This window comes from Juglans regia, chromosome 13 (assembly GCF_001411555.2).
Source record: "Juglans regia cultivar Chandler chromosome 13, Walnut 2.0, whole genome shotgun sequence".
Taxonomy (NCBI): domain Eukaryota; kingdom Viridiplantae; phylum Streptophyta; class Magnoliopsida; order Fagales; family Juglandaceae; genus Juglans; species Juglans regia.
In genome coordinates this window covers 36,699,369-36,843,547 of record NC_049913.1, presented here as the reverse complement: position 1 = coordinate 36,843,547, position 144,179 = coordinate 36,699,369, and the positions used below count along the sequence as shown (strand labels likewise).

The following is a 144,179-nucleotide window of genomic DNA, read 5'->3' as shown; positions in this document are numbered from 1 at the left end:
ATATTTATTAATGAATATGTATATGTTGTGTGGAGTAAACCCACAAAAAAGAAAAACCGTGGCTTACCAAATCAATCAAACTAAAAAGCAGTTTTAGAAACTACATTAGTCATACATAAGTTATGTAGGTGGTGTTACATATTTGTTTTTTATCTAAAATATTATTTCGTGAATCATTTTATCGCCTTGTAGGCTTACGTAAATTACTAGTTAGAATAAATCAGAAAGGGAAGAGCATTGAGTTCTTCTGCTTCAAATAAGTTTTCTATCTGATTCATACTTGCGAATATAATACCTCGTTTGTTTACGTAGAGATGAGATGAGATGAAAGTTGAATAAAATATTATTAGAATATAATTTGTTAATATTATTTTTATTTTAAGATTTAAAAAAGTTGAATTCTTTATTATATTTTATGTGGTTAACTTTCGAGGGTGTGGTGCACGGACTGAGATTTACTATGCAGGGGTCGGTCCGAAAGGTCTTGTCTTGGAGAGGTTCCCTAACATAAAAATATATATATATTTTATGTGAGACTTTTGAGAAAGTTATAATAATGAGATGAGATTATTTATAAAAACAAACGAGACCTAAGTCTCTTCAGATAAAAAAATATATTACCAAAATAGATTGAAAAAGATTTTAGATTGGGTCTCTTTGGTCTGCCAAGATTTTTATTTTCAGGTTCACGACACAATATGTTTTTTTTTTCCTTGTCTTGATACAACCTGTCAAGGACTTGGTATAAGCAGGAGAGTTGGATATTCTGAATTGGATCCACACAAAATGTTTATTTGAATTAACCTTATACACGATTCGGCCTGTAATGATAATGCATTCGAGATTTACCCTGTGGGGATAGGTCCGATGTGTACTGCTTTGGTAAGATGTGATAAAGCATCCAAATTGAATTCTTATTTTTTCCGAAGGCTGTTAAATTGAATTCACTCGTCACTTTTTTATACTTTTACATCAAATGAGTCTTTTTTCTCCTTTTTTCTCTTATAAAAGTTGACATATTTTCTTTTTTCCCCCCTTTAATCCCTCTGGTTACTCTTGTTTTTTCTATGGTAGAACTTGATCTCGAATCTAGACTAGATGAAAAGAATTCAGGAATTGATATGTTCAACGTTTATAAACTTTCCAAGTGGAACACTAAAAAGCAAACATCCTTAAATTGATGACAAATGAGAGGAGCCATCGTACTGCTGGTGCTGTGACTAGAAAATTATTTAGAAATTTAGTGCCTTTCACTTCAAGGGACCCACTTCCACGTAAAATAAAAAAGGGTTCACTATTTTCATCATAAGATCTGTAACTTCATTCTCTTTAAACTCCCAATAATGATAAGATACAAGGAAGTGCTTGTCAAATTTGTGCTGTATCTTCAAGTGACTTAACATTATGAGGTTAGTACTCATATCACTTTTAGGACTCAGAAATAGAAATGTACTCAAAGCAATCACTCATATCAAGCTTATACATGTAAATTAGAATTGACATAACATAGACAATCCCCATACATTATGAAATCATTGGGCCTCACATTCCAAATCTTTTGACTTGGGATACCCTGTGGGTGTGGGTGAGGTTGGTGCTGGAAGTTATGGGATTGGATGGCCAATAAGGGAGGCCGAGAACACTTCTCTCAAGCAAGAAAAATAAAAAAGACTTCTCTTTTTGTGAGAGTCTAGTCTCTTCACGCTTATATGAAAGATTGATGGATTTGATTGAAATGTACTGAAAGGATGGGAATCTAATCTGGTGTGCCTAATCTATCTCCATCCATCTCGCTTTCGTCTAGGCGCCAACTCAGGATAGAAACTTAGAGCACAACTTGGCGCATGTTGAGTTGCCACTTTTTTTCTCCCTTGGAAAAGCTACCCTTATGGCCCTGATCTGACGACAACGGTAAGCAAGAAAGAAAATTTTCGTAAACGCACGTCAAAGGTTAATATACCATTCTGTCATGCACGATTGGCGGCTTTAAATAAGCCAGATTGAAAGTATAAACTGCATCCCAAAAGTATAAATTCAGATTTCATCCAAGAATTTAGTCTTGATTATATTGAGATGTTGAAATTTATATCAAATTTATATTGGCTCGTCGAGCGACGGAAAATGTTTTTTCATTCTTTCTTCCATAAATCGATGAGGAATACGATGGGAAGTTATACTAATGATGTTGTTGTGACTTGTGAGTGATATTTCCTTGAGGGAGTGAAAAATAGGATGCCATAGTTAAGCCACAGGGCTGGTCAAATTAGGAGGTGAAAACGATATATACCACTTTGGACATTTTCTAAGATCTTTGGCTTCAACTATTTGTGAGCAGGGGTTTATCAAATCAGTTGTCTTCCAAGTCGTGGTCATATGTCCCTGGCAATCTTTTGAACCTTTGTTTTTTCCCCCCTGCTAGAGAGAACAAAGTTCACAGCACTTCCCTAGATTCACCCACCTCAGATTTGTCGTTATTAGGTTAAATTACTTTTCTTCCTTGAATTCTATCAAGTGAACTTAATTATTATCATCTCTGTTCACTAAGCCAAGACTGAATAGACTAGTCAAAGTTAGCCACCAAGACCAAGTGATGTCTCCAGTGACAAGCACGAACTGATATTTTAGGGCGGCCCTGTTAAAAGAATGATATTTATGCATTCATTTGCAAAGCATTTTAAGAAATTAACACAAATTTGGGTTTTGAGAACTTTTGGTTGAAATTGACTTGTAATTCTTTTTGCTATTTCTTTTGCTTGCAGTAGTACCTCCCTCTCATCTCTGTGCGCGGACTCGACCATTGAAATCACTCACCCTAAGCATATCAACAGCTGTCCTCAAGAATGGCCATTTTGAATAGTGTGTTTCAACTTTCAAAAACTACTTGTTTCTTAACCCCTTTTTAAACGTTTTTTGAAAATCTAAAGAATTAATGGCTATGAACCCAGCTTACTACTGTGGTAGATATGTAGAAAGGAGGTGTAAAAAGTTGGTTTATGTTAGATTTAAGTCACACAGTAACATGCCCCTTTTATGAGTTTATTTTAATTGGATTTGTCTGTGGGCATCAGTCTTGCATATGGTGGCAAAATCACTCTTGAAGAAAACAAATATGCAGTAGCTACGCTCGCGGGTACATTCTTGAATTTTTTGTGTTTTACAAACCACTTCTTTTAAAACTTGAACAGTTACATAAAAGTGGGGATGTTTTTCTTATTGTACATGGATGCTTCAACATTTGAGACCAAAACTGGCTGGGTGGGTGGGTGGGTATGGGGTCAAATTACTAGAGTTCTGTTACTTACAAGCCAATTTATAACCAGGCCGTTATCTCGTCTTCAAGCATGTCCATGTAAGACACAATTCTCTTTCTTTGTTACTTTTTACCATCCATCTGAAAAAAGAAAGTTTGAAACTACCTTTAGAAAGTGACTGCAGATGATTAGGTCTGCTCCAAACTCTTCTGGGTGAATTTTGCCGCTAGCTCATTATACTCAAGCTTGTATACTCGAATATTTTCAAGAAGAGTACCATTTTCTGACCCCTTCATGCTTACACCTTCACCACATTCACTGTCCTTTTCTATGAAACATGTACGTATATTACACGTGCCCACCACAACTAGATGTGACTCCACCTATCTTCTCTATTGGTGCAACTTAACTTCCTCTTAGATCCTTTCTTTGATTGACTACATAGTTGGTATCCCATATTGGTTTTTCAGTATAGTGGTCAAGTTGCAATAATTTCAGTTGTTGAAAAGGCACTGATAACAAACCGACAAAAATAGATACATTTGCTTCATCTATTTACAGTCTTGTCCAACTCTTAGAAACTCTGGTACAGAATCACTCACTACATAACTATGCTATGCACCAGTTAAAATTCAAATTGGCTGTAGATTCTTAGTTACATAAAACATCCTTAAAACTATAATATCGGAGTAGTTGAGTTACATCAAGTACTAAATCCTATTCGGATTAGCATAATTAGAACTAGATTGTGATTACTGATGGGTCGAGCCTCACATAATAACGAGATCACCCAAGATGCTCCTCTCAGATGTAAACCTTTAACTGTTTGTTACATATCATTCATGTTCCATAAAGAATCTGCCATGTCATCAGACAGCCAATCACCACCTGCCATATGGCAATCCAACAGAGAGTTCTCATAGATGCCCATTGCTGACATGGGGTCCAGGATGAGAGTCTCCATGTCGTAGCTTCTGCTGTCTATGATGTAAGAATCAGTTAAGTTTGTATGGTTGTAGGTTGTATTGCCAAAGGCATGGATAGTATCTGCTGCCTGTACAGGAACTTGAGGCTCCTCTGAAATTTTCATGGAATCTGAGCCTGAGGTATAAATAGTTTGGCTTGCGATAGAACTTGAGTTTTCATTGGGATAATTCAAAGTCGGTATCGGCTTGCTTGGTGTAGGAGATGAGGGTGAAAGCGAAGCAGCTGTTGGATTGGGTGACAGAGGAGCTGAAGAACTCTGGGAATTCATGGATGTCAATGAAGAATTAGAAGTAGGGGAAGATGTTTGCTCCATCTTCTGTAGCAATCGTGGCATCCAAAAACACTTGACTGCATCAAGAAACCTCTTGCTATTAGACTCAATATTAAGTTGCCGAGCCTGTTTTTGCACCCTTGTTCTCCAATAGTTCTTGATTTCATTGTCCGTTCTTCCAGGTAGATGTTGTGCAATCTTTGACCACCTAGGTTTTTCAAATAAACAGATATGGAAAATGCTGAGTTATTCATGAATTAACTAAAATTGTAAAAACAATAGCACAATCAACCAAAAACTCTTCTCAATACAAAGCAAGTCCAGAATACTTTGGGAAGATGATATATGTAGAAATTCACCTATTACCCCACTTGGAGTGAAGTTCAAGGATCAAGAGCTGTTCTTGTGGAGTAAGGTTCCCACGCTTAATATCAGGTTTCAAGTAATTCAGCCATCTCAATCTACAACTTTTTCCAGTCCTCTTCAGTCCTGAAAGTGAATAAAAACATTGACCCAATTCAAGCAAAGAAAAGAATAAGCTATCTCTTATTCATGTGTTAAATAATATATGTTCTTTACCTGCACATTTAGCTAATAGATTCCAACGACCTTCACCATGGCAAGCAATGTAGTGGATGAGAGTACTGTCTTCTTCAAGAGTCCAGGGACCTTTCCTTAGCTCCATATCTTCTTCATTAGGATTACGAACTTTCTTTGTACCAGCAGGCATGGCTGCTCTCCTTTTGTTTGTTTGTATGTGTCTCTCTTCTGTATCTCTGTGTGTTATGCGTGCGTGGAAGAGAGAGTATAGGGGGGGGGGGGGGGGGGGTTATATGCAAAGTTTCCCTTTCTTCCCTTTTTCGGTGTTTCAGTTAGATTTATTAAAGTAAAAGCACAAGAAGCCACAGATTTATAGAATCCGACAGGTTCAAACTACACCTTGTAATTAAGAAAAGTAATCCCCAATTTTAAGTTTTTCCCACATGCTCTACCCTTTAGAGTTGCCTGATTGAGATCGGTCCTACCCATATTATCCCTAGGCCATGAAAAATACCCATAGAGAGAACTGACCATCCTTAATTTAGTAATTCTTTTTCCCTCATGAATCAAGAGTGAAGCCTAGACACACACTAGAGCTCCATTAAATTCTAATTCAATAATAAAGCAAATCACAAGGCCATAATCTTCTGGTTTTCTCTGATTAATTAGTGGGTCCACCATGAATAAGTTACCCAAAAAATGGAGGGACCCAGCATGAATTACGTGTACTTTTCATGCATTGTAAATATTATCCATTTACTCAATGTCCGCATATTCTAGTATAAACAACTTATATTATAGGATATATTTTGAGGAATGAGGGAGAGAACTGAAAAAAGTCTTGAGAAGAGGAAGAAAGATGAGACCACTAAAATGTTTCGTCTGGGGGTAGAATTCCTTGCATTTTTGTCGTAGTGCTTGAAATCCATGTAAGACGCGTGATTGACTAGACAAATTATATTACATGATAAACTAAACAACCAAACTTGGAATTGTAGGGCATGTTCGGGAGGGGTAGGGCGGCATTGATCAGTCAAGTTACAAAATTTAATTGATTGTATGAGAGAACAGTACTGTGATGATTGGAGGAGAATGGTGCATGTTTCAAGCACAGTAAATTTTTGGGTTTGCCTTTGTGACTTTGTTTCTCCATCCCCATCAAAGGTAGAGACAAAGATCACTACTACTACCCAACAATCATGTACAGAATCCATACATCAAATTTAAATAAATCAAGAATGGTCAAAGAGAGTGCATTCTAAATTTGACTGTGCTGTAGATCATGTTGAAATTAGATTGCATGTCTGCAAAGAGGTCTCTCTCTCACACAGCTTAGCTTGGAGGTAGGAACTGAAAATTGAGAAGCGTTGTTTATCATCCTTTTAATCAGTATTCTGATCACATCATCTTTTAATGTGATATCAGATGATTGGAAAACTTTGCTTATCTTCCAATCATTTGATGACACACACGTACATATATATATATAAATATAATAAGATGATAAGAAGGTGATGATTAAGATGATGATTATAAATTGTATTTTTCCTGTAAATTACCCAAGTTAATTGGGAGGCACAGGAGTACGAGGACACTTGGAGGGACCATTGAGTGTGGCATGTGGATGATGGTGGTGGGTCTAAAGATATGGATGGCATGGGAATCAATAATTGAAGTTGCAAGCTGGGGGTTCGTACTCAGTGTGAGGGTGTCGAATCTCATGAGTCATGAGGATAGAGTATACCATATTGAGTTAAATAGTTCTATCAATGGAGAGATGCTTTGTCACTTAACACTTTTTATGGCATCTCAAAGCTACCATTGCCCACCATGTGACTTGGTTTTAGATAAAGTAAAAACGTAAATTCTTATTCATAAAATACATTCCAAGGACATGAATATGACAGAATGTTGTCGTATATGAGCTTCACATTTTTGTTTTTGTGGTGGGAGACTTCCTAGGAACTAAGCCCTATGAAAGAGAGGAGAGAAACGGAAGGTGTACGTGGGAACAAGGATGATGATGATGCCCGACTGTTTTTTGTTTGATATAAGTATATGGTAAATACTCTCACAAATTGACGTGATATAATGTGATTTGTTAGATTATAAAATTATTTTTATTATAAAAATAAATCTAACAAACTACATGAAGCCATGTCAGTTTGTAAGATTATTTTTGTGTAATCTTCTTGTGTCTTTAGCAGTACTCTATATATATATATATATGCAATAAAATCTTCAAGTTCATAATACAATATATATATATATATATATATTGGTTTGTGTTAATATAAAATGCCTTAATTTCATGTAAGCTGTGAAAATGAATAACTCTTGAGTTACTGCACTTGTTCCTTCACATAAAAAGGCAAATTAAACAGAATAATAATGTTCTTTTTTTTTAAAAAAAATAAATAAATAAAAGAAAATTAATTATATAAAGATTCTGGTTAACGTGGCAGCTTTTCCCTTGAAAGCCTATTAATTGAAAATGATCAGTACGCATGATTGTGAGAAGTTGTGTGAAGATTTAGAATGTTCTTTTGGAATCGTATAGGGAAGTAGCGTTTTGGTTCCAGAATTTTAGAGTCTAGCCATTAGATTCTAATTCTTCCTTCCCCCCATTTCCAGAAAAACGAATTGGGTTAATTTGATTTAACATTTGATTCCAAACCCCTACTGCTATTGATAGAGTACTCATATCCATGTGGGTATTATATGCCATTTTCATGTCATCATGTGCTGTCCTATGTTAACTTTTCCCCATTTTGGTCATGCTAGAATAGTGCTTTATTTGTCCCAACTGAAGGACAAAAGGAGAAGAAATCTAGAAGAGAAAGTTCATATAACTGGGTTTTATTTGGATAGCTCATCATGTTTCATATCCATTTATTATATTTCTCTCACAAGTCATAAGTAATCTTTTTTGTTTCATTTCTTTCTGTAACAATGACAAAACACTACTTTGTCAAACTTAGATAGTGTAGCAAACAGAAATGGTGGACTGGACAGGTTGAACATTAATGCCCACTTAACGCCGAATAGAATTTAGATTAATTTTGACAGCTAGTTTTAACAAATAATCGAAAGAGATAAGACAAGAGATTCGCTCAAAACACAGAGAAAACAACTCTATTTTCAATTGAAAATTATCAAAACTCTCAAAATGTCTAACTAAACCCACAAGCCAGACTAAAATAGCTATAAATCTAAAAATATCAAGATTTTACCAAAAATAGCATAATCTTAATATACACACACAAAATAAATACGTAAATAAAGAAACAATATGCCAAAAATCTTGCCAAAATTGGGATAAAAATCATTTCCTAACCGATAAACGAAATATTATCATAAAAGGCAAAAAATATTTAAAATTGGAGATTTGAAGGAGAAACAGCTGATTTTGGGCTCGAAAACAATGACCACCAAGCATAGCTGGGTGGCCACGACGTGCACATCGAAAAGAGTTTTCCAAATTGGGGTTATATACACGAATCTGATACCCATAGCTAAAGTTATGACTAAAATATCGATACGTGTTTAAAACTGTCCCAAATCAAGGAAAAGCCACTGTTTCTTGTTGTACTTGCGCTAACTTGCCGTCTCGAGATAGTTTAGCACCATCGACATGCAATCTGACAACTCAACATCATCTGACTCGGATCCCTCTACATAACCATTTCGCAACATTACCTCTTTGCCACAATAGTTCATTGGCCCATGTTTTACATTTTACCAATAAGAATAATGGTATTTGTGTATCTATTTCACAACTAACTAATAGGATAGTACTTATCATTTCATAAAAGATTTTAAATTTCTTGTATTTGGATTTCGGGTTTTATATAATGCCCCTCTATTTTAAAACATACTTGTAAAAAATATTGTATATGCATCACTACTCTTCAAGAATTGATAGCTACATTCTCAACACAAGGATCTGTAAGAACGATTATTTAATACTTAATTTCATAAGTTTGTCTTGTTGATAAAGTGATAAAAATTACATGATAAAGCTGCTTAAGTGAATGAATTATTTAACAAAAAATGAATTAAGCACTTAATTATGTATTGATTTTTAATACTTGACTCAATGTTAAATTCTTATTAATATCCTAAATTTTATTCTGATAATTTACTTATGTTGCAGGCATTGTGGAAAAGATATTAAAATTATATGGGTATTATTGGAAGTACCTAATGCCAGCAACAAAAGAAATGCACAGCTGCAGCAGATCAAAACGCGCAGCAGAGGTGAAACGCGGGAGTTGAAATTCATTGCTGGGGCTGAACTCAAAACGCAAGAGGCGAAGGAATGAAACGCAGGCGAGCTGAACTCAAAACGCGCTGGGCGAAGGCATGAAACGCGGAAGATGCAGCAGTGAAACGAAACGCACAGCAGCAAGGCCTGGTGGGCAGAGACGTGCGCACTGCAGAGAGATGAAATGCACGAACGTGGGCTGGGCTGCAGAGAAGAAACGCGTAGTCTGTTTGAGGCAAAGGAGAGATATAAAACGAAAAATAATTTTCGTGCGCCGGAGTTTTTTTCATTTTAGTATTTTCCGCAAGTTTTCTTCCGCAGATATTTTTTTCTTTCAGAATTATATTCGTTCGACAGCTTCGTCTTCCTCATCAATTTATTTTTTTCAGTTCATTTTATTTTCCGCAAGTTTGTATGCTTTTAAGTTTCGGATTTCAGCACATTTGTGGGATACAGTATATTTTTATTCAGTAACTTTCATTTGAAACAGTATATGATGATGTTAGATTTTAATTTTCTTGAGCATTTTGTTAATCTAGAGATGATAGGCTAGATTTTTAGCTTGGAATTCAATGAGTAACCCGTGACTATTTGGGACTGGATTTACTTCAATATTTAGTGCTTTTGATGATTAACTTGATGGATTATATCTCAATGTGCATCTAGAAAATATTAGAGTTCTTTGTTCTTGGTTTAGATCAATTGTAGACGTAAAGGCACAATTGATACTTGAACAAGTAACATGACTTTAATGTTTTTCTTTCACTTTCTATGATTGTTATATAATTTGTCAAGTAGTTTTATTAGAATAAAATTGTGGTTCATTGCTATATTATCCGACTATGATTTCTAGGAATGAGAGAATGGTTGAAAGAAAATGAAAAGAGAAGTAAATCCATCACCAAATTAGTTGGTGAAAATTGCATCCCAAGTGTTTGTTTAATTGTTTCTTACAGGTTTAAGTCAACTTCCATACGATTTCTTTAATTCCCTTTAATCTTAGCAATTTTAGAAAAATAGATTCTCTTTTATTTTCAGTTTTACTTATGCTTGAACGTCCCGACAATTTCACTCATAATTCATTCTACACTCCTTTAGTAAATATCCACATTTAGGTGTAAATATTATTAGTGGTTAAGTTTAGGAATTTATTTCTCTTTGCTTATTATTTTAAATTTTCGTGTCACTCCAAACGGTAATATGTGGTCTTGCGAAAATGAAATGTTTGCTAAATTCTCATTGTCCCTGTGAATTCGATCTTGGGATTTACCCTTGTATTATTTTGACAGCTTCTACGCTTGGAAGTCGAAATTAAAAGCTGATCACTTGTTACCCACTAGTAAAGTTTTTGTAGGATGTCATGGTTCCATGTCCCTCAAAAAGTAAAATGGTGCCCATTGGAACACAATGCTTTGAGGCCTGAAGCTTAGATTGAGGCTTAGATCAAGTAAGTAGACAAGAAAGAAAGGAACCCTTGAAAAAAAATGCAAGGAACCCTTGAAAGTAATGAGGCTGTTTATTAATACTTAGCTGATATGGAAACATTAGTGAAAAACAAAATGAAGAAAGTCTTGGGAAAAAAAAAAAAACTAACAACTAAAGATTCCATTTCTAGTGGTCGATTGTCATAAAATGTCTCCCAATTACTCAGTTCCCGTCTCATTTGGAACTTTTGCATTTCCTTCTTGTGTTTATTGGATATAGGTTGTGTCAAAAAAATAGAATCTAGAGGTCAATATATATATATATGAACATATATAGCTTCTAAAAACAAATTTCATAATAATGCAAAACTCTCTTTATAATCACATAACCATGATCAATTCCAAGCCAAATCTTCAACTTCATCCATTATGTCAATTGAGATCATTTCTAAATTTTTTTCTCTATTCAAAATGGATAGTCTAAGGCTGCGTTTGGTTCTCAAACTCAGTTGAGCTCAGCTGAATTCAGTCTAACTATAAACTAAGTTTAACATCCAAACACCTAACTTTCAAATTACTAAACTCATTCCAACTCAAAACACGTAAGACCCACAAATTTTTTCAACTTAAAATATCTTTACACGTGAGAACAACAATCTTTTTCAATTTCTCATAAAAAGTACTAAACTCATCTTAACATTCAAACAAATTTTAAACTCAGTTTAGACGGGTCCTACATAACTCCATCCACTACTCAACTCACTATTATTTATAAAGAACTCAATTCAGCTGAACTCAACTCAATATCCAAATGCAGCCTAATTCATCAACAGATAAATAGAGGATTATGGTTGTATCGCATTTAATATTTCATGTATGATAAATATTCTACGAGTAGTGCTACATGTACTTATATTTTTACTTATAATTTTACTTATAAGACTCATTTTGTTTTTTTTTTTTAATTCAAATTTTGAAATTCAAATTTCATGATTTTCAGCATATCAATAACTAATATTTGGAGACGTAAATTTTTTATAAATTCTTTTGAGTACATTTATCATTTTCTAAATAATGTCGACCTCACATGAATGTTTAATGTTTTATCTTTGTTTGAAATAGAAAGAGAAATTAAAGGGAAGATAGTTGCTTCTACAATTTTCTTATAATAGTAATCTATATACTTCCAAAAAAAAAATCTATATATAATAAGCCCGTGGACAAAGTAGATCAGGCCCAATCATACGGGGCCGATACATAAGGCCTAGGCCTTTAGGGCAATCTCACTGTATATATGTACAGTCAATGACAAAATAGAATAGAAAAAAGTTGAAGGCGGAAAAGAACAGTTAGGACAGTTACATGAATCCTAACGCCAATGCTTCGGCTCCTCCGCCCCGACACCACATGTCGCAGTTGCACGCATCTTCACTTGCCCACCACTCACACGTGGCGATTTCTGCCTCACGTTTCAAGCCTGCGTGGTTCCATCTCCGCCGTGCGTCGGCTGCTTTTCCCTCGACTCGTCCCCTCTTGCAGCTATGCGTACGACCACGCCTCTCCGTCAGAAGCTGCAGCGCACTCCCATTTCTGGATCTCAAAGGTGGCCAAGGGTACCCCACAACTCTCTCTCTCTCTCTCTCGTCTTTAATTGGAGCTTTTTTGCGGCATTTCTTAAAGATATTTTTTGTTAAATTTCATCAACAATTCGGTTTTTCGTTAAACATACTTCGCTAAATTGCTTTGCAATTATTGGGTTACTTTGGAGAATGGGTGTGTTCTATGAAGTTGAGCTCAAAGTTCGTGATTACGAGTTGGATCAGTATGGAGTAGTCAACAATGCTGTCTATGCAAGTTACTGCCAGCACGGTGAGACGGTTTCTGTACGATTCGTGTTGAAAATATGCAATTTTGGCTGCTTCTTTTGGTTGCGAACATAACTATGTGGAAGTTTTCTTATAACTGGTATTGTGTACGGTAGTTTTTGCAATTGATTGTTATGTTCCGTGTCGATGAGGCATGCATTGATTGAAATTAATTAGGAGTCTTGATGCTGTCATATTCCTTATTAAAGTTATGAGATTGCTAAAACTGAAAGTGCATATATATGAATGCATAAAACCGCTGGGTGAATTAGTTCCAAATTGTTATACTTGCAATTCCTATGTGACAGCTGAATAATTGCACCAAATTTTTTTTTCCTCTCTCTCTGGACAAAAACTCTTGGCTTGAAAAGGTTCTTTCCAGGGTCTGTGAATGACTTGAATGACATAGGAGATGTTCCGAGAAATATTTTTGCGTGTTTTGTGGTGGGCTTGAGGGCTGAAAGTTGAAGGTTGAAGACTAGGGGTTACGGGACAATGTCTTTATGCTTTTTATAAAGAATTGGGTTTGGAAAGACTTGGTGAATTGGATCAAAGGACTACAATAAAGATGAATGTTCAGAGCTGTGAACAATTCTATGAATTATTGACATGGACTATGGCCACGATAAAAAAGAAGAAAAAAGGAAAGAAATCTAGATATTAAGCCTTCCATAAGTCATCACACTTAATTTAATTATTAAACTTAGAAGTATGAGAAACTTTTTTACATATTCCAGCTCTTAACTTCTACTAAAGCCTATAACTTCTATTTCAGTCAATAAACAAGTTTTTATTTGGATTGGACAAAAGTACACATAAAAATCCATAAACAAAAGAATATTTTTCTATTAATAATTTGAACAAAAAAAAGAATGAGCACTACTGTATCCCACGACTAGTAGTTATAGAATTATGAAACGTCAATGACTCTAGATAAATGAAATATAGGAAAAGGATGAAATATTACTACTTAATTGACTATTGTGGCATTCATTCTTGGAGCAAAAGGTTTTAGGCTCCAAAGAGGATGTTTCTCGTCTAACCATGCAGTATCACACCATCATTGGAAAAGCTTGATTACTTTCAAAAGTTCACCCCCCTCCTTTTCATTCCACTATACCTCAAACTGGATGCTGACCATGAATAAAGGGTGCAATACGATTTCTTGTGAGCATTTGTGTTGCAAATATAACTTGAAAGCAGCTCTTCTACTTTTTGTAGCATTCATGACCGTTTAACATCTTTTGATTTGCTAAAAATTGATGACTTGTCATGTGATACAATAATCAGGTCGTCATGAACTTTTGGAAAGGATTGGCATCAGTGCTGATGCTGTTGCCCGCACAGGGGATGCATTAGCACTGTCAGAATTGTCCCTCAAATTCCTTGCACCTCTAAGAGTATGTCTTTGATCTTTACAGCACGCTAAACCTTTTATCTACATACCTATCCCAATGTAAATGTCAGTCTAGCTAGTGATATATTAGCTTAAGATGTTTTTGCAAAGAAGAATGGTTTCTAATAGCCTTGAAACCGTAATCTGCTTGGTATGATGCATGGAGCACTGTGCTTTTACCATTAAAAAATGTCCAAGTAATTCCTTTTGGAAGTAGCTAGAATCTATAGTTTTGCAAGTCTAAAAAAATATTAGCCTAGAGCTGGGAAAGCGGTACTTCTTTGGTATTAAAAATTTAAGTTGACATTGCTGAGTGTGGGGCATTGTTATAGGCATACTTTGTTTTGCATCTCTTAGATAAGCCCTAAAATTAGTAGTTATTTCACAAAATTGCATTTCACTTGATTGAAGGATTAGTGAGTGCCTAGCCCTTCTGCTTGCTGCAGTTAGTGATCACTAGGATTAGGTCTTGATACTTTATAGCTGAAGGTCATAACCATATTGATATGAGTTTTATTATATATATATATATATCATGGTGTTTCCTGTGCATCTAGAGTGGTGACAGATTCGTTGTAAAGGTGAGGGTCTCTGGCTCTTCGGCTGCTCGGCTATACTTTGAACACTTCATCTTCAAACTGCCAAGTCAAGAGGTTTGTTATTGTAGTCCTTAGGGACCAAAATTCTAAACCACTTGAAGGTAGATTCCCAGTAACTTTTGATATGTTTATGCAGCCTATTTTGGAAGCAAAGGCTACCGCAGTTTGGCTTGACAAAAACTATCGTCCTGTCCGTATTCCATCAGAGATGAGGTCTAAATTTGTTCAATTTATGCGCCATGAGGATTCTAACTAATTTTACTGGACACTCGATACTTAGAAAGAATTTCAGGTGTGAGGACCCATTGGTGTATGTATTATCTGCTTGTTTATTCATGTTTTTCCCTTGTAAAAAGGAGGGAAAAAGCTTCTAGCCACAAATTACAATTCAGCAAAGAAATTTGTTCAGCTTGAAAAAGAACTATTCTTTTCTATAGGATTTCATCATGTCTGTGCAGTTCATTTGTTTCTGTCTGATGCAAACAATTTTCTTCTGCAATGATTTGAAGAAGTGAGAGTCTATGAAATCTTTCTGGCTTTCTGAAACCCTTTATTCTAAGAGGCCTTGTAACATGCTTCAAAATAATGAGCAAGACAGCTGGGGGCTTCCAAATCGATCTAGTTCTTGTTTCTGTGTGAAGATGGTTCAAAATAATCATAAGCAATATTCTTGATTTGATCAGATTACGATAGAAACCCTCCCCTGAAATCATTTTTATCCCATGGCTTCGACCCAATACCTTCCCTTTTAATTTTTATTTTGATTTCTTGATGTTTTGTTTTTGTTTTTTTAAATAGGTTTTGGCGAATTAGGGTACTTTACTCAACTAAGGTCACGCCCCGGCCTTCAAAATTTCTTCAGCCCTGAATCATTAGAATTCGCATGTTTAGCTCACATGCCTTGAAAGAAATTCTATGAAATGAAATAAGATCGGACATCAAACTAGATTTTATGTGGGTAAGATGGAGTCACCCAAAAAAAGAAAACAGTAAAATTGTTGCAAAATGAATCAGATTGATGACCAAAGGAACTCAAGTCCATAAATGAAAGCCTTTTAAGTCGAATTGGTATAAAGCCCTGGTGAAGCTTAGGCCATTCACCTTGTACTTGTAGCATGCAACAGTGCAACTCATGATGAAGTTTTGTCACCTCAGCCATACAAGGGAAATCAGTGAGTCTCTTTTGAAGTTTTGAAACTGTGAGTCTGGGCAATGAGTTTCAGCATCCTGCAGCCCAAAAGCTTTTGATTTTTGCGCATTATAATTTCAATATTACAGATGAAAAAAATTAATACAATCTAAAAATATAAAAGTGGGTAGCACATCATTTTTTCTTTTTTTTTTTCAAATAAGTAATTAACTTTAGTCAAGGGACATTATATTATATAAACTATATATAAAATCCAATCTTAATTGGTGTTTTTGTCTGTCACTATCAATAAATAAATCTCCCTATAAATAGGTGCCAAGAAACAGTACCTCTACAATACACGGTTGTTGATTTACCAACGTCATTACTAGTTACCATGGTTTATCTTCTACTACAAAGACAAGACTGGAAAACACAAAACTACGTCAAGCCAACATAATTAGTGAAAAGCATCAGGACTAACTCTAGAAAATGCAGAAAGATGAGTAGCAACTAACAACTTTACCAAGTGCATAAAATCTAGGAATTAAGAGATGCAGCAATCCATAAAATCTAATCTCGTTTAGTTACGCAATTTAGATGAGATAAGATGAGATGTTTTGTTGAAAGTTGAATAAAATATTATTATAATATTATTTTTATTTTAGAATTTAAAAATATTGAATTGTTTATTATATTTTGTATGAAAGTTTGAAAAGATTATAATAATTATATGAGATAAAGATAAAATGAAATAGTTTAGTTTTGTACTGCTCTGTACAACCAGCAAAACTGAATATATATATATATATATATAAAAACACAATGTTACGTATATATACTCATGTCATATAACTGAGATAACCTGCTATATATATATGGTGGCCAGTTTCAGAATTCAATCCAAGATTCCGGGCCTCCACTAGCATCTTGTTTTCATGCTTCTAGATGACGGATTCAGTCACAAGCTAGATGCATGGTCTTCATGCCCACAGATAAAAATAAATAAATAAATACTTCGGCTAGCTGCTTGACGCCCACAGACGTACAATATATGCATGTTTAGTCAAGATTTAGGGATATGATACGTTGTGTTTTCCATCTCGATCGTCGTTTAATGATTTTTCATTTTCCGGAGGATCAGTTTTCTTTCACGTTACGTTAGCTGCCCATTTCTTTTCTATATATATACTGTCATGTCAACGATATTGGGACGTACACCTACATGAAATTTTTTTATTACTTAGTAACATGCATGTTGAATAAAATGAATATATATGTATATATGTATGTATGTATATTAGTAATTAAGACGGCCGGTGCAGGTTGCAGATGAGTATTTAAGGTGAGGGTCTATTGAGCTAGGGAGCTAACGTAACACCTTTGTCATATTAATCCAAATGGATATCAAAAAACCAAACAGACAACGCGTGATGTCTAGCTCTACTTTGACTCGTAGTTGGTTTGATTGAGAAATCATTATATATGGTTATGCGCATCGGAAAAGAATTTAGAAGGATTAGTGGGTGACCACAACACGCTACTACAAAAAGCTGAGGGAAGAACTGCAAGACGGAGAGAGAGAGAGAGAGAGAGAGAGAGAGATATGGATAATGAGGCGGAGAGAAAGAGCAATAGTACTGGGAAGAAGAAGGTGATGGTGGCAATAGATGAGAGCGAGTGTAGCCGCTGCGCTCTCCAGTGGGCACTGGACAACCTTCGCGAAACCATTGCCAATTCCGACCTTCTCATCTTTACCGTGCAGCCCATCGTTGACTTCGGTTACGCTTATGCTTCCACTCTCGGTGCTGCGCGTACGTTTCTCTGATCATCTCTCTCTCTCTCTCCGATTTTCTAATACTCATGCTTGTTCCATATATATATTTCTGATTTTCTTGGTACTACAGATCACATATATATTATACAGATGGGGTTTCTTTTCTTTTCTTTTCTTTGTCACCCTCTCTCCTATTTGCAGCTCCGGAGTTGATGAGATCTATCCAAGAAAATCACCAGAAGATTGCATCAGCTTTGTTAGAGAAGGCTAAGGAGATGTGCGCTAACCACGGGGTACTGTTTTCTCTAGAATTTGCATATTATTAGACATGAACAATCAGTAGCCTCAATCCTAATCTGCTAATTTTATATTGGATTCGCAATTCGGACAAAAGCTCTCAGCTCTAAATGTGTGGTGGTTTAGTTGCTGTCAAATCCAATTCAGATCTTATAAAGAGTTAATCCCAACTCCACTTATCTGATTAAACGGATTGGACTATTCAAATCCTAAGGGCTAATTTCATTTCGGGTTCGTAGATCTTATAAAAAATTGTCAAGACTCTACTCCTCTATCCCACTATAGGTGATATTCTTTCCCTTTTGGGCTGTCTAATTAAATGGGTGAAAACATATTCATCTATTTACCTTCTAGATTATCCATAGCTTGGAACGTACTTTTTTGCAGATTGAATCCATTTTTTAAGACATACATATCAAACCATTTTAGGAAGATTGGCATGCGTTCCATTGTTGAACTTTCATCTATTAATTTGGGGCAGTAGGCTGGGGTAATATTCTTTGGTTCCTTGTTACAGATCATACCTGCAGAAATGGTGACAGAAGTTGGGGATCCTAAAGAGGCAATATGTGCAACAGTTGAGAAGCTCAATATTCAATTACTTGTATTGGGCAGCCATAGTCGTGGAGTTATTAAAAGGTTGGTAGCCAAGAGTTATTACTCGTTTATTTTCAGTTTATGTATTTACTTTTTATTTTCAAACTGTCCTTTTCACGAGTATTGCATGTTGTTTTCAATGGTGGAGGAGGCTTTGTTGCAAAAACCAGAAAATAATAGTGGTAAACCAGACTAGATCGGTTTTATTTTTTTTAAAATTGGTCAAAATTAGTCTGGTTCTCTTTTTTCTTTTTTTAAAACCGGATCGGACTAACCGGACCGGTTCATATATATATATTATAATTTTTTATATTGTATATAATTTTTATATATAATATATAATTATAGATAAAATAGTTTTGTATTATATGATAAATTACTAATTAATATAATATTAAATTTTAAAATCTCATATCACTATTGTCTATTGTATTAACAGTTATACTAATACTATATAGTGCGTATTAAAATTTATATTAATACTATATCATTATATATTATAATATACTATAATATATCATTACATTATAATATATACTATAATATACTATATAATATAGTATATTAAAACCAAAAAATCAGACCTAACCGGAACCGACCGAATTCCGTAAAATCGAAAATGTCAGTTTAGAGAAATAACCGGTGCGGAATCACCTTACACCCCTAGTTCCATACAAATATGTAGCTGAAAGTCAATTTGTTAAAATTGAGTAAAAAGGCCAAATGCTTAAGCCAAACGAGGATGCTCTAAAAAAAATGAGAACTTTTTTCTTATATAAAAAAAATGAGAATTTTCTTGATTATTTATATATTTATTTACTTATATGTTGGCATGTCTTGATTGTGTCCAAGAATACATGTTGTCATTCTATCATGGGTAACGATATCTTTACACCTCTTTTATTATTAGTTTACTATTCAATTATTTTTTTTTATTTTAATCTGGATTAAAAATTTCAGAACTTGACATTTTTGCATAATCTAAAAATAAATAATTTCAATCAACCAATATAATTATGTAAATTAATTAAAAATAAAAAGTTACGTTGGTTGATTAAATTTTTTTTTTATTTAGATTATAGAAGAAGATAATGTTATGAAATTTTAATCCAAATCCAAATAGCAAAACGCGAACAAAAAAAAAAAGCGGAATAATTCATTAAACATATTGAATTACTAACGCTAGTTTGTTGGGTACAGGGCTTTTCTGGGAAGCGTCAGCAATTACTGTGTTCATAATGCCAAGTGCCCAGTTCTTGTCGTTAAAAAACCAGTTTAAAAGACTGGGCTGTAAATCGTTACCCACCTGCTTTGAAATTGAAAATTGTAATTCTCTGTTGAAATGCTTTCTGGCACAATAAAAGAGAATTACGCCTTGTAAAGAATTATGCTGTGTTAATTGATTTGCACTTGGTTGTTGTATAGCACAAGCTCTTTCTCCCAAAATTGATTTTGGGACATTGCCGTCTCATGTTTAGATCTAATCAGATTGATACATATTGTTCTTCATCTCAAATTCTATTATTTTAGTCACACTAATATGCCACATTTTTTAAGCCTCTTTTTTGGGGCTATATTTTCCTCTTCTAGCGTGTTTTCTTTTTCTTCCTCGTATTGTAAATCATAATATCATAAAAACAACAAAAGGAGCATTATCTTGTTATCAGCGAATTGAATCTCGAGGGGAAAAATAGGTACAAGAAGCAAAACTATCTCTGCCCCGTGTTCTCAGAAACATTACAAAAAATTGAGTTAACCCGTATGCCTTTCTCATCATTTTACTCTGCCATCGCATCCCTGGAAGTTTCAGCAGCTGCAGCTAATGTAGAAGATTTTCTTTTGCCCTTACCTGTAAGTAATACATGCACCTGATATGAATCCATAATTTACAAGTAAATGGTCCATTGCAAATAAGAAAATAATTAAATAACTTTTTTTTTTTATTGGCACCAGGTGTCAAGAAACAACGTCCCAACTAATTCCGGGAGTGCATAGGACCTCGGCAATGAGTTTTCCGCAAATGCACCTCGGGTAATTAAAGGGAAAAATCCCTCAGTCTAATTGTCCCTAGAGATTGTTTGCACCCAATGGGATTCAAACATTTGACCTTGGAGGGAGCATACCACCAAAACCAAGGCCTTTACCACTTGAGTCAACCCCTAGGGGTTAATTAAATAACTTGGCACAACAGCAAAGACAATCACCGTATGAGAAGTTCTTACCTCTGCGCTTTAGTTTTTTAAGTTTCAGACTCTTCTTCATGTGGAATGCCTTAGGTGTTCTGTTGGTGTCCTGAGATGTGCCTGCTTCCGTAAATAAACTTAGTAAAAGCTTGAATTTAACATCAAGTGCATTGCAGATAAAAATTATCTACCTCCTGTAGCACTGTTCTAATATTAGCAACAAATTTGTAATTTTCTCAAAAATTCCCTATGAACATATGAAACTCCAACCTCTGCTTGCAAATACAACTAAGGCAAAGGAAAATATATATAAAATTTAAAGTTATATGTTTATAGAATTTTATTTTCTGAAAAGGTAAATGGCACCTCAACTAAAACCAAGTAGTTAAATAAAATACATACGACTAATATGGTGCAATTTCAGTAACTGATTCCTAGCTTCTCTGCCTTATGCCATTACACCACTGAGATCAGATTAATGTCCATGGGCAATACAAATAACAAAGCATAGAGTTATCAGTAAGTCCTTTGACATTACTAGAATGAACTTGAGATGACCAGTCAGAAGTTATTTCAAAATACAGTCCACCTATATAACCATTCGGTAAATTAGAACACATTAATGATGAGCCTTCCTACAGTAAGATTAGAACATTAATTTGAGCCATGGTCATCCGACACCCTTTTAGTTCACATGCAAGTATAAAATCCAAACACATTGAAAGTCTTATAAACCTCAAGTATCAATTGTAAAAAGTTTCTAAACAATTTTCACCCAACTTAAGTACTAATTAGTTGTGGTCCCCACTCCATTCACTTTATTCAATCAAGTCACCATTTGCCACTCACTAAGGAGCCATGATAAGATGCCATGTTTTCCAGAATTTCAGTTACATAATAGACCTCCACTGATGTCTCACTAACCATAGATTTCTTTATCCCTTAATCATTATAACACCCAACCGGGGCTGAACCCACGAACTGATCCTTCATCCCTTATTTATGGATTATGGAGTGAGAAGGTATCGTTTACACCAAAGTACTTTTAAATTTTGAAAAATGTGGCAACATCTCCACTCTGGCTAACCACCTCTTTTTAATTAATAAGTTACATGAAGTGTATCATGAAATGGATGTATACAAATATAACACAAGGGTAAGAATTAGAAAAGCTCAGCGAAAATTGCATGCGTGTGTGAGGGTGCTTTGGAGGTACCTTCAGCTGATGCCATTTCCACATCTTCCATGTTCAGTAGACCCTTCTCCACAGCCTCCTTCTGGTCCTACATTTGTTTTTAAAAAATATTAATCTAAAAGAAAGAATTGCACAACATGCATGGCATAAGGTACATGTTCTCGAACCACAAGTTACAAGCATCTAAAAGGGGCTGCCTTTTCTATTATATATTTGTGCAGCAGAACTCAAAGTTATCAACATACAAAATATAATTTTATTTTATTTTTTTGATGTCGGGGAACCTCTCCAAAGTAGGGCCTTTCAGACCCACCCCTGCAGAGTATACCCAGGTCCCGTACACCGCACCCTCGGAAGTTTCCTACACGGAACTGGTTAAATTGCGGACTTTTCACCAGGAGGTGTGACCCCAAATGATTGTTTGCGTTCATGAGGTGTTGAACCTTGGACCTTTAAGGGAGTGATACCCCAAGACCAAGGCCTTCACCACTTAGGCCAACCACTTGGGGTTCAAATATAATCATAGAGACAGAATATTCAAATGTTCTCCAACCAACCCATTGGGCCATTACCAATTGGACCAAAACCATAATCTTCCCCAACCCAACCCTAAACCTCAAGGCCAAATTCAACCCTTCCAAGTTTTTGCATCTATAGCTATTGATACCATCTGGGATGTTTCACAACAAAGCCAACAACAATCAACCGATCCCCTCAGCCCTTGAAAATGCAAAGCTTCTCACACGAATAGCCCAAGAATACTCACATGCCTGATCTCAAAAAAAGAAAATCACGGCAGTTTGGAACCCCTCACCCCAACTTCCTCAAATTCAACTTTGACACAGCAGTCCGAGAGAGATACGCCATCATTGCAGGAGTACGCAGAAAAATTAATGGGAACATCATTCAATCATGGGTCAAAGACTCAAAAGCACTCCGGAGTCCACCCCTCTACAAGGTGAAGCTCAAGCAGCTCTTCTGGCCATACAAGAACCTCTGCTCCTCAAAGCCACGAATGTTATTCTCGAGGGGGACTCACTTATAGCCCATTATGCACTAACAAAGCAATCATAAGCAGACTGGCCCATCAGAACTTTGTTAGAAGACTGCTTCACTTTACTCAGAAACTTTAATGAATGGACTTCTCTTCATGTTCCCTGAAGTGCCAACTCAATGGCACATGAGCTTGCTCAAAGGTTGGCAAACACTTCTCAAACTGTCAGCCTATCGCGAGACCCAGTCACTCATAACTCTTTATATTGGTCTCACAAGGGTTTTGACCCGCCCCAGTTTTTCTCTCTGTATCTGAATAGTTCTAATTAATATTATTAGTTATGTTTTATCAAAATTAAAGACATATAGACAGATATATATATATATATATATAGAGAGAGAGAGAGAGAGAGAGAGAGAGAGAGAGAGCAGCCGTACCCTGCGCCATTTTTTCAAGAGCTTGCGCTTGCGTTTGCCCGAGACAGAGAGGGACTGGGACCTAGTCTTGAGCTTCCCAGTAACAGGATCTCCATGAATCGCTCTCTTTCTCTCCGCTATTTGAGCTCTTCGCTTCTTCTGCACCACGTTGAACTTCGCCATCTTCCTTCCAAAACCCTGTCTTCACTCTCGCAAACCTTTTATTTCTCTCTAGGGTTGCTCTTTCCTGTTGTTGATTAGGCGGGCTTAGGCTTTGCCGCTTTGCCGCTTTGCTGGGCCCTTCTCATCCCTTAAACCTCGGATCTCTTGTTAATTTTAAGTCGGGCCTAAGCCCATGTTTTAGGACCCAGATCACCCTGTATTTTTACATTGTTTATTGACAAATATTTGTAAAGAAAGAAATCTTTATTGAATTTCTTCTCTACTCGTTAAGATACACTTAAAACTTGATCAGAATAGCTATATAATAATATTTTTCATTTTTTTTATCTTGTTAAGTTAGAGTAATATTAGATATAGTCTTAAGGTGTGTAAGTCTATACACTCCATTTGAAAAAAAGAAATGATACTTACAGTCGTAAAATATGCAAGCGTTGCACAATCTCTTTGAAAAAAATGAATAAATATGAGACCTACATAAAAAGAAATTAATTTTTTAATAGTAAATTTCAATATTTTTCAAAATAATTATACAGTATTTACACACTCAACAACTGTATATATCATTACTCTTTTAATGAAAGTGCACTAGACTTACATCCTAAAAATTTATTTTACTTAGATAATATCACTCAAATACTGAATCTTTGGAGATGATTCCGTATCATAATTTAGGGATGAAAATCATATCCACTGTAATATAATACAATAGGTAAACTTGAGGGAAAAAGATAAATAAATTTTTATTCGTCAAATTCATGCATTCAATCAGGCCTAGCAAGAAAAGGTCTTCATCATGTGGTGTCTCCTAGAAATTAAAATATTTGTGTGAAATATAATTAGCAATGAAAATTTGTTTAATGAACAACCAGTTTTTTAACAAAGTCCCGAGACTGATCATTCTCATTCTAAAGTCTCCTGCTTAAGAGACACCCTATTATAAGTCCAAAAAAGAGTTACCCTTATTAAAATTCTCCAAAAGTTATTTCAAAATTTACTTTGAATATTTTTAATTATTCAACATATTCTTTGCATACAAGTAGATTGGCAACAATTTAATTGAGAGAGAGAGAGCGCATAAAAATAAGGAAAAAAAATAACTGATTGACTCTTTTTAAGAAATTGGTTATTAGTGAATTGATTTTTTTTAAAAATATTTAAATATATATAAAAAAAATGATTGAAATAAAAGAGAAAAAATACATTTACGCTTATCGGTCATGTTTTATCAGTCCTCCATCGGTTCCTCTAACAGCATCCTAAAGATAAGGAAAAAACTACTTTACCTGCCCAAGTGTACCGCTCTATTTAATTTTTTTTTATTTAATGATTAAGAAAGTGATTTTAAGTGTATTGATATATTTTTTTATTTTTTAAAAATATTAAAATATATTAAAAAATGTGAATAGAAAAATGAAAAATAAAAACTCAAAAGCAACGTGCGTGCTGCCAAGTAGAGCAGGCTACTCGACTCTAAGAATAATAGCAACAACAACATATAAATTTATAATAGTAAAGTTATAAATAAGAGGGAAATAAAAAGAATTGTTAACGCATATCTTAGGGAATAAAACTGACATGTAAATTCTGAGCCTTACATCTGTTCCTACGCTCTGATAGGAACAGAATAAAAACATCTGTTTCAACTTATGACTATTGTTTGGTTACAGCCACGACTTGATTACATACAGCATATAGTTTCTCCCTGCATATATGAAATTGTGGAGGGATTTCTTAATCCGGGGTCTAAATTAAAACCTCAATATCAGGAAATGAAAGCAAAAAATCCTAAAGGCATTTCGCTTCGATTTCCTCGAGAGTAAGCCCCTTTGTCTCTGGTACCACAAAAAATATGAAGATAAGAGATAACACAGCAATTGCCCCAAATGCATAAAATAATATTCCAGCTCCCAGCCACGCCTGTAATCAAACGCGAAATGATAATGGTAAGAATCTACTGGTGATCATGCAAATTTAATGAAGAGTGTGAAGATCAATGGACTGGTAGAATGGTAAGGCATGATAAGGAATACAAGGAATTTATCTGCTTGTGTGCACGTCAGCATGTGCATGTGTATGTAAACAAATATAGTCACCACGATTTAGCTTAGCTATAGCACCACCCAAAAAGGACTTGAGGTTTAGTTACATACAAAAAAATCTGAACATTCAAAGCCCACGGGGAGAGGTTTTCATGCAAAAACCACCGGGTATGGTTGATAACCCCACGAGGTTTGAGAAACAGTACTTCTATAGACGTGTGCGCGCTCGCCCAGGCACCCATGTGTGTTTCCATAAGGCACAGTTTTTTTAAGGAAGAAAAAACACCTAATTTCTATGATCAATGATGCCATAACAGACTAACAGAGCATGGATAAGATGACAAGAAAACCAGATTCTCTTGGTGCCAATGGCTAAATCAGCTAAAAGTATCAAAGTCGCAATCACATTCCAATCAAATACAGTATATGGATAGTCATGGAAGCTGACAAATAAGTAACGATGATTATAAGATTATCACATGTATCTGAATATAAAAGGGATATTCCTTGGATAGCATCTTCCGGTAATCTTGATGACTGTCTTAGTAGCGGCTGGTTTGGATTCAGAGATGAGATGAGATGGTTTTAGATAAAAGATGAAATTTGAAAAAAATATTATTAGTATATTATTTTTTAATATTATTATTGTTTTGGGATTTGAAAAAGTTGAATTGTTTATTATATTTTGTGTGAAAATTTGGAAAAGTTGTAATAATGAGATGAGATGAGATGAAACACTTTCTGAATCCAAATGGAGCCTCAATAGAACAAATCCATATGATGTTAACGCTATAAATTTTAAAGAACATATGCTGGAAAATAGAATAATTGAAAGGCTTCAGCACCTTCAGAGGAGAGAACGCAAATGTCACCAGAGCATTTGCACCAAAATTCACAAGCACTGCAATGCTGAGTCCTCGCCCTCTAAGGCGTAACGGGAAGATCTCTGAAATCATTAGCCAACCAATAGGACCAAAGGATATCTGCAAGACCAATTTCAAGAGTGACATTGTTATGTGCTAAAGAATGAAATATATTTGAAATTTGACCATTTTCATGACTCTGATTGAAGCTTAGGAAAGATCTATTTTTTTCATAGGTGAAGATCAGGAAATATCTATTTCTTTTACCAAGAGAATAGCAGATGGGGAATCTGCCAATAATTAAAAAATTCTTACCACTACCGCACTACAGTAAGGGTCTTCACTATTAACTAATGGAATACCCTCAAACATGAGACATACATAAGATTTTGCATATCTGAATTTTCACCAACAAATGTACAGAAACTGATATATGCACTGTACAATATTCCTGGGATGAGAACATGAGTAGGGAATAAAATTAAATTTCTGTTTACCTGGTAACACCCAACATAGAGTAGCAGAGCAACTACCGCCACAACAGGTACATCATCCAAGAAAAGGTAATAGGACCCCAGAAGGAATAAAGAGATAACCTGTTACACAGAGTATTAATATTATTTGCCTTCCAAATAATTAGCTCAGAGGTCCATTTTTCAGAAAATTGGAACTGCCATGCCTTTAAATTCCCCTCTTTTCTACTTTCTCCCCACCTTAAGAGGGAGGGAGGGAGGGAGGATGTTTAAAGACAAGTAATTCAAAACAGGGATCAAATGTGACAACAGCATGGCCATGCAATTTTCAGTATGCAAGTCAAATGTTGCCTCCATTCATCTCAATGTTTTGGATTTGAAAAAGCAACCAACCAAACATCCAAATGGAGACGTACGGACTTACCATCCCAGATACACCTCCAAGTAATAAAGGTCTCCTCCCAAGTCTATCAACTACAAGAACAGCTACTCCAGTCATGATCAACTGCACGAAACAAAAGAACACATCTTCTTTATTTTTTAATTTTTTTTTTTTAAATGACAATAACCTCATAATTTTGGGGACAGGGAAATATGACCATTCATGTGCACATAGTCCATAGATATGTAAAGAGAGAACTAGTATCTCTCTCTCTCTCTAACATGAGAATACTCAGAATAGTAGACGAAGAGAAATTGTACAATAACATTCATCACCCTTTATGAGATAAATTTATAGTTAAACAACGCACATACATATATTCCTCACACTAACGAGCAAAAAGTGGTTAGGATGAAACTTAATGGTAGTTTGAAGCATATATAAAACCTCAATTACCTATGGTTCACAAAACTAGAGCCACTTCTACCTTGTATCAGCAGTTGACAATACAAAATGGGTGGAAATATGAAAACATAGATGGATACTCCAACATTCCTTCAATTTGGGTAGAAATATCTCCCTTGTATCTTTAATATCAGTTTAGTCCATATCAGTGGATTCTATCAATAAAAAGATGTAACTCAATGATCTTTCCCTTTTTCTTTTGACAAAAGATTAGGAAGCATACTCCATTTCAAGAAAGAAAATAGAAATATACTTTGATCGTGAGGAAAGAGGACAAAATCTGAGAGAAAAAGACTTTTGGTAATCTTATAATAACAAAACTAGAGGTATTTTAGGCATTTCATATGATTATAATGGTAACATTAACAAATTGTCTTTGTATAAGAAATGGGTTAAACTGAAGTGTATGCCAAATATAAATCTAATGGGAGGGTGGTGCATAAATTTTTATAAAATTCAAGGGAAGTTGAAGTAATTTATCCAAATATTTTGTGCATTAACAAGGGAATTGAGATATTTGAGTCACCAATTTCAAATATTATGAAATTTCTAGGATAATGACATAACTACCTAAATATGCATCTAACAAATATCCAGTTATTCAAGAAAAAAGAAATGTCACCTTCAATAACCCAAGTAAGATTGAGACGCGTGTCGCATCAGATGCTGCAGAGAATCCTGCACTCTACAAGGCCATTGGGTTATGAGTTAAGTACACTTGACCCAGTAAGGATACAGTTAGGGCTCATTTAGATACTAAGAATATTTCATAATATCTGTGAATAGTAGTTAAATAGTTTGTGAATAGTAGTGAAGTATTCTGAGAATATCTAAGAACAGTTGCGTTCCCAACAGGCCCTTACTGTCATTATCCAAGTACAACCCTAGATCTAAATCAAAAGGTACCTGAAGGATTGATGCAGCATAGTACAGTACACTCGGTTGCCCAGTGATCTGTCATCAAGTTAATGGCACGTATCAGTCAGTGTTGGTAGCAATTACTTCTGATCCTTTAACTAATGAATATACCTGTTGAAACAAGACTAATCCAGCACCAATTGTAAGGGCTTTCAAGCATTTTCCCCGGAACATTTCCCTGAGAGACAATTCTTTGTTATCACCAAAATATGAAAGCTCAGCCAGTATCTCATCCACTTCTTCAGGAGCTGAGTCACCAATAGCTGGACCCCTAAGCCGGCACAAGCAATTTATTGCATGATCTCTTAATTCCTGCATGTTGCCCTTTCCCTGCATAGCATGTAAAAGTAGCCATCTAGGTGATGCTGGTAGCCACCACATTCCAATTCCCATGATCACTGCTAAGGGGGAACTAGCTCCATACATGTAGCGCCAACCAGCAACTATGTCAACTAAAAGGCTACCAATTCCATAACCTGCCTGCACAAGATTGCAGGTGCTTACCATTATATAGACTATAAGCAGGTACAGTAATCAAATATGTATGTGATGTCTTTATTGAGGAAGCCAGAAAAGTTAAGGGTAAATCCAAGACAGCTCTTGTTGGCTTCATTTCATGTACTGCACACCCTAAAACAAATTCTTCCTCAGTTCAAAGTTGAAGCACTTACAACCATCCCAAGAACTATGAAGAACTCTTTCAAAGAGATTAGACGACCGCGTATCTTACTAGGAGCTGTCTCAGCAATGTACATAGGAGCTGCATGCATTGCCTAAAAGGGAAGAAACTGAGAATCAAGTGTCATGTATAAATAAAAGAGAAAAAAGCAAAAAAAAAAAGAAAAGAAAATATGTATATATATATTTTGTCATCTATTTCTTCAATAATGCATTAACGATAAACTCATATCATAGGCAAAGAGATATTCACTTTTCCTAGTTGCCCCTTTCATTTGCAAATCTATTCCCACCTTAACGTTTCCAAAGATGAGAAAACCATGTGTACACTTAGAATCGAAAAGGGACAAAAAATTTTACTGTTATTTTTTATGATTGAAGGCTTCGCATAAATATTTGAAGGATTTTGACATTTTCATTATATGTGCCTAGTTGTGCATACACGTGGTGATTTAATTGGAGTTTATAGGAAGCATCCAAGGACCAAGGTAAATAAGGTATATGCATATTCGTGTTAATATGGGATGGCTGCCCAACATGGACAGGTGATGCATAAATTAATATATTGGTGTTTGTATGTGTACATATGTGGGTGTAAGTCTACATAGATCGATTTGTATAGAATGAAATACAAGTGATGTTTATTACCAGTCCAATTCCTATGCCAAACACAAAGCGTCCAATAACCATAATAGCCAAGTCAGGTGCTAATGCTGTTACAAGAGCTCCCACAAAGTACAATATAGAAGATGCAATCAACTCCCTTCTTCTTCCTTTGATTCAAATTCACCATTTAAACTTCATCAAGACATTGGAAATATCACAGATATCAAATGCATAGATCGTATTGTAATAGATAAACTAACCTAGGAAGTCAGCAACATTAAAGGCCAAGATAGAGCCAATCAAGGCACCATATAATGAGCCACTAGTCTGCAAAATTCAGCATCCATGCAATTAGAAACAAAACAAGGGTGCATTCATTTTCCCTAACAGCGGAAAAATTTCAAGAAACAACTTCTAGTATTCACTCAGAGGAATACAAAAATATAAAGAACTGCTCGGTTGTAAACTCACTACGAGACCAATCTCCACAGAAGATAAGTTGTACCACGATACTCCACTCAATGTGGCTGACTGCAAGAAAACACGGAGGTTATTCAGGATAAAAAGAATGTCATTAACTTGACTTGATTATTCAGGGGGAAAAAGGTCATTAATTTGAACTATGAGGTCTAAAAAGAGAAAATTACCCTAATAAGCTGCAATTAGTCAATCCTAAGAGCAAGGAAATATATGATGCCTTGTTTTTGGCTATTATGATTATTGAGATTTTTTTTTTATTAGAAGAAAGAGACTAGGCAACGCAATATGCATGATAATTCTGCTACAGTTCATTAAAAGCATACCTCTACAGAAATTGTAGCACAAGATGTAGCACCAATGTCATAGCCATATAGTAGTCCTCCAAGAGCCGGGAAGAGAAAACTGAAAATATCATGATACGCATTAATAGGCATATTTATCTATTTTAAGAGCAATCAGTTTGATAGCTTGCTATTAATAGGGTATGAATACACCAGTCTGGTGGTACATGTCAAGCGAGGGATGAAATTTCAAACTTGGCTTCTATGTTTCTCAAAGAAAGAATCGAATAAAATTTGTCACAACATACATTTCAGAACTGGCTATCTATATCATCTCGATCCCTACAAATTGATAGCTGCAAAGTTAAAGATGTACAAAAACCAGACACTCAGATTTTAGCACAATTCTCCTACAAGGGCTTTCCATAACCAGCACAACAGTGACTAAGAATTTTCATTATGCATAAACCATATTTTTAAGTATTGTGAATTTGTATTAGAACCACCAGGCACAAATTGTTAACTGATTAACTACTGCATGATCAAAATATATACTTGGTGGTGTTAGACCATCTATATAGATAAATCCAGGTTCATTACAGCTGAAAAATCCAAGTCCTCTTACATTGATGGCAATATTCATGCGACGTTTTTTCATTCAAATTACTCGCCCAATGGAATAAAATCTAAAACATACTTGGTCAGTTTTCCATTGGGACGTTACACATATACATAGAGACATGGCAACTTAGAACTGCAAATTTTGAGGAAGAAAAAAATTTACAAAAGAAGTTCGATGAATACTCACGGGAGAATTGCGGCAAGAACAGAATAGTGTTCAGTACTGTGAACGCCATTAAGAAGAGGCTCCTCAGCACCGCCAATCTCACCCGAGGACTTTCCTACCTAATAAAAAGAATTAAAATAATTAACTACTTGAACAAAATCTTTAAGTACCAAAGAGGGAGTAAATTTAGAAATTCTCTCTCTTTTTCTTTGTTCTCTTGCACTTTCTTTGCGTTCAAAAATTATAGAAATAAAATAAGCACGAATATAGGTATCTTAATTGAAGTTTGGATATACCTCATAAATAATCTCAAAGACTACAAACAAACGAAATTTTCTTTCCCTTTTCTTTGTGTTTCTAAGAAACCAACAAGGAAAAAGGAAGAGAACTTTCCAAAACTTTTCATTATCATCTCTGACAATAATGGTCTGCAAAAAAGAGTAACAACTTGACACCCAAGTTTTCACCTCAATGGAAACTAATTTCTCGTTTTTTTCTCATCTCATTTTTCCTCCTAGAATGCAACAACCGCCTCGAATTCAGAAAACTTCCCAGTTTTTTAACCCTCAGTGTTTTTTTTCCTCGCACTTCTTTCTTGGTACCCAAAACAGACCAAAAATAACGAACCCAAAAGAAAAGTTCTCAAAACAAATAAAGCGAATTGGTTTTGGAGCATAAGGGAGTCGAAGACCTTTCCGAGAGACGAAAGCGTGAGCCGCTCAGGATCAGACTCCATGGAATTCCGGTCTGAGAGAAATCAAGTAAGAAAGAAACCGAAAAATGAATAAAATGAAATACAATACAAGGAGTATCATGCGAAACTAAAGTCTCAAAAGAGAGATTGAATAGTAAATACGTTTTACAGATGAATGGGAAGGAAGGCCTGAAGGCAAAGTGAGGTCCTTTTTTGCGTGGGGTTAGATGAAGGGAGCTTATTTGAAAGAGACAGATGATTTTGGGTCCGGTAGGTGGGAGACCGAGAGAGGAAAATGTAGAAGCCAGAAGGCGATGACAGAGTCGATCGCAGAGAAGGGAATGGGGGTTGGAAAGGATGGAGAATTGGAGTCCCGGGAAATTTGGTTGGGTGGTGGCACATGACATGAATTAAGGCAGCTGGCTGTTACTTGTTTCTTAACTTTCTTCAATCAATTTGACTTTTGGATAACCATACATAATTACATTCGACAAAAAATTACGTGTCACTAGATTTTCAGTAATATGATAATAAAATAAGAGTTTTGTTATAAATCAATTACGGTGTACATTACATATCTTATATTTATAATTTTTTACAAGATGTAGGATATTTTTTATAAAGTATATCATGTATGAATATTTTTTATAAAATGTAAGGTGTGGGATAATGAATAGTAACTGATAAAAAAAAATTCATAAAACAAACATGCTTATCAAATCCAAGATAATCTTTCCAAAAAAAAAACCTTAGTTGTATATTAAATACGTTTTAAACATTTCATAATAAAATATGTTATAATGTAATATATCAAATTAATATGTCAGTTTATAAATTTATTTTTATAAAAAAAAAATTATAAATATAAAAAAATTTATAAAAATAAATTTATAAACTAACGTGACTTTACGTAATACGTTAAATTTATTTTTAATAAAAATAATTTTATAATCTAATATATCGCTTGAATTATGGTTGTTTAAAAATAATATTGCCAATCATTTTATACACATCAGATGATGAAAAAATAATAACTAAAAGAATAATAAATAATATACAAACAAAAGTGCTAGGCTCATTCTACGTTTGGATTCGTAACTCATCTCAGCTCATTTTAGTTCATCTTAACTCATTTCACTACTATTCATTACTATTCAGTAACTTTAACTCACAAATCTCACTACTATTCACAACTCATTTCATTATTATTCACAATCCATCTTAACTCATTTCAAGTCATCTCAAGTCATCTTCAAATCCAAACGCCTCCGAACAACATGAGTGCATACTTGTCCCTCTGCATCTTCACCAGCTTGTTGGTACAGTTGTCATCCTCCGTGTCCATTCATTTCAGCTTCGTTTTCTTTCCTTGAAGTGCAAGAACAAAACCCATGTATTTTGGTAAACAAAATAAATAAATATACATCACTTTTTATAATATTTTATATAATAATATTTTAAAATAAATGTTAATATTGTAAATTAACTTGTAAAAATAATATCATTTGAATAGTGATAGACTTACTTCTCTATTACTACCTATCTACTATCCAAATGTATTTCTAATTTTTTTATTTTTTTATCATTTTTTTAAAATATTTTTTTAACATTCTTAATCATTAAGAAAAAATTAAAAAAATATATAACTTTACCAATATTCCATTTCTTAATCATTAAGTAAAATTAAAAATTAAAAAAAATTAAATACAAAAAAAATAATAAATAGATAATAATAAAATAGTAATACTATTATTATTCATATTATTTTATCAAAATATCTTTATTATAAGATATATTGAATGAATATCATTTCTCGTCGGTGAAAGTGAAACCCATTTATTGCCACCGCTCAAATGATTAGATTTTGGCCTTTACACGTAAAAAATGGTAAAAAAATGAAAAATAGTATTCCTCTATACTATATCCAAACAAGGAGTGGGCGCATGCAAGTCCAAAGCTGAAAACTTGTGTCTCGTTACCGTAGGGAACTGGAATCCAATCTGCTTTGAAAGTTAGCAGACTAATGTCGCTGGACCTACTTTTCTGTGGTAATTTAGTTGAAGTTCTTACCCTATTCTTGTCTTTCAATAGCAATTGGAGCCTTCGATAAGTAAATTTATCTCAATTTATTATTATAATTTTTTAAAATTTTAGTATAAAATATAATAAATAATTTAATTTTTTTAAATTTTAAAATAATAATAATATTAAAAAATAATATTTTAATAATATTTTATCATCTCAACTCAATTCAACTCAATTTAAAGTTAAAAAGTCAAAAAACCACATCAACAAAGAAGGGAATATGATGACTACGCACACATAATGCCAAGCAGTGCGACAATAATCAAACAGCATTATTCCACGATAGCTTCCATTAGTCAGAGAACGATGTAAAACAGTTCGTTATTTTCTCCTAACCAAACAGGTGCTAAAGATTTTCAAAACTTCAAAATGGTACGTACAAGACATTAATTATTCATGAATACAAGAGACATATCCCAAGATCTTTAGGTTTTTTTGGGAACTTGTGTTGGAGGAATAGCAGGTGCGTTTGGACAGTCAAAAGTGTTAAAGAAATGTTAATAATGTTTATGAATAGTAGTAAAAAAATAATAATAAAATAATAATAAAATATTGGCTATGTTTTACTTATTTTTTTACTATTTATTATTTTTCATCTATTTTTTACTATTATTTAATATTTTATTATTACTTTTTCATTACTATTCATAAATATTCTTAATACTTATCAACACTTTTCACTATCCAAACGTACCCTAAACTTTTGTGGGTTGCCATGGTTGGTATCTACTCCAAGACTCTCTACCCTGGATTAAGAGCCCTTGGAACGGTGGATATACTCATCACAATCTCCAGAAAAGTTTTCCTTGTGCTCGCTCAATCCCATATATACGGGGCCAGAAATAGTATTTGGTGCTAGGGGCGACCAGTAAAGTGTGCAGTATGTATCAACATGCGCATATTACTTATAAAAATATATATATATATAAAGTATCTAATAAAAATAATAATTATACGTCGTAAAATTATATAATTGTTCTCGATTTACTCGTATTTTTTTAATCTTTAAGAAAAGTTTATAGATCAAGAATAAATTTAAAAAAGTATCTAATAATATAAAAGTTGTTAGATTTTTATTGTATTACTATTAATAAGTGAACAAAAAAAAACATGTGAATAACTAATAAGTTCTTCATAAAAGAAAATAAATTATTCACATATTCTCTCTATCTCTCTAGTTAGAAACATCTCATCAATCATCTAGTTAGATAAATCTACTGCCTCTAATATGCAAGAATGTTCCAGATTTGTTTTAACTATTAGATAAATTATCTTGAAACTTTTAACTAGTTAACTGATTAATATATAGTTAAAAACATCTTAGAGGTTGTAAATGAAGATTATATACAAGGGATAGGCAAGAAATTCAATGAAGTCCTGAATGACCCAAATGAGAAAAAATAAATAAATAAAATTATGTGACCATGTAAACTCAGAAAGACAAAAAAAAATCATATGATATCATTAATATGAAACTAAATAAACAGCACAATGTACACTAAAGACAAATAAAGAGAGATAGAGATGTTAAATCAAGGCTGTTATGCTAATAAACTTAAGGATATTTGAGTTATATACTATGTGATCTCCAATATATATATAAATGGTTTCCATCTTATCAATCTACACGTGTACGTGTGAGATCGATCTTTATATAATTTGGTTAAATATTACTTGTGGGTAGAAGAGACTTCGTACACGAGACTGTGCAGCACAAAGAACATCTTAACAGTAAATGGGGAATTTCCTGGACCAACACTACATGTTCACATGAGATCAGGAGATCATAGCATTATTGTTGATGTTCATAATAAGGGCAAATGCAACATAACTATTCAATGGTATTTATCAGTACTGATCGATCATGATCTACGTTCATTTATTTTATTTTTTAATATGGTGCGTACAGTACTACTACTGGCATGTTAATTTGCTGTTTTTGTATGTGAGAGAGATAATATATTTGCAGAAGTTTATATATATGTGTGTAAAATCACCACTTATCCCAAAAGTTTATGCTTATGAGAACAGGTAAATTTTATTATTTATTTTATATCTTAAATTTTTTCTCTACATGTAGATCAGACTCTCCATCAATAAGTGGTCCAACACGTAAAATATTTAATTAAATGAGATATAGTATAGAGTTAGGCCGGTTCGAACTCAAGATCTATGCTCTGATACTATGTGAAATCACCACTTATTTCAAAAACTTAAATTTATAAAAAGAGATAAATTTTATTATTTATTTTATATATTTAAAAATATATATTGCAAGCATATTGGTGTAAAACAATGAAGGAATCCGTAGGCGTACGGTACTATTGAATATATCACAGTATCCAATGCAACCTGGTGGCAGTTTTATAGCATTCTCATTAACTTAGCTAAATGTATATTCAAAATTTAGTCAATATTACATTTTTTTACATTTGTCTATTTCATTTAAATTCAATCCCTACATTAGATTAGACATCTACTCTCTATATAATAATTAATACAATATTATTAAATTAATAATTTTTTTTATTTAATTTATTTGTATCACATTTTATAATTCTACTAATTTAATATTAATAATAAGTATAATCTAATTAAATTCATATTAAAAAAATCATATTTTCAAATCTCTTTTAATGCTAATAACCAAAAATTGAGAGTAAATTTATCAAAAATTTTATCTAAATTTCTTATTCGTTAACCAATTATCTAGCAACATACCCATTTCAATGTCAATAAAAAATATGCACCTACATAAACACCTACAAGTGGTTAAAGTGAGAAATTAATATTTTAATATTTGGTGAATTAATTGTGGTTTTCCATCTTTGGTCATTTAATTCTAATTAAATTAATATTAAAAAAATCATATTTTCAAATATCATTTAATGCTAATAACCAAAAATTGAAATTAAATTTCTCTAAATTTCTTATTCACTAAACAATTATTTAGTAACATACTCATTTTAATGTCAATAAAAAATCTGCACGTACATAAACACCTACAAGTGGTTGGAGTGAGAAATTAATATTTTAATATTTTATAAATCAATTGTGATTTTTCATCTTTGGCCAACTACTGTAGCAAGTCTAAATTGTTTTAGAAATACTCAATCCAATTTAGGGTCTTTTTAGTACAGATTATCTAAATTTTAACCATCTTTTAATTTTGGTCAAGCCAATAAAGATGTTTTAAGACAAAAAAATTATATTTTCCACGGATCAAAGAAGGCACCCTATGGTGGCATGCTCATAGTGAGTGGTGGCAAGCAACCGCTCACTGTGTTATAGTCGTCTATCTAAAGAGTACTGGAACCAGTTATCTGCCTTTTCCTGTACGTTGGATTTCCTCGTGCGGCAATTTCCTCATGCACAGATTCCCACCATCTTAGGTACTACGTACTCATATATATTAACAGCACAGATCCATCTTTTCTATTGACGTTGGATTGGATTTTTTTTCTTTCTTTTTTATTTTTTCCTCTCTTTTAATTATATTGATAGGCACTCAACCTATATATATATATACACACATACATGTGTGTGTATGTAAAATATATATAAATATATATATATATATATATATATTGCAAGTTCTTGATTACAACTAGTTATTTAATTATGAAAATGTAAGAAATTAAATTTCACTGAAATATTTTTTTTTGAAACAATATTTAGTTAATATTGGAAAACTGTTATTTGGAAAACTCTAAACGTTTATAACTAAACTCTTGCGATAGGAGGAGGTCCAGAAGTTTCTAATGCTTTCAGTACTATCAACGGTCAACCTGGTGATCATTATCCACGCTCAAAATCAGGTCAAAGCTAACTAGCTCTAACTGATCAAGCTTTAGATATTATATATGAGTAATTCTATATACAATCGTGAAATACGTAACTGTCGCGTAATTACTTTGAAAAAAAATAGGGTCTACTATTAAAAAATTAATTTTTTTCATGTGAGTCTCATATTTTATTCATTTTTTTAAAAACGATTACGCGGCGGTTGTAAAATTCACAGTTATAAATATATTTTCTCATTATATATATACATATAATAAATACACAAAGTGATGGATCGAGATCTAAGGACAGAATTTTAGAGGTTTAAAAGTTCAGTCACTAGGTTTAATATTATTTAGTGATGTATGAAGGGGAAATAATTAATAAATTATATATTTATCAAGTACTTAATTAGAAAATGGGTTAACTTGTTTGTAAGTTATAAATATACATGCTACAAAACGCATATTATTAACACAGTACGTACCCACATATTTATTATTGTGTTATACATGACAAAGTACTATAACTTGTTATATTAATTCAGTCGATGAATATGCAAGAATTATATATGGGTCGATCCCATGTACCTATCAATGAACATATTACTATGATCAGATACCTAGCTAGCTAGATATATATCAATGAACATATAATATACTATGATGTCAAGTTGACATATGTATAATTAAGGTACGCCTAATGTAATAATACAATTTCACTAAAAAATAATTACAATTTTACATGACTACACTTCATCTTAATTATAGTTGTAAAATATAATTAGTTGTAGACTAATTGTATGTTTATCATTTTCCATTTGTAATTAAGTATTGGAAGTAAGGTACTTGAACCGGCTAATTAATGGAAATGATGGAAAATCAACGGCCTTAGATATATACATATCAATGAACACACACACATATATATATACACACACTATATATATATATATGTGTCTCTGTAGCCTCAAGTCCAAAACAAGCTCATCATGACATGATCATCAAATTCTTTGTCATTATAATTATATATACTCATGTAAATACAATTCATTGTTTGTAGAATCATTCAAACTAAAGGTTGATAATGGCAAGACTTATCTACTCCACATAATCAACGTTGCACTGCATGATATTCTCTTCTTTGTCGTTGCTAGCCACAAGGTCACCGTTGTCGGACCAGATGGCAGCTACACCAAGCTATTGAAGACACATTACATGATCGCTATATCTCCTGGCCAAACCATTGATGTTTTGCTGAAAGCTAACGGGCAACCTGACCATTCCTACTTATACGTGGCTGCTAGGGCATACTCGAATTTGGCTACAGCTCTTTTCGACAACACAACCACCACTGCTATTCTCCAATACAATACTAATTCATCTTCATGACCAACCTCGTTCCTTTCCCCATCTTTTTTATTATAACAACACCAATGTCTTGTTTGGTTTCATCGCTAGACTTAGAAGTTTAGCCGATGAAAACCATCCCATCGAAATCCCAATAAATGTAAGCTCGAAATTACTTTACACATTTATGTCAACACATTCTCATGTCGAAACAATTCATGTCAAGGGCCTAATGGCACGAGACTAGCCACTAGTGTCAACAACATAAGGTTTGTGAACCCGTCCATCGATATATTACAAGCTTACTACTATCATGTCAATGGGGTGTTGGGACTCGCTTTCCACATTTCCCACCATTAAGATTGTTGTTCAACTTCACGGTGGAGGACTTGCCGTTGTATTTACAAACCTCGAAACGAGGGATGCGGAGGCTAAGATATTGAAGTATGAGAAATACTACATACAATCATAGAATACGCAAAGTCGTACAGTCGTTTTGAAAAAGAGTGAGGTCAACTATTAAAGAATTAATTTTGTTCATATAGATTCCGTATTTATTCATTTTTTTCAAAGTGATTATGCGGCGCTTGCATACTCTAACTACAAGTATCATTTCTCTTGGAGTATCACACCACTCATGTGGAGCTTGTTTTGCAAGGCACGAATTGGGTGGGTGAGAGTGATCATCCAATGCATCTTCATGGATACAGTTTCTTTGTTGTTGGATCGATCAAGTCTGGGAAACTTCAACAAGGATTAGGACCCTACTCTGGGTTATAATCTTGTCGACCCTCCTCTTATGGACACCATAGTTGTCCCCATAAATGGCTGGACTGCCATTTGATTCAAGGCCAAAAAACCTGGTTTGTCACTTTTTAATTTTGATCTGTTCTTCATCATGATATTTTATTTCGTTTCTGCACTGCAATTTCGATCAGCACATGACATGGATGCATGCCATCTCGTGATTAATATATAGATATCCCTCTACCAATATTTCATCTAGTAGCTAATACGTATGTACGTAATTGATTTCTTTATGATCATCATGAGTACGTATGATCGAAGTTCAATTCATGAATTGGCAGTAATGGAGCATATAGCTATACTACAAAAAAAGGGTCATTTGCCGACATTTATACTAATGACGTTTATGTAAATGTCGGTAATAGTAGTGATTTGTCGATATATTGTTTATGCATCGATAATTAGAGGCATATATGCCTATACGCCGGTACTTAAATATACATTTGTCGGTGTTTGCATAAACGCCAACAAATTAGAGATGATTTAGTGGCGTTTATATTACCGACAGTTATAGATATGCCGAAACAATATTCTTTTATAGACGTTTCATTTTCACACCAATAATTAAATATACATTTGCGGCGTTTGCTTAAACGTCGGTAAAGTAGAGAGGATTTAGTGGCATTTATATTAGCAACACTAATAGATATGCCGAAAAAATAGAAATTTATCGATGTTTCATTTATACGCTGGTAATTAAATATACATTTGTCGACATTTGCATAAACATCAATAAAGTAGAGTGGATTTAGCAGTGTTTATATTAGCAGCGCTTGTAGATATGTCAGAACAATAGTCTTTCATAGACGTTTCATTTTCATGCCAATAATTAAATATACATTTGCCGGCGTATACTTAAACGTCGGTAAAGTAAAGGGGATTTAGCGGCATTTTTATTAGCGGCGCTGATAGATATGTCGAAAAAATAGAAATTTATCAACGTTTTATTTTGATGCCGGTAATTAAATATATATATATATGTATATATTTGTCGGCATTTGCATAAACGTCAATAAAGTAGAGTGGATTTAGCGGAGTTTATATTAGCAGCGCTTATAGATATGCCGAAAACATAGAAATTTATCGACGTTTCATTTTTATGCCGGTAATTAAATATACATTTGTCGGCGTTTGCATAAACGTCAATAATGTAGAGAGAATTTAGCAGCGTTTATATTATAGGCGCTTATAGATATGCCAAAAAAATAGAAATTTATCAACGTTTCATTTGTCACGCCGGTAATTAAATATATATTTGTCCGTGTCTACATAAACGTCAATAAAGTATAGAGCACCAAGCTGCGATCTATAATTTATTTATTTTTAGGTTATTATATATGAGAAATCTATTTGATATTTATTGGGTAAACTTTGAATAGGTCACGGGCTCAAAACATTTATTACGACGGGGCTCGAAAAATTTACGAGACGAGATTTGACTAGTTTAGAATTTGAGCTGTGACCCATTAATATTTATTAAATGCTTGATTCAGAAAATTTCGAACAAACCAAATAAATTATGGATTGTGATAACCAAACCAACTCACTTATTAATTCTACACAATATCCATAGACGTAGGCCCAAACACTTAGAAATGGCTCAAAAAGCCCAACCCGTGGAAACCAAGAATCGGACTCCACGCCATGTACGTCTCCACGTTCATGCATGTACGTCTCTTCCATTTGTTTCTCTAGGGTTTTTATCATGCCTTTTTTTTTCTTCTATTGGTTACACACGCACATGACCCTCTCGTAAATCACCGTCAACCTTAGAACCAACTGCCGCCACCTGAGTTGCAGTGAGCTGCCAAGCACTGCTCAAGCCCCACGTTGAGCTAGCCACCCTCTACTGCTAACAAAGTGTGCACCGCGACCTCTGCCCAGTTGCATCGCAGCCTCTGCCCATGTCCAAACTCTAGCCCAGTTGCACTGTGGCCTCTGCCTAGGACCACCGTAGTCCCACGCCACCGACCCAGCACTCCTTTGTTTCCCTCGCTAAAAACAGAGTGTGCATTCCACACTGTGAGACACAAACTAGCCACCCCACGCCGCCAGCCTCCTCCACACCGTTGCCACCCGCACAGAGATCACTGCCGGTCACCTTCACGCCACCCCCAAGCCACCATGTTCCTCTCAGTAAGCCATGGTCTCCTCTCTGCCTCTCTCTCTCTCTCTCTCTCATCACTCTCTCTCTCTCTCACCCCCACAGTGCGCTGTCACCGCTCCCAGCCGTGCTATCGTCGAAATTCACCTGTCGCCGCTCGTGGTCCTTGCGATAAGCCTTTGCTGCGCAACTAAGTGCTAATTCATGTTTTTTTTTTTTTTTTTTCTATATTTGTTTACTTAGGCTTTGTTTGGAAGTCAAAAACATCTCAGCTCAGTTCAAATTTGAGCTGAGCTTGCATCCAAACGTATTTGAACCGAGTTTTGTCATTTAACTCAATTTAAACTGTAGATGGACATAACTTTATAGAGATTCTTGACTATGCATTTAACCCAGCATTTACTTTTTCTTTTACTTTTCGTTGGACCGTTATAACTCCTCCATCTCTCTCTCTCTCTCTCTCTCTCTCTCTCTCTCTCTCTCTCTCTCTCTCTCTCTCTCTCTCTCTCTCTCTCTCTCCCCGTCCTTCTTCTTCCCCAACCCATCGACTAGGCAAAAAAAACCCATTTCCATAAAATCAAATCCCTCTCCCCAGCGACTGCAATTTTGGTACCAAAAATTGTTTAAAATATTTCTCAATTGCAACATTGAGCTTCAAATTTAGAAAGCTATCGAACCCATAGTCATCCCCCATAGTCAACGGGATGGAGAATGAGATGTTCTATTTCAACGGAAAAAGCTTCCACCGTCAACTCCTCCAACGTCTGCAGCCCTCGTGCTCCAACAGTGATTGAAGTTTGAAAATGGATTGTCCTTCCCTACTGTAAACCTGTTGCAGCCTATGGCTTACATCCTTTCGGCGTGATAAATAAACAATGCCGATCAGAGTACGCTTGTTCCTTTTTACAAACTGAACTCTGCATCTGCTAAAAACTTTCTTTCCAATCTCTCAACTCATAGGTGCTACTGTAAACCCGTGTGAGCATCTCCTCTGGTCACCTATTTGTTTCTTTGCGTATTGAGATTCCTATATAATTCCCATGCCGATATCCGCCCAAACCACCACCACTTTACTATGGAAGCAAAGGTCATCCAAGGTCAAGCGGATCAACTGAAGGGTTACCTTGAAGAGATAAGCAATCACGGGTCCTAGGATTCGCTCGTATCGGGTAAGCAACAAACTCAACTTTTTGGAAAGCATTTGACTACATGCATTTCAGAATATTTTACTCAAATACGTGGAGTGCAATTTTCCCTAGTCTTGTGCAAGATTGGTATCACCGAGTCTATGAACAAGTAAACACTTACATATGTTAATCTGAATGGAAGATTCTGTTTATATAATATTTGGATTTTTGTTTAGGAACAAGATTTGAACATTCGGCTGGATATTGAATAATTGTGGAAAATATATGTTTTATTGTTCTGTTCTTTTTTTTTTTTCCAGCTAGGTAGTGAGTTTTCTCGGCTAAAAGAGAGAGTTTTGCAACTTTTGTTTTTTTTTTCTTAGAATTAGTTTCAGATTAGTACCTTGGTTTTAATGTAGATTGAGAGTGGAATTTACTAATAGATATATTTTAGTTTTATTGGTTTGTTGGAGTCAATAGAAAGTTATTATTATTGTTTTTTTACATTTTTTGTAATGAAATCATAGGAAAATTATTAGATTAACAAGTTTAGAATGGAGTTGAAAATTCGTATGTGTATGTGTAGGAAAATTTCATCCATGAGTTCTGCAACTTACATGTTGTTTTTTAAGGCTGAGTTGAAGCCTTGAAGGGTTCATCTCAACATGTAAACTGCAGAAGTCAGAAGTCCATTAAAGAGGCTAGGCTAGATATGGAAGGTGTAGCTTTTGATGTCCATAACTCAACAAAGAAATGAAACCTGGTATTTTAGCACCTAATGTAGTGATTAGGACTAGGGAGAGGTCCTCACAAACTATAACCATCTGTTGGGATGTTGTTCGTATTCCTTAACTCAAAATTAGGTCCTCATCTTTATTATTGTCATCATCATCGTTATCATCCATTCTTAGCTCAGCATGCTCTTCAAGTGATACAGAAGAAAATAACTCCCCAACCTTGTTTTCTTTGCTAGTTGCCATTTTTTCTGAACTTTTAGATTGATCTTTGTTCATCTGGTGCAATAAAAAGATTAGACACCACACATGGTAGAAGAAAAAGGGTAAATGGCTGACATGCTCAATTGAGTGTAAGCATGTAATATATACCAGTAAAACAATAACTAGGAAAGACTACAAAACCAGAGATACCTGTAAGAACTTAACAATGCACAGAGAACAAATATTTCCTATATAATAATCACAACTTGCTGGTGGTTGAGTTTATAACAGCCCTACTATTAGCTATGAAAGTTGTAGTTGGTTCATATAAATGGGTAAGACATAATTGGTTCATTTTTTACTCATGGATGGTCTACCGTTCAAATTAGGATAATAGCAATGTTCTATTTTTTCATACATTATCTCATTACTGATCTATGAAGAACCAAGCTGATCAAAGGAGACTGCAATTGCCCAAGGAATTCATACAGCTTCTTATTTTCCCAGTCTTTTTATTAGCAACAAATTTTGGACTGTTAGGTATTCTCTGACTGCCTAGATCAATGAGCTCAATAAAATCTTACAGCCATTTAAGTAAAAAGGTTTGAAACTCCAAAGCTTAATTTTCTAAACATTCATAAAAAAACATGTTTCCTTTTCCCCTTTCCTTTGGTGGAAAAGTTTACAAGCATATTATTATCGTACAACTACAAAGACAAGCCAGGAAAAAGAAACTACAAAGGCAATTTTGAACCTAGAAGTTTAATGCAGAAAGAAACATTATCTTGATTAAGCTTTAAGTATGCTACCAATTATAATCTCTTGGAAAATGTTACCGCATATCAAGTTATATAAATTATTATCTAAAAACTGTAAATTATTTGTCCATAAAAGATTGGTGATATAAGGATTTTATGAATAAATAAAAGTCGCATTGTTGAGTTATATGTGTCAGACTATGCACTTTCTTAGTAATTGCATTACATGTGCATTGCAAAGCAGATACTCCTTAGTTCAATTTACATGCTCTGTTTATTTTTTACATTATAAACACTTACTTGCCTTACAAGCCAATTATCAATGGGACATAAATTTGGACCTACATTTGGATTTTTCCAGACTTGATGTTGTTATCTCCATTTTTTATTAAATGCATCAATCGTTGAATTTAAGACTTGTTATTGAGATTCTTTTATTTGTTTTCGTGAAAGTCACGTTTTTTGTTTACTTCCATTATCATATTTTGTAAATGGAAGAATTAAATGGGAGCTGTTTTTTCCTTTTATTCCGCTTCATTATTTTGTTTATACCTCAAAGTCGTATGCCCAAGCCACAACATGACATTGGCTTGCATGGTTATCAGTACATCATCGAAGTACTTAATGGATATCCTAACACCTGTTACGAGATATTCCGAATGGAGGTATATACATTCCGGGCCTTATGTGACCGTTTACGTAGAGATGTTAGCTTGCATGATTCGTCACGAGAAGTCACAGTTGAGGAAGCCTTAGGAATGTTTTGCTACACTGTCGGACATGGTGTCGTTCAATGGAATGTAGCTAACTTGTTTCAACATTTGGTTGAAACTATAAATCGACATGTGTACAACGTAATGCGTGCATTATGTAGCATATCGCGCTGTGTGATTAAACCAAGCCAAACAACTAGGGTGATGCCTCATATTGAAGGAAATCCAAGACTTTATCCATGGTTCGAGGTAAATATTGCCCATTACATGATCTACTTTTGTAGCTTAAAATTCTACAAATGTCAAAAACTGTTTGCAATACGATATTTTGGAATTTATGAGAATTTAAAACGAAATCTACAGAAATGTCATGGTGCAATGGATGGAGTCATGATTGACGCAGCTGCGCCGGGTTCCGTAGCAAATGCATACTTAAATCGATTTCACAGGATTACCCATAATGTCTTGTGTGTATGTGATTTCGATATGAAATTCACATTCGTATACGCCGGGTGGGTGGGTACAGCCCATGATGCTCGTGTTTTAATTGATGCGTTGAGGCGTCCGAAGAACCATTTTCCATGGCTTGAAGAGGGTAATTTTTACACATTATTTTATTTGTACCTTAAAAGTTTGCGAGAATTTGGATTCTTCAAACATTATAAATGATTAATGTTGTATTCTAAATTTTCAGGTTATTATTATCTAGTAGATTCGACATTTCCCTGTACCGAAGGATTTATGCCACCATATCCGAGGGTAAGGTACCACAGTTCTGAACAAAGAGACTCTCGTACCTTCTAAGGATATAAAAATCTGTTTAATTATCGGCTTCATCCCTTCGGAATGTCATTGAACAAATTTTCAGTGTGTTGAAGAAGCATTTTCGAATTTTAAATTTAATGCCCCCATACCTTCTAACTCGGCAACGATATCTTATTATTGCATGTTGTACAATCCATAACTTTATCCGCACGGTTACACCTAATGATCGGGATTTTCTAGTATATAGCAATCACGATAATTATCCAGGAATGGATGCGGATCACAACACCAATGAAGAATCTCATGTTCCTGACTTGTCGGCTGCATCAGCACAGGCGATGACTGCAACTAGAGATGCTATTGCATTACCTATGTGGGAGCATACTTATGGTCAACAAGGAAACACCTAATTGCTAGTATGGTGTTGCAATCTTTTTTGTTACGTCAGTATGAAACAATAGATTGTCAATTCGGGACCCTTTATTTACATATATCGATGTTTAATATGTAAATAAATTATTAAATAAAATGTGACCATGCTCCTGGTAGTATTTTTTCCCACTAATTCAACAATTTTTTATTTATTTTTTATTTTTTACATTTCAAGAAGGAATTTACATACAAAATGTAGTGAAAATTCAGTTTTTACATGCATTGACTAATTTAAATAATAAAATGATATTCTTTATTAATTTTGTTATTTGTAAAAAATGAAAAATAACAAAATCAATAAATATTTTATACAATCAAATAAAAACTTTAGAAAAAATATATAATGGCACTTGGCACTACTAATTTTACTCAAATCATAAATAACAAATAATACAAATAATGAAATAAAAGTGATGAAAAATGAAAATAGTGAAATGGTAATATGAAAAATGATACGAAAGGAAACGGATAAAAAAAATTAAAGAAAAAGTAATATAAAAAATAACAATTTCAAAGAATATGGAATTGTGAATAGTAAAAAATAAAAAATAAAAAATACTATTCACAATTCAAAAAATAAAAAACCAGATGGCATCTTTCCATTTTGCATGGTTGGCGTCTAAGCTACAGTGCCAATGACATAGAATTTTTCCTTTGTTGTTTCTTGGCGCCAGATACGGAAAGCATTTCCGTTTTTATTGTAATATGAACAGTATAAAATAATGGTGAGACCCATTTCTTTTACAACTTTCCATAAATATATTTAAATTCATCTTAACATCCAAACATATTTTAAACTCATCTTAAGTGGACCCCACCAAACTCATTCAACAATCTCAATTCACTACTATTCATAAAAAACTCAACTCATCTCAACTCCTCTCAATATCCAAATGCAACCTTAGTGATTAAGAAAATATTTTTTTATGATGTTAGTGGATTTTTTTCTTTTTTTTAAAAATATTAAGTATACCAATAAATTGAATGAAAATAAATCAGAGGAAATAGGAAAATATGCTCTGTGAATTTTAAGCTGCATAGTCGCGAATTACATATATGCACGGAACAAATACAAAAATTGCATGATACATAAACAAAAAATGCATGATATTACATATATATGCTCTGTGAATTATAAGCCGCATAATCGTTCCCAACGTGTGGTTTTGGTTGGGCTTCATTTAATGATGGGCCTTGTTTATTTTGATTGGGCTTGAAGCTAAGATCAGCTTATCATTTATGTGGGATTTTGTCGTTGAGATGTATACACTTTTCCTGATATGCAGTGATTCATTTGCAATAATTGCTTTTGACACAAATAATATATATTATAGGTCTTCTCGCTAAATCAATTGTAGTTAATAATTTTGTCAATTCCAATTCACATTTTTTTTCTTAATAAGTCCATCTTAATCTTAATATAACTTTATTTATTAGCTTTTCAACTACACTATCATTTGACTCAATGGTAATATGGACAAGACTAGTTAGATGACAATGCGTCGAAATACGAAAGAATATGTTGATGGTGTTAATCAGTTTTTAAAGTTTGCAAGTGACAACATGGGCATTGATAGGCGAATTTGTTGCCCATGTAAGAAGTGTTGCTTATCTAAGTATTTTAAGGTCGATATAGTGCACGACCACTTGATTTACTATGAAATTTGTCAAGGTTACACGATTTGGCACGCTTTTGGTGAGAAGGTAAATTCGACACCTAATGTTGGTACTAATACCCCCGTCAATGATGAGCAAAGTCAAGAAGGACCTATTGAGATGCATACAATGTTGCAATATGTTTTTCTTATATTTGTACCTGGAGTGGTTGGAGGGGGGCTTGAAATGGGTGTGGAAGTTGAAGCGGTAGATGAAAATTCTCAAGATCCCAATAAGGGTGTTCAAAAGTTTTATAACATGTTGAAAGATACTGATGAGTCATTAAATGAATGGAGTACAAAACATAGTAGGTTTAGTGCTATTGTACGTTTGTGGAATATGAAATGTTTAGACGGATGGAGTAACAATATCTTCATAGAGCTTCTTGAATTTCTAAATGAGTTACTTCCATCGGGAGCATCGTTACCTAAAAATACATATGAGGCTAAAAAGTACATAAGTAACTTAGGGCTTGAATGCTTAAAAATCTCAATATGTCATAACGGTTGTATGTTATTTTGGAAGAATAATGAAAATAGATGAACATATATGTTTTGCCAAATTTCAAAATGGAAGCAAAATACTGATACAGATGGAAGGAATAAAAAAAGCCCATCAAAGGTTTTGTGTTGGTTTCCTTTGAAGTCAAGATTATAAAAACTTTTTATGTCATTGAAAACTGTTTCACACATGAAGTGGCATGCTAAAAATCGAACAAATGATGGTGTCTTACAACATTCGGCTGATGGGATGGCTTGGAAGACGTTTGACTCACAACGCAATGATTTTACATCTGAACCACGCAATGTCAGACTTGGATTAGTCACGGATGGATTTAATCCTTTTGGTAACATCAGCATTTCTCGTAGTACTTGGCCAGTTATGATCATATCTTATAATTTGCCTTATTGGATGTGCATGAAACGATCGACTTTCATGTTATTATTGATAATTACAGGCCCATCTTCACCTTTTATGAAAATAGATGTGTACCTCGAGCCTTTAATAACAAAACTGAATGAATTATGGGAGGTCGGATCATCAACCTACGATGCCTACTCTAAAAGAATGTTTACGATGCGTGCAACCTTGATGTGGATAATTAATGACTTTTCTGCATATGGTGATTTGTCTAGATGGAGTACGAAAGGTCAATTTGCGTGTCCTTGTTGTATGGATAATACGTGGTCTAAGTGGTTAAGACATGGAAAAAGTTTTTATATATAGGACATAGAAGATTCTTACCGATGGATCATAGGTGGAGAAAGCAAACTAGTGCATTTGATAGTACAAAATAAATTAATTATCCGCCTATTGTGCCAAATGGAGATGACATTATGAGACAATTAAATAATGTTGAATATGTTGGTGACATGCAAAAAAGAAAAAGAACTAGTGAACACGATCTTGACATGCAATCCATATGAAAAAAGCGCAGAATTTTCTTTCACCTGCCATATTGGAAAGGAAATTTGTTACGATACAATCTTGATGTAATGCATATAAATAAGAACGTTGTTGATAATATAATTGGCACATTGTTGAGCATTGATAGTAAATCAAAATATAATTTTGCAGGCACGCCTTGACTTAAAAGAAATGGGTTTGCGACCAAAACTCCATCCTATTTCCAAAGCTTTTAACAAGACATATTTACCTCCAGCTTCTTTCACAATGAGTAACGTAGAGAAAGATGATTTATTAAGAATTATTAAAAATGTAAAGATGAAAAATAGTTACACCTCAAACATTTCACGTTGTGTTAAACCTCGAAAACATATTATAGAAGGTATGAAGAGTCATGATGGTTATATACTAATGCAGCAACTGCTACCAATTGCATTGCGCAAATCCATATCTAAGAAAGTTGCAGAATCATTAATAGAGTTGTCTGCATTCTTTAGAGGAATTTATTCCAAAATGTTGCGAGTTTAAGATTTAAACCGATTAGAGTTTAGAATACCCTACATACTGTGCCAATTAGAGATGATCTTTCCACATGGATTCTTTACTATTATGGTGCATTTGACTTTACATTTAGTTGCTGAATGCAAGCTTGGTGGGCTAGTTCATTATCGATGGATGTATCTTGTAGAGAGGTATGTTATAATTAGTATATCTAATATTAATGATTTGTACACAACTATTATACAATTTATTTTAAAATGATACTAGATTTGTTACCATGTTAGGTATTTACATCGACTTAAATTTCATGTATGTAACAAAACTACATCGCATGGCTCCATTTCCAAAAGATACTTATGGAGGAATTGTTGACGTTTTGTTCTCGTTATTTGGAATCTACACAAACAGTATTTAATAACCATCTAGAAACCCTGATGATTCTAGGGGGAGATTGTTGATATTCATCTTTATATGAAGTCATTGACTCAGGCGCATCGATATATCCTCTTCAATATCGACGATTTTATTCCATTTCATAAGTGAGTATTCCATTATTAAATTTTTAATATATACTACTCATTTTTTTAAAAAATTTGTTGGTGTAATTATGAGATTCATTTATAATAATATAAGTATATATGATCCATATGAAGATGCTAAGGATAACATTCAATCAAAATTAATTATCGAAACACAATCTACAAAAGAAGCATCGAGACGAATTTTGTGAATGGTTTCGGGACTATGTAAGTTCTACATTGCATCTACTAGTACATCACACATACATATAACTTACATTACATTTAGTTCGTTATAGTCACTCTAATAGATTTTGTTGTAAATAAACTCTCAGGTTATGAATATGATGATACTCAAATAAATGAGTTAGGTTAAAAAATTGAATTACATTATAAAGGGCTTGTACAAACAACAAGAGAATTTAAGCGAATTGTTGTAAATGGCACCAAGTTTCACACAAAAAATTCTAAAAATTGGAGGACAACTCAAAATAGTGAGGTCAGTGTATGTACAGAAGATGGATCTACTTGGTACGGCATGCTAACACACTTAATTGAGGTGCAGTATTATGATGGATCTCGATACATATTATTTAAGTGTGACTGGGCAGATATGTCTCATGGTAGAGCTTACAAAGAGGGCAATTTTTGTTTTAGTCTTGTGAATTTCTCGCGTCTAAGACATACTGGGGAGCGGATTATTGATGATCCGTTCGTATTGGTCGCAAATTTCTCAAGTATTCATTTGCTTTTGTCTGCTCATGTATTTTTGGATCTACTTTCCTATATATGTTTGAACTCTTCAAGTAATTTACAGGAAAAAGGACCGACGCCTTGCCAAGTTGAGCACAATTATTTGTAAATACCCACAAACGTAAGAACGGTACACATTTTAACAATGAAACGGAAAAAAAATAATGGTATGTTTTTATGCATTTACTATTTCTTTTCAATCCTATAAAGTACCTTGATAGGCATATTCGTGTATTCTCTTTATGTTTTTCTTTAGACTGAAATGTAGGAGCTCCTTACCCAAGACCCTGCCTCCAGACTAGGGGGCACTGGAGGAATCATGAATTGGGCTACTAATGATATTTATTCCAAGGTCATGGGCCCAGAATGTCATGGGCGAGTGCGTGGTTTAGGTTTTGGGCAAACCACAAAAAAGGGGTGGAGCATGCATTCAACATCTACATCAACATCCAATGATATTAGCCAAATTGCCAAGATGCAATCGACGATGGAGATGATGCAAAACGAATTAACTGTGTCTAAAAACATGTTTTATGGCTACATTCAAGTACATGTTACTAAAAAAAGTAGTTTCATATGAACTAGCTTCAGTTTTATTTATTATAAGTAATTTTATGCATTTATCTTTGATATCATCATTGAATATTATATGCAGATTGAATGGAGAAATCCTTCGGAATGAATATCTCAAAATGAACTTCAGAAATTACTCACACCAAATCAATCAGGTGATTTTTATGTTTTGCAACATAATTAAGAGAAAACATTACCTGCAATTAATATGTCAACTTTAATGTTGATCTGGTTTATTTTATGTGATATAAATGAGTTTGTGCTATGAATTTCTTATTGAATGTATGCATATTATTTTGTAGGTACCATTCATAATGAAAATGGAGAAAATAAGAATGACGATGCAGAGGACTACAATGAAAATGAAAAAGAAGTGGACGAGGATGATGATAACGATAACGAGGGAGATGACATGGCTGATGATGATGGATATGATCGATTTCTAAAAGTTTTCGATTGTCGTTTATTGAATTTTTGCATTTAAATTCTTAATTGATTTAAATTATGTTATTTATTAGTGTTTAGATCTTTCCAGCTACTTTCTCATCAAGACAGTGCAGCAACTATTAAGTTTTGTTTACATCTTCGTATCCATATTTTTACTTAATTAATATGATTTGATTTTAAACGTATTTCATTCAAATAAGGTAAAGTCGGTCAATATAAGTGAATCTTTTGAAAAAGAAACAATCACATTTTTTATTTTTTCTTTTTCTTTTTATTTTTTTTACAATTTTTCCTTATTCATTACTACTCTCCACATGTTTTTCTCAAATTTAAAACTATTACCACTTAATCCAATACAATAAAATAATTGTGTAACCCAAAATTCTATTAAAAGTGAGCTAGTCGGAACAATAAAAGATTGTTGATTGAAGGCTGGCGTACGTGAAGGGGAAAAAAACAAGAAGCACAGATCTCGCTACACTCACACACGAAAAAGGTAAAAATGAACTTTAACTAAAGTAAGAATAATGCCGTAAAAATGAAGATGATCAATTCCTTTAAAATTTACATTTAAAGTTAAAAATGAACGCATACCTTGATGGTAAAGATGATTAAAAATGTAATTGTGTAGTGCGTATAAGCTACAAAATTATTTTATAAATTATACTACAATATGAAAGTTGATAGATATAGGAAATTAAGTAATGTGTGTATGTATATATGTTGTATTAGAGTATTGGTATTTAAATACTTTGACATCACACATAATCTACATAACATAATTTTATTGTGTATATGCTATAATTAAAGGAAAATGATGCTATGCAGCCTGAGTTTGCCACCCCAATTTAAATTTTATGGATGATATATTGTAAATTTAAATCGCTCAATTACCAATATTTATAAGTGCCAATAATACAATATCTAAAATGCTAAGATTGTAATTTATTGGTATTTGAAAAAGTCGGTAAAATAATGCATAATTACTGGCATTGGTAAGGGTTGATAGTACAGTCTCCAAATGTTGGGACCAAAGAAATTTACTGGCACATGTAGACATCAGTAAAATAAAACTACATTTATTCATAGGTATCGAAAAATAAATAATCGACTAATTACTTTTTCGGCATTTAGAAGCGCCAGTAAAACATTCTAGAATGTTGAGAGTATAAACATTTACCGACGCTTGTAGACGTCAATAAAATAAACTACCTCGGTTGATGGGTGCCTATTTTGGCGCTGACAAAATAACTACCCAATTATTGGCATTTGTAAACGCTGATAACATTCTTCAAAATGCCAATACCAAAATAATTTACAGGCGCTTATAGAAGTCAGTAAAATAAATAATGATTATTGGCATTTGTAAGCGTCGGTAACATTATCTACAAAACGCAAGTACAAAAAAAATTTACCAACGTTTGTAGACGTCAGTAAAATAAAAAATGATTACTAGCATTTGTAAGTGTCAGAAACATAGTCCACAAAACGTCGGGTGCAACAAATATTTACGGCACTTGTAGATGCCGGTGAAAAAAAATGTTGGGGAGGAACTGGTTGATTACCGGCATTTGAAAATGTCAGCAACATAATAAACAAAACGACAGTAACAAAAAATGGGATATCGGCATTTAAATAAACGCCGTCAAATAACATTTTCGACCCTTAAGTGCCGGCGCTTAAGTTGTACCAGTAAACAAATGACGGTAAAAACATTACCGGCGTTTATTGTTCAATTGCCCGCGTTTATGGGACGCCGTCAAACCATCCTTTTTTTGTACTGCTAGTACTATTCATTGCACAACAATTTTATTATTGATCAGGTACACTGTTAATTATAAGTGACAGTGCTATAAATAAGATTCTTATCTTCTTTTAATTTAATTAATGTGGGATATATAATAAAAAGGGGAAAATAGTACTCGAAATTAAATGAAAACCAGTACTACTTAACACTAAGGTCCCGTTTGGATTGAGACATGAGATGAGTTTAGATAATTTGTAAATAGTAATGAGATTTGTGAGTTGAAATTTGTGAATATTAGTGAGATGAGTCTCAATCAAAACCAGTTATAAGTTTATGATAAATTATTATAACAAATATATAAGAAAATAAAAATATAGAGAAAAGATGTATTAATTTTTCACTATCTATCATGTACTCGATAGTACTGATTTACACTCCAAATTTTCAAATGTGATAATACATTATATATACACGATTCATTTATTAAAGGAAAATGCTAGCATGACTTGTAAACGTGTCCATTCATATATTTTATATTTTATTTTATTTTATTTTTTTAATAGTTAAGGAAGTGACTATTAGTGAATTTTTATTTTTTTTAAAGGTTAAGGATGTTTAAAAAAGCTAAAAAGAAAAAAAGAAAAAGAAAAAATCATTTACATTGGTGTGCATATTTGGAGTGCACATTTAGCATTGTCCTTTACCAAAACTCACAAATAACACAAATTCGTGGTTGATTCTAATCATTATGATGAATGCAAAATAGGTCATGAAATGGTAATATATTAACATGAGTTGGGTCTTATAAAATGGTGCCCGTGATAACTTTTTTATAGTCCAAGGGTGCAGTATGTCGATTTTTGTAATTTGAGGTACGTACTAAATATACTTAGTACAATGTGTCGATTTTTATACTAATTAATAAAATATTGGCTCGCTTGTTTTTATGAAACATCTAATCTCATATAATCATTACAACTTTCTCAACTTTCAACACAAAATAAAATAAATAATTTAATTTTTTCAAATCTTAAAATAAAAATAATATTAAAAAATATATTTTAATAATACTTTATTCAAATTTTTAACTTTAATCTCAACTCATCTCATCTCATTTCTGAAAACAAATAAGCCCTTAGTAATTAGAGAGTACTGAAAAGTATGTTTAAAAAAAAAATACAATCCCAAATTCAAAAAACAAAATATTACATATGTTTTTTTGTTTTCAGTTACAAGCCGTTAATTTACATTTTATACTTCCAACTATTAAAATTGACACATTCAAACTATCAAAAAGTTATAGTGACACTGTTCAACCATCAAGATCATTATATATTAAATCAACACCATGCTGAAATTGGCATTTTATATCATATTTACCATTTAGTTTAGTTTTTGTTTAAGTTTATGAAATTTTAATAAGAAGTAAAAGAGTTGAGAATGACATTTTGGAGCAAATGAAATGATTTATACATGGTTATAGAGTGTGTAAATTTTGCATACTTCTTTCAAAAAAATTGTACAAAACCTGGAAACTATATATAAAAAAATAATATCATTTTTATAATTGATTATATTCTTTTTAAAGAGTGTGTGCAATATTTATATAATTGAATATCAATATTGTAATTCGTGCATCTTGTTGACGAATCAAAGTGACATCGACAACCATGTAAAAATCAAAGAATGGTGCTAGCGGGCCGCCCAACAGTTATTGCTGGGTGTGTGTGCCCCTAGTGCATTTCAAATTTTTTTCTTTTCAATAATTTTTTAACATCACTAACATTAAGGAAAAAAATATACAATTTCACTAATCATTTATTTAACTATTAAGTAAGAAAAATTAAAATACTTGAAAAATTAAATCATACAACAGTTATAATACGTTACAAAATCTACCATTTCAAGGAACAAAAAAGGCATTAGAGCGCTTTTGTTTTCGTTGAATCACGTAAAATTAGGTCATAAAAAGATTTTAAAAATAGTGATGCCAGTGTGTCAACTAGATTTGATTGTTGAGTGTGCCCACTAGTACAAATTTTATATATATTTTTTTTTCCTTTTCACATTTTTTAAACATCTTTAAATATTTTTAAAAAATATAAAAAATACACCAATACCTTAAAAGTCGCTTCCTTAACCATTAACTAAAAATAAATTTAATATATGAGCAGTCAAAATGAAGGGCAAAAGTTGGCGACATACTAACATTTTCCTTTTAAAAATTGTAAAATTTTAAGAGTAAAAATACCTTATTTTCTTTCACGTATCTTAGTAATCGAAAGTCATCTTTATGCAACTTTATAATTAATTAAGTTATAAATAAAATTAAAAATAGAATAAATTTTGAAATTAATAATTGTTTTCACATAATAGCCTGAGTATAAAAGTAAGAGTATTGACAATGGCCTAGTTAAAACCAAAGTCAAAATTTGCCTAAAACTACATGTTTTGCCTAAAGCCAAAACCATTCAATATATAGAACCACATTGAATTATCGATATATTAGACAAAATATTAATATAATATTATTTTTTAAAAAATAATATTTTAAATTTTTTTCATATTTTGCAACTGCATAACCATATATTAATTAATAATTAGAGATAATAATATTAATAACTATGCACAAAATCAGTTAATTAATATTATTATTGACCATGTTAATTAATATTTGGTTATAACAATATTTTAGAATAAAATGTGTTTTGGCTATAAACATTGTCTAGTCAAGATGAAGAAATGTTTGGATTTATTGCAACTCATATTATTACTTAAAGGACTTTATCTAGTCCAATACAGCTGATTTAGCCCCCGTTTAGTACTTAGACTGAATTGAGATTAACTTAATTCAGTATAATTTTAAGTTAAGTCTAATATCTAAACACCCAACTCTCAAATCACTAAATTCATCTCAACTCAAAATTTATTTACACGTGAGACCTACAATCTTTTTCAACTCAATACCTCTCTACATATGGACCTATAACATTTTTCAACTTTCCATAAATACATTTAAACTCATATTAACAATCAAAATCATTTAAACTCACGACTATCTTTAAAGAACTTAACTCATCTTAACTCAGTTCAACATCTAAACAGAGCTAATAAAAAAAAGTATTATTACGTACAGTCGTGGAATGCGCAAATGCCATACAGTCGCGGAATGCGCAAACCCCATACAGTCGCTTTGAAAAAGAGTGATGTCCACTCATAAAAAATTAATTTATTTTTATGTAGGTCTTATATTTATTTATTTATTTTAAAATGATTACACAATACTTACATACTCACAATTATAAATATCATTTATCAATAACAAATTAATCATATTTTTAACTTCACTGATATTTAGCTAGTCGAACGTCAGTGCTCTAAAAGGCCAGCCCACTTAAAACTACCACCTGAAAAGGATAGTGTGATGACTGGCCTGGTCTCCCCCACTCTCCGGTGGGTCTTTACAACTTAAGTTGTAATGGGCCCCAAAATGAAGTCTCGAAAGCGGCAAAGGAAAACAAAACCATTGAAATCTCGTGTCTGATCAAAACGCCAGCAAACTCTCGTCTCTCGACGAGTACGACCACCGGAAGGAGGGAAGCTGTGTCGGATTAAAATTGTTATTATTTTTCAAAGATAGCTCTATCTCTTTTTTATTTTTTTTAAAAAACCCAATCTCCAATTGTCGTTCGCCTCCCTCTTCTAAACAATTCTCTGCTTCATTCTCAAGCTATCCTCTCTCTCTCTCTCTCTATAAAATCCTCTGCCTCTCTCTGTCCAAACTAATTCGTCTAATCTCTCTCCACCTTTCAAGAATCTTCATCTCTCCTAGGGTTTTCGCTTCGGGTTTTAGTTTCCGTTTTGGGTGCGTACGGTCACTAGGGTTTATCAGTGAGTGTATATTCTTGGGGGGCGATGGCGGCCGAGAAGCTTAGGGACTTGAGCCAGCCGATCGACGTGGCCTTGCTCGATGCTACCGTCGCGGCCTTCTATGGCACCGGATCTAAGGAAGAGGTGAGAGATTTCTTCCTCCCTTATCGCTCTCTTTTCTGTTTGCTTCCCCAGAAACTGCAGGAAAATTGAAAGCTCAATATTCGAAGGCACGTTAACGAATATCTTCGAGTTTGCTTCAAAGAAGCTATGCGAATACTTGTCTTTATGCAGTCTCTCTCCCCCCAATGAATGCTGGAAAATGAGGGAAATTATAACTCTTCATTTTAGGGTTCAGTGCGTATGAACTCTTCAGTTTTTCTGGGTTTATTACTCATGAACTCTTCTTCAATTGGTCGTGGGGATTTTGTTATACCTGTGGTGTAGTTTGAGTGTGTTTCCTCGTGTAACAAGTCGGTGTTTTAGGTTGCTTTGAGGCATTGCAATCTGAGCTTTATTGTTCGATTTCTACAAATAGAGAAATTTCGTTGGGGTTGTACAGTTTGCCTTCTTAAACCTTATGTCGGTTTTCTAATTAAAATAAGTTATTTTTCGTGGGAACTACTGCAATTCAAGAACCGATGGGCGTCTTTATTTTTGTGGAATTGTTTTCCACCATAAATTTAACATCGTCGGCTCGTTTCTGAGGCTCTCATTTTCTTCCTCTGCAATTCTTGTAGACCATCATTACATATATCCGCACTGTTTGCTCCTAACTTGTAACTAGGTTTTCTCTGTTGTATACTTCCTGTCTACTTGGCCTATGCCTATTTACTTGTTTCAATAAAATTTATGTTACTTATAAAAAAAATGTATATATACATATATATATATCCGCACTGTTAATTCTGTTCGCGCACTTCTCTTTAATCTGGATTCACTGTCTGTCGGTGATGCAGAGGACAGCAGCGGACCAAATTTTGCGGGACTTACAAAATAATCCAGATATGTGGCTTCAAGTTATGCACGTCCTACAGAACACAAAGCACCTCAACACCAAGTTCTTTGCCTTGCAGGTTGGTAGGCTTTTGTGTATAACAACTCATGCTAGCGCATTGATTTTTACAAAGTTCTCTCTCTATCTTTTGATACATGTTTAATTTAATTTAGGTAAATGGTAAATCCGGTTGTGCAAATTTTTCTTTTTTTCTTTCTTCTTGATTATTAAGGCATATTTTAAGAGGAAATTAATATTAATAGCACGAATAGTCTTTTGGGAACCATTAATCACGATTCTATAATATATGTGACTCAGGGGGAACAGTCTGTTTGAGGTCAATACCAAAATTTTCACGATGAGTCTGGGCTTTGATTGTTTAGCCATGAGTGCCTCTTCTGTAAATGCTAGTATAGACTTCTGAAAACCTTGTTAAGGTAGATGAATTGAGTTGCCACGTTAAATTTAGCCTCACAGTATCTAAAAAAGATGGTGGTTGGATTGCCAATAAAAAAAGAAAAAGAAAAAGATGGTGTTCAGATGTAAACTTTGTTTGGATTTGTGGAGCTATATCAGTATAGATAAATGGTAGTTACAGATGGTTTGAGTTCTCTTAATCTGAATGCAAAGCCAAAAAATCTTAATGTAAAATATTTGGAAATGATAACATTTTGAATCCACAATCCTTAAGAAAGGTGACGAGATTCAAACCTACTGTCGGCCAGCCCCTGACCTGCAAGTTTGGGTGGCTGGTTTAGCATCCCTTGTTGCCTCTGTGCCCAAAACTGATGCAATATCTTTGAATGAACTTTAGTCATAATGAATTAACACCTTTGTGTTTTGCTTTCTGAACATGGAAAAGTTTTAGATTTGTGCCAAGGGAAAGCTTGAATGTAAGGTTAGCTTCGAGAAAATTGTCTGGAGTGTTTATTGAGCCCTAGATGCTCAGCAACAAAGTTCTTTTTTGTTTACATGATCTCTTATTGAGGCAAGCATTTAACCATGAAAGACACATTCTTTTAAGTCTTTGATTCTGGATTGTAAATAATTAGATCCTTCATATTGAGCAATTAATTGATTGATGATAGTTTCTATTTTGTTGAATTGGATCCAGTTGACTCAATTGAGAGGGCCAAGATACTTGATACATTCTTTTGTATACTCAATCAATTCTATTTCCCTTGCCTACTTATAATTTGATGGAAGAAAGGAGGTGATATTTTATATGTTTCAATCAAAATAGGGTCTTTCCCGCATGAGTTATTTACATGTCCAAAAAACTCCCATATACTCGAGCCTTTGTCTATTTTATGCTCAATAATTTTTTTTTTATTGATAAAAAAAAGCAGCGCCTGGATTCGTTGCAAATAACTTTGCTTGCAAATTTTGCTGACATGAAAGCATTAGAAAGAAACTTATTTGAACTTCAAAGTCTATGTATGTAGCTAAAATGAAGTGGTTTATAGTCTTGCATGTATCCAAAAATATTGAAAATATTCCATAGACCTTGTGCTTGAACCTTCAAAAGCATCTTAAATGTTTTTTTGAATGTGTATATCTGTTGCCTTTATTAATTAGTGTATTCTTTGAAACTTGCATGCTTTTTAAGGATAAACATCTAATATCTCTATCAGTCTTGTGCTTTTGTTGAAGGTTTGAATGTAAATTTTTTTCTCTCTCCTAAAATATTTTCTCTCCATACATTTCTTGTTTCGTTGGTTTTTTCTTGCCGTTGGTAGTGGTGCGTTAATGGCAACATCTCCTTGTGGAGATTAGTGTATTAGTCCAGTTTGGGTTACCGTCTTGGTTGGCTTTGATGGGGCTGTGCGGAGAGGTTGTTATTGATCAGAAGCTATTTGAGTTAAAAAAGGAGAATGAAAGGTGGTAGAGAATCACAGAGAGTAGTCGTCGTGTGGTGAAATGTATTTTCTTGGATCTTGAAGCCCTGGGGTGGTTGGGTTCTATGCTGAGGGAATGTGTAGCATCATTGGGCTCTTCAAAGTCCCTGAGAACTCGTAGAAAAGGAAATATTGTGTTAATGGTGCAGAGGGGTTGTAATAATAATGGTAGATTTATCTTCCTCTCGGAGTTTGGGCGTGATAAGAAGAGAGGCCTGTTAGTGGTGCCGGAAGGAAGGAAGGAAGGAAGGGGGGAGGGGTGGAGGAACTTTGGAGAAGGTATAGCCGCGAGTGCTGTGGTGCCAGGCGTGGCCATTTCAGAGATTGTGCAGAGTCGTGGGGGAGATGACAACGTATTGTTGGGGTCAAATGAGGAAAATATTCTAAGGGTGTTGGGTGATATGGAGGAAAAATTTGGACTCTTTTAGATGAAATATATTGGCTGAAATGTTGCGTCAAGGGAAAGAAGGTGCTGAAGATGGGCTTGGGCTGTGATTTGGGCTATATTGAAGGGGCTTGGGCTGTGATTTGGGCCAGAGGGAGATGGGCGCAGGAAGGGGTAATGTGGAGTTGTTTGGGATGGTGATGGATATTGGGTTGGGCCAGACTGTAGGCCTAAAGAAAGGGTGGAGGGCTTAGCAACGGGCGATGCCAGATATTTCTGCACATGGGCCGAGTCTTTCTCCGGTGGCATCGATAAGTGCCTCGCCGGTTTCCACACCGGCACATAAAGAATCGCCGGTCATGGTCGACCACCACGGTGAGCCGGTAGAGTCATTTCGACGGGAGGATTTGGAGGACGGCGAGATGGTAGAGGAGCTGGTAGTGGTTGAGACCATGAGGGTTGACTTCCCGTCGTCGTCAGATGGGTTTTTGTTGGAGAGTGCTCAGACTCAGCCGTGCGTGGTGGTCGAAGGTCTAGATGTTGGTCCTGTGCAGTTAGCTTCGGCAGAGGATGGGTATTTGGTTGATTTCCCATTGCTGCCTCGTGGGCTGTCTTTGGAAAATGCACAGATGTAGTCGTGCGTGGTGGACGGAGGCCCAGAGGTGATTCCTATGCAGTCAGTTTTGTCGGAGCATGGCCCTTCATTACTAGGGTCTCTAATAGGCTATATATCACTGGAGATGAGTTCTGTTGAGGGGAATAAGTTTAGGGATGGGGTCGAGGAACTGAAATTTTTTGCTCCTGCCAGTGGGGAATCAGATTCAGTGTGTGTATCGGAATTGGTTTTATTTGTTCCTGCCAATACTGGTGAGGGGGCCATTCTAACTCCTTTGTGTACACTTCCTCCAGCTCTAATTATGGGAGTTGTTCGTCGAATTGGGTTTTCAAGAAGGTAGAGGTGATTCAAGTTGTCATTGGGGTTTCGTTTGGAGGTTATGAAGAACAATTTAAGGCTATCCTTGTAGCACTTGAGGCTAGCCATTCGAAGTCAGCCACAAAGCGGGATAGGGAACTTAAAAGGCTAACTTGTTCCATTAATTATGATGTGAAAGAAGGGAGTGACGGAAGAGACAGATCGAAAGGGAGGGGCAATATAGTTTCTTATGAAGCATAAGATTTTATCATGGAATGTACTAGGCTCAATGATCGCAATAAACACCTTCGTATCAAATCATTATTGCGGATGTGGAAGGGTGATGTGGTGTGTTTTCAAGAACTCATTGATAGGAAAATTGTGTGAAGTTTATGGGGGTGCTCGTATGTGGGTTGGACTTATTTGGCCTCTTTGGAAGCCTCAGGTGGAGTGTTACTTATGTGGGATAAAAGAGTGGTTAAGTCGATTGAGGAGTGTATTGGAGATTTCTCGATTGCAACTTGATTAAAAAATGTGGTTGATGGATGGGAATGGGTATTTGTAGGCTCCTATGGTCCTAACGTGGGTAGGGACAAGAGAAGGTTGTGAGAGGAGTTGGCGGGCTTATTCTCGTTATGGGATGTGCCGTGGTATATGGGGGTGATTTTAACACTATTTGATATTTGATATCTTAGTGAGCAATTAGGGCACTGTTGAAATTCTATGGCCATGGAAGAATTCTGCGAGTTCATCTTTGATCTGGACCTCATGGATCTCTCCCTAGTAGGGGGAGAGTACACTTAGTCAAATGGGCGGGTTTGGTTGAGATTAGATAGATTCCTTGTATCTCCTTCGTGGGAAGCTCAATATCTGGAAGTAAGTCAGAAATGACTAGCTCGAGTCAGTTCAGATTATTTTCCTATCCTTTTGTATTGTGGCGATATTCACAGGGGGTGCCGGTATTTTAAGTTTGAAAACATGTGGCTAACAATGGATGGGTTTGTAGAGATGGTACGTGCTCGGTGGTCTTCATATCAGTTTATTGGTATTCCAAGTTACATTCTTGCAAGCAAGTTGAATGCACTGAAACAAGACTTGAAGAAGTGGAATTTGAAGGTTTTTGGTCACATTGACAATCAAAAGTCTTCACTGTTGGAGGAACTATAAGAGCTAGAGGATAAAGAGTTATTGAGAAATAATTCGGAGGAGGTGTTATTGAGGAAGGGCATGGTTATGGCAAACTTGGAGAGAGTTTTGTTGTTAGAGGGGACTTAATGGCGTAAAAAATCTAGGGCTCTTTGATTGAAAGAAGGTGATAGGTCTACGAAGTTTTTTCACAAAGTGGCTAATTCACATTGGCGTAACAATGCTATTGAGTCACTTCAATTAGGTTTTCATGTGCTTTCTTCTCCTCCCGAGCTAGAAAACCATATAGTACATTACTATGAGAACCTTCTCACAAAATCGGTTCCTTGGAAGCCAAAGCTTGATGCCTTGCATTTTGAGGCAATTGACTTGCAGAGTGTGAGTTTTTTGGAGAGACCTTTCGTTGAAGAAGAGATTTACAAGGTCATATCTGGCATGACTAAGGATAAAGCATCGGGGTTGGATGGTTTTTCAATGGGTTCCTTTCAAACTTGTTGGGACATTGTGAAAGGTGATGTTATACAGGTTTTCAGTGAATTTCACTCTTTTCAAAAGTTTAGAAAATCCCTTAATGCGACCTTTATTGCTCTCATTCCTAAGAAAGACGGGGTTTTGACTATTGAAAACTTTCGGCCTGTAAGTCTGGTTAGTAGCATATATAAAATTATCTCGAAGGTTTCTTGCTAACCGGCTTAGTCTGGAGTTGGAACATTTTCTTTCAAAATCTCAGAATGCATTTATTCGTGGGAGACAAATTCTTGATTCAGTACTAATTGCAAATGAGTGCTTGGACCACAGATTACGGGAGGGAGGTTTAGGTGTTTTGTGCAAGCTTGACATGAAGAAGGCATATGATCATGTGATCTGGGAATTTCTCTTATATTTGCTTGAGAGATGTGATTTTGGGGATAGGTGGATTTCATTGATGCGTCATTGTATTTCAACAGCCCGGTCCTCAGTTTTTGTTAACGGCACACCCGTTGGTTTTTTTGATAGTTCGCGTTGTTTGCGGCAGGGAGATCCTCTATCTCCTCTTTTTTTTGTTATAGTTATGGAGGCTTGAAGTAGGATGGTGCAGACTACTGTTGGGGGAGGTTTCTTATCTGACTTTCAGGTGGGCAATGGTTCTGGTGGCCCTATTATCATCTCACACCTTTTTGCAGATGATACGTTAGTTTTTTGTGAAGCGAATGGTAGCCAGATCCAAACTCTACTAGCACTGTTACTTTGCTTTGAAGTAGGGTTAGGGCTAAAGGTGAATATGGGCAAGTCTGAGATGGTTCCTGTGGGCGCGGTCTCTAATATCCTTCGTTTAGCTAGCCTCCTGGGTTGTAAGGTGTCTTCTTTCTTAAGGAAATATCTGGGGTTTCCGCTGGAAGTAACTTTTAAGAATAGAGCTATATGGGATGGGGTGGTGGAGAAGATAGAAAAAATGTTGGCTGGCCGGAAACATGTGTATTTATCAAAAGGGGGGCCTCACTCTTATTAAGCGTACTCTCACTAACCTTCCCACTTATTTTTTATCTTTGTTTTCTATGCCTGTAGGGGTGGTGAACAGAATGGAGAAACTCTTTAGGGCGTTGTTATGGAGAGGCATGGGGGAGGAGAAGAAATTTCATCTGCTTAGATGAAAGATTGTATGTGCCTCAGTCGTGAATGAGGGGGTTGGAAGTGTGTAACTTGAGAACTTTTAATAAAACTTTATTAGGAAAATGGCTTTTGAGATATCATTTGGAGAGGGGATCATTGTGGAAGGATATTATTGATGCTAGATATGGTGTCGCCTAGGTTGGTTGGTGCTCTAATGAAGTGAGATGGGGGTATGGTGTTCGTTTATGGAAGTATATAAGGGGTGACCATGCTTTGTAAATCAAATTCGCTTTGTAGTTGGTGAGGGCAATCGAATAAGATTTTGGCGGGATGTGTGGTGTGGAGACCAAGGATTGGAAAGGTCTTTTTCGGCTTTATACCTTATTGCAGGTAATAGGGAGGCTTCAGTGGCGGACGTGCAGTTATTTTCTCATGGTGCGCACCAGTGGAATATTCTTTTTAATAGGGATTTCTATGATTGAGAATTATTTATTGTTTCAGACTTTTTCAGCTTACTATGTTCCACGGAGACTCTTATGGCACATCGAGATAGTTTGAAGTAGAGGTCTAATAATCGCAAGATATGTATAGTTAAGGCGTATTATAGCATCTTGACAATATTCCATTTCCCTGGAAGAATATATGGAGGTCTCGTGTGCCTTCTAAAGTAGTTTTTTTTGTTTGGAATGCTACTCTTGAGAAGATATTGACCACGGATAACCTGAGGAAGAGAAGATGTGTAGTGTTGGATTGGTGCTACTTGTGTAAAAAAATAGAGAATTTGTGGACCATCTCTTACTACACTGTGAGGTAACAAGGGTGTTATGGGATAGGATCTTTCAAAGGGTTGATGTTGCTTGGGTTATGCCTATGAGGGTGGTGGATTTGTTGGGTTGTTGGACAAAGTTGCAAGGCTGTCATCAAGTGGTAGCAATGTGGAAGATGATTTCATTGTGCATTATGTGGTGTATTTGGATGGAAATGAATGTGCGTTGCTTTGAAGATAAGGAACGCACAATGACTGAGTTGAAAATTTTTTTTCTCCACACTCTAATGTGTTGATTTTCCACTATTATATTGCATGGGGACAATGTTCAGGATTTCTTGTCTTTAATTTATCGTTTTTAGAATGTATTTAGGAGTTCTTATGTATACTTCTTGTGTACATGGACTATGCCTATTTCATTCATATATATAATATCTATCTTTTACTGATAAAAAAAAATGTTTTTTTGATAAGGAAGGTAATTCTATTCATGGAGCAAAGGGGCACAAGCTAAGTATGTAGGAAGCATACAATAAGAAACACCTTACTATTGGGGGATGGGGAAGAACACTATTCCATAAAATCTAGAAAGCTAGAGGAATAAAAGCCATTCTACTCTACCATCTAATCATAAAGAGAATTGAACGTAGTGACTGTCAATTCTAACATTTTCCTTTCACATTCTTCAAAGGTCCAAGCATCCTTAAACATTAGGGGACCATCCTCAAAATAACTAAATCGCTACGACAACTAAGTTGTTTTAACTGCACAAGGGGTCTGAAATTTGTCCTTAAATTTTTAAACCATAGTTTTGACTGCTGATCGGCATATTTATCTTTGGGCTTCAATTATAGGTTTTAGAAGGTGTTATAAAGTATCGGTGGAATGCATTGCCTGTTGAACAGCGAGATGGAATGAAAAACTACATATCTGAAGTTATTGTGCAGGTATAATTTGTGTAGTGATTTTTTAGGTGTATTTTAGTTGATGTTATACATAATTTTTATTGTGATCTAATGCTTCCTCTTACCCCCTTTTCTCGCTTAGCTCTCAAGTAATGAGGCTTCTTTTCGAATGGAAAGGCTGTATGTCAACAAGCTCAATGTTATATTGGTTCAGGTATGCTTTGTTTAATCTCCCCCAACATACTGTTTGGAGGAGTTGATTAATGTTGTCTTTGATGTTACCTAATTTCTCATAGTGTGCAAGGGGTACGTACTATGACAAGTAGAGGGATGCTTATTACTATTATTATTTTTCTTTCTGGCTTTTGTTGGATCGGACATGTTTTGTAATTTTTAGCTGAATCTGATTGAGTTGTAGATGTTTTGACCTTCTTTAAAAGAAGTATTGGCTTTAGTTCATGTTATTGTAATAAGGTGTATTCAATATACAGATATTGAAGCATGAATGGCCTGTCAAATGGCGAAGCTTTATTCCTGATCTTGTTGCAGCAGCTAAAACTAGTGAAACAATTTGTGAGAATTGCATGACTATATTGAAAGTAAGTCTATTGCTATATGCCTATTCATTTAATTTGGGTGTGGAATATGTAGGTGACATAATTTGTTGGTTTTCAGCTTCTAAGTGAAGAGGTTTTTGATTTCTCAAGGGGAGAGATGACTCAACAGAAGATCAAAGATCTTAAACAGTCGTTGAACAGGTAATTGCTGGATGGAGTTTGAATCAGTAGGGATAATGATTCACATGACACTTTCTTGTTTTTTTTTTATAAGTAAGAAGATATTTTATTAATATTGAAATAGGCATAACCCACTACACAGGAAGCATACAAGTAAGCCTAGTTAGGACCACACTTTTATAAGTGTCATCTTCATTTGGTAGAAATTAACAAAACATTTTTTTTAATCGTATGAAAGTGTCTTTTATGTGGATCCACTAAGTCCATTCTTCTATATTTTTGGCATGTGCTTCTTTTAGATTTTTCCATGACTACCTTTTCTATCATTTATATATTACCTTTATACTTGCAAATGACGGAGAAAGTCTCTTTCTGACAAATATGTTCTGGTTGTTTACAGTGAATTTCAACTTATTCATGAGTTATGCTTATATGTACTATCAGCATCTCAGAGAGCTGAGCTTATACGCACTACATTATCCACATTGCATGCTTTCCTTTCATGGATTCCCTTGGGTTATATTTTTGAGTCCCCATTGGTATGCACATTCTTCTTGTGTTGTGGATGTTTTCCCTATTTGAGAAATTACATTTGTACTTACATTCCATATTCTGTTTGTGTCTTAGCTTGAGACACTCCTAAAACTTTTTCCAGTGCCATCATATCGGAATCTTACCCTTCAATGTTTAACAGAGGTACATCATTCTTCCATTGTATCAAGATTAGTTTTTAATCTTTGATTGTTGAGTGATGAATTTTTTTCTTTTCTGCTTTTATGTTTTTGTTTTGCAGGTCGCAGCCCTTAATTTTGGGGACTTCTACAATGTGCAGTATGTTAAGATGAATAGTATATTTATGGTGCAGTTACAGGTCTGTCTGAACATAACCATTACTACAATTTTGATCTGCAACTGAATTTCTGATGTCTGGGTCTTGTGGATACATTCTTAAGACTATTCCTGATAATTATATCATTTTCAGTTTTTATTACCTTTGATTAATTTTTATTTATTGGGATTTTTTGGATATTATACAGGCCATCCTTCCCCGTACAACAAACATCCCAGAAGCTTATGCACATGGATCTAGTGAGGAGCAGGTAAGTGTTTTTAATGTTGATTAGGGCACAAAGCCTAATGTTATCTGTGCTTGTAACTAAGTTTGTATTTTTGTTGTTATTTCAGGCATTTATTCAGAACTTGGCACTGTTTTTTACCTCATTCTACAAGGTAAATGTTTTTGCCCATCGCATGGAAGGATGTTATACGAAAAATTTAACCATATATACAAAAAACCAATGGTAATATGGGCATTGTTTTGTGTTGTGCCTTGGCAGTTCCCTCATGGTAGGGATGTGTCAATCATGTAAGAGTGGCATTAATTCCTTGTTTTCTCCTTAAAATTTGGATAGGCATTGGGCAATGCACAACCACTTTTATGTATATCAATTAAGTCTTGCACGCTCACATTTGTTGTTTATAAAAAGGAATCATATAGTTCCTAACAAGAGGCACTGGGCCATGCACAACCGCTTTTATGCATACCTATTAAGGCTCACACGCTTACATTTGTTGTTTATAAAAAAGGGAATCATATAGTTTCTCATGAATCTGTTGAGGCTTGTGTGCTCACTTTTGTTGTTTATAAAAATGGAATCATATAGTTCCTAACAAGAGATACTGGGCCATGCACAATCGCTTTTTTGCATATCTATTAAGGCTCGTGCGCTCACATTTGTTGTTTATAAAAAAAGGTATCATATAGTTTCTCATATAATTAGATTCAACTGAACACCTAGTCACTAAGGCTGTATTTGGATGTTGAACTGAGTTGAGTTGAGATGATAAAATATTGTTAGAATATTATGTTTTAATATTATTATTATTTTGAGATTTGAAAAAGTTAAATTATTTATTATATTTTGTGTTGAAATTTGAAAAAATTGTAATGATGAGTTGAGATGAGTTGAGATAAGTTTGATAACCAAACGTACCATAAAAAGTAAAAAGTTCTTTGCTTGGAAGTATGCTAGTTAATCTAAACATGCGCATGTGAACATATGTGTTGTGTACAGTTGTATGTCTATTTGTGTCCTTGTATGTATATAAATGCTAGTGTTAACTATCTAAAAATAAATAAATACTAGTGTTTATTAGTTTATATGATTGAATCATTGCTCTATTCTAATGATTGTATTGCTGAAACTTTCCTAGTTAGATTGGATGGAATAGATTGGCAGGTCACATAGGATGTGCCTATTCTTTTTGCACCATATGTTTAGTTCTCTTGCCCACCAATTGTGCCTGGAGCCTTTCATAACCATCTTTCTCACAACCTCCTTTTTATGTAGTTTCATATCCGGGTGCTGGAAACCACTCAAGAGAATATAGCTGCCTTGCTAATGGGTCTTGAATATCTTATTAGCATCTCATATGTGGATGACACAGAGGTTTTTAAGGTATATATATCTCTCTCACCCACATTTACACTAAATTTCCATACTTAAAACTCTCCTACTTCGTTGTATGAATTGAACAGGTTTGCTTGGACTATTGGAATTCCTTGGTTTTAGAACTGTTTGAGGCTGAGGCACACCATAATCTTGATAATCCTGCAGTTGCAGCTGCAAATATGATGGGACTGCAGGTATTTGTGGATATGTTAAGATGAATTGTTTATCCCTTTGGCATGAGAGGTTCTGCATCAAAATTTGGAAGAGTTGAAGTTTGATTTTTAAATATTTCTTTGTTCACCAACTCTCCCACAAACTTCTTGCACTAGTTTCCACAAAACTTCACAATGATGGTAGTCAGAGTTGGTGAAAGTGCTGGGCACACAAGCACAAATACCGCCTAAAGCCTAGGCGCAAGCACAAAGTGCAAGCGCATGCCTGATTGAAGAACTCCATAAAATACATTAAAAAGGTTTAGAAAACAAGATGGTAATGTATTTAGCCTATTAACTCAATTGATTAGAGTATTATGCTACATGAGAATCAAGTTATCGACTAATTACAAAAAATTTAAGAGAATTGCTACAATTACAAAGATATTTCATAAAAGTAAACTTACAAACTGATGTGACTTTATGTGATATGTTGATCTATTTTATAATAAAAATAACTTTTAAAGTGAGAATCTTCCCTAGGGCAGCTGTCCAAACAAAAACTCACTCTATGCGTAGCCTTGACCCTTCAAATACTTGTCCAATGAGAGGAAGTTTTAGCACATGGATATATGAATTCTTTCCTTTTTAATATCTATCAACTTGATTCTTATGTTATTTATTTATTTTTATGATAAATTGCAAAGATGCCATTGCTCCCTGGAATAGTTGATGGCCTTGGTCCGCAACTTCTGCAAAGGCGGCAACTATATGCTGGCCCAATGTCTAAGTTGAGAATGCTCATGATCTGTCGAATGGCTAAGCCTGAAGAGGTTCTCATAGTTGAAGATGAAAATGGGAATATTGTTCGTGAAACCATGAAAGACAATGATGTTCTTGTTCAATATAAGGTAACAAACCTGGTTTTGATGATACCTGAATATTGTCTGTAATTTTGAAGCCATAGGGGTGCATATTTTCTTCTTTTGGAATTCCATGCTTCACAACTTTCAATCTGCCAGCCCTCTCCTTTCTCATCCGCTTTAAAAAAATAAAGATAAAAATAAAAGAAAAGAAAGAACATGCATTTTGTTAATGCCTTTCGGATGAATAATATGCTCTAGACTGTTAAGAAAGATGGCCTCACACACGAATTTTATGTAATGAAATATTTGTTTTATGTGAGGAGTTAGGTGCATTTAGCATGATATGGAGTATAGTTTCTACTTACATGCCACAAATCTGTTGATATTCGTTAACCACAAGTGCATTGACTTCTTGGAATGTTAACTCTTAATTAAATATGCCCATTTCTTATTGGTTGGCTTCTTGATCCTAAATGTGTTCACCATAGAGAATTTCTGTATAAATCTACGTCTGTTTTATCAGGATCTATAATAAATGAAAGTTCACTGTTGCAGATCATGAGGGAGACACTTATCTATTTGTCACATCTTGACCATGAGGACACTGAAAAACAGGTAAAGGATTATGATAGCAGTTGTACATTCCATGTTTTCGTCTAACAGATATTGTGATGCTGTTCCCTCAGACATATCTATACCATGGTTTCACTAACGGCATAAAGCTATGCGCACAAATAGCTGTGGTTATATATATATTTTTTTTGCCATCGGTAATTGAAAAAATAAAATTTACTTCCCAGAAATTGAATCTCTGAATTTTAACAAAAATACGGAAGAGAAGTGTGTTAAAGCATTTTTTTTATCTCTTTTAAAACCAGATAGCTTGTTCACCCCCACCCCTCAGGATTAGTCCTTTCCATATTGCACAAAATATGGAAAAATATGCTTTTGTCCACTGGTTTAGTTGTGCCCCTACAAAATGGGGTACATTTGATTTGACTGCGAATCCCCTTCCTATACGATATTCTAACGATCATGCTTCTCTGTTTTTTCTGTTGGAAGATGTTGAAAAAATTAAGTAAACAACTGAGTGGAGAGGATTGGACATGGAACAACTTGAACACGTTATGCTGGGCAATAGGATCTATATCTGGCTCCATGATGGAAGAACAGGTATGTTTTATGTTGTCTTCCTTGAAAATAAAAGATTAGCCTTGCATTTTTTATTATTTCTGAGATGCATGTCAGAAATGAATTTTTACTTGCTCCTCTGCTTCCTAGTTATCCAAGTCTGTGTGACAGGTTTGACTAATAAAATTTTTACTTGCGAATCAAATTTCAAGTGGTATAGAACATGGGTAGTTATGCCTTCTTTGTAAGTAGGTTACTCAAAACGAGATATTTATGGTTGTATGTCGTATGCCACTCTCCTTGAACGTGTTAGGCTATACATATATTAAAACTCTTCTTTCTTTTTTTTTCCTCTTTTTTTTATTTTTATTTTTATTTTTTTTATGCAGTATGCATATATTAATACATTTGATGTACTCATGCAATTCATATTTTCGGTTAGAAATTAATATGTTACCAGGTTGACCTAAAGTGGATGTTTCATAATTGTAGCTCAAGTTTGCTAAAACTTTTTGTAAGATTTGAGTAACCTAAAATATAGTTCAAAAGGATAAATAGGATGTGGAAAATGTAGAAATATTTGGATTGACGAAGTTTTTATTGTTTGGAACAAAAGTGTTTTGGGTTGATTAATCCTTAACATTGTTCATTTGGCTAGCAGTGTATATTCCTAATCCTGTCCACTGCCTTTTTATGCAAATTGTCTTTTGTTATCTCCACCATTGGATTATGTGTACTCATATCTATTATGCATTGGGCATATCATCAATCAATTTCTGGTAACTTTTCAAATCACAAACATTTGATACGATCGATCAATCAAGTGCTGATTGGTTAGAAATGATGTTTGAAGAGGTAGAGGTGCTTAAAGTGCTAAAAGGAATGGACAACGATAAAGCGCGGGGGCCAGATGGATTTTCCATGGCATTTTTTCAGGTATGTTGGGACATTCTCAAGGAGGATGTTATGAAGGTTTTTGCCTAATTTCACACACATGAAATTCGAGAAAAGCGTTAATGCAACTTTCATAGCCCTTATTCCGAAGAAGGCAGTCGGTGGAGGTGAAAGACTTTCACCTATAAGTCTTGTGAGTGGAGTGTATAAGATCATATCCAAGGTTCTTGCCAACCTTATGAGCACGGTCTTGGACAAGATCATTTTGAAGCCTCAAAATGCTTTTGTTAAGGGGAGACAGATTTTGGATTTGGTACTAATAGCAAACGAATGTTTGGACAGTAGAATTAGATTCGACACGCCAGGTATCCTTTGCAAACTAGATATGGAAAAGGCTTTTGATCATGTTAATTGGGACTTCTTGGTTTATGTTCTTGGCAAATTTGGCTTTGGGAAGAGGTGGCAATTGGATGAAGTATTGCTTCACAATCACTAGATTCTCGGTGTTGGTTAATGGCGCTGCTGAGGGTTTTTTCAATAGCTCTCATGGATTGAGACAAGGAGATCCTTTATCTCCTCTTCTCTCTGTCTTAGTCATAGATGTACTGAGTAGAATGATAAAGGCAGCCGGGGATGGGTCTTATTTATTTGGATTTTCAGTGGGCGGTACTTCTTTTGGGAGCGTCAATGTATCTCATTTTCTTTTCGCTGACGATACTTAAAATTTTTTTTTTTATAAGTAAAAAATATTATGTATTAGAGGAGAAACCAAGGACACTGGATGTATACAAGAAAACACATTGCCCAAAATGACCAAAAAATCTCCTAATGACCCAAAAAGCCCGTGAAAAGAACAACCCAAAATACACCAGACCGGTCCCCAACCATTGTTTCTCGTAGAACTAAAACTCTACCCGAACACTCAACCCCAAACCCTTGATTTCCCGTCTTCACAATGCCCTCCCTCTAGGCTTCCCTCTAGTTGAGCTACCACCCTTTAATTTTTTGCGAGCAGGATTCTAATCAAATCGGTTCATTGAGAGCTCTCTTGCTTTGTTTTGAAGCTTCTTCGGCCTTAAGGTGAATTTGTCCAAATGGGAACTAGTTCCAATTGGCTTGGTAAATCATATTGGAGACTTGGCTGAAATTTTTGGTTGTAAGGTATCTTCTTTGCCTCTTGGTCTTCTTTTGGGGCTCCTCATAAATCCAAAGCAATATGGGATGGCAAGATTGAAAAAATTGAGAATAGATTGGCGGGTTGAAAAAGAATGTATTTATCTAAAGGGGGAAGAATCACTCTTATTAAGAGCATGTTATCTAACCTACCTATGTACTTCCTTTCATTATTCTCTATCCCGGCTGGTGTGGCTAATAGGATACTTCCGAATTTTCCGTGTTTTCTTGTGGGGCGGATTGGGACAAGATTTGCACTCGCCTACCTTGTGGAGGCCTGGGGATTAGAAAGCGAGGCTTTATGGAGTACCATGGTTGATGCCAAATTCGGAAGTCCTTGGGGAGGCTGGATTTCTAATGAAGGGCGAGGATCATATGGTGTGGGTGTATGGAAATTTATTAGGAAGGGCTGAGAGGATTTCATTCGTAATTTTAGATTTGTGGCGCGGGGCATGGAAATAGAGTTAGATTCTGGGTTGATGTTTGGTGTGGTGATGCTGCCTTAAAGGAGACTTTTCGTTCTCTTTTCAGAATTGCATTGCATAAGGAAGCCTCTATTGCTGATTACATGGACTCTTCGAATGACTTGCTGCAGTGGAATGTGTCATTTACCAGAGCAGTTCAAGATTGGGAAGTGGGAGACATCTCTGATTTCTACAGCACCTTGTACGCACTGAATTTGGAACATGGCGTGAGGACAACTTGTTGTGAACACACCCTGGGAACAAGAAATTTTTGGTTCATTCTTTATATAAGGCTGTGTCTACCCACTCTCCTCAGAACTTCCCTTGGAAGCACATTTGGAAGAGCAAAGTGCTTCTAAAAGTTGCTTTCTTCGGTTGGCTGGCCTCTCATGGTAAAATTTTGACCATAGACAAGCTGAGGAAGCGTGGTTTCTTCATAATGGATTGGTGCTTCATGTGCAAAAGGAATAGCGAATCGATGGACCATCTTCTTCTTCATTGTGATGTGGCGAAGGCTCTATGGGCTGAAGTCTTCTTAAGGCTGGACATCAGCCAAAAATGTGGTGAACCTATTGGCTTGTTGGAGCGAAAGACGGGGAAACCGTCAAGTAGCAGATGTTTGGAAGATGGTGCCCTTATGTCTTATGTGGTGTATATGGAATGCGAGGAATGGAAGATGTTTTGAAAATAGAGAACATTCATTGGAGGGGATTACCGGATTAGAGACTCATTTTTCCAAACTGTGTTACTTTGGGCTAAGACTATCGTATTAGATGGGGGTAATTTTAGTGACTTGTATGCGTCTTTTTTCGTTCGTAGGCTGTAATTAGGCATTTCTCACTTGTATACCACCTGTGTACTCGGGCTATGCCTAGTTATGAAGATCAATAAACTTTATTAACTTTTAAAAAAAAATCACAAACATATTTTTTCCTTGAAAATTTTTTATATGGATCACACTGTATGGATGGGATATCTCCTAACATCTGTTGAACTTGATATTTGATCGAGTGTGGTATGAGAAGAGCATGTAGCCTTGTAATCTGACTTTGTGTGTGGCATAATATAGTAAATAAGGTCATTATTCTGTCATTGCTCTTTTTTTTTTTTTTTTTTTTTTTCTGTACTAGAATAACGTGCATACAGGCTCCATTTTTTTCTGAATGCAAACTCTATCCATGTGAAGATGAGTCTATCCACTGAATATGGTCCTTTGCTTGTACAATTGTTTGATTGGTGCTATAATATGAGTTCACATTTTTATGTGTCCCGTGTACTTGGGCTAATGCCCATTCCTCATCGATAAATTTTTTATATACTGATAAAAAAACATGTGTTGACATTTCTTACCTTCACTTTGGCAGGAAAACAGATTCTTGGTGATGGTGATTCGTGATTTACTGAATTTATGTGAAATCACAAAAGGGAAAGATAATAAAGCTGTTATTGCAAGTAACATTATGTATGTGTACCCACTGTAAACGGCTCTCAGTGCATTTGCTACTGGTCCCTACCCTGCATTTTCCAATCAGGCATTCCACATTTTGATGCTTCCATCATTTTAGTTGAACATTCTAGAGAATCAAATTTCTTTATTTCTTGTATTTCATTAGCTTAATGGTACATTTCATGAGTTCATCAACATGTTATGCCTAATTGAAAATTGGGGGAGCCATGACAACCTAATTTAGGGAATGTGATGATAAAAGAACTCAACTGTGGGGAATATATCATATATTGCTTAGTATTGACATGTACCAACTTTTCAATTTTGTAATTGTCACCTTTGTTGGCAGGTATGTTGTTGGACAGTATCCTAGGTTTTTGAGAGCGCATTGGAAATTCTTGAAAACTGTTGTGAACAAGTTGTTTGAGTTCATGCATGAAACTCATCCAGGAGTTCAGGTTATTGTTGCTTTTATGATTTTTTTTTTGTGTGCAGATCTTGATTCAATTTCACCCAATAAGATGACAGAATGTGTGTTGTTTCAATTCTCTCAGAAAGTTATGTGCTTGCTTAGTTCCTCAGAGTGTTCTGTGCAGAAGTCATATATTAGGATGTTATGATTAATGGTGTACGACGTGTTACCAAGAAAAGGAAATGGTGTACGACTTGTAAAAATTAGGGCTGGCAATTCATGTTTCCGGGTCCATGTTTGTGTCGTGTCAAGTCATAGACATTTGTTTATATGGGTCAACCCGAACGCAATCTATTAAGCTAATCGCATCAAACTTTCAAACTCTAATCCAACCCATTCAAATAACAGGTTGTGTCGTGTTACTTGTTTTGACCCGTTTACTAATTAATTAGACATAGGTCAACACAAAATGACTCGGTTTAACCTGTTTCATGTAAATGAGTTGAACTAACACGCATAACCTATTTGACCTGATTAATATAATTTCACATAAAAGTTAAAATCTATATTTATTAGTAGTCACAATATCTTTTAAAAAAAAAAATAAGACTACCTACTAACATAAAATATCAATGTTTTCGAAATTTTAACCTATAATAAAACCAATATTACAAACCCTACAATAACAAATATAAGCATAGGTCTAGAATTATAATCCCAACAAGAAAAATATAAGCATATTGAGAAATATCAACATTACAACTCAACAATAGTAAATTTGTAATTTTGAGATACTTATAAAAAAAAGTTGTAATTTTGAAATAAAATTCAAATGGGTTATTGCGGGTTGATTTCGGGTTAAGCGGGTTGACCCGTTTATTAATCGTGTCTTAATGGGTCAACTTGTTTTGACCCAGACTCCCTAATTTTGTGATGTGTTCGTGTTGAGCTTACGGGTTGTGTCACATATTTTCACCCCTAGTACAAATTGATTTTTTGGTACTAATTGTTGGTGTTAATGAAAAGTTTGATGTCTAAATAACTTTCTAAATTTCCTTCATTCTGTATTAAAGGTGAGACAACTTTTTAGCTCTAAAATTTGTAGAAACAGTAGGATCAGTTATCATTCTTTCTTTTATGTATGAGACATCAGACTTTTTATTTTCTGGTAAGTATGAGACGATTGCATTTTCAAACAATGATATAATTGCATTGATTTATATTAACTACAAGTTTTTCTTATGTGGAAAAGATTTATGTTGTGGTATCATATGCATGCTCCCTTTTAATCTTTAAAAGCCATTAAGGATATGCTGCTGACATGTTTTATAAAAAAAAAGAAGCTTTTTATGGTCTATTTTTCCTTTATTTTTCTTTTTGAGTTTTCGGGGGGCTGGAATGGCTGTCAAGAAAGTGTGCGATGTACACATTGTTCGAAAGGTGTCTTTCTGCATAATCAACTTTTGTAAAGAGATAAATAAGAATGTAGTCATGTTTTTAATATCTAGTCTATTCAACAAAATATGAGATAAAGGTTGAAGTCCAGCTTAAAGGTTTCCTGTGATCTCATGTATTTAGAGAACATAGATAACTGTGTATGTGTATTTGTATCCTTGTCCCCATTGTGTCTGTATATATTGGACATCATATGTAATGTCTTTTGTATAATATGTGTCAAAAACTTAATTCCACTAATAGTAGAGAAGTAGAGTTCTCTTACCTCTTGTCCCTTTTGAGGGCACTATTCCTTGATCTGACTTATAGTTGATTAATGAGCGGTTTTATTTGCATCCCTCAGCCAATCCTGATCTAGTGGTGGACTCCACTTTGAAGCATGATGTGTAAGAGTAATCAGTAATCATGTATTCATGCTTGATTTGTAATTATTAATTCAACAACATAGAAATGATTGGAGAAGTTTAGTCTAAATTCTTTTATAAGGAATACTAATTTTATTAAAAAAAACGTAAAAAAAGCGCATTCCGAGTACAACGATATATGTACAAGAAAATCTTCTAGCTTGAAGTAGAAAAAGATACAATATTTAGCATGGAGAGAATCCATATTCTCTTAAAAAGAAAGAGGTTGTTATTATAAGGAATAAGGGCATTATAGAAACAACGGACATTAAATGTCTATTTAGAAGTCCGTTGGACATCATAGATGTCCAGTCTGAATGTAGAAGGTTCCTGCTCCTTTTTCTATCTTCTCCCTTCTTTAACCCTTTGCATAATGGTGCTTGTAGATGGAAAGCTCTGGACTGATTTAGTGTTGCTCTGTTTCTGATGCATATTATAGAGTTAGCCCTAACCTTTCCAATATACCACTAATGAAACTGCTTTCAACGGTAAAAAAAATTTCAAATCAATTGCAAGTTCTTCTACACTGTCTGGGCTATGTCAAAAAGTGTATAGAATTATGCTTCTGATATATCTAAAAAAAAGTATGTACACTTTTGATGTTATGTTATGAATTTTATCTTGGACATAACTAAGGTGTGTCTGATTTTTTTTCTCCTTTTCAACATGTGCAAATCTCTAATTTTAATTTATTTTATTTGTGTTGTTTTTGCATGCTCATGCTTTATTTTTACCCTTGTGTTGAATCTACTTCAGGATATGGCCTGTGACACATTCTTAAAAATCATTCAGAAGTGCAAGCGTAAATTCGTAATTGTACAGGTACACGTTGCTTTAAAATTTGCCTTATTTTGGTTAGCATTAAGAATCTCATATACTTCTGGTAAGAGTAATTTATGTTAATTTGCTGCACATTGATTATGTGCTTCTCTTGTTCTCAGGTTGGAGAGAACGAACCGTTTGTATCCGAACTTCTATCAGGCCTCGCAACAACAATTGTTGATCTTGAGCCTCACCAGATCCATACATTTTATGAATCTGTACGTATTTTATGTCCCAAGCAATTCTGTATTGTAGAGATTTTGATGTGCTACGTTTTAACACCCCATTTTTTTTTTTTTTTTTTTTCCAGGTTGGTCACATGATACAAGCAGAATCAGATCCCCAGAAACGGGAAGAATACCTTCAGAGGTTGATGGAGCTACCAAATCAGGTATGCCTGGAATTGGAGTTTGATTTTTCAGAAGAAATGCCTGGCTCGCTCTCTTATGCACTTGGAAGCATGCATATATACACATTCTGCACAAGTTTTTTTTTTTTTTATTGTTTTTGATCTTGTGGGCCATGGTATTTTGCCCCCTTTTGTGGGTGTAGAAATGGGGTGAGATTATAGGGCAGGCACGCCAAAGTGTTGATTTCCTGAAGGATCAAGATGTAATCCGGACCGTGCTTAATATTTTGCAGGTATTGTTTTTTAATCAACCTTGTAACTTCCATTGGATCTCTGAGTGGTACTTGATGTGGTATTTTGAATCTGATGCTCATTGGAAGCATTCGTTTGCATATTATGTATTCATTAATAGATGTTATTCTCATATGGCTTTATGAGTCTTAGGGGATGCTTAGAGAATGAGATGAGAATTTTGTGAATGTTTGTGAATAGTAGTGAGATAGTTTGAGTTAAATATTTATTGGGTTTTGAGAAAGGAGAGAGAAAATGTTGAATAAAAAATATTATAAAGTTAAAATATTGGTAGAATATAATTTTTTTAATATAATTTTTGTTTTGGGATTTGAAAAAGTTATATTGTTTCTTGTTTTTTATTTAGAAATTTGTGAAAGTTGTAATGATTAGTTTGAAAGTGTTTGTGTTTGAATGATGTTTGGAAAGAAAATAAGATGAGATGGGATGAGATGAGATGTAAATTGTTTCCAAACATCCCCTTAGTGGTGCATCAGTTGTAAAATCTAAGAACGGCAATTCCATCCATTTTACGAAGGCCCTGCATCATATGCTAATTGGCTTAGGTTGGGAAGTCTTAACCAGGTGGGCAGGCACAGGCTTGAGTTTATGCCTATCTTGTGTTTGGCAAAGGCAGGCTGAAGGGTCCCGCCCTATCTCAACCCAAGAATAAATACTAAATTGCTCTTGGTTGTTTTTTAACTTCTTCTTTTCACTCTCATGTGAATGTACCTATGTACATAGTTATATTGTATAAAATTTGTATAGGTTTCTATTGGAATCCAGTATGTTTCTTTTGTGTATTTTGTTGGGTTTGTCTTTTTTATAGCATCTTTCAAAATTGTTTTGTCAGTAAAATTCGCGTTTACTTATTTAAATAAACACCTTTCCAAAGTTTGGTTTGAATTTGGGCTATTTGGATGTTGATAGAATGTAAGAAAAAAAAAATAACGTTTTGGTGTTTTGGCATAGTCTTGCTTTTTTAGGCTGGGGCTATCAGGTGGCATGGGAATGGGTATATTATTTTGGGTATCAAATGATGCCCCACCTAGACAACGTTGGTATAGATGTTAATGCTTGTTAAGCAGGGAAGCGATGGGGCTGTGGACATCTTCCCTTCCCTTGTGCTTTTGATTTTAATAGTTTGTATTTTCACATTGTATAAATTAAGGAAAATGTTGGCTTTCCATGATAGGTGAGACATTTTGAAGGAACAAAATAATATATTTGGCCCTTTTTTATTTTTTTTAACAAGGGTTGTATTACTACTAAGTACATTATCAACTTGCAAACTAGAAATGAAAATTTTCCCTTTTTTCCTTTTTAAGTCCTAAAACTTGTTACCAACTACCTTGTTATTTTTTCTGTTATGAGACTTCTCTATTGAATTTTCAATTCCTTTTAGTGAGTTTTGAATTTGCTCCTGTGGCCCTTGTCTGTCAGATTATTTCTGTTAATTTTTGTGCCTGTTCAAGGATTGAATGTGCTTTGAAGAAGTGATTGTTGCAATTTTCAGACAAATACAAGCGTTGCCACTTCACTTGGAACGCATTTCTTATCTCAAATTTCTCTGATCTTTTTGGACATGCTTAACGTGTACAGGTATTGTAACCTATATTTATGTTTATAACTGTTTATAGATGTTGGTTTTGTTGCCTTTGTTATGAATTGGTTTGCTTTATCCATGGTTTTTGCAATTGTAATAGATTTCAATGGCTTGAATAGCCATGATTTTCTTGTATTGCTGGACAGTCATGCTTAGGGGTGACTCTTGTATATGTCTGGCGTACTTGGGCTATGCCTATTTATTTCATAAAATCCTTGTTTTACTGATAAGAAAAATGTTATCCTTGGTCTTTGATTTTCTGTAACAGAATGTACAGTGAGCTGATATCAAGTAGCATTGCAGAAGGAGGGCCCTTTGCATCTAAAACATCCTATGTAAAACTATTGCGGTAAACATAATTAGTTTGTGGATTCTCCATCTGTTTTTCCATATAATATCTTATAAATCTAGGCTTTAATCTCATTTATGAATCAGGTCAGTTAAAAGGGAGACTCTTAAGCTCATTGAAACGTTCTTGGACAAGGCTGAAGATCAACCACAGATTGGAAAGCAATTTGTGCCCCCAATGATGGATCCTGTTCTTGGTGACTATGCTAGGAATTTGCCCGATGCTAGAGAATCAGAAGTTCTGTCACTTTTTGCCACAATAATAAATAAGTATGGTATCTTTCCTTGTTAAAAGAAGTATGGCATCTTTTCTCATTATGTTGGCCTTCCACATTTTTCTTTTATTTTGTTGAGGTGAATCAAAGGTCTTGCAATTGAAAATGACAACCTATGACTCTATTAGACCCGCAACAGATTATTCCATATATGTTCTTTTCTTCAGCTGGAAAAATATCACTTGATGAACACCCCTCCAACCGTTTAGATAAGAGTGTAATCCCATCAGCCCTTGGAATCATCTGACTTTATTCTGATCCTTTCTAGAAAGCAAACATCCTTTCTATCTCAATGCCCCAATTCTCCAAGTAAAAGATATAGAATTCAGCACAGCATCTTTTCTTGATGTCTCATTTTTCATGTCCTTTGTATATAGGTATAAAGCTGCAATGATAGATGATGTACCTCGCATATTCGAGGCAGTTTTTCAGTGCACATTGGAGGTGAGGATTTAACTAATATATTTTCTAGTTTTAAATTACTTTTTTCAACTCAGTTCAGTGCTGACAACATTTTTACCATGGGCCATGATGTTAGTTGAACCTAATTTTTAGAATATTTTCTTTCCCAAATTGGTATGAACTAAGGTTGGACAGCATTCTAGAGTTTTTTGAAAATTGAATGTCTGTCCAACTGTTTTAAAGTTCACTAATATCGTGTTACCTCTCGTATACTCCCTCGTACTTGGGCTATGCATATTCTTATTGATATAATCTTTTACTCATAAAAAAAATATCACGCCGATGTTATAAAGTACTGTATTCATCAATTTGCTTTTCAAGCAGCCTATACAGTTGTACTTTTTTTTAATATTTCAAGTTCTCTCTTGTTATATCCATTAATTTGATTTTCTCTATCTCATTTATTTATTTATTCTTGAGTTTGTGCAATGTTGGTATCAAAGTGTGCCCATGGCATAGGATGTTGCTTTGCATGTTCTATTCACACTGGGTTATGAGGGGAGAGAAGATGTATTAGTATTGTTTCCAAAAAACCACTTGATGTTTAGCTCACTCCTTGTATGTTTGCTCTGCCCTGCAGATGATTACAAAAAACTTTGAAGATTACCCAGAGCATCGTCTCAAGTTTTTTTCTTTACTTCGAGCAATTGCTACACATTGTTTTCCTGCATTGATTCGTTTATCAAGTCAGGTTTGTGTTAAAAAGTCTCCCTCTGTTGAAGCTGTTGCTTCATATATATTTTTAAGATACAATCATACAATGTTATTTTGCTGGATTTTGTTTGGTGTTTGTTTTCACAATGATGTTTTAGTCATTCCAAAGGCCTTACCAATTTATTGTTGGTCCTTGTCTTTTTTTTTTTTTTTTCCTTGCAGCAACTAAAGCTTGTCATGGATTCCATTATATGGGCATTTCGGCACACAGAAAGGAATATAGCTGAAACTGGGCTGAACCTTTTATTGGAAATGTTGAAAAACTTTCAGGTGTAGTTTATTATTTTACTAGTTGGTTTGTCAGCATCAAGGACACTAACAGTATTTTTGGTATATCGACAGAATTCTGAGTTCTGTAATCAATTCTACCGAACATACTTTCTATCAATTGAGCAAGAAATATTTGCTGTCTTGACGGACACCTTTCATAAGCCTGGGTTCAAGTTGCATGTACTTGTGCTTCAACACTTGTTTTGCCTGGTAATGTATCTTATAGTACCTTCACTAGTCAAATAGCATACAGTTCATATTGATTGACATTGTCTTTTTTCTTTCTGCAGGTGGAGTCTGGTGCATTGACGGAGCCTTTGTGGGATGTTGCTACGGTTCCTTACCAATACCCGAATAACACAATGTTTGTTCGTGAGTACACCATAAAACTACTGAGCACATCATTCCCTAACATGACTGCATCAGAGGTATGTGAGAAATGAAACTTCATCACTCTCCTCTCTCTTTCCCCTGGCTGCATGCTAAGTTGAAGGAAATTTTCAGGTCACTCAATTTGTAAATGGGCTATTTGAATCAAGAAATGAGCTCTCCTCATTTAAGGATCACATAAGAGACTTCCTTGTGCAATCAAAAGAATTTTCTGCTCAGGTAATCATCTGAGACAGTTGATGTTGCATAAGATACCTGATTAAAATAATTTTTTGTTTACCTATAATTTTTTATATTCTATTTTACGTGTTATATATTTTTGCTTGTTTTAAAGGTTAGGATTGTTTTCGTTTGAATGTTTATTTGTTCTTGTGGTGGTTGAGTTTCATTTGTTGGAAAGTCTTGCTCACTCGAGCTAGTGCTTATTTGGAATTCTTAATGGTAATAAGATTGAGAATTAAGTTGATATATTGAAATTGATTTTTTAATCAAACTTCTTTCACAAGTAAGTTTATATAAATAGTTTATATATTTATATAAATTAGAGTTTTCATATGTGAGAAAAATAGTGTATATGCTCCACATGATGATGCTGCTTTACCACATGATGTGGCTGTTAGAGTTGTTGCATTCCCTGTGATATACAATCAATTTTTTTTCTCTGTTGTATGGATTATGTATTACTACTTGTATAAAAAAATTGTATGGATTATGTGATATTGGTAATGAGCAACTGCCTTGTCAGTTTTTGTTGTTACAGGTATGTTTAGTTTTTAATAGTTATTTTATATTTATTTTTGCCAACTTAGCTTATAAAAAAAATAACTTAACCATTTCCTATATGAATCGCTTTCCAAGTGGATGGTTAAAACATCTAGCTTGAGGAACTGCATTGTCGTGCACCGGTTTGTTCTGTTATTCTTGATTCTTTTTCTGTTGAAGTAGTGATAAATGTTGTATGGTACTTGTAAATGCTCAAAATCCTCTGCAGGACAATAAAGACCTTTATGCTGAGGAAGCCGCTGCTCAGAGAGAGAGAGAGCGACAACGGATGCTTTCTATTCCTGGGCTTATTGCCCCCAATGAGATACAGGATGAGATGTTGGACACATAAGATGGCTAATCGCGCGAGGGATCTAACCTCGTGCGCTTCTGTAACTTGAGTTGCAATGGGGCACCTTGATTCCTTCGTATATCAGATTCTGTAGATGCATGGTCCGTGGACAGGAAAACAGCAAGCAATTTTGCCCATTGTTGTGTCCCTCCTGTTCCCCAGGATTTTCTTATTGAAACTGGTATAAATTACTGAGGTGCTTGGGCGAAAAGGTTTGGGTGCTGGCGATACTGCCAATTTGTCTCCTCCTGGCTGGGTGTAGATGATCTAGTTGCTAATGTAGGGAGAAATTTGAGTTTGAGTCAGTGTAGGGGTTTTGCTGGATCCAGCTTGATATTGTGTTTGCAGGATGAGATGCGGACTATTTAAATGGTTCATCACCAAGTATCGATGATTCGGCGTAACGTATACTAACCGTGGAGGCTTGTGCAGAAATTCCTTTGGTTCATAGAATGTGATATTTTTTTATTTTTGCTTTAGGGCAACTCTTCCTAGATTTTTTTTAAATCCCTACAGGTTTTAGTGAAATTCAAGTATTGGTTGCAGTTAATTCAGGGTAATCTCTTGGGTTTACGTTATGCTGGCTATATATATATATATATATATATATTTTTTTTTTAATTTTTATTTCCTATAGTATTGTCTATTTTATTGACACCTTTTGTTTTTTTCCGGCATCCATTGGGATTTCTCATATATCCTCTATCGTCATTTTGTCGCACCAAAGAACGCCGAGATGGCCCTATCTATACCCATTTACCTCTTGCCCCATCACTCACTCCTTTGACCTCTTCTTTCAAGTTGATAGCCTTTCTCCAAGTTCTCTCAATTTTTATTCTTATCAAATATTTTATTGATAAAAAGGATTGAAGTACAAAGGAGGTGAGGTCTCCTAGCAAACACCCAATTACAAAATACAATGCAGGTAAAAAATAAGAGAAAATGATATAACAATTTGTTTACAATTATGTAATAAAACAATTTTAATATTATTTAGACTTTTTTTATGGGTTTAAATTTAATAAAACATATTATTATATTTAAAATTTTTTATAAATTGTGAAAAAGTTGCAAGTCTATCACCAAAAAAAGAACAAAAAAGTGGACGCAGATCTCTCCATATTTAGGCCTGCAACCTGCCCTATCTGGGCGGGTAGCTAGGCATCCCTTCTCCTGCCCCTGCTTGGGTGGGTGTCCACTTTTAACGACCGTCCCTTGGTTATTCATTTGTCGGTTGGGCCAATTTTCAAGCTTATTGTTCGGCTAGCAAACCCACTGTGTGGCTGAGTTATGGATAATAAAAACAAAGAGGAAGAAATGAAGAAGAGAAGAAAGGGGGTTGAAGAACTTGTGGTTTTTAATTTTTATTATGGTCTTTTTGGTTTATGTACAGCAACCATGTTAAAATTTGGGCGGGTGGGAAGTTAGAACCCTACCCGCTCCCAATTTATTTATTTATTATTTTTTTTTCTCTTTTAAATTTAACTCTACCCACCCGCCTGGTAATGGGTGGGTAGGATGCAACTTATTCCTTGGTTTAACCAAGAGGCGACTTCCGGGCTGAGCGCCAATTAAGGTAGAGTCAGATTCAGCTATTTATGATTTCAACTTCGATTTATTCGGACTTCGATACCGACCTCTGACTTCGTCTTCAAGTTCAAGTGCAAAATACGGTTTGACTCCGATTCTGTTAAAATAGAGTGGAATCGAATTGATTGTCAGATTTGGGCTCCGTAATTGGGCTAACGTGTTTTGGACTTTTCTTTTTAGTGAGCTCTGTTTTAAATTATGATCCAATCATTCTTTTTACCCCAATTCTTGGGCTATACAATGTGAACTATAGAAAAATGTCTTGAATATTGAAAGCCTACATAGTTTTTAAGCTCTTGGGCTCATGCAGTGGGTTCTATAAAGCCCATCTTTTGGGCTGAAATCTTAGGTCTCGTTTGGAGAGTGAGATGATATGTCAATTTTATGAATAATAGGAAAATAATTGTGAAAAGTAGTGAGATAGTTTGAGTTGAGTATTTTTTGGGTTTTGGGAAAGGAGAGAGACAAAGTTGAATTTTTTTTTATAAAGTTAAAATATTTTTAGAATATAGTTTGATAATATTATATTTATTTGGAGATTTGAAAAAGTTGAATTATTTTTTATTTTTTGTTTGAAAGTTTGGAAAAGTTGTAATGATTAGTTTGAGAATTTTGTATTTGAATTATATTTGAAAAGAAGATTGGATGAGATGAGCTGAGAATTTTGGGATGATATCTATTTCCAAATAAGCCTTGCAAGATGCGAAACAAGGTATATTTTGCAAAAAATGATTGGAACATTTTTTGGGTACAAGTAAATATATAATAGTCTGAAAATAAATATTGTTACCAACTTTACTAAAATACAAACTAAATAACTAGGATTAAAAATACGAATCATTTGTCAAATTAACAATTATTAGCATTGATTATTAACAATTACTAACTTACTAGTGTGTAATTACATGTTATTATACTAGACTATTACACTATTTTTCTAATTATATGTTATTATACTAGACTATTTCATATTATTCACAATTAGCTAGTCAATTATATTATTTCTATACTTAACTATGTATGATAGTAATACTTTGATGTGTACATATACTAGACTATTAGTCTATTTATGTTATAGTATAAGTATATTATTCTATAATAATTAACACATACTAATATAGTATTAAATTTAACTATATAAGTTATAGATTTTTTATACAAGTATATATGATCAATATATAAATAATACATATTTTTATAATCTATGTATACTAATATCAAAGTCGAAGGTATAAGTTGAAGGCAAATGTTGGAGGTGGAGGTTGGATGGCGGAGTTGGAGTCGATTAGAAAACAGATCTAGCTCCAACTCTGACTTTGACAGTGCAGAGTCAATAGTGGAGTTGGATTTTTGAATTTTTACACAGCCTTAAGCAAGTTGTCTTGAGTGGCAGTTTTGATATAAGCTACCAAATGTAGTGAGAAAGCATGGTTGGAAACCGAAATATTCTACAAAATTCTTCTCATCAGTCATTATTCATCACTTCACATTCCACATCATATGAAAAATACCTTCATACCCTATGAAAAAACTCCCACACCTTATGAAAAAATTATAGGTGTGGCGTGTGAGAGTAAATAGTAACTGATGCATAGTAAATCCCTATTCTACAATGCACTGTAGTTTGCTGTTTTGAAATGGTTGATGGAGAAATATCTTCCCTCTTCTTCTAGACCCTTGAGAAAAAAGTAGTCAAAATGATAGGCAGTTGGTGCTAGATTGAGCATTTTAAAGGAGAAAACTGGAAGAGTTTTCATTTTCGTTCCATTTCAGTCTGAAATTTTTCATTCTGGAATAGTGTTTAGTACACTATTTACGTCTTCATTTTGTTTCATTCTAAATTCCAGCCTGTCTCGGTCAAATTCCTACAATTTTGTCAGAATTGGCATTTTAGACTGTTTTAATGTCAATTTTATCATTTTTTTTTTTAATTTGGATGATATTTTTTGTAGATTTTAAATCTAGATGGTATTTAAAATCTAAAATCTAAAAGACATTTATATAGTTTTAATTTTTTGTAATTTTAAATGTCCCTTCAATCTTTTTTTTAATATCATTATTTTTAGTAATTTCTTGTTTTTTTTTTTTTTTGTGTCTCAACTCAAGCTTGTGATTTTTTTTAATTCTATCTTTTGATAGTAATATCTATATTTTTTATTATTTTAAACATATATTCATTTTATAAATTGTTAATTCTTCTATATATATATATGTACTCGTACATACATACATGATACACCCTTATATATATATATATATATATATTTATTTTATTAGTTATCAAGTTATATATAAAAAAATATATAGTAGAAAACTAGTCAAAATAGCATTGTGTGGATACTAATGTGTATAGCATATTGACTTGAGTAGGCGGAAGTAGAGTGGCACATGTTGCTTGGGGATAGGCAATTGGTGCTAGATTGAGCATTTTTTAGTGGGATAGCTGGAGGATCATGCTTACTAAAAATTGAAAATGAATGGCTAGATAGGTGTTTTCACACCTATTAATTATTATTTAGTTTTCATTCATTAAACAAGTATAGAGCTCAAAACTAGTTTAATTGATTCTTTAAATATGGATTTAAATTCAATATTGGCAATCTTTATACTCACTTTGAGTCCTATTGTATTTTAAAAGATTATATCAGGCTCTTTTAAATAACAATTCTTGGCTTCATCAGCCATTCTTTTTGTTGTTTCTTTTGTTAGAAGCCTTTTTTCATAGACATGGGAGAGGAGATTCTCAACACAAGCTTTTCCAAATGCACATTCAAATATTGTTGGATTTCCTTTTGTTGATGAAATTAATTTCAAGGTGGCAATTTTCTCGATCTCCAACTAAAAAAATTATGTGATATGAATTTTCTTTGGGCGATTTTTTCCATGTTCTGTAATAAATATTATCCTATACAACCTTAACAAACCTGTTATCTCCTTTGGGTCAGCTCAAAATGTGATGTATGTCTCTTGGCACCTTCTTTGACAAGAAAATCAACAACTTGATTTATTTCTCTATATGCGTGCCTAACTACTAGATTTAGATCCTTTGCAGAATAAGCAATTCTCTCCCAAACCTCTTGCAAAGACCAAAGTACGTCACCCTCTCCATTCCACAAATTAGCCAACTGTTGGGAATTGGTTTCAACCATGATACTTGTCTGCTGTAGCGAAGTGTAAATTCGTAGGCCATCAAGCAATGCCTTTGTCGCAACCATTGTGTTAGTGCTGCTTCCATATAGGCCATAAAACCACTCAAGAGCCCCCCTTTGGAATCACAAACTATCCCTCCACAAAAACATTCACTAGGATTCCCCAAACTACATCCATCTATATTTAACTTGACAAAACCCAATGGTGGGATAGACCACCATATAATCAAAGTTTTTTGTGCTTTTAAACCTAAGACGGGAAGTCCCGTTCTATGTAATATGGTCGGGGTTGTATCATCGAGCCAGGGAGTGCAAACGTTTGCACAAGTCGTTTTGAACTCAGCGTGGCAGTCTTCCTTCAGGCTACCGATGAGATATTTGATGGAGGTTGATGGTGAGCAGGGATTTATTTTTTCTAAGGTTGAAATGTCTAAGGTTGTGGACGATTTCAAATCTACATTGGTTCTTAAGTTCTCTCGTACGCGGCCTTCCATTGATAATATAAGTTCCAATGTTGTGAAATCGTGGGATTGCTTGAGGCTCCTACTGTTAGCTTTATGGATGATTTACATGTTTTTGTTTAGATGAGAAGAAAACGTGATTTCTTGCATGCCTGGGCTCGTGAAGGCTGTATTATGTGTGGTTCTAAATTTTGGTTATTCAAATGGAACAAAAACTTTGATTTGTCGAAGGAATCTCCTCTCGCACCTCAGTGGATTTTGCTTCCAGGACTGCCTTTTCATCTATATCGTACGAACTGTTCACAAATATTGGCGACTCGATTTGGTCGTTGTTTGGGTACTGACAATGCCACTCTTCACAAAATCAGGGCATCTAGGACACGAATGTGTGTAGATGTGGATCTACTAGAGGAACCTGTGCAGGGGTTTCCTATAATGATGTCTGCGATGAAGAAAATATGGCTGAAGGTGAAGTATGAGAAGCACTGTTTTTATTACTTTAAGTGTCATCGACATGGTCATACTTCAGTGGTTTGTAGGGCTGGTGTGAGGAAATCAAAGGGGGATAAGGCGGTTTTGAAACCTTTGGCCAATCGGGTATGGTAAGAAAAAAATAAGACAGTGGAAAGCACATTGAAGGAAGGGGATAATGTTCGTGTGGTGACCGAAACAATAAGAGTATGGGTGGTTGCTGTGCATATGCAGGGTGGTGCTTCATTGTATGTTGATGTAGTAGGGGATGGGTGTAAGACTGATAAGGCTTTGGTTACAGAACCAATATTGCATGCAACTGATCTGGAGGATGAGGAGGTTTGTGAGGAGATTGAATGTGAAGCCGATCCGCTAGTTGGTAAGTGTGGTGCTTTGAAACAGATGGATGTTCCAAGAATTTTAGACCTCGCAATGTTTGAGTCAGATTTGCTCCTTCAAGGATTTTCTACTAATGGGGTGGTTGATGGTTGACAGTGTTATGTGGTGTCTGAGGTTCTGGAGATGGAGATTCGTTGTGAGAACTCTGATAGGGGTTTGCAACTTGAGGGTTTTAGAGAGTATACATTGGATAGGGAGGAGGATGATCGCGTGGTGGCAATGATGAAAGAAAAAGCCTATGAGTCTCATCCAGATCATCATGGTTCTAAATCCAAACATAAAGATCGGTGTTTGCAAGGTATTCCGCAATCACAACAGGTTGCAACCTGTACCTCTAAACTTAATTTATGATTGATACGATTTTGGTGTGGAATCTTCGTGGCTTGGGACATTCTCGGAAGCGACTTAAGAGTCTAATTAGAAAATATTGTGTGGGAATTGTGGGCATCCTGGAACCCTTTCAAGATGTTGAAAAAATGCCTAGATTGGCTTCATATTTGGGTCTCTCTAAGTATTGCTATAATGAATCTTCAAGTGGTAAAGTTTAGATTTTTTGGAAGGATGTTTATGATTTTGATGTGGTGCATATGACCAATCAAGCTCTTACAAGTTGACTAAGTTTAGCTTGTTATCGAATTTTGGTGACCTTCGTTTATGCAAAATGCACTCGTTTAGAGCACCGAGGCTTGTGGGATGAACTCGAAAATGTTCATATTGATGAGTCCCCATGATTGGTGGTAGGGGATTTTAACACAATTCGATTGGATTGTGAGCATACTGGGAGAAATTTGCGGTCGTTGTTGGAAATGTCTGATTTTAATGTTTGTTTGGATAATTGTGACCTTGTAGAGATGAGATTTCAGGGAAGAAGCATGTCTTGGTGTAATGGACATGAGGGATCGTTCCGAAGTTGTGCACGCCTGTATAGAGTAGTGATAAATAGTTTTTTCTAATTTATTTGGGATGACTTATATGAAGTATCTTATGAGAAAGTCATCTGATCACTGTCATATTGTGATGCATTTGAGTTTGTCGAGATCTTCGTATGGTCCATCTCCTTTTCGTTTTCAAAATATGTGGTGCTTGCACGAATACTTTTTGAAATTTGTAGATGATGTATGGTTTCAATCGGAACATAGTAGCGGGTTGTTGAAGTTAGCATCAAAACTCAAGAAATTGAAGGTTGCATTGAAACTGTGGAATAAGAATATTTTTTGTTGTGTTGATCTAACTCTTAAGGCGTTAGAGGAGAAGTTGGAGCTGCTTGATTTCCAGCTTTGGGAAAGACATGATTCGGAAGTGGAAGCCGAGTTTTTGATGACTAAGATAGAGCTAGCCGATTGGGAGGCTAGGGAAGAAACTTGATGGGCTAAAAAAACTAAGAGGAAATGGCTACAAAAGGGGGGATCAAAACTCTAGGTTCTTTTATGCCTTTGTTAATCAAAGATGGAAGTCATCTACTATGTCGTGCATGCATCTCTCGGTTGGAACTATTTTATCAACGCCAGAGGAAATTCACCAAGGTGCCATGGCTCATTTTCAAAATTTTTTAACTATGACACTGAATGTGCAACAGGTGGACATTTCCGATCATGTTCATCCTATGATTTCCCCAGTTGAAAATATAATGTTTTGTGAGGTTCCTTCAATTGAGGAGGTTCGGGTAGCTGCTTTTTCTATTCAGAAACATAGTTTGCCTGGATGGGATGGCTTTGGTTCCAGTTTTTATATGTCTTGTTGGGAGATAGTGAATGATGACGTGGTGGAAGCGGCGGATTTTTTTAATGGTGCTTCTTTGCCAATGTTTTATTCATCTTCTTACATTGTTTTGATTTCAAAAGTGCCGGACCCAAAAAGTTTTGACAAGTTTCGACCCATAAGCCTTTATTCGGTGGCTTATAAAAAATTTTGAAAGATTTTGGTTCAAAAGTTGACAAATTTGTTGCCAAAGCTGATTTCGTAGGAACATGGAGCATTCATTCCTGGGCGTAATATTTTTGAAAATATTACGTTTGCTTAGGAGATGGTTCATTCGATTCATAGAAAAATTCAAGGCGGCAATTTCATGATGAAAATTGACATGACAAAGGCATATGACAGAGTCCATTGGCCATTCCTTTTGGAGGTTCTTAATGGTTTTGGTTTTAATGCGAGTTTTTGCAGGCTAATTGTGGAAAATATTCAATCCCCTTGATTTTCTATTATGTTGAATGGAACCTATAAATGTTTTTTTCCAACCTTCTAGAGGCTTGCGGCAATGGGATCCCTTCTCACCTTACCTTTTTATTATTATGGAAGAAATTTTCTCTCAACTTTTATCTCGAAAATTTGTGGAAAGGAGTATTGGTAAGTTTTACCATCTGATTGGAGCACATTTGATTTCACATTTACTCTATGTAGATGACTTGTTGATTTTTACGAATGGAGACGTACAGTCATTTTGGACATTGTTGAGAACCTTGGAGCTTTATGGAAATTGGTCCGAGCAACACATTAGCAAGGATAAATATGCTCTTTATTTTTCTAAGCATATTAATTTGTCTCGTCAGTGTGCTTTGTTGAGATGTTCTGGCTTTGTAGAAGGGTCTTTCCCTGCAACCTATCTTGGGGTTCCTTTAGTGTCAGGTCATCTTAACACCAGATTTCTTGAGCCTTTTGTTCAAAAAATTTGTAATAAGATGGTGAGAGGAAATTTAAGTTGCTTTCTTAAGGGGGTCGTTTGGTTCTTTTGAAGCATGTACTCTTTTGCATGGCAACGCATTTGTTAGCTATGCTTGATGTGCCGCGGGTCACTTTGAACAAAATAAACTCTATTTTATCTACCTTCTTTTGGGGAGATGTTATTGGTAAGGCAAAGAAGAAATGGTTTCCTTGGTCCAAGGTATGCTTGCCGATTTTGGAAGGGGGACTGGGTCTTAGGGAGTTTGGGGACGTGCAATGTTTTCTTCATATGAAACTTGCGTGGCGCTTGTTGTCTATGGATAATCTCTGGACTCGCTTTTTCAAAACTAAGTATGTGAAACGTGGTCACCTCTCGCTTGCAAAAGACACGCAGGCTTGCTCGAGATTTTGGAAATCGGTGATAAGAGTCCTGCCGGATATTTGTGATAATATTAGTTGGCGGGTTAGAGAAGGAAGAGTGTCTTTTTGGTTTGATTGGTGGCTTGCTTCTGGGCCACTTTGTTTGCGCGTGTCAGTAAATTCTAATCCTCTTCTTCAAATAAAAGATTGCTGGAATGCAACTGGTTGGAATTTAGAACAGTTAAAGGATCTAGTTAGCATTAAGGTTATGAGAGAGATTTTATATAGCTTACCTACACGAAAAGAGTGGATGGACGTCCTCATTTGGAAGTCGATGTCGGATGGAGTGTTCTCGACAACGAGTGTGTGGGAGGTGATACGCATGAAATAAGGAAAATTTTTAGGAATGGAGTGTATTTGGCATAAGCTTTTGCCAAAAACACTTTCTTTGTATATGTGGAGGGTGAGATTTCAGTGTTTATCTGTGGACTCTAGAGTGCAACAATGTGGAATACAATTGGCTTCTAGATGTGATTGTTGCACTACTCGGCAATGTGAGACGCTGGAACATGTTCTATGTTCGGGTGAGTTTGCGTCGAAGGTTTGGGATCGAGTTGCTATGGTGATGGGTCTTCCAGTTATGCTTACAGGAACTTGGTGGCGTCATGTGTTCAACAGGTTCTCATTGGCCAATAAATTTTCTCAAAGGGGAGTCCTTATTGGTTTAATGCCGACGATTAAACTTGGAGGCTTTGGCAATGCCGATGCAAGGAGCGCAAGGAAGGCATAAATGAATTTGTTAAAGGGGTGTGGCTTTCTATTAAACTTTGGCTCAGAATAATGATGGTTGAACATGCAAAATTTTGATCGGTTTCATCCATTGTCACGCAAGTGCTTGATTTTCTAGAAATTCCTATGGTGCAGACGAATTAGACGCAAACCACGCTTAGTTACGTGGAGCAAACCAAATTTTGGAGGTGTGAAGCTGAATGTTGATGGGAGTTGTAGGGGTAATTCGGGTTCTTGTGGGGGAGGAGGTGTAGTCTGAGATGTTTATGGTAATGTAAAAGGTGCTTCCTCTGCTTATTTTGGACAGGGTATGAATAATGAGGCTGAACTTTGTACCCTCCTTGAGGGAGTGGTTTTATGTAAAGAGTTGGGTTTCCTTAACTTAGAAATTGAATGTGATTCCAAAATAGTAGTTGACTGGATTATTTTTGGTACTTGTACGGTTTGATACATTTGGGAGTTTTGGGAAGTGGTAGTTAAGGAGCTCCAAGGGGTCCACTTCTCTATCATACACATTTATAGGGAAGCAAATTTTTTGGCTCTACAAGTAGAAACTGGCTTGACATACAGATATGTGGAATGAGGAGTTCTACCGAGACAGTTGTGAGGTATTGTTTGGTTGGACAAGATTGGTCTCTCTAGTCTTAGAACTTAATTTTCTTTGATCTTTTGTTTGTTTTGTTGGTATTTTGTTTTTGTAGGTTTTGTTTTAAAATAGGCATGTTTAGATTGGTTATTGGTTTAATTGATTAGTTTACTGTATAAGTTTTTTTATTTGAGATGGATTTGACATTTGGGATGGTTTTATTGAATACTTGTAAATTCCAAGTGTCCGACTTGTTACCACGGTATTCCTCCATCATAAACGAGAGCAATCAATAAAATTGAGGTACCGTCCTCTTCTTCTTAAAAAAAAAAAAAAAGAGTTTTGCTTACCTTCTTGCAAGCAAACACTTTCACCATCAGTTGAGATAATATGCTTTCAATTCTAAATCAAACCACATTAGCAAAATTTGATTTCCCTTCCATACGAACCTTGTACTTCTGAGTCCAGAGAAAACTTATAATTGATGGGATTAACCCAATGAAAATGTCGAGTTGAGAGCCAACTTCGGCCTTGTAAAACCAAACTAACATCAACTAGCTGTTGATTCTGTCCATTTTAAGGCCCAGCAATCCTGCAAAATACCCCACATATATTAGTTGCTAACTCACCCAACCGTAAAACATGATTCAGTGTTTTTACATTTTGATTAATACAGCAGTTGCATTTAGAGGGCATGGCATTGTTCAGTCTTTGTATATTAGCATCATAAGGTAAGCTTTTTTTCAAGCATTTCCACATATAAATAGACACTTTAGTGGGCAGTGCTCTATGCCATACCCATCTGGCCCAATCCACTTTCGCTCCGCATGTCTGGGTGGTAGACTAAGCAAACTTGGTTGAGAAATTATATTGCTTTTGGGTAGTGAGGTATTCTCACGTTTTCTATTAATAATAGTGAAAAATTAATAATAGAATATTAAATAATAGTGAATAATTATAAAGAATAGATAAAAAATAATAATAAAATAATAAATAACAGTGATATATTATGAAAATTCTATCCAAACTAGGTCGAGTCTTTTCATAAAGGACGATCCTTTTTATCTCTCATTCGTAGATGTAAGTTCATCAACTGATCCGCTAATTCCTCTCCAAAAAGCCGCCATCCATTTTTCTCCGTACATCATTCACTCAAGCTCTGGTTGAATAGTTTACTCTACTTTATTGCTAATATACCCAGACTACCTAGTGGCGACCATTTATCGACTTGATATCAACTTGTTCCCATACTCTCGACCATTGATATCAACTTGTTCTCCATCACCTAACTATGCCCATAGCTTTCTACAAATCATTTCTTATATCTTATATATGATGACCGCTCTAAATGCCAATAAATAATATACAAACTATCACAAACAGGCAAATTCATATTTGTAGAAGCTGCTAGATTCTTCTCTTAACTTAAACTCAATCAAGTAAAAATGGATACAATAATAAAAAAATATTTTAGATGAGTTGAATCCAAACGAATTTAAAAATGAGTCGAGACGGTTTTAGATGAGTTGAATAAAATATTGTTAGAATATTATTTTTAATATTATTATTTTTTTAAAATTTGAAAAAGTTCAATTGTTTATTATATTTTATGTAGAAATTTAAAAAAATTATAATAATAAAATGACGTGAATTGATGTGAGTCTCGAATACAAACAAGACAGTACAACAATAATAACACGAAAGAAAGAACTCTATTTTCGATTCTAAGCATTGTTTACATTTCGATGGTCTAAGGAAAAGAAACTACGAGTGTCTTCTGCCACTTTAGGTGCAAACTCACATAATCTTGATAACTGAAAATTTCATTACGTGCACCTTCAAAACCTTAGAACACTCATCCGCGAGAGTATATATAAGAGCTCCTTGGCTAAAATTTAGTAAAAAAGATTTAACTTTTGACAAAAAGAGATCTACATTCGGCTAACTATTATTGGGAAAAATCTTGACGTTTGAACTGTATATCCCTAAATATGGGATCTACAGTTCATCCCTATATTGTTTTTTCAAATATTTTATTTGACTAATTAAACAAATTCTCCCTTTAATTATCTATATTTTCTCTTGTATTCATATTTGTTATAATTGAAATTTGACAGAAATTTTACCATTGAGATGATCCATTTTTTTATTTTTATAATTTGACCATTTGGAAAAAGATGAAAATTATTTTCTTTATGAAAGCATTAGTTTTAAAATCATTACCATTTAGAGAGAGAAAATATTTTAAAAAAAATTCGTTACATATGGAAAGTCAAAAACATGGGCACAACAAATTATTAAATCATTACAAAACTATGAAAAAAATTGAAAAATAATAATAGTAAAGAATACAGAAATATTATTTTAATAAAGTAGAGAAAAAATAGAGAGTATGAAGGAAGTTTTAGGAAAGTAAATATAGAAATATGTTGTGTTGAAATTTGGCAAAAACTTTAGAAAGCTAAATGCTAATGCTCTTACTTCCTTGAGAAGGTGGAAAAGCAGTACAAGTGAAATAATTTTGTGAATAATAGATGAAAATTTTGTTAAATGGATGTTTGGGAAAGAGATAAAATGAAAATTTTGTGAATAATAGTAAAATAATTTATGAACAGTAATGAGATAGTTTGAGTTAAGTATTTATTTAGTTTTGGAAAAGAAGAAATAAGAATTGAATAAAAAATATTATAAAGTTAAAATATTGTTAGAATATAATTTTTTAATAATATTTTTACTTTGTAATTTAAAAAAATTGAATTATTTTTTGTTTAAAAATTTAAAAAAGTTGTAATAATTAGATTGAAAAATTATAATAATTAATTTGAAAGTATTAATGTTTAAGTGAAGTTTGGAAAATAGATAAAATAAGATGAGACGTGATGAGATTAGATGATATGAAAATTATTTCAGAACATCCCCTTAAGTTCCAATTGTAGAAGGATTGTACATAGGAGGTAGTACTATCATTTTACCAATAATGATACTTCATCACATATGAATCTCAATTTAATATAAAACCAACCTCAATTTCACATAAAATTGTAAAACAATTATAAGTTTTTTCGAGATCCATGGTCTCTGACTCTCTTCCATTGTATTTTTAAATTTTTATTTTGCTTTATTAAAAAAAGTGATATTTTATCATGGTTGTCATGGTAGCTCCATGCAGGAGTGATAAACGGTCGGTCTCTAGACCGTTTTGGTCCCGGATCGGATTGGACCGAGATTGAGATCGATTGACATCGATCCATATTTTAAAAGATTGAAAAGTTTTGGTTCGATCTCAATCTAGAGTTTTTTCACCCTGAACCAGATCAAAAGAAAAAGAAAAAGAAAAATATATTATATATATTATTTATATAATAATTGTAATATTTATTAAATAATTTTCATTTAACTTATCACTATTAACAATATAAAATTTTAAATATGTTATTAATACTTGTTAATATTCTATCAATTAACTAATATATAATATTAATTAGCTAATTATATTATAATTATATAAATTAATAATGTAATTTTCTTCATCTAATTTATTATTATTTACTATATAAAATATTTTTATATTGATTACATAATTCATATTAATAAATTACTTAATTTTAATTTAATATTCTAAATAAATTTTTTTATTAATTGATTTAAAAAATAAAAAAAATAATTAAGCCGGACGGAACGGTCCGGTCCGGTCGCCTCCATGCATGCAAATTATGCAATATTTCTGACTACGAACCCCTCTGCTCACGCATGACGCACTCACTGGAAACGAAAGAAAAAAAAAAAAAGGGAAAAAAATGATGTGTGAACAGTGAACAAAGGGAATATTCTATTTTGTTAGTTTTCCTTTTAAATTTTCACTGGAAGAAGCTGAGTGAGAGGAAGAGAACACGAGCGAGAGGTAAAAAAGCAAACGCTACCTTCATTCAACCAAATCAAAGTTAAGACATTTCTTTGTGATCGACGAGCTTTCAAGTTTCCCACAACTTGGGAAGGCTGATTGAATTCCCAAATGGGTCAAGTTTTTCGCAAGCTCTTCGATACCTTTTTCGGCAATACCGAGATGCGGGTACACACTCTTCTTCACTCTTTTTTTCCTTCTTTTTAAATATTTGGCACGATAATCTTAATTGCTGGGCTGTGGATTAGAGCTCTTTTTCTTTGTCTTGTTTCTAGGGTTGTCGTCGTCGCTGGTTTTTTGTTAAAGATTTAATTTTTTTGTATAAAGTAAGAGATTTTTACTTTAATGGGATTCCTGTGATTGGCTCGTCTAATCTTTATTTTTTTGACCTAATGATCTGCGGGCTCTTATCGTTTTTGCCAATTGGTTTCAGGGACAGTGAAGTTTATTTCCATATTTTTATGAATGAATATTTCACTGCCCAATAATTTCAGAGTCGAATTTTGTACGCACATGTTTTGCTAAGGTTTATAACAATATATATGGTAACCACAGAATTCAACAACAAATGGCTGAATGGTAACAAAACTTGCGTCAGGGATTTAATAAAAGCATCGTATCTAAGGTTTTTACATTAATCTGTCGTAAAGCACAGTATTGAATGCGCGGAAAATCAGAAAGATGCAGAACTGTTAACAAATCTTCTCCTCCTTCTTGCTAGATTAGAATATCATGTTTGATATTGTTAGAACGGGCAGTCTTGTGCGGCCGAAATAGAGAACATCTCTGCCACTTTTTTCACCCCGAGAAAAAAGCTGATAAAAGTGATATCGACGACTGATTACCTATCTATTCATGAACGATCAGGATAGTAGAGTAGATAGTTTTAATGATGATAGTCATAAGTTTTATGTTTAAATTAATTGCCAGTTCTTATCAATCTAATGCTGACCTCATTGTTGTTGCCCACATTATTTATTTATTTATTTATTTATTATAAGGCTACAAACTTAGCTTTCATTTTAAACAAAAACAAGGTGGGTTAGTGATTTTCATGTCCCATTCTAATGCTGCATCTTTTTTATAAGTTATTCTAATGCTTTTAACAAAAAGCTGTATATACTTATTTTTGTTTACGAAGGCTACTAAGTTAACCTTTTTTTTATATAAATAAATGGTGGTTTAGTGGCTTTCATGTTCATTTTTCCTGATTTTAGTGCAGCTTACATTATTTTTTTTAATAAGATTTACTGGTAGCAGTCTTTTTTTAACTACCCAGGGAAAATGCTAGCTACATCTGCACCATAACCCCCAAAAAGACTAGTCAATTTGAAGTTTCTCTATCAGTCCAGTTTCACCTATTAAGTATTCATTGTGGGACTTCGTACTTATGACTACCTTTATAACCTGCCCACTCTATGTGGTTATCATATTCCCAATGTGGAATTTGGGTGTTACACTTGTTTATGCAGCACACTGAATAGACTTTCCCCCCCATTTTAAGCACTTCTATTAAGGAAAGTTTCATTTAAGTTTCTCGTCCTGTGTGCCTGTTTATTTTGTGTTTAATGCAATGATATGTACACATTTTATTATCTAGTATACTTTGAGGCCCTCTTCTTACTTGTAATACTTACTTGAGCTTGGATAGGTTGTGATGCTCGGCCTGGATGCTGCTGGCAAAACAACTATACTGTACAAGCTGCACATTGGAGAGGTTTTATCAACTGTTCCTACAATTGGTAGGCCATTTCTTCATAAATACATGAATTATTGATACTTTTAGATGAGGGCTATGCTTTACTAGGGTCATCTATAAGCTACTCTTAGGAAGTTATTCTTTCCCTTTAGGTGAGCTGTGTGACTGTTTTATTATGCTGTTTACTTTCTTTCTTCCCACCACTCTTGCACGGTTGTCCTTGTTCTAGACCAGGAAAAGGGAAGATTGCTTGGCAATATTTCAAATAATTTCATTCTTCAAACGATAAATTTGTTTAATTAATAAAAAGGTAGACTAGGCACTTAAAAAACTGTACTATGCAATTAAATAATTTCTATAACCTGAATAGAATAACTAGATCATGAAGGAAAAAGGAAAATGATGTGAATGGAAAATATAAAAAATGCTTTGTTGTTTCATCAAAGAAAAAAAAAAGCTTGATTGCTTGGTAAGATAATAAGAAAACTGTAGTAATCTATTATCTTCTGCATCAGTTCAAGTATTTTGATGAACAAGCATAAATTCTAGCATATTGCAGGCATATAAGGCATCCAATCATATTATTGCTATCATATAGAATAGCTTGAAACCATCCTGCCCATTAAAAACATTATTTGGAGCTTTGTAGAGTTTGTTGGATAGGGTTCACTTTGTTGTCCACACTTGTCAAGGCTGATACGTATCCTGCAAGGGTTGTTTGTGAAGGTAAATAATAAAAATTTGCATGCAAAATTTCATTAATATCATTACATTTTAGACACAACATATTGTTCCAATCGGCACTAATTTGGTCTTGCGTAAGTGGATTTTTCAACCTAGAAATGGCTTTAAAGCATGGGAATAAACTACACAAATGATGATTGTTTTCCTGGATAGTCTCACAGAAAATAAGGGCATTATCAATGAACGGGAGATGAGACAGGACAAATTTTTCATTATTTCTAGTCCCCACTTGAAACCTGTTAAGAGCCTCCTATTAAAAGCAACTGACAACATTTTGCTCAGCGCCTCTATTAACACTACAAAGAGTAGAGGGGATAAAAGATCCCTCTGTCTTAAGCTACGTTTGGGTAGTGAGGTGATCTCATATGATTTGTGAATAGTAGTGAAAATGTGGTGAAAAAATAATGATAAAATATTAAATAGTAGTGAATAGTAGTAAAAAGTAGTGAAAAGTAGGTGAAAAGTAATGATAAAATATTGAATTGTAGTGGAGTGATCTCAGTACCCAAACACAGCCTTAATCCTTGAGAACTATGAAAGAAGAGTAATGATTTGTTCAAGTCCTAAATAGATAAGCCATGTGCAGTCCCTTTATGAAAAAGTGGACCCCACCATGAAAAAGTGTTAAAAAATCTATTCTTTATCAGTGGGACCCACTTTTTTACAAAGGATCTGTGCAGGGCTTGTCTATTTGAGGCTTGTGTCTAGCATTACTCATCTTTCTCAGAAATCACATCTCGCAAGTAAATCCATATCGAAACTCCATTTCATATGGTTGCACACCTACACCTTCACCAAGTCTACTTTACATAGCATACTTGGAATCCTGATCTGGTTTTACTATTGAGGCATTTGTTAGATATAAGAATCGAGCCTAAGATTTGTCAACTTTTTACTGAAAGCATCTTGAGAGTGGGAAGCAATCTTCACCGACATTATCTTTAGCTGGTTTGCAAGAATTTTGGAAATGATTTTATAAACACCACCTAGCAAGCTAATAATCTGAAAATCCCCCTTTATGTATTAGGTAAACTAATAGGATGAAAATCCTTAATCTTCAGTGTAAGAAGGTTATTGTGGATGCCAATTTGATATCCCTGGTTTATTGTAGGTTTTAACGTGGAGAAAGTTCAGTATAAGAATGTGATATTCACGGTTTGGGACGTTGGTGGGCAAGAGAAGTTGAGGCCACTCTGGAGGCATTACTTTAACAATACGGATGGGCTGGTAATGACTAACTTCTACAATCTTTTCCTCAGATTAGTTTTTTAGGGCGATCACCCTGCCCCCTTCCCCCATTATTTTTTTCACCATTCGGATATATTTCTATTTCGAGTTAGTTCGTGATAGCCTTATTCTTTATACTTTTATACTTCTTTCCAGTTTTCAGTAAGTACTTCAACTATGTTTTGAAACAAAAGACACAGAATGATATAATTATCTTCTGTTTCCTCTACGTTTTTTGTGATCTTAACAAAGCAAACTAGTTGTTTTAATGAAGCATTACTTTACTGAAAAAATAGATAGTTTTGTTCTTAATCCTCATAATGTGTGTACCTTCAACTATACATATTTGAGCATTACTTATAAAAAAAAACATATTTGAGTATAATATACGTGGATGGGATTCATATATATATTAATATATGTCGTCTCTATGCCAGATCTATGTCGTTGATTCTTTGGACCGAGAGAGAATTGGAAAAGCAAAGGCAGAATTTCAGGTTGCTTCTTCTTCTTCTTCTGATAAGCAACAGGTTGTATACTCTGAAGGATGTAATACAATAAGTCGTGGGGGTAATGGTTTCTCAGTTGACCTGCTAATTTTCTTTCAGGCCATCGTCAAGGATCCATTTATGCTCAACAGTGTTATATTGGTGTTTGCCAATAAACAAGACATGGTAGGTTTCATTAGTAATATGTTATACTTCTTGCACCTGAAGGTTTAATTATACATGTATGCATGGTTTGTGTTTCTATGTATTCATTAAAGGCATACCCTTCTTATAAAAGAAAAATTAAAGACATACCTTGTAGTTTGTGCCTTGCAGAAACAATGTGTTAGATAAACTTGCTAATGCAATAACTGTCTTTTTGTTTGGCACTGGGTGTCCGGGAACTAAGTATTGACTAATCTCGGGGGTGCACAAACTCTCGGCAAGGAGTTTCCTTAAAGTGCACCTTGGGTTATTCAAGTATAAATTCTCCCAGTTCGATGGTCTCTAGAAATTATTTTCACCCAAGGTTTCGAATCTTAGACCCAGAGAAAACATACCACCAGGAACAAGGCTCTTGCCACTTGAGCCAACCCCTAGGGGTTCTTGCTAATAGCAATAATTTTCTCCAAAAAAGGAGTTCTGTCATATTTTCTTGGTTTGTAATCATTTAAATGATCTACTTGTCATGAGCTTGCAACTAAGTTCAAAACCAAGTAATATCTATTGCTACAATCACCCCAGTGATGGGATGGGATGGGGGTTTAAGTTTCTCTAGTTTTTATTTTTATTTTTATTTTATATATATATATAATATATTGGCACTGGGTGCTTGAGAACAAAATCTCAACTAATCTCGGGTAAGGAGTTTCTCGCAAGTGCATCTCGGGTAACTCAAGGCGAAATTCTTCCAGTCCGATAGCCCTTAGAAATTGTTTGCACCCAAGAGGTTTTGAACCTTAGACCTGGAGGGAGCATACCACCAAGACCAAGGCCTTTTCCCCTTGAGCCAACCCCTCCTTGTCTTGTCATGTGTCTGGATCTTGTTAACGGAGCACTGTTCTAGTTGCACCCCCTCCTCCAAAGAAAAGTAAATAATTAGTACAAGTTTTATTGAGGCAGTAGCATTTTTAGTCTTCTTTCTTCAATAACTTTCTGCTGCATATATAATATTAGTACAGGACGCTACAAACACCTTTGAAAATATGTTTCAGACTTCCCTAATTGCTGATGTAAGGATTTTCACTAGCATAGAAGCTCCCTTTTTGGACACAAAAAACAAATAGATAAATGAAAAACAATAGCAGTTACACATTTCACAGAGAAGACCTATGCAGCATTATATTCACTCGGATGATTTTTCTCTTTATCCTGTTCAGAAAGGAGCTATGACACCAATGGAAGTATGTGAAGGACTAGGTCTCTTTGATCTGAAGAACAGAAAATGGCACATACAAGGGACTTGTGCACTGAGAGGAGAGGGGCTTTATGAGGGCTTGGACTGGTTAGCAGGGACTCTAAAGGAAATGAGAGCTGCGGGGTACTCTTCAGTCGGCGCATCCTCTTTCTAAAGCTCCAAGTTAATCTCTCAACCTACTTGAAAAAGAGGCGAGGCATCAATCCCATTGTACTCGCTTCCACTTTTTACAGCAGGGTTTTATGTGACCTTGGTTCTATCGATAAAGCTGAAGGGTACGCCTTACAGACAATGAAAAATCCTGACTTGTATGAAATATTCTTGGGCTGTTCTAATGCAAATGATGTAATAGGTTCTTACTCATCAAAAGTAATATAGGTTCTTATTTCTGGCCATGACACTTAAAAACATGTGGTTTTCCTGCTATGTAAATTGCTTGTAGGACTTGCCATTGATAAATATAACTACTGTCTGGGATCTCTGTGTGCTAAGAATGGCCCCTGGAATACAGTCTGCATATATTGGTAATACTATATGGATGGCCTCATTCCTTCTGTCTCACACATTCAACAACCAGGAATGCTTTGTGTTATGTGCTGATACTTTTATTATACTTATATATAAAAACATGTCAAGTCTTTTTTGATAAAGGAGTTCATATGGACACTGAATGTGAATGCAAACTGACGAAAGAGCTTTGGTTGAGAGTATTTTTGGAAAGTAACATTAGTCAATGCTTAGATTTTGTAGGGGACGGCGCGAGGGGCTTGTTTTCGGCTTACAACTGCTGGAAGAAAAATACAATCTGTTACTTTTTAGAAAAATTCCTCCCTTTGTGGTTATTGAATAGGGAAATGATAATTAGTATCCCATTTGAATTTTCTCAGGTGACTTTTGACTATCCATTTTTCTTGAATCAATAAAGCATTCTTTTTTAAATATCTTAAATGTTTTTTTTATTAGATAAAATTCAAAAATAATTTTTTTATGATTTAATAAAAAAAAGTAATGCTACTATGTTTCTAATTTATATCATCCACTTTGCCCTTGTGGTGGCACCATTTGACTTATTAAAAAAATTTATATTCAAAACAAATGGCACCTGAAAACACAAAAAATATAAATCTTAGATTTTCTCTACCTTTTTATATTTGTATTTTTAATTTTTTTTAATAAATCATATGGTGCTACATTCTGATGCCTCATTAAAGGACAAAGTGAGTAGTATAAATTACGGGACATAGTAGCATTTTTCAATAAAAAAAGATTGCCTAACAAGACTATTGTATTGATACCTATTGAATTTGACAATTAATTCTAAGAAAAATGATACTATAGCACCTTGGTTTGCACTTTTAATTTGACTGTTCATGTATTTTTTTTAAAATTTTTATACTTAATAATTAAGGAAGTGACTAGTAGAGTATTGATTTTTTTTAAATATTTTAAAAATATTTAAAAGAAAAAAAATACAATTTACACTAAGAACACTCTTATTGATCAAACCTAAACGGTATAATAGCAGCACCCACATTCTCAGTAGGAGGTTATTATTAATGCATTTTAGGCTTCGTTTGATTACAAACTCGTCTCAACTTATTATTATATTTTTTTTAAAATTTTAATACAAAATATAATAAGTAATTTAATTTTTTTAAATCTTAAAATAATAATAATATTAACAAATATAAAATTCTAATAATATTTTAACAACTCAACTCAACTCAATTTAACATCCAAACGTAACTTTAATGATTTTTAAGAATCTATTTCAAATAATTCAATGCCAAGTCGAACCCATAGTACCATTGAGTTTTATCCATCAGCTTCACCTCTATTTTATTATGAAAAAAACGAAAATAATTAGTTTTTATGATTTTCTTAATAAGATTGTTGAAATAAGGATAGAGTTTCTTGATATTTTCTATCTTGAAATCCAATCACAAATTTTTTTCCATATAAGAAAAACTATTTTATTTTTATTTATTTTTATATACTCCAAGTGTCATTCTGTCCCTTCTCCACGTTCCTGAACCCAAAAACACAGATTTTTGAGAGAAAAAATCGTAACTATAGATTCCCCTGCCCCCACTCTATAGTCATTTCCCAACCACACATACACCCTCTCTCGTCACTCTTATTATTATTTTTGTTTATTATTATATATAAATAGTTTGGACCAAACCGCAACTAACCAACCACCCAACCACCATGTCCTCATGTCGAAACCAGAGCTCCACAGTCACAATGTTTCTTTTAGCCCACAAGGCCAAGACACCTCCATTCCTTCGCACTCTCCACCGTTTCCGCAACTCCCGGAAATACCGCCCTATTGTTTATCCGATTGCTCCCGTACTCACCGTCTCCTCCTCCCTCAGCTCCGTCATCTCCGCCGGAAACGCCATCGCCGCCGCCGGTTCCGGCTCATCCCTTCACGGTGCCGTGACGTCGGCCATTACGCATGTCGCCGTCACCGCTGTCGCCATCGCTTCCGGGGCATGTCTTTCCACCAAGGTCGATTTCTTGTGGCCCAAGGTGGAGGAGCAAGCAGGTGTGTTTTTGTTGTTGTTTTTTTTATTTATTTTTATATGGGAAGTGCTTTTGTGAAACAGAGTTGCTTTGATCTTTTATTTTTCCTTGCCTTAGTTGGGGAAATTCTATGATGAGAAATCGGTGCTTAATTTGCTTTTGGGAATTAAATTTTGTTTTGTTTTTAATGTTTCGAGAGAATTGTTCACAAATATTTTCGGATGAAACAAATAAGTTTCTGCTTCTATTGCTTGTGAAGATCCTGAAAATAATGTCAAGAATATTTTTTCCCGTTTGGTTGGCATGAAAATCTTTTACACACCACCGCCATCACCCATACCCACCTTCAACCGTCAACTGTCAATTATACCCAAATTGTCAACGCTATCGCCTGTCCACATTGTCATAAAAGATGTTGATGCCGTTGGATAGTTTTGCAGAAAATGGCTCCCGCCTCTCTTTTTTTGTTCCACAGTAGCAAATTTACAATTGACCCAAAAATAGTTTTCTCAACGGCATTTTTTTTCCACGACAAAACAACGGAAAATGGAGAAAACGTTTTCTGAAAAGCTTTTTACGACAAAACAAGTCAAACAACACGTTCCAGTTTTAATAATAGGGTGATGGAAGTTGTTTTCGTTATCCAAAATATTGTTTAGGTGAATACAAGTTGACTTGGAATGTTGTGATTATTTACTCCTTTTGTAAATGATGCGTTTGAAACAAAATTAATTTTACTATTTTGTTTCTTTTTTCTTTTTTGGTTTTTTTTACTATTAATGAATTTGATTAAAAAATATCTAGTATTTTTTTTTTACTAAAGCACAAAGGTTTACAACCCAATCGCATAAGGAGTATACAAAAGAAACACCCAACTAACAAGAAGATGAAAAAGAGCAAGTCTTTAGGGCTGGTTTGGTAAAACAAAACCAAACTATCTCATCTCGTTTTATATAATCATTACAATTTTCTCAAACTCCCACACAAAATATAATAAACAATTCAACTTTTTCAAATTTCAAAACAAAAATAATATTATAACAATATTTTATTCAACTTTCAACAAAATATTTCATCTGATCTCATTTGAACTGCATAACCAAACGAGGCCTTAAAGTCTAGAAAATTAAGAGATACAAATTTGTGGTGAGCAGCCATCCAAACATATAGGGTGCTTAACATAGTAACTTTTAACTCCGCCACCGTCCTTTCTCATCCTTCAAAAGCTTGAGCATTGCGTTCTTGGCAAATACACGCATTAAGTGTAGGGGGACCATCTTCCAAATATATGATTATCCATGTCCTCTACAGGAATTCCCATAACCCCCTCAATTCCAAAAGTACTGAATATCACCACCAATAAATTCCCAGGCAACTCACAGTGTAGCAAGAGGTGATTGATGCTTTCCCCGCTTTACTGTTCTGGTCTTTGATATGATACAAAATAGTTTTAGGAAGCGGAATTGGTCTACAGTAATAAACCAACCGAAATTGGATTTCTTGCCAATTTGATTGACTATAGTAACTATGTTTGCTCTGGTCGACTTGCTGCTGTAGTATGTTGCCTTAATTGAAAACAAAATGTTATTTCAAAGCGTAGTTTTATGTAATCAAATTTTTTGTCAGAGCATAACTTATAATGCTTCACTTTGTCACAGTTTAATGGTTTATATTGTTATTGTTTTATTCTTTGAAAACAAGAATTTGTACCAAACCACATTAACCCTTGTTAGTTGGTCGGTTGATCCTTTCCTTGGGGGAGGTTTAACTTTTACAATCATCAGAAGAAAACTAACCAAAGTGTGATAACCTAAAGAGAGAAAAATACTGTTTCCTAATGAGAGAGAGAAAATCAATAAGAAGTAGTTTAGAAAATACCAAAATCTCCAAGAAATTAACCAAGTCTTGGTATCTATCTAGTGCAGGAAAAAAAAAAAAAAAACACAAGCAGGGTTGAGAAGCTGGTAGATTTGGGTTTGGGCAGGATGAGGGTATGAAATACTAGGAGCGGCCACCTTTACTTTCTTCAATTCTAGGGTACTCCACTCCTTGAACCGATTCATTGCAACTGGGGATCCGAAGAGGATGATGAGGTGGGGTACAAATCTGGTCACGAGGGCGACCCATCTGGATCTGAACAGTTTAACAACAAATGATCTGCATACTATTCCCTAGATTTGCGCAGGCAACCCCAATCAAATGATAATGACCCCCTCTTAACACTAAACAGATCAAACATCATACTACAAATACCATTTAGCTTTTAAAACTTTTTATGATCTCCATTTCCCCATGGACTACCGAACAATTTGAACTTATTCATTGGAGTAGCTTCAATACTATCAAGCATTTTGTCATCCTTTTTTTTTTCCCCCTTTTTTCATTTAACTGGAATTAGTTGAATTTCACAGGTGGTGCTTTTGAAATATTTAACTTATGGATTTTCCACTTGTGAATCATTTTCTCCTCTAGTTTGTTAAACTAAATATAAGTATCATCGTTGTGGTGCAGGTTCTCTGATACTGGAGGGGGTAGATGTAACTGGATATCCTATATTTAGCGATGCAAAGGTTTACCATCTTTACTCAAATCATAACTTGCTTATAGGCATCTGCTGTGACTAAAACACTCACTCTGTGAAGGCAGGTGCAAAAGGCTATAGCATTTGCAAAAAAAGCTCACTGCGGCCAATTACGGAAAACAGGAGATCCTTATTTAACTCATTGTATTCATACGGGAAGAATCTTAGCAATATTGGTTCCATCAAGTGGGAAACGAGTATGCAGGCCTCTTTCTTTTGTGTTTCCAGTTTTTAAGGCTTCTAGTTTCCTCATACCTAGCTAGCTGAAGGGATGCATGAACTTAAACATAATGGCAAGATTGACGGGAAGAATGATTGTCGAATAGTCTAGAAATACAGTGATGGTAATCTGGAAGACCTGAATACAATAAACTGTGTTGCAAAGGGGTAGACCATAATCATAGCCATTCATTGTCGTTTTTATCTTTTTTAATTTTATGCTCCCTGATTTAAGTTGAAAAAGATTAGTTCCAGTATTGAGTGGTAGACCTTTCAACACCAAGTGGCTTATCAAAACACGTGTCTCACGTGTTGCTTACACAAAGAAGATATGCCTATAAGAGAACTAGCATTGGTTTCTCTATGCATTTTCAAAATTACATCTTTTGAAAATTGATTTTGCATATCAAGAAAAACTCTCACATTGTATTATGCATCTTTGAACCAAATAATAATAAAATATTATTATTTTTTATTTTTTTCTTAAAATTATTATTTTTATATATTTTACAATTAGCACCATGTGCTCAAAAATACCAATTCCATATATCTAAATATTACCAATTTCACATATCAAAATGATCAATTTTATCAATAAATATTAATATGTACTAAAAAACATTTTGTATCATCAACTTAATACAAATTTCATATATCAAAATCATCTTAATACAAATTCCACAAAGTTGATTTTAATGGATAGGAGAGAGAAAAAACAGTAAAATAATGTTTGGAGAGTGAATAGTGTTTCTTCAAATTTGAAGAAATATTATTCATAGCTATGCAAAATTTTGAAGATGCATAATCCAATGTAGACCAATTTGGAGAGATATTATGCAAATATGAAGATGAATATGAAGATGCATAAGCTATTACCAATGCTCTAAAGATTCTGATCAGAAAAAAATGAAGGTATTTATTGCCTACTTTAAATCAACAGTATATAGCCCTTACCATGCCCCATCTCAATTGACCTCTTTTTTCATATCTAATATAATATTTAGTTCTTAATTTCACCCACACTGGGGATAAGAATATATATACATATATACACACTTATTTATTTAAAATTCACAGCACTTGGTGTGCTTTTTTCCCACTTTTCCCCTTTTCATATTTTGCTTTGGCTACTTATCCCTTTTCATTGGCAGTTATGGATTTTTTTTTTTTATGCTAGTGTTGATACTTGTACTTTTTTCCCATTTTTGGGGTTAGTTTTACCGTGAAGCCTTTGTGGAATATATGTTCACATTGACTTCTAATTATGCTTATTTTTTGCAAATGATCATGAAATGAATGACTAACTGTATATAAAGAAATATGATTCAACGTCAAGTTTTTTTTTTGATATGTAAACGGTAGTATAAATAAGAATAGGCAAAGCCCAGGTACACAAGGTGGTATACAAGAGATAAAACCTATCTAGTTTCTAAAAAAGAAATAAGAAAATCATGTATATTTAGGCCATTAAAATCTACAGCAATAGCCCAAAGAAATAAGGTGCGGAAAAATAAAATTCTAAGATCCTCTATTGTCTGCTCCTTATCTTCGAATGTCCGCTTGTTACGCTCCCGCCATATGCACCATATAATGCAAATAGGAACTATCTTCCACACAACTTTGATTTGTGGAGCACCACCTGGCATTACCCAGCTAGCCAATAACTCTACCACTGTAGCAGACATCATCCAATTTGACCCTATTCGAATGAACACATCACTCCATAGGGCTCTAGCTGTCTCACAATGTAGCGAAAGATGATCCACTGTCATGCTAGCTTTCTTGCACATACAACACCATTCTGGAATAATAACCCGGCGCTTTCGCAAATTATCAGTGGTCAAAATCTTACCCAGAGCTGCTGTCCAAGTGAAAAATAGTGCTTTTGGAGATGCCTTATTCCTCCACAATCCCCTCCAAGGAAAATGAGTGTTTGGAAGCAAAGTAAGGGACTTATAGAAGGAGCGAACCGAAAAAACACCCTTACCTGCCGGATTCCACCACAGCTTATCCTCTCGCAATCCAGACATCCTCGAAGAGTACACTAGACTGAAAAACGCCTCAAAACTGTTTAGTTCCTAGTCTTGAGTTGCTCCACTAAAGGTGACATTCCAATGGACTTGATCCCCTGAACAAACCATGAGATCCACCACTGAAGCCTCTTGATCACATGCCACATGAAAAACAAATGGGAAGGCTTCTGCTAGAGCCTCCTCCCCACACCATATGTTCTTTCAAAATTTTATACGAGTGCCCTCCCCCACCATAAATTTAATATGTCGAGAAAACACCCCCATCCACGTCGAATGTGCTTCCGAACCCCCACCCTATAGGACCCATTCCCCTCTCTAGTATACCAATCCTCTCCATCTTACCATGTTTGCAATCAACCACTAATTTCCATAGAGCTTCTGGTTCCAAATTGTATCTCTAAAGCCATTTCCCAAGCAATGCCCGATTAAAAGTTCTCAAATTTTTTATCCCCAACCCACCTGAAGGAATTGGTTTGCATACCTCATCCCAACTGACTAGGTGAAACTTGAATTCATCTCCCATCCCACTCCATAAGAAATCCCCATAAAGTTTTTCAATTCGCGCCGCCACACTAGCTAGAATTGGAAATAAAGAAAGAAAGTAAGTTGGTAAGTTAGAGAGAGTACTCTTGATAAGAGTCACTCGGCCTCCTTTCGAAAAATACAATCTCTTCCACCTAGCCAATCTTCGTTCTATTTTCTCAATAACTGTGTTCCAAATAGACAAAGCCCGTGATGCGGCCCCCAATGGTAACCCCAAATATGTCATAGGAAGAGAAACGACCTTACACCCAAGAGTATTAGCCAACTGTCGAGAAATACTGACGTTCCCAACATGCACTAACTCTGATTTACCGAAGTTAACTCTCAAACCTGACGCTGCTTTAAAACAAAAAAGAAGCGCCTTCAGTGCCCTAAGTTGGTCTTTTTTTACATCACAGAAAATTAGAGTGTCATTTGTGAATAATAAGTGGGAGACCGAGATAACGCCCCTCTGTGGATTACCCATTGAAAATCCAGCCATAAAACCATTACTAACCACAACTGATAACATCTTATTCAAAGCTTCCATGACGATAACGAAAAGCAGGGGGTATAAGGGATCACCCTGTCTTAAGCCTCGAGAGCTATTGAAAAAACCCTCTGGGTTACCATTGATCAAGATTGAAAATCTTGTCGTTGAAATACACCATCTGATCCACATACACCACCTCTCCCCAAAGCCACATCTCTTCAATAAGTACAAGAGGAGTTCCCAGCTTACATGATCATATGCTTTTTCTATATCTAGTTTACAAATAATACCTGGAGTGCCAGACTTTAATTTACTATCCAGACATTCATTTGCAATTAAGACCGAGTCCAGGATCTGAAGACCCTTTACAAAAGCATTTTGTGGCTTTGAGATTACTTTATCAATTGCCACCCTTAACCTGTTAGCTAGCACCTTTGAAATGATTTTGTATATCCCATTAATGAGGCTAATGGGCCTAAAGTCCTTCAATTCCAAAACTCTGAATTTCTTCGGAATCAAAGCAATAAAAGTAGCATTCAGGCTTTTCTTGAATTTCTCAGCCAAGAAAAGCTCCTGAAACACATTCATAATGTCATCTTTCACCACCTCCCAACATGTTTGAAAAAACCCCAACGTAAAGCCATCAGGGCCTGGTGCTTTATCCTTCACCATCTTTCGAACCACATCCAATACCTCCTCTTCCTCAAAAGATCTTTCCAACCAGGAGGCTGTTTGTGGTTCAATGGACTCAAAACCAAGTCCATCTAGATTGGGCCTCCAGCCCTCATTTTCTGTAAATAGATATTCATAGAAATTTACCACATGTTCCCGGATCACAGAGGCTTCTGTGTAATCACTACCATTGATTTTCAGCATCTCAATAGAGTTAGTTCACCGATGAGAGTTAGCCACTTTGTGGAAGAATTTTGGCTTCGAATTTTGTTCTTCGATTCCCTTCCTTCAACCAAAGAGCTCTTGACTTCTGTTGCCAAGAGATCTATTCTAAAGTTAAAACCCTTTCCAACTCTGATGCTGGCGCTGTCTTATGTGAAACTTCCTCTGGGGTAAGAGCCCTATCCTCAATAATCATTTCGAGATTCTGTAATTCCTCCCTTAAGAGTTTTCTTTTGCTCCCCTATATTTCCAAAAGATTGGAAATTCCAAAACTTTAAATCTTCCTTTAACGCTTTCAGTTTGCCTGTAAGAATATAAGAGGGGGTACCATAAAGCTGATAAGAAGATCACCAATGCCTTACCTTGTCCACGAAGCCATCGCTTTTAAGCCACATATTTTCGAACTTGAAATATCGACGACCTCCTTGAATGCCACCTCCTTCTAATAATATGGGAAAATGATCCGAGCATAGGCGCGGCAGTCTCTTCTGACATACCTCCGGGTAATGGCTTTCCCAGTCCGGCGATATTAAAAATCTATCTAGCCGAGACCAAGATTGACTATTACACCAAGTGAAGAGACCACCAACTAGAGGGAGTTCAACACGTTCAGGTCAAAAATGCACTCTGAAAAATCAGCCATGGCTGGATGTATCCGAGTACTTCTAGATCTTTCACTAGGGAACCTTACTACATTAAAATCTCCTCCTATGCAACAAGGAAGATCCCACCCGCTATAGATAACAGCCAACTCATCCCACAAACGACTTCTAATATTGTCAGCATTTGGTCCATAAACACCTACAAAAACCCACAAGAAATTATCCTCTACCATCTTGAAAGAGCAAGCCACTGTAAATTCCCCTACAAACTCCTCCATTTTCTCCACGACTCTTTTATCCCACATCACCAAAATACCGCCCGATGCCCCATCCGAAGCTAGATAGGCCCAATCTGCATATGGGCAACCCCACACATTTCTCACAAGTTTTCTGTTTACCAATTTCAGTTTGGTTTATTGTAAGATTCAACATCAAGTCGATGGGCAATACTTCTCTTTGTTATAATGTTGCATGTGTTAGTAGCAATATGGTCACTTATTTTGGTTTATGAAAGACACTTTCATTGTATAAAGCCACATTTCCATCCCATTGATTCCTTCATTAAGATTGTCAAGTTGGTGCAGGCTGTTGATACAGTTGTGGCTGGGATTCTCCATGATGTGATTGATGATACATGCGAAAGTTTGCACAAGATAGAAGAAGACTTTGGTGATGATGTAGCTAAGTTGGTAGCAGGCGTTTCCAGGTTAAGTTATATAAATCAGGTATTATAAACTGGTTATGATAATAAGAACCATTATCTTTTGGCTTCAAGTGAAAATATTCAAGCGGGAGATTAGGTCTTACATTTGACTTGATTTGGAATGTTCATCAGTTCTTTCAGTGTGTTAGATTGGGATGCTTGGATGGAATTCATTTATGAATTTTGAATTAATGAGAAACGTGTATAAACATGTGATTTTCCATTTTCTTGCCCTTTTGGATTAGTGGTAACACAGTGCCAGAATAACAGTCATTTTGGTAAAACATTTTGATATTGAGAAAATTTGAAGATTGTTTCAAATTCTCTCTGCCAATGGTCTTATACTTCAATTTATATTTTCATTCTAACCATGAAAAGAAATTTTCATTTCCTGTATGATATGTGGATTTTCCCCAAGTACGAGATAAATAAATGCCACCTGGATGGTGGCAGAATTGGAGAAAAACATTAATGATTCTGTTTGAAGTAGGAAATTGTTGACATACATTTCCTAATCTTCTTTTCTCATTTTGTTGTCCTGCTACTTTGATTTCATGTTCCATAGTCTTTATTATTCTTTTGGTGGCATTGCAATCATGGTTTGAGTTCTGATGGTTTCATCATGTTGTGCTCATCATTTACTTGCAATCTCTGTTTTTGGCTTCTGCAAGATTAATACTTATGGTTATGTTTTTTGGTCTGCTCTATTGTGGTGTCTTCGCATGTCATTTATTTTGTTTTTGCAGCTATTACGGAGACACCGCAGGATACATGTGAACTCGGGTACCCTTGATCCTGAAGAGGTATACAACTTTGTTGCTAGATTGTGACGGAAATTAGAAATTTTTAGGAAATTAATTTGGAATTTTTATCAATACACTTGAATCACAAATGACATTAAATGTAATATATAAGAACAAATTCTGTTGGCGTAAATATATATTGGAGGTTCTATGCCATCCTGATTTAGTACTGATTGTAATTATGAACCAAGGGCAATTGCTTATAGAAGCTTGTGGTGAGACCCACTAGTATACATTGGTTAATCTTAGTTACCATTGATAATGCTTTCATTTGCATTTCAGAACATTTGATAACGCCCTAAGAGGTCATTACTTTGTGTTAAAGGTTACTTGGTCAAAAGGAAACTCCAATGGTAGAAAACGTGGGTGGTCTTAGTTAGATGCAACCGTAGCATTAAAATTTAACATTGTGAATTTTTAATAAGCGAGAAGCACCATATCATAGCTACAGAAATTTCTGAATCTCATATTTTAACTGTTCATTTTTTAGGCCAACAATTTACGAGTTATGCTCCTGGGCATGGTTGATGATCCCCGTGTAGTTCTCATCAAGCTTGCAGATCGTCTTCACAACATGAGAACCATGTACTGACTCTTGACTGTTCCTAATTCTCATAATATTATCAGGTTGTGTCTGTTAAAAGGGTGAATATACGCATTAATGTTTACTTAGAATTGATTCTTGAAGTGTGAAAATCTCTTTTTTCCTTCTTATTATTTAAATTTTAGTTCTAGGGTTAATTGCAATCCATTGTAAAATATGTGCTCATTTGCAAACTCCCTCTAAATGACAAGCTTTTTCAATCAATACCCATTTCAAGATTAATTTGGAATGTCTTCTCCTGTGTCCAAAACAGTGTTAAAAATTAGCAGCTTAGTGAAGTGGATGGATGGATATTGCATATTAATGCCACATACATATTAGTGCCTCCCACCACCCCACCTAAAAATTAGTGCCTCCACCACGCCTTCTGCCCACTAATCTGTTAGTTTTAACACTAAATTGGAATATGCGGTGAATATTTGCTGATATCGAACTAAGTGATTACAAAATGTAGGCTTATAGTCTATCATGCGAGTCAAACTTGGATGATTTATTTTTACAGTTACGTGCTGCCGTTGCCAAAGGCTCAAGCTGTTGCGGAGGAGACCTTGGTTATATGGTGCTCACTTGCGTCCAGATTGGGTCTGTGGGCATTGAAAGCTGAATTGGAAGATCTGTGCTTTGCTGTTCTTCAGGTCTAATCATAATCTTTATCTATCATGGATAATAATGGTTTCCATGTTGTTACTATTATTTGATATGCATGTGTTCTGTTACTTGATATCTTGTCAAATCTATTCCTGACGACACAAATCTATTGGATCTCATCCAAGAGGCGGACCTTCGAAGTCAAGTATTTCTTCAATATGCTCATTCCTCAAGTTGGCTCTTTATTTCCTTGAAAGAGTATTTGGAGGAATAAGGCTCCTTCGAGGTAGCTCTTTTTGGTTGGACAGCAGATTTAGGTGTCGTTTGGATTCGAAGATGAGTTGAGATAAGTTGAGATGGATTGTGAATAGTAGTGAGATGAGTTGTGAATAGTAGTGAGATTTGTGAGTTAAAGTTGCTGAATAGTAGTGAATAGTAATGAGATGAGTTGAGATGGGCTGTGAATACAAACGAGGCCTAAGGAAAGATTATAACACTGAATAAATAATAATTTGAGAAAGAGGCGCATTGTAGTAACATAATGGTGTTGGATGTGTAAGCAGAGACTTTTGCTTTGTTTGAGGTGGCTAGGGATTTATGGGTGTCAATATTCAGTACTTTTGGTGTTGTGTTGGTTATGCCCCACTGGTTGGCGGAGTTATTGGCAGAATCCTTTTTTGAGTTGTAGAAATATAGAAGTTTGGAGGATTTTTGTATGCTTAATGTGGTGTATTGATGGGCAAATAATGCTCAAACATTTGAAGATTGTGAGGTAATGGTGATAGAGTTAGTAGCCATCATATTCAACTCCCTTGATATGCAACAGATTGTTGCATAACAGCTCCCAATTTTCTAGGTTTCTAACTTTCAAATTTTGTTTGTTCCTTTTCTCCCTTACACAAGTCAGGCGTATCCTTTTGTATGCTTCCTATGTACTGGAGTTGCACCTCTCTACACATTGAATAAAAAATCTATTTGTCATTTTATACGCAAATAACAAGTTTACAAGAGGTCAGGCTCAGCCGTTATCAATATGAAGAATATCACCCAAGAGATCACAATGTCTTTGGATTGTAGTTTCTGTGCTTTTTAATGCTTCTACTAATAAAAAGAATTCTGTCTTGATTTGTCCTGTACACTGGTGCAGCCTCAAATATTTCGGAAGATGCGAGCAGATCTAGCATCCATGTGGAGCCCTATCAGCAGAGCAGGAAATCTAAGAAGAATATCTTCTAGAGCCAGCTTGCTACCATTGGATGAAAAAAGCTTAACATCTGACTATGAAGGGGCCATGGAAATTGATGAGGACATCACAAGCATGAAGGTAAGTGATTTGAACTTAAACTACACTTTTTACTTTTAGTGCGTCCCAATGGGGATGCCTATATTGATGAATGCTATTGACAATGAGGACTTAGATGCATATTTACAATGTCGATAGATAGGACATCATCCACTTATTGTTTCTATTGATAAAAGAACAAGCGCTTGATTTATGAAAAGGCTCTGAATTTTCCAAGAAATAAAGAAAACTCTCTCTTATTAGTGGTCAATGCACTTTATATATTAGATTATTTAAGCACCTAAGGTCTCATCATAAAAAATGTACTTTTTTTTTCTATGAAAGCATGTGGTCAGCGAAAAATTTAGAAGGTGCTTCAACTGTATGTTTGAGATAGAGTCAGTCTTTCAGTGGCCACATTCATTACAGTTGCTTTGCATAGAGCTCAGTGCTAAAAACAGATTCATTTAAATAATGGAAGTTTCCAAGTATCAACATGAAAGTTATTTTCAGTGTGAGTTTTGTTATATAGTTGAAACCTGGGCAATTTATTATCTTTAATATTTTTTTTTTCACTAAAATATTTTCTCATGGATTATACTGCACCATCTGTAAGCACTAGTAGTAAGACTTTGAATGGGATTGAACTTACTCAGAATATGCTCAAGTCTTTGTTTATAAGAACATTGTTTGATTGGGTGATTGCCTTAGGCAATGTGTCTTTTTCTTCTTCTTTCTTAAATATCCTGAATCTCAGATTCATCCTTAGTGCAAACTGAAGGGTCATCTTTCTTTCCGTCATTATTACAATTCATCAAAATATCAAATAAAAGAGATTCTAGGTCCAAAAAGACTGTAGTTGAGATAATGTACACACTTAGGGATGATGATAGGTGTGGCATTAAAATAGGTTTAAACTGGTGGTTTGGATTGTCTGTCTATATTGACTTTCAGAAGGTCTTTATTTGGATTAATTGACTTCCTGCTTACTGTTAGAATGGTCACCAGGGCAAAGCATGTTGGAGAGGTTTGTAATCCTGTAAATGATGTGAAGTTGGAATGTTTGTAATGCATAAAAGGACCTTTATTTTTAGACATTTCGATTGAATGTTCTCTACTTTCAGGATCTTTTGGAAGCCGTAGCTCCTTTTGATATCTGGCTAGATCGGAGAAAACGGACAAAATTTCTTAATAGTCTTGGAAGTACTCTGGAGACACACACAAAACCCAAGGTTTTGCGCGATGCCGGAATTGCTTTAGCATCTCTGGTGATTTGTGAGGAAGCACTTGAGCGGGAGTTAATTATATCAACTTCGTATGTTTTACTTGCTCATATTATCATCTGCTTGCTTGCTCCATATCATCTGCTTGCTTGCTGAATAGTGTATGTGAACCAGTATTATTAGTTTGTACACCCCCAAAAGGGTGTTTAATCTTATTTTTAATTATTCCCTTGCAGGTATGTTCCAGGGATGGAAGTAACGTTATATAGCCGACTAAAAAGTTTGTATAGTATACACAGCAAGGTATGCATAGTTTACTTTCAAAAAATCACAGTTAGGCATGCCTTTTTCATACATTATAAGATTATGCAAAGAGTTATGTATGTCCCTCATATTGGCACTTAAAACACTGTTGCTTCTGTATAACTCAAAACCGTCTCCATCAGTTGACCTCATAATCCAAGATCATGCAAAGATGTATTTAATGATAAAAGTATGAAAAACTGTACGATTGCCTTTTGTTCCCTCTTAAACTCCTATGGTATGCTATAAAGATACCTGTTTATAGCTTAGAAAGTTTGCTGTAAAATTATTTTGACGTTGCTCCTTGCTCGAGTCCATTTGATCCCCATCAGCATGCCAAGGCCATCATGATTCATGGCACATTGGTTCCCAGGTTTCTAGAAGTTGTTAGGTCTATGCTTTTGAGTTTAATCACGGAGAGGAACTTTCTTAGAGGTGGAAGATCTTAATCGCCACTTTTTTTTTTTTTAAAAAAAAAAAAAAATTAGTCTATTCTCAAAGCTCTCTGTTTTTAGATAGAAAGAAATAAAATGAACCTTGCCATGAAATGCCTACCTAAGAAATAAATCTCTGAAGTAGCAGCAATCTGATGAAAATTGACCACCATATTTTTCAGCCAGCTTTTGAAAAATCTCAAACACTTTGGGTGCTTAAAGTACAGACAAAAAATGTTGTGGTTTTCAGCTGCTGTATCAAACAGTAATGCAGTTAAAATACCAAATATGTTATAGAAAAGTACCATGAAACGACCCAAATGTATTAGGAGAGAAGTTTGCTTGGAGACTGTACAGTAATTCATTTGGAATGCAAGAAATGAAATGTACTTTTCCCCTTTTTTCCTTTGTAAATAATTGCTAAATTTTACATGTATGTCGTATGCCCCAACTTCCCTCTCCACCTTGTTACGGGATGAGTAGATGTAACTAATTGGGTTGAGTAAGGCAAACAGTTCAGATTTAACCACCGCCTCCTTCTAACACTCTTTCATGAAGTGTATTATGCAGTTTAGTCTATGTTGGTGGTTAATCTTCAAATAATCTTATAATCAAAGAATGTGATCTCTTTTTTTTTTTTTTTCCAGTAAGTAGGATGGGGGCAAACATTTTTATCTTTCTGAAGATTGTTAAGCTTTATTGATTTGGAGGAGAACGATGTTGTGTTTGATTCATCCTTTTTAATTTTGTTTTATGGAGGTACTTTTGTAGGTTCATGTCTTGGATGTTAGGGCTTGTCCTCTTTTATCTTTGGCACACATTCTACTTAGACCTTTGAAAATTTCTTTCCCTTCATAACTCATTACAACTACAGAAAAAGTGTTGTAATCACAATGTTTGAGCAACTGAAGTTAAAGGACCAATTGCAAAAGTTATTTGATTTTCGTTGGTCAGAGAGTTGTTGAGAAAGTCTATTTATACGAATAACTTTTTTAATGGAACATGAAATTAATCCTGGTATAGTTACCTGCTTCAGATGAAACGGAAAGATGTCAGCATCAGCAAGGTATATGATGCCCGTGCATTAAGGGTAGTTGTTGGAGACAAGAATGGAACTCTACATGGACCTGCTGTTCAGTGTTGTTACAATCTTCTTGACATTGTACACAAGTAAATTAATTGAAATGTGTGCTCTTCAAGTTTCAGTTTATTTGCAATTGTATTCATTCTAACATGGGTGATAAGAAACTATCTTCATCTAATATAGTTTCATATTTTTTTTTGATAAAATATTTCACAATAAGTTAATTTCTTATAGAAAAATTTTTCCGGAATTTTCAAGTGCTTTTTCTTTCAGTCAAGGACTACTGTTAGTAACATTTTTACATGCCCTCCCCCTCCAAATAAACTGCCTTCTAGTTCTTCCCTGCAGTAGTGCATCTCTGGTCTCTACTTAGGAATATTTTAAATGTCTGTCTGCATTGATTGTGACCGGATATTGTATCATGTTTCTATTTCTTTCTTCCTGTTGCAGGCTATGGACCCCGATTGATGGTGAGTTTGATGATTACATAGTTAATCCAAAGCCTAGTGGTTATCAGGTAATTTCTTTCCACATAATTCAATGTAAAAGTATGAAATATTTTCACTGTGATTGTCCTTATGTCCTTACTCCTGTCATTCTTCATGCTACATCACCATTGTTGTTATTGTTGTCACTGCCATCATCAGCACTCACTGCTGCAAACCACCACTATCATCACTTTCTGCCACTACTGCTGCCACTATCATCACTACCCCTCCCCTCTAACAGCCGCCGTAGCTGCCATCACCATCACCAATATTACAACACCGACCACCACCATCACCATGTCATTGCCATTGTGCCATTGCGAGTACTATGGTTTTTTTATAAGTAAATTTCTCAAAGTGCAGAGCGGCACAACCTAAGTACACAGGAAATATACAATAGGAAACACCCAACTGGACGAATACAATATTATAAAGAGCAATGTGACTCTTAGCCTGGTAACATCGAAAAAAGTACCCCCGATACCTTGAAGGCCTAGCATATCCTTTGCAACAGCCTCCTCAGCTCCACTACCGTCTGGTTTGTCGGGGTGACATGTGTGGTGAGGACAAGTTTTCGCTTTTTGTCGACCACTCCCAATTATCCTTGTTTCATTTAATTTTTTGGTCTGGCTTAACAACTTGAGAAGCCTATCTTCTTTTCTTTTCCCAAGACATATGATGAATGTTAGAAAAAATACTGGAAAAAAAAAAAGATGTGCCATTTCATCGTGATGAGAGAGATATCTCCATACAATTAGCCATTGAAGCTTCTTTCTCATATGCAATCCTGAAAATTGAAGGGAATTAGTCCTTTGGGGCTTCATCTCCACACCACAGGTCACTCTCGAATTTTATTCTCGAACCATCTCCCAACACCAATCTAGTGTGCCGAGCAAAAACCCCCACCCTCGTCTAATGTGCTTCCATATTCCCACTCCATATACCCCATGTACCCTCCTAGTGCTCCAACCTCCCCCCCATACTTCCATATTCGAAGTCAATCACCGACTTCCATAAAGCTTCCGGTTCTGTATTATATCGCTACAACCATTTTCCAAGTAAGGCTCTATTGAAAATCCTTAGATTTTTAATTCCCAACGCACCAAAAGAGATTGGGGAGCGTACCTTATCCCACTTGATTAGATGAAATTTGAATTCATCTCCCAAACCACTCCAAAGGAAATTGGGAATACATATAAGAAATACGTTGGTAACTTAGATAGAGTGCTTTTGATTAAGGTGATCTTACCACCTTTCGACAAATACAATTTCTTCCAACCTGCTAATATGCGTTCAATCTTCTCAATCACTGTATTCAAAATCGATTTAGCCCTTGAGGCTGCCCCCAAGGGAAGACCATGCTAATTTATGGGAAGAGAGGAAACCCTACATCCAAGAGTATTAGCCAACTGTTGGATATTGCGAACATTACCCACTGGCACCAATTTTGATTTGTCAAAATTCACTTTCAACCTTGATGCTGCCTCAAAACATAGTAGTAGTGCCCTCAATGCCCGAATCTGGTTTTATCCTGCCTCACAAAATATCAGTATCATCTGCAAATAAGAAGTGAGAAATGTTAAGAGAACCCCTATTGGAGTCACCAAACGAGAATCTAGTGATAAATCTATTGTTAACCAAGGCTAATATCATTATGCTAAGCGCAGCCATAACAATGACAAACAGGAGTGAGGACAAAGGATCCCCTTGTCTTGGACCTCGAGAGTTGTTAAAGACCAACTGGATTGCCATTCACCAAGACTGAAAACTTCACCGTTGAATGCACCATTTGATCCACGAGCACCATCTCTCCCCAATCCACTCCTTCCAAGCAAGTAAAGTAGGAAATCAATTGACATGATCATAAGCCTTCTCCATATCCAACTTGCATAGGATCCCTATATTTCTAGATTTTAGCCTACTATCTAGACATTCATTGGCGATGAGAATTGAGTCTAGAATTTGCCTACCCTTTACAAATGCGTTTTGGGGTTTTGTAATGATCTTCCCCAAAACCTCCCCTAGGAGATTTGCAAGCACTTTGGATATGATCTTATACATCACATTCATAGGATTAATGGGTCAGAAACCTTCACCTCCGATCCCCCAAACTTATTGGGAATGAGTGCGATAAAAGTGGCATTAAGGTTTTCTCAAATTTCCCAACCAAGAAGAATGCTTGGAACACCTTCATTAAATCCTCCTTCGCCACATCCCAACATGATTGAAAGAATCCCATAGAAAATCCATCTGGACCAGGTACTTTGTCTTTGACCATTCTCCTTACCACACCGTGAACCTCCGTCTCCTCAAAGGGTCCGTCTCCTCAAAGGGTATCTCCAACCAAGAAACATGCTGCAAGTCAATGGACACAAAGGCTAGTCCATCAAGTTTTGGCCGCCACCCCACTAGTTCGGTAAGCAAGGTGTTCAAAAAATCCAGCAACGTGCTCTTGAATCATAGGAGCCTCCATACAATCCACACCATCTATATTCAACATCTCAATGGTATTAGTTCTCCTATGCGAGTTGGCTACTCTGTGAAAGAACTTTGTGCTTTGTTCTCCTTCTTTCAACTGCAATGCTCTTGATTTTTGACGCCAAGAGATCTCCTCAAGTAAAATAACCCTCTCTGGTTCTAATGTTAACTCAGACTTTCGAGATAATTCCTCCAAGGAAAGAACCCAACCCTCCTGTATCCTCTCTACCTCCTGTTGCTCCTCTACAACATGGACTTCTTTCGGTCACCTATAGGGCTGAATTCGGTCTGGTCCGGTCGGTCCATAAGGGGTTTTTGGGACCAGACCGAATCCCTTCGGTTTAGGATTTTCCCACCCTGGGCCGGACCGAACTCCCATATGGACTGGATCGGACCGGAACCATTCGGTTTGTCGGTTCGTTCAGTCCGACCCAATATCAAGCAAAAATTGTTTCATCTTTATTTTTTGGCAGATAAATTAATAAAAAAAATTGTTTAAATTACTAATATTAAAATTAAGTTAATTCTTAATGTGGATTATGTAATTAAAAAAAATATTTAATTTTAAGTATATTTAAGATGTTGATGGTTATAACTTAGACTTTAGTATTCATAATCATTAATAATGACCTATATTAAAATTAAAAATTAAAATTCTAACATTTTATATATCATATATAGTTAATAACTATTAAATAACTTCATCGTCCATAGATTATTATTGCTTGCTTGGAACTTAGGTATCTTAAAAAAAATTACCTAATTACTTTAATTAAGTGTAAATAGTAGAGTATGTATGGATGTATGATAAATCTATATATAATGACATAAATTATCATATGATTTATGATATATTATTAATTGATAGCATATATTATTTAACATGTTATATGGACAATAATAATAGATTAGATGAAAATTACTTAATTAACTTATACAATATATATAGTTCGGTTGGTTTTGGTCCGATCTAATCCAAAAATCACAGACCTCGGGACCAGACTGAAAATCTAATTTCTCGCAAATGAAGGACCGAAATTGACCAAACATATTTTCGGTTCGGTCCGGTCCGGTTGGTTTGGCCGGTCTGGACCGAAAATTTTACAGTCACCTATATCACCAAAGGATTGAGCATTCTATAGCTTTAAATCTTTTTTTAAAACATTCAGTTTGCCTGCAAGGATGAAGCTAGGGGTGCCATGGATCTGATATGATGACCACCATTGCCTAACCCTTTCCACAAAACCTTAGTCTTCAGCCACATATTTTTGAATTTGAAATACCGATGCCCTCCTTGAATACCACCACAATCCAGTAATAGAGGAAAATGATCCGGGCAAAGGCCCGCAACCTCTTTTGACAAAGGTTTGGATATTGAATTTCCCACTCCGATAAGACTCAAAATCTGTCCAATCTAGACCACGTATAACCTCCTCCCATGTGAGGGATATCCACAAAACCCAAGTTGAAGATACACTCCGAGAATTCTATCATTGCTGGCCATAGCCTACTTTCTCTTGAAGTTCACTTGGGAACCTTATAACATTAAAGTCACCACCTATGCACCATGGTAAATCCCTCCAGCAATGTACTCCAATTTCTTCCCATAAAAGTATTCTCCTGCTGTCCAAATTCAGCCCGTAAATACCAGCGAAAGCCCATAAAAAATTGTCTTCCATTCTTAAAGGAACATGCCACTGTATACTTCCCAATGAATTCCTCCGTTTTCTCCACCACCTTTCTATCCCACATCGCCAAAACACCATCTGAAGCCCCATCGGAAGCGAGATAAGTCCAATCTACATATGTACAGCTCCATAAACTTCGAACGATTCTCCTTGTAATAAATTTCAACTTAGTTTCTTGTCAGCACACAATGTCCGCCTTCCACTCATGAAGCAATTTTTTTATCCGAAGGCGCTTATTTGCCTCGTTAAGCCCTCAAATATTCAAATAAATGATTTTAGGCTTCATAAAGATGGTGCTAGCCCTCTCCCTTTGGGTTTTTCTTTGCTTGAGCTTAAGCCGCCCTCATAGTTGAGAGACCATGTTAACCTCTTGAGCTCCCTCTGTTTTTTAGAACCTGATTTCTTTAATTGAACATGTCCAACTTCAATGGCTGTAAGCAAGGCTATGAATTGTTCCTCAAAACCCTCACATTCAATTCCCACATAATGCTGGATTTCCTTTACCGTATGTAACACCCAATTAGAGATGCTAAATTGACATGGCAACATATAGTTTAGGGGTATAGGCTCCCCCACCATGTTGATCTCGTCCCTGGGTGTCCATTGTGACTGTGTCGGCACCCTCATCTCTTCCTCAGCATAGATAGGCCTGCCATCCCACTCAGAGGAGTCAAGTGTGGGGAATAACATCCGTGATGGCCCCAGATCCTCTCCCTCGGTACTCCCAAGCTCTGAAAATAACACACGGGTTACATCTAGATGTTGAAAACCCTTCGCCAAAGAAGCTGCCACCTGAAGCTCGAAGCTCGAGAGAGGGCTCTCCCCCGCTGTCCATTGGCTTTGTCTGTCCTTGTTGGGCCTGAGACCCGATACTCACCAATGCGGCTTCAATGAGAAATGTTTCTAGTTCTGCTGGTGTCGACGCTACCTTCGTCATATCCACAGGTTGGAGTACTGTCGTAGGTTTCTTGGCCTGGAGCAAGGCCTACCGGGATCTTTTTCGGCAAGTTTGGATGTCTCCCGCTGGTGGAAGGTCCAGCCTCGCCCCTCTCTTTGATTCTCCACATGGGCTGGGCTCTTATCTTAGTTTTGCCCTTAATTTGTCCCAAGGGCTGAGGCCCAGAGACTCGGCCCATATCCATTCCACTTATCTTTGTTTTGCCCTTAATTTGTCCCACGGGCTGAGGCCCAGAGTCTCAGCCCATATCCATTCCACTTATTATCTGTTGCCTATACACGATTAAGGCCCCCAGATTCCTCAATAAGTCCCACGGGTTGAAGCCCATGCCCAATCTTATCAGGCTCAAACCTCTTATGGATTATGTAGCCTAGGCCCACCTCATCTTCTTCCTCAACGCACCGTATCAATATGTTGACTTGCTCATGCAGTGCCGCCAGTTGTGATTTCATGCCATTCAAAGTATTGTGCACACCACCTCTTGCCAGACCGACAAAGACTTGCCACCGCAACCCTTCCACTTTGCATGTATTGTACTAGTGAGCCGAGGAGCCATTTTGGTCTTTTGGCAGTCGTTATGTCTCACGGTGGCTCTACGCTGATTTGTCCCACTGCCGATAGCTCCACCCATGTACTGCTCTCTAGATTGCACTGGCGACGTCGTTTGCACCAGTGCCTCCATGTACGACCAATTCTGCATTCGATTCCCCACCACTTGCAATCTCTGTGATACCCCACCTCCATTGTAGTTCACGACTTTCTCCTTCGATATGGCCTCCCTCAGTGTAATTGCCATCGTCTTCCATCCCATCCCCTCCATTTCTTTCGGTATGAAGATAAAGTTACGTCTTCAACCCCCACCATATTCCACGAGCGCCATGAAACGACTGCGGGAGTTTGAGCACCTCTGCGCTATGAAGCTTCTAGCACCCTCCCTTGACGTAGTGTAGAAGTCCTTCATCCCACCCCTCAGACACCTCCAGAGTTCTGATAAACCAATGCACTGATACCTTCCCAAGTCTCATCTCCTTCACTACCTTCCAGCTACTCTCTGTTATGAGCAAGGAATCTCCATCCTTCATCAAAACAAAAACTTTTGATTCTATATCTAGTTGATTCGGGAACCCCATGATCACTCTAACCAAAATGAAATTTGGGTTGTTTGACTTTTAATTTGGAATTTCTCACTACCCCCTATGGATTGGCTCAAGTGGTAAGAACCTTGGTCTTAGTGGTATGCTCCCTCTAGTTCCAAGGTTCAAACCATTGGGTGCAATAAATTTTGAGAGGCCACGTCCCATTGGAGAAAATATGATAATTTACTTGATCTGTTGCATTTGCACTGGTTTATCAGGTAAAAGACATGTTGCATTTGCACCGTCTCCGGGATCCCTTGTCATAAAGAAAAAATTGGGAATCCTTCTCTCTTTACCTTTCTAGTCTTTTCTCTCCATTCTCTCTCTTTCCCTTGGTCATATTATCAGCCATTCTTTTCTTCATCTCTGAAATTCTCAGCACTCTCTTATCATACGTGTTAATCTGATTTTTAAATGAAATAAGGTTTTACCCTCCACTAATCCAGCCGAAGCTTCTATTGCCCTCTTTTAAACCTAACAACTTCATTCTTACCACCTTCTAGCAAGACAGTTGGAAAATTTTAACCCAAGCCTGTCGGGCCTCACCCTGCCTAGAATGTGTGACATTCAACATTCAGCATTTTATAGTTCTGTTTCTGATACATGTTGCATCTGGCATTGTCTTGGATCATCCTCCCCCTTCTCCCCATCTGATCCAAGGGGGCAGAAGTTACCTTGTCATGAACCAAAGCTGAATTAGTGTTACCTAAATAAAAAATAAAAAGAAGCATATAATCAGGAATAGAATATGTAGAATCCCACAACTACTTCTAAACAAATAAAGTCCAATCATGGTGCTGTTAGAGATGTTATAAGAGAATTGTAACCTGAAACAGCATAAAAGATCGTTCTTTCCGCTTTCAGAAGGTCAATTTATTCTTATCCTATTTGCTCCAAATGACCCTAAGCTGCCGTGGCAAGTTTTGCGTTTATGATGAGTGATGATTGTGAATGTTTAAGTAGTTTACTTTAGTCTAACATATTGACCCTCAAGCCATTATTGTAACATACTCTCCAAACCAAAACTTTGCATTTTGTTTGCAGTCTCTGCACACTGCAGTACAGGGACCTGACAGCTCACCTCTGGAAGTTCAGATAAGAACGCAGGTACCAATCTTTTTTCACTTATGTTGGAAGTCAAAGTTACTCTTCAAGGCATTTGATTTAGTTTAGAGAGATATTAACTTCCACATTTTTAGAGAATGCACGAATATGCTGAACATGGACTTGCTGCACATTGGCTCTATAAGGAAACTGGAAACAAGTTTTCTTCTACTAGCAGTATGGATGCTTCTGAAATAGATGCTTCTGAAATAGAAGCATCCCCCTATTTCTCCAAAGATATGGAGGACCAAAGTTCCAATGTAGATGACTTGTTTCAGAAGTACAGTTCCCTTAAAGTTGGACACCCGGTCCTTAGAGTGGAAGGAAGTCACTTGCTTGCTGCTGTCATTATCAGGTATATAGCTACATTATGTATTTTATGCTTACTTTGCGTCAGTCTTCTGATTATGCATCAAAATTGAGCCTCTAGAATGGATAATGGTGGAAGAGAACTGCTTGTTGCTGTGAGCTTTGGACTGGCAGCTTCTGAAGCAGTAGTTGACAGAAGATCTTCTTTCCAGATAAAGCGATGGGAAGCTTATGCAAGGTTATTCAAAAAGGTTGAGTTTCTTTGCTTAAATTCTTGATAACATAAATCTTGTTAATCTGAAACTAGCACCAGAACAGCTAGATTTTTTTTAGAAAGAAGACTGAGATCAAGTTCCTGAAAACCTCGCTCTGTTGATTGTCAAATTGAGCTTTCCAACACAAGAAGGGTTCTGCTATACTTTGTGGTGTGTGTTAGTTCAATTTAAAGAGGGTAAAGACAGCTTGCCATAACTAATTAGCAACGTCACAATGTAGTAGCAAATGGTTCACTATTTCCCCATTCCTTCTTCACATACAACACTATTTTATCACTAAAACTTGTTACCCCCTTCCCTAATGTTGCCACCCAAGCAAAGAATGCCGCCTCAGTGTAGCTATACTCCCAATAGTCTTCCATGGATTTATGAGTTTTACCTTCAGAGTGCCCTTTCTTGGAGGGAATCCATGACACCCAATCTTCTTTCCCCAGGTTCTTATCCTAACCAAGTACAATCAGACATAGAAAGAAACAAAGAGATATATCTCCCGGTTTTGTGTTGCTATGATAAATTGGATTTCCCATTGGTTGAAGCCATCCAAAATCTGTAAATTGTCTATCACCAAAGCATCCTTCGCCTGGGAAATGGTGAGAGGAGTCGGGAAGGCTTCCTTAAGGAATTGATCATTGCACCACACATCGTGCCAAAATTTGTGAACTGATTGTTACTGGGGAGTGAACCACTCTCTAAAAGTTTTATGTAGTTGTAGCATTATTTTTTCTATGATTTCTCTGCTACATGTGATCAACAAGTTTTCCATATCCAGTGTTCAGTAATGGAACGAAAGAAACTCTAAGCCCCCTGAGATTTCGTGGTTTACTTATTTTACTTGAACTCTACCTTATTTTCTACAAAGTTCGAAAGAATTGTATATTGTAATGTGTCAGTGACATTTTCAAACCTGAGGTCCTGATATATCTCTGGTTAGTCAGGCACCTTAAATGCCATGATAGTCTTTCACTCAGGATTGCCTGTATCAATAACCAAGAATAATCACAACCTTACCATTTAGGCACTTGACTTTATTCTTTTAACATGAAAGCACCATTCTGGTAAGCTGAGAACATCTCCTAAAGTGCTAATCACTAAACAGAATTCTCAGACTTTGTTTTTTTAGTGATTTCATTGATGCTCAAAGTTGATAATATTTGGTGGTGTTTTGAATAGGTAGCATTATAATGTTGTAATTTATAAACTTTTTTATTATCCTGCCACTGACTCTGCACTATAGGTGTCCGATGAGTGGTGGTGTGAACCAGGACATGGGGATTGGTGCACTTGCCTAGAGAAATATGCCCTCAGTCGAGATGGTATGTACCACAAGGTATGAATCAGTAAAATACTAGAAAATCTCAAAAGCATGACAAAAACTTATGAGTTATTCATGCCTGTCATTTAAAGGTATAAGGGTAGAAGAATGCGAAAACATGTTGATATTTATTGAACGATTTTGGCCATGCAGCAAGACCAATTTGGACGCCTACTGCCAACCTTCATCCAGGTCATTGACTTGACAGAGCAAGAAGAATATGAATATTGGACTGCTGTATCTGCTGTTTTTGATGGCAGACAGATTGATTCTTTAACATCAAGATCAAGCTTTGAATCACTAAATTCAAATTCCATGGAGGCTAGCATTAATAACAAGGTTTGTATGAAAATCACATTACCATCCTAAAAGCAAAATGTGTTTATTACTATTGGGTGAATATTTTCTAGAGTTATCTAATTTTGTTTCTTTCAAGCTTGCTAGTCAAGCATAATTCAGCTAATGCTGCAATTTTATTAGTAGACCTGGCCAAAATTAAGCATCAGATGAATTTTTTTTTCTTTTGTTAATTTTGGTGTAATATAAATGCGGGGAGAAATATGTGTTTCATCTTTTCTTTTGTTACTTTTTGTGTGTGATATAAATGTGGTGAGAAATGTGTATTTTGGGATGATCTTACGAACATATGGGAATAGAATTACTGGGTCAAATACGATGGCTTAAAAAGTTTTGGCATATATATGTTTTTACACATTATCTTGTGCTAGTGGGTTACGTAAGAAACGTTTTTGTTTTTTTTATCCCTCTGTTAGTTTATGTTATGAATGAACTGAGCCCTTGATAAGTTGGCATCCATAGCCCTATATCCTGGAAGAAGACTTCCAACAGATCATGAAGATCTTCTTTTCATCTGTTTTTGACAACTTAGAAAATAGTTTTTTGGAAAATTACTAGTGTAATTCTTGATCAATTTGGAGACAAGTGGTCTTGAAAAATTCTCTGATTTTTTTTTCCTAGAGTATATTCAGAATAGAGCCACAGTATCCAAGTCTCTATTGTATCTTGAAAGCAATCATTGCTATTTTTTGCTACTGTTCATACGTCGTCAGTGATTGATATTGCACAAGGTTGCAATGAACGGCAAGACAGAGGTAGCTATCTTGGCACCCAAAGAAATCTTCAGGGGGCAGGCATAATCATTGGTTGACTGCATTATTGACAAATTAGTGTTCGGACTGACCTATTGTTTACAGGCTTCACTTCCCTATTGATTGTAGTATAGGTTTGAATATTATTGTCTGTAGTAATGCAGCTTCCATATTGCCCACACATGGACTTGCTCACGTACACACATCCGCACACACACACAGAGGTAGTTAGTTAGCAACTCTTCGTTTAAATGACTGTTCTCTAAACTAAATAAGTTTTGGATTATAGGTGAGACTATTGAGGACAATGCTTCAGTGGGAAGAGAAACTTCGCTCTGAAGCAAGTCTGGGACAAGCTAAGCATGATGAAAAATCTTACCGTTGTCCTGGCTCCGTTGTCCTTGGGGAAGTGGTGATTGTATGTTGGCCCCACGGTCAGATAATGAGGTTGAGGACTGGTAGCACTGCTGCAGATGCTGCTAGAAGAGTAGGACTCGAGGGAAAGCTTGTTTTAATCAATGGCCATCTTGCCTTACCCAGTACAGAGCTCAAAGATGGTGATGTGGTTGAAGTTAGATTATAAATAACACTCATGTAGTAGACTTCATGATCAGTGTACATAATAGATGGGGCAAAAAATATTGTCCACATTTTTTTGTATGCATCAGAACATTCAATGGTTTTTATACATATAGTTCAACAAGAGAATCATGGGGGGCTAGGATTTATGATTACTATTATTATTTTTTCTGTAAATATACCTTCTATAGGTTCTTTTTACTGTACATATTCCATATTCTAAAGAAAGGAATTAAAAATTCTTGTCCAACTTCCATTCTTGGAATGCTTGAATATTTGGTTTCTTTAAACCCTAATAGCAAAATCATACAGTACAGCATAATCATGGCTAACCAGTTAAGCACTAACAATCTGGCTAGTTCAGAAGGTCGATCGCAACACCACACGTTGAAGTACTATCTGTATAAAAACCCTTGAATGTGTACGAGTATTTGAGAATAAAGTGGTAGTTTGGGACTAACAAGTAACAATGCCCATTGCACCTGTTGTGCTGTATATCGTGTTAAGTTCCACTCCCCTTAATAATAGCATTCTAACTAAAACTCAAATGAATGGCATATGGTGTTTTAAATCAGAAGTTGCATAGTATCCAAATTATATATTGACAATAAATTTTTTATGTCAACCTTACACATTGTAAGAAAGGAGGGGAACAAGCTGTATATTTGGAGTGCATTGCAAATCCGGGAGTTTTAAATTTGACAAAATACCTGTTATTAAAAATTAAAACACATCTTATAAATAAGAAAAATTGCATTATTTTTTCTTTTTGGTTTTTTTTGGGGTCAATTTATTTACTTTTCCTTTTAAAAAAAAAAAAAAAAAATCTGTTATGGTTATACGATCTGTTTAGAAATTGTTAAGTGTAACATCCTTTTTCCTCCCCTTAATATCATCGGCCAAACGTTGTGGTTGTGGTTGTGGTTGTGTGTCATTAATTGTATGTATCTGGCCGCACATCTAATCCTATCTAAAACAGTAAAAAGCTTGATAAGAGAACGTCTGGACTACTAGCCAGATTAGTGGGGGAAGGTCAGCTTTCCATGCACATATATATATATATATATATATATATATATGTATGTATGTATGTATGTATATATGAATATCTGAAACAAATTAGGGGGCAATAAAACGTGGCTTCACTTACGTTATATCCTCGATGATCTCCAAATGATGGAATGGGATATAATTTTATGACTTCTTTCGCTCAAGAGTCCTACACTACACATTGTTGATGTAGATTTTTATTTTTTTTATATTTTTTCTCCTAGCAGGTGTGTGATGTAGAGTTGCTGAGTAAAATTTTTAAATTTTTTTGACATATTTTGTAAAGAATAATTCTATTTGGATTTATGTATACTACACATCATTCACGTGACATAATTTGATTTAGAAGATAAATTTTAAAATTTAAATTTTACAAATCAAATTATACTATGTGGATAGTGTATGGTTTAAAAACTTTCAAATAGCACTAAGAACAAATAATATTGTTATATAAAATAATTCCCAATTTAAAATAAAATTATAAAATAGTTATAAAAAATAGCTACGCCTTTATTATTTCCCTCTTAGTATAATTTTTTTTTACAAAGACTAACAATTAGACCGTAAATAATCAACAGAATATATTATACACCCCCAAAATATATATAGTGTCGGCTAGGGTTGTAAAATGAACAAGCTACTCTACAGATAGTTTGAATTCGACTCGATTAAACTCGAATTCGACTCGAATTCGACTCGAATCGAATATTAAATGGGCCGTTTGCAAACATAAAACTAGGCTCAATTATTAAATGATACAAACTCGTATAAAGCTTGACCAACTTAAATAATATTCGTGAACAAACTCGTATGAAGCTCAACTCGACTCGTATATATTTATACATATATAATACAATATATATAATAGCCAAAAGTTACATATGTGATATGTATTATTAATTATGTATATAGACTTATAGTGACTTATAGTCCACTACATATACTATATATATATATATATAAATGTATAATATTCATATATCATATTGATATAGGTATCTGATTCTTATCAAATATTGAATTGTCATATAAAACTTTATGCTTACAAGTTATAGGCTATAGACGAAAGTCACAACTTATTAACTTATAACTTACTACTTATGAGTCTATCATTCTATGAAGTACTATTAAAGACTTTACAATATTACTAGTTATAAAAAAAAACTTTAGCATATTACTAGTTATTAATCTTATTACTTTATATAAGATTAATCAGTAGTAATATTGTATTCATAAGATTATATAAACTACAAAGTAATATACATATTTAGTGTTAATATCTATTATTAATAATTAATAAGCTCATACTAGTAGACTACTAGACTAGTGTCTATTGTGTAGTAACTAGTAGTAGTAGCAGTCTAGTATTAATTCTTACATATGCATTATAACTACAAGCATAAATAATATTATTATTTTATGCAAATATAAGACCTTGTATCAATATTTAAGTATCGATAGTCAATATACTAATTTTGTAGTTAATATACGGTATTAGTATAATAGTATTATATTAATTAATATAACTATAATATTATATCATGATTTATGAACACTAAATTATAATGTTTGATAAAATATAATGTTAGAAAATTTTATATAATTAAATACTATAAATACAGTGTCTTATAGTATTTAACATGTATTATAGTATATATATAACATGTATTAAATATTAATCTATTTTTTTTTTCCCAACACTACTTGTTAGTTTTATAGTATATAACAATTAACATGTATTATAATTTATAGACTATAGTATTTTGTTTAAATAGACTTAGTATTTAATTTAGTAGTTACTTTAATTTGTGAGTTCAGCCTAGTCACGTGTATGTGTTACGTGTGGAGCTATTGAAGGCCTGAGGCCGTTGGATCTTTATATCAAATTTGCGAGCCGTTGATTCCATACCCTAAAGCTAGGGTTACGCGATGCTCTTCGAGTTATCTCATTTCTCCTTTAGCCGTTTCCCTTTCACACTTCGACACTCCTTCAGACTTTATCTCAGAGCCATTGAGAAGCTAGCCTCCTCCTATTCTTACGCCAGTTACCTCTTATTTGATTTGCATGGAATCAAGGCTTGATTCTCGAAGGCTTGCAGCTAGGGATTCTCGAGGGGCTGGGAGTGTTATCGGTTGCAACTACAAGAAACCCTAGTAGATGCAGCCGGCGTCCGTATTTTTGGGGATTCGTGGCCGTAATTCCAGTCTTTGAGATCGCAGCCGAGCCTTGACAAATGGGTCATTAAATGCATGCATTTATGACTCCCAACCAACTGAATCCCTAATTCTGGTTCGTGGTTCTCTTGTTCGTTGATTCGTCTGTCTATGAGTCAATTACTTAGGTTCTTTTCCTGTTTTTAAGCATTTGGTTGGGAACTTGGCAGATTTGGAGCCACTTATCTAGTTATTAACTTATCTGAGTATTTTTGAGGATTCAATATGGTTCTCTCCTAACTCTTTATACATTGTATTATTGTTACACTGTTGATCTAGATATGATCATTTAAGTACACTGTACGTCGAACTCCTAAGTGGTCAGTGGTGTGACACTGTTGACTGTTCTGCCATACATCACCAGTCGTCTATGCATGTTTCTGTGACTGTCTATCACTTTGATTGATAAGTTTATGCTTTATTTATTTTTTATTTTGTAATGGCAGAATATGCCCTGTTAGGGCCTTAGGCAGAATATGCCCTGTCTATCACTTTTGCTATTTTTTACAAATATATGTTTTGAGTTTTATATTTCATATCTGAACATTGTGGAAAAAACCTTCTAAAGTGCTTGCCTACAGATTTGTGCTTGAAGCAAAATTTGCACTCTGCTGTGAGTTTAACTTATTTCCCTTCATATTTGTTGCTATTTTATATTTATTTACTATAGATTTTCAATTTTTTATTTGCTTCTCTGAGTTCTCTCAGGCTATTTGTGTATATTGTTGACAGGAGTTAGAGTGTGGAGATTTGGTCATGGCTTTATGTTCTTGCTCCTAGTATTTAAATATGCTTTCTTTTAAATGTTTTGGTTGATTAATTTGATCCTATTGGTTGTTGCCTTAAGTATTGAAAGATGCTTTATTTAACATGTCTTGGTTGATTAATCTTATCTAATATGTTCTATATTTATGTTCTTGCTTCAATTTTTTAAATATGCTTTCTTGAACTTGTTTTGGTTGATTATAAATTATCTTCTTTGATTCTTGCTTCAACTATTTAATTATGCTTTCTTTAACATATTTTGGTTGATTAATTTGAGCCTATCTGGTTCTTGCTTTATATTCTTGCTTTTAAGTATTTAAATATCCTCTATTTAACATGTCTTGGTTGATTATAAATTATCATTTCTTTTAAATCTTTAAGTTCTTGCTGAAAGTATGAAATAGTGCTTTCTTTAACATGCTTTGGTTGATAAATATGGTGCTTTCTTTAGCATGTTTTGGTTGATAAATCTTATCCAGTCTGTTCTATATTTAAGTTCTTGCTTCAAGTATAAAATGGTTCTGTTCATAAACTTATCCAATTTGTTTTATGTATATGTTCGTACTTTAAGTATGAAATTGTAGTGTATTTAGCATGTTTTGATTGATAAATTTTATCCAATCAGTTCTATGTTTATGTTGTTGAGGTGCCCTTCTTCTAGAGGCACATCGAACCACCAAAGCAAGACTATATACTGAAACTGTTTGAGTCAAAATTGTTTGACTTTAACATCTTTTAGTTGATTAGTATCAACTGTATCAGCATTGCCTTCTAGAGGCATATTGAGCTATCAAGGCTAAGCTATATAACAAAATTGTTGGAGTTAGATTTTTTTGACTTTCACATCTTTTAGTATCCTTGTTTCTGGAGGCACATTGAGCCATCAAGACAAGATTGTTTTGATTTTAGTTGATTAATATAACCTGCATGATCAATGTTTATATGCTTATTTTATGTTTCTAGTTTTGTTTAAAAAAAATATTAGATCATAACAAATGGATGATCGTATGAATGAACTTGATTTGGTGGAGGAGTATGAAAATGAAAACTCTATTGGAATTAGTTTAGTACAATCCATAGTTGATGATGATGGAGACATTGCAAATATTAAGGTCCCTAATACTGTCTCTATTGAGGGCCTAACAAAAGTTCAAAGGGTAGCCTATGAAAGAAAGAAGAGAAAGAGGAATTCTGTTGTATGAAATGATTTTGTTGAAATTGAATGAGATGGGGCTAAACAGTCTCAATGTAAGTGGTGTAAAACTTTGTTTAAAACATCTCGATCAAGTTTAACGACTATACTACGTAGGCACTTGCTAACTTGTTTGCCATACATGGGGTCTAAGAAAAAATAGAAAGTCTTAGCGGTTGAGTCTAAGGAGGCAGATGATGGCTTCATTGTCTCAAACTTTTCCTATGATCGTAGTAGGGTCCGAGAGCTTGCCTCCCATATGATACTTTACCATAAATATCAATTTTCTTGAATGAAACATGTGATATTTAATAAGTTCATGACTGTAAACACTCTATATTGAGAAAAAATGTCTTTGGCTGCTGCAAAGAAGGAATGCATGAGAACTTATGAGACTGAAAAGACAAAGTTAAAGGCTTTGCTTAAACCTGTTAACAAAGTTCATATCACAACTGACGTGTGGACTTCTTGTAAAAAAATTTCATATATGGTAGTGACATGTCATTTTATACATACTGATTGGCATCTTTAGAGGTGTGTTGAACTTTTGTAATGTGCCACCTCCACATATTGGCCTTCTTATTGTTGATACTTTATAAAAGTGTTTTCAAGATTGAGAAATTGAGAATAAAATTGGTTCAATTACTGTTGACAATGCAAGTTCTAATGATGTTGCCATTAGGATCTTGAAAGATGATTTTAGATTGAAGAAAACATTGTCTGTTGGAGGGAAATTGTTTCATGTACGTTGTTGTAGGCATATAACTAATTTGCTTGTGCAGTATGGACTTGGGGAGATTATGGAGATCATTGATTATGTGAGAGATGATATAAAATATCTAGTAGCATAAGAGAGTAGGCTAAAACAGTTTAGTGAAATTGTAAAACAGTTACAATTGCCCTCAAAGAAACTGATTTTAGATGTGTCTACAAGATGGAACATCACATATTTAATGTTGGATGCTGCAGTTCAGTTCAAAGAAGTTTTTCCTAGATATGATGATAGAGATAACAGTTTTGAATGGATTCCAATTGTTAAAGAGTGGGGACAAGTTGAAAATATTTGTCAACTACTTACTATTTTCAATGAAGTAACCATTGTTGTATTTAGAAGTGATTACCCAATAACAAACTTATTTCTTTTTGAAGCGTGAAGAATGAAGGTCTTGATATTGGGGGAGTGTAATCTATTGATGGCAATTGTTGCAGTGTTAGATCCTAAATTCAAGATGGTCCTGATCCAGTTTTATTTTCCTTTAATTTATCAAGAGCTAGAAGCTTCTAAGAATATTGAGCATGTCTCTCAAGTGTTGCATGAGTTATATGATGAGTATGTTCAGGATTACAATTTGACTCTTGAGGCACAAATAGAGTAGGAAAAATGCTTGAAGTCTTGCTTCCAGTTGTTCCTCAAGTACTAGGAGAAGCATGCAGAGTGGCTAGTCATTATTTAAATATTTTGTTGGTAGTGTTGATACAATACAATCTATTAAATCATAACTGGACAATTATTTAGAGGGGAGTAAATATATATATATATATGAAGAGGGCTCAGATGCAAATTTCGATACATTGGAATGGTGGAAAGCAAATAGTCTTAAGTTTCGAATTTTGTCCAAATTGGCTCGAGATATATTGGCTACACCAATTATCATAATTAGCTCAGAATCAACATTCAACGCAGGAGGCAGAGAACCCACAAGTATATACACCTGATACCACATCTTAAATTATAATTTCGAATTAATCTAAAAATAATACTCTATTTTAATTAATGAAATACCATTGCTTAAAACATTCACTAACGATATTTTATTTAATTAGTTCCACCTGTCTTAGTTGATTTTACACTATAGTTTTGGTTCTTTTATAATTCCAAAAAAACAGAATGGGTTTGCAATTTGAAAAATGACATCAATACTTACAGTTTTATCCATATAATTATACGTAATCAATTATTGAAATGTTGAAAATTTTAAAAATTGAAATTTGAATTAAAAAATTTGATAAAATAGAGTACATACTCAATAAAAATAATATTATGCATAAAGTTTTACTTTAAAGGATGCTTGAAGAATAAGATGAAATAAAAATTTTGTAAATAATAGTAAGAAGGTTTGTGAATAGTAGAGAGGTAGTTTTGGATTAAGTAATTATTGGATTTTGAGAAATGAGAGATAACAGTTGAATAAAAAATATTATAAAATTAAAATATTTTTAAACTATAATTTTGTAATTACACCTCTTTTACTATTGTTTTACTACTAAGCAATTTTTTTTTTCCTTTTGCTATTTATATTTGGATTAAAAACTTCAGAACATAATCTTATTGCATAATATAGAATAAAATTAATTCAATCAACCAACATAATTAAAAATAAATTTAATTTAATTAAAATTTAATTTAATTTTATAAAAATTGACATTCTTTTACTCTTTGAGTCTAATTTTATCATCAAGCAATATCAATTTCTTAAAGTTGTGGACTTATAAACTAGCGTTCTGACATAGTTTGGTGTTATATCTTATTAGTTATGTATATATGCATCTTTATCAAAAAAATTTTTTTTACAAAATTGCTATAAAATTGTTGATAAAATTTTATCAACAAAATTAGTTCTGTATGTATGTAATTTTACTACAAAATTACTATAAAGTTTTTAAGATGTTTTCGAACAGGTGTCAAATATAGTTGTTGTATCTTAAAGTTCTAGAGAACATATTTCAATTGGTGAGGTTTCCTGCAATTTTTCAAATGCCAAACATAATATTTTTCGGAAATAGTTCTCAAGCTTTTAGAATGTAAATTATGAAATCCATTTGATTAGTCCATTAGGATTAATTACAGCCTTACCATTGCCAAATTTTGTTCTCTGTTATTCCAAATATTATAAACATCTATACTAAAACTTACTGTTTATATACACTTAGGTAAGTAGAGATTCTTATTGCTTGTGAAATTCTGTTTTATTTAATTATGGGCTTCTCCATTATACTATCCCTTCTCTAGATTGTTGAAATTATTGACCCATATCAAGAAGATCCACTTTATAGGATATCTTTGGACTCCCTATTTGGTAAAAAAATTATTTGCTGATTATAAAATTAAAGGCTATAAAATTGTTTGATGTCAAGATTCTAGGCAATATATCATTATAAGTTTTAAAATAAGTATGATGTTAAATAATACTGAGTTGACATATGATTCTAAACAATTTATAGGAATTATTGTGTTTTTTTTATGGTGATGCCAATATTACTTTATAATCAAGAGTAATGTACAAATGGCCTTTGGCTCAAATGGCATTAGCATTGGTTTGTCATCAGGAAAACTAAGGCTCAAATCCCCTCCACCTATTTCTTAGCCAAAAATAAATAAAATCAAGAGTACATGGTACTCTTAACATTTATGTAATAGAACTGTCATGACTGACAGATATTCAAAATATGTGTATTATTTTTTAATTTTAATTTTTTATGGCTAATGTATGTCTGTCACATTAGTGATGTTATGTAAGCATCATGTTGGTCATGTTAGAAGTAACATGGCTTACTGGTCAACTCAAAATTAAAAAACCTGCCTTTTATTTTATGTCTTTTTAGTTTACAAATGCAAATCTAGATCAATGTTTTATTTGCAAACTATTAGTCATGTCATCTACTGTGATGTCACATTTGAATTCATAACTCGCAAACTTTACTTTTAGTAATAAAAAAAATAATTATGTAATATTTAATTGTTTCATAAACAAATTGTAATATAAATTCTAAACATAATCCTTTACTTTCTAAACTTGCTTGAACCTATAGTTTGTTTAAATTTATTATTATTTGATTAGTATTTTCTAATTAGAATTATTTATATTATCTTCATAGACCTTATTATTAAATTCTCTTCTTCTACACTAGATCATGTTTATATTTTAAAATAATCTAATACAGGATAAATATGCCTCGTACGTAACTTCACTGTTAGTGTATATATATATATATATATATATATATATGTATGTATGTATGAATGAATATCTCAAACAAATTAGGGGAAAAAAAGGTGACTGCACCGTATGTACGTACGTAAGGTCAGCTTTCTATGCATCAAATATCTGGAAAATTAGGAAGAAATAAAACGTGACTTCACGTATGTTACATCGATCCTCGATGATATCCAAATGATGGGATTAAATATAATTGTTTTTGACATATTTTATAAAACAATAGTACTCTAATTAAAATATAACAAACAGTACTGTTATATAAAAATACTCACAATTTAAAATAAAAATAGAAAATAATTATAAAAAGAATAAATTTACTCATTATCATCCTCACACTATACACCACACATAAATTTTTTATTTTTTATTTATTTTTTCTTATTAAATGTGTAGTGTATGGATAATGAATAGAATAAATTAATTATTTTAAAAAGAATAAAATTAAAATTTTTTTTTTTAAAAAAAATTTAAAAAAATAAGTATGATACGGATGATATGTAGTGTGTGAGAATGATAAGTAATAAAACTCTTATAAAAAAATAGCTACGCTTTTATTATTTCCTAATAGTATATTTTTTTACGATGACTAACGTTAATTAGACTGTAAATAATCACCAGATATTATACACTCATAGCGTTAGGTCACATGCATGCATAATAATTAATAGAATTAGCATTTGCATCCTGTCCAATACTTTTTTTTTGTTTTTTAAGGTTGAACAATTTCTAATAAAAGGATATATACATTATAAAAATAAAAAAAAAAGATTATTTGTGAAGAATTATTTATTATGAAAATAAATTTATTTTAATAAGTAATTATAATTTTAATAAAAAATAACTTAACTATTTAAAAACATTTTTTATAATTGATGTAACGTCTAGGTTAATTATGACATTTTGTCGTAATTAGTTAGCTCTGGTCAGAATACTTGTTTATTACCTTTATTAATTTTTCTTGACAATTCGTAGGTGGCTAGATTCTCTCTGGAGTTGTCTCCATGCATTGAGCACCACAAGACAACACCTTAACATTTACAGTGACTCCTGATCTTCATTTATTCACATCATAATTAGTGATCTCTTTCATAATTTTGGATAACCATCTAATTAAACTACATATACAAAGAGATTATATAAAATAAACTCATAAATTGATGTAGATTCATAGAACCCGTTAGATCTACTTTATAATAAAAATAAATTTATAATCTGACATACTATATCGAATCACATCAGTTTATATATATACTTTATGTAATCCCTTTTGTGGTTAAAGGATTTTCCACAAAAGAATATCTACTACAACTTAATTGAGTTTTTTTTACAGTTTGAAAATTGTGACAGTCTCCAAACCGTCACAGAAAATGCTTTTTTGTGACGGTTTGTGGAAACTATCACTAAAAGTAGCTGAAAAATTGTATTACGTTCGAACATATACATATTCACATTCGAAGGGGCCCTGGATATTCAAACGTTGAGGTTA

General features: G+C 34.7%; 8 protein-coding genes across 10 annotated transcripts; 5 read left to right on the top strand and 3 right to left on the bottom strand.

Annotated features, from left to right (window-relative positions):
* Positions 1-3,764: 3,764 nt before the first annotated feature.
* On the bottom strand, positions 3,765-5,387 carry LOC108984049 (transcription factor MYB62-like). Its single transcript, XM_018955878.2, has 3 exons — positions 5,089-5,387; positions 4,869-4,998; positions 3,765-4,717 (listed from the first exon to the last, which is right to left on the bottom strand). Exons 1-3 carry the CDS (start codon positions 5,237-5,239, stop codon positions 4,081-4,083), a joined length of 918 nt encoding a protein of 305 aa, XP_018811423.1. The 5' UTR covers positions 5,240-5,387; the 3' UTR covers positions 3,765-4,080.
* A 6,673-nt stretch (positions 5,388-12,060) lies between these two features.
* LOC108980114 (acyl-acyl carrier protein thioesterase ATL3, chloroplastic-like) lies at positions 12,061-15,057 on the top strand. The gene is made up of 5 exons (XM_018950943.2): positions 12,061-12,353; positions 12,509-12,609; positions 13,896-14,005; positions 14,559-14,654; positions 14,737-15,057. Exons 1-5 carry the CDS (start codon positions 12,103-12,105, stop codon positions 14,854-14,856), a joined length of 678 nt encoding a protein of 225 aa, XP_018806488.2. The 5' UTR covers positions 12,061-12,102; the 3' UTR covers positions 14,857-15,057.
* Positions 15,058-17,226: 2,169 nt separating this feature from the next.
* Positions 17,227-19,912, top strand: LOC108980115 (universal stress protein A-like protein). Its single transcript, XM_018950944.2, has 4 exons — positions 17,227-17,543; positions 17,708-17,799; positions 18,321-18,442; positions 19,601-19,912. The coding sequence occupies exons 1-4, from the start codon at positions 17,336-17,338 to the stop codon at positions 19,677-19,679; spliced, it is 501 nt and encodes a 166-aa protein (XP_018806489.1). The 5' UTR covers positions 17,227-17,335; the 3' UTR covers positions 19,680-19,912.
* Positions 19,913-20,012: 100 nt separating this feature from the next.
* Positions 20,013-23,429, bottom strand: LOC108980116. The gene is made up of 4 exons (XM_018950946.2): positions 23,210-23,429; positions 21,800-21,866; positions 20,623-20,703; positions 20,013-20,249 (listed from the first exon to the last, which is right to left on the bottom strand). The coding sequence occupies exons 1-4, from the start codon at positions 23,369-23,371 to the stop codon at positions 20,179-20,181; spliced, it is 381 nt and encodes a 126-aa protein (XP_018806491.2). The 5' UTR covers positions 23,372-23,429; the 3' UTR covers positions 20,013-20,178.
* Positions 23,430-24,904: 1,475 nt separating this feature from the next.
* On the bottom strand, positions 24,905-32,441 carry LOC108980117 (D-xylose-proton symporter-like 2). The gene is made up of 15 exons (XM_018950947.2): positions 32,200-32,441; positions 32,035-32,090; positions 31,365-31,462; positions 30,599-30,677; positions 30,267-30,326; positions 30,056-30,122; positions 29,838-29,962; positions 29,183-29,284; positions 28,623-28,991; positions 28,500-28,547; positions 28,216-28,278; positions 27,171-27,251; positions 26,771-26,869; positions 26,256-26,393; positions 24,905-25,288 (listed from the first exon to the last, which is right to left on the bottom strand). Exons 2-15 carry the CDS (start codon positions 32,077-32,079, stop codon positions 25,157-25,159), a joined length of 1,506 nt encoding a protein of 501 aa, XP_018806492.1. The 5' UTR covers positions 32,080-32,090; positions 32,200-32,441; the 3' UTR covers positions 24,905-25,156.
* A 25,718-nt stretch (positions 32,442-58,159) lies between these two features.
* Positions 58,160-85,772, top strand: LOC109021370 (protein EXPORTIN 1A-like). Its single transcript, XM_019003987.2, has 32 exons — positions 58,160-58,514; positions 59,330-59,446; positions 66,920-67,012; positions 67,113-67,184; positions 67,462-67,569; positions 67,646-67,728; positions 68,108-68,246; positions 68,335-68,403; positions 68,501-68,578; positions 68,745-68,807; positions 68,893-68,937; positions 70,059-70,166; positions 70,247-70,354; positions 71,020-71,223; positions 71,734-71,793; positions 72,241-72,351; positions 76,205-76,302; positions 76,637-76,745; positions 79,315-79,380; positions 79,500-79,598; positions 79,691-79,771; positions 79,933-80,022; positions 81,537-81,622; positions 81,895-81,975; positions 82,062-82,244; positions 82,627-82,693; positions 83,292-83,402; positions 83,588-83,695; positions 83,768-83,905; positions 83,986-84,123; positions 84,200-84,304; positions 85,077-85,772. The coding sequence occupies exons 1-32, from the start codon at positions 58,416-58,418 to the stop codon at positions 85,197-85,199; spliced, it is 3,240 nt and encodes a 1,079-aa protein (XP_018859532.1). The 5' UTR covers positions 58,160-58,415; the 3' UTR covers positions 85,200-85,772.
* A 13,643-nt stretch (positions 85,773-99,415) lies between these two features.
* LOC109021371 (ADP-ribosylation factor 1-like 2) lies at positions 99,416-105,695 on the top strand. Of its 2 annotated transcripts, none has more exons than XM_035684924.1 (6): positions 99,416-99,734; positions 101,218-101,308; positions 103,121-103,236; positions 103,674-103,733; positions 103,845-103,910; positions 105,104-105,695. In XM_035684924.1, the coding sequence occupies exons 1-6, from the start codon at positions 99,678-99,680 to the stop codon at positions 105,293-105,295; spliced, it is 582 nt and encodes a 193-aa protein (XP_035540817.1). In that variant the 5' UTR covers positions 99,416-99,677; the 3' UTR covers positions 105,296-105,695. The 2 variants fall into 2 exon arrangements, with proteins under 2 accessions (XP_035540817.1, XP_035540816.1); XM_035684923.1 differs by having other exon boundaries at positions 99,521-99,734; positions 103,674-103,766.
* Positions 105,696-107,318: 1,623 nt separating this feature from the next.
* On the top strand, positions 107,319-133,724 carry LOC109018999. Of its 2 annotated transcripts, none has more exons than XM_035684270.1 (18): positions 107,319-107,692; positions 110,182-110,240; positions 110,317-110,448; positions 115,599-115,739; positions 116,464-116,520; positions 117,011-117,105; positions 117,627-117,759; positions 118,860-119,036; positions 120,119-120,309; positions 120,454-120,520; positions 121,991-122,124; positions 122,489-122,555; positions 129,831-129,893; positions 129,986-130,245; positions 130,321-130,450; positions 131,709-131,801; positions 131,940-132,125; positions 133,185-133,724. In XM_035684270.1, exons 1-18 carry the CDS (start codon positions 107,353-107,355, stop codon positions 133,476-133,478), a joined length of 2,619 nt encoding a protein of 872 aa, XP_035540163.1. In that variant the 5' UTR covers positions 107,319-107,352; the 3' UTR covers positions 133,479-133,724. The 2 variants fall into 2 exon arrangements, with proteins under 2 accessions (XP_035540163.1, XP_035540164.1); XM_035684271.1 differs by having other exon boundaries at positions 107,627-107,692; positions 110,313-110,448.
* The last annotated feature ends 10,455 nt before the right edge of the window (positions 133,725-144,179 follow it).

What these genes read in the sequence shown, in the direction of transcription:
- LOC108984049 (XM_018955878.2), bottom strand. Translation starts at nt 5,239, where the DNA reads ATGCCTGCTGGTACAAAGAAAGTTCGTAATCCTAATGAAGAAGATATG. An exon ending in TCTATTAGCTAAATGTGCAG is followed by an intron (nt 4,999 to 5,088) that starts GTAAAGAACATA and finishes ATTCACTTTCAG; the next exon opens with GACTGAAGAGGACTGGAAAA. An exon ending in CACTCCAAGTGGGGTAATAG is followed by an intron (nt 4,718 to 4,868) that starts GTGAATTTCTAC and finishes TGAAAAACCTAG; the next exon opens with GTGGTCAAAGATTGCACAAC.
- LOC108980114 (XM_018950943.2), top strand. Translation starts at nt 12,103, where the DNA reads ATGAATCCTAACGCCAATGCTTCGGCTCCTCCGCCCCGACACCACATG. An exon ending in GATCTCAAAGGTGGCCAAGG is followed by an intron (nt 12,354 to 12,508) that starts GTACCCCACAAC and finishes GTTACTTTGGAG; the next exon opens with AATGGGTGTGTTCTATGAAG. An exon ending in AATTCCTTGCACCTCTAAGA is followed by an intron (nt 14,006 to 14,558) that starts GTATGTCTTTGA and finishes CTGTGCATCTAG; the next exon opens with AGTGGTGACAGATTCGTTGT.
- LOC108980115 (XM_018950944.2), top strand. Translation starts at nt 17,336, where the DNA reads ATGGATAATGAGGCGGAGAGAAAGAGCAATAGTACTGGGAAGAAGAAG. An exon ending in TTCCACTCTCGGTGCTGCGC is followed by an intron (nt 17,544 to 17,707) that starts GTACGTTTCTCT and finishes TCCTATTTGCAG; the next exon opens with CTCCGGAGTTGATGAGATCT. An exon ending in AGATGTGCGCTAACCACGGG is followed by an intron (nt 17,800 to 18,320) that starts GTACTGTTTTCT and finishes TCCTTGTTACAG; the next exon opens with ATCATACCTGCAGAAATGGT.
- LOC108980116 (XM_018950946.2), bottom strand. Translation starts at nt 23,371, where the DNA reads ATGGCGAAGTTCAACGTGGTGCAGAAGAAGCGAAGAGCTCAAATAGCG. An exon ending in TCTTGAAAAAATGGCGCAGG is followed by an intron (nt 21,867 to 23,209) that starts GTACGGCTGCTC and finishes AAACAAATGTAG; the next exon opens with GACCAGAAGGAGGCTGTGGA. An exon ending in GGAAATGGCATCAGCTGAAG is followed by an intron (nt 20,704 to 21,799) that starts GTACCTCCAAAG and finishes TTACGGAAGCAG; the next exon opens with GCACATCTCAGGACACCAAC.
- LOC108980117 (XM_018950947.2), bottom strand. Translation starts at nt 32,079, where the DNA reads ATGGAGTCTGATCCTGAGCGGCTCACGCTTTCGTCTCTCGGAAAG. An exon ending in TTGGCATAGGAATTGGACTG is followed by an intron (nt 29,285 to 29,837) that starts GTAATAAACATC and finishes CTTCCCTTTTAG; the next exon opens with GCAATGCATGCAGCTCCTAT. An exon ending in TTGCGTTCTCTCCTCTGAAG is followed by an intron (nt 25,289 to 26,255) that starts GTGCTGAAGCCT and finishes GTTTGATTACAG; the next exon opens with GCGTGGCTGGGAGCTGGAAT.
- LOC109021370 (XM_019003987.2), top strand. Translation starts at nt 58,416, where the DNA reads ATGGCGGCCGAGAAGCTTAGGGACTTGAGCCAGCCGATCGACGTGGCC. An exon ending in ATGAGGACACTGAAAAACAG is followed by an intron (nt 71,794 to 72,240) that starts GTAAAGGATTAT and finishes TTCTGTTGGAAG; the next exon opens with ATGTTGAAAAAATTAAGTAA. An exon ending in TGATGGAGCTACCAAATCAG is followed by an intron (nt 79,772 to 79,932) that starts GTATGCCTGGAA and finishes TTGTGGGTGTAG; the next exon opens with AAATGGGGTGAGATTATAGG.
- LOC109021371 (XM_035684923.1), top strand. Translation starts at nt 99,678, where the DNA reads ATGGGTCAAGTTTTTCGCAAGCTCTTCGATACCTTTTTCGGCAATACC. An exon ending in TCGGCAATACCGAGATGCGG is followed by an intron (nt 99,735 to 101,217) that starts GTACACACTCTT and finishes GAGCTTGGATAG; the next exon opens with GTTGTGATGCTCGGCCTGGA. An exon ending in ATCAACTGTTCCTACAATTG is followed by an intron (nt 101,309 to 103,120) that starts GTAGGCCATTTC and finishes GGTTTATTGTAG; the next exon opens with GTTTTAACGTGGAGAAAGTT.
- LOC109018999 (XM_035684270.1), top strand. Translation starts at nt 107,353, where the DNA reads ATGTCCTCATGTCGAAACCAGAGCTCCACAGTCACAATGTTTCTTTTA. An exon ending in GGTTAAGTTATATAAATCAG is followed by an intron (nt 115,740 to 116,463) that starts GTATTATAAACT and finishes TTGTTTTTGCAG; the next exon opens with CTATTACGGAGACACCGCAG. An exon ending in AAGTTCAGATAAGAACGCAG is followed by an intron (nt 129,894 to 129,985) that starts GTACCAATCTTT and finishes CCACATTTTTAG; the next exon opens with AGAATGCACGAATATGCTGA.